General features: G+C 32.5%; 1 protein-coding gene across 5 annotated transcripts; it reads right to left on the minus strand.

The window, feature by feature from the left end:
* Positions 1–1871: 1871 nt before the first annotated feature.
* On the minus strand, positions 1872–108775 carry LOC143429885 (ras-specific guanine nucleotide-releasing factor 1). 5 transcript variants are annotated; one of them, XM_076905719.1, is made up of 26 exons: positions 108643–108775; positions 100978–101108; positions 95476–95592; positions 34152–34258; positions 30704–30851; positions 29420–29727; positions 27367–27596; positions 26615–26811; positions 26220–26345; positions 25977–26079; positions 23063–23314; positions 21588–21739; positions 20904–21286; positions 20373–20482; positions 19903–20019; positions 18144–18365; positions 16837–17016; positions 16370–16471; positions 14504–14832; positions 13631–13761; positions 10851–10871; positions 5447–5822; positions 4964–5061; positions 3901–4183; positions 3129–3326; positions 1872–2219 (listed from the first exon to the last, which is right to left on the minus strand). In XM_076905719.1, the coding sequence occupies exons 1-26, from the start codon at positions 108668–108670 to the stop codon at positions 2001–2003; spliced, it is 4668 nt and encodes a 1555-aa protein (XP_076761834.1). In that variant the 5' UTR covers positions 108671–108775; the 3' UTR covers positions 1872–2000. The 5 variants fall into 5 exon arrangements, with proteins under 5 accessions (XP_076761834.1, XP_076761833.1, XP_076761838.1 ...); XM_076905718.1 differs by having other exon boundaries at positions 21588–21748; XM_076905723.1 differs by lacking the exon at positions 18144–18365 and having other exon boundaries at positions 21588–21748.
* Between the last annotated feature and the right edge of the window lie 27276 nt (positions 108776–136051).

Genomic DNA, 136051 nt, shown 5'->3' on the forward strand with positions numbered 1-136051 from the left:
TCACTAACGCTAAAATTTTCGCCAAGAAGGACAGAATGAACATCTTTGGATTACATTTAAATATAATTTTACTGATATGCGCGTTTTCAATATTCAAATTTCCGCACGTCAAATAAGGTTCGAAAGGTACCAATCGGTAACTGCGGCTACCGTCGTTACCGGCGTACATTCACGCAGAAAAGTGGCAATACGATTGGGAATATAAAATGTGCCCTTCTGAACAGGATTGCAAATTTTCTCGTCAATTATAGTATCAGCGAACCAAAGACGTATTTATGTATGTCGTTCTAAACACATTGAGAAACGATAAAAATCAGATCAGGACCAAAAGTCGACCGAAAGCATTAATTCGTTACTCTACTGATTGTCAAGTACAATCTGCGGCCTCCGCTGCCAATCTCTGTCGCCAGCGCATACTTTTAATATCAATGTTCATTTGAACTCTTGTTTCGAAGAGTAATACTACTCGATTGAGCGAGGTTAACCAAAGATCATTGATCGAAATCCCTTCGGTTTCATCAGCCACGCGCTCTGTCAAAACGAATCGTTAATCGTATCGTCGACAGCTGTTTAACGTCGTCTCCCGACGAAGCGTATATCTCGACAACATCGATCGGAACAAATTGAATGTGAACGTACAGAGCAAACCGCGAGAAACGAAACGCGTAAATGTTTCTGCCAAGGGTTCAAGATTGGAGACCAGTGACGCGTTTCAAGGTTACTCGAAGATCATTGATACTTCGTATATTTTTGTAGCTAAAAAGATCTGGGCTAGATTAAAGGAAAATCGGCGTATAAAATTTAATTTCGTAACGTTGTTTCAGTCATGACAAGGACATGTTCGACGTTGGCGGATGGGAACTCGTAAACGTACAAAATGGCGGATAACTGACCACCGATATGTATCGTGTACTTTTACTATCGAATTATCGAAATGGCGTACCGGTTCAATGAGAAACGCGGTACAGACGATGTGAAGAAAACTTAAAAATGATATTTACAGCCAGAAATCTTGCTTTAGCCTTGCAATCTTACGAACAACTATATTTCTACTATACAGTGCCATTTTAAACTAGCAATTTAACTCAAATAAAATCAAGAAACTAACTTAAAAAAAAAAGAACATCGGTAATCTTTAAATAATCATGTACATACCACTATATTTACTTCCTTAAATAGTAGAACGCTCAAATTTAACTCTACCCCCCCCCATCTTTAATCCTAACAGAGATATTTACGTATTCCGTTTCTCACGTAATATTGGTATTGCAGATGGAAAATTCGTCTGCCACGTCTATCCACAACGAGCCAGTGTCCCAACAAAATGATTCAAAACCTCGGACACTTCACCGACGCGAAATCGCGATCGATAAATTGCAGGTAAAAACTTCCCACCTTGGTTGGAGTCGACGTAAACGCATATTGAGATCCACGAATCGTAGTGCAAGGAAAACGGACGTTACCGCGACGACGAGCGAGAGTGGACAGAAATGGACGGGGTTGGAAACACATTGGCTCGTGTCCAACACAGAACGACATCGTTCGTAGTGTTTGCAGGAGACATTGGACATCTACTTTCGAGAATATCGGGGAACATTAGGATACGCTCGCTGGTTAGGCTCTGGATTGCAACCCCGATCGAACGTTTACTTTGTTTCGTTCTCAAGATGGATGGCGGTAATTTTGACGTCCATTTTGAACGACCCAACACCCCAACCTACGATTTTCAAGTATGTATACTTCTGTTTCGAAGTATCGCATAAACGAGACTACTTCTTCGGAACTCTCTACAACCGAAAGAAGATCAAATCAGTTTTTTTTTGTTGGCAAACATTTAAACCAGTAAATGCTTCCTTTTCTGAATCATGGTTTAGATCGAACGCTCAGTATGAATCTCCTTTTGCTATATTTCTTACTATCTAGGAAATAGCCCCAGGACAAAACGAAAACAATTATGCATCGGTGATTGTTTGAAGTGATTTGATGCTTCATACTTGTGTTCACTTTGTGGATGCCTGGCTGACGGAAGGTGGCAGATTGATTAGGGTGGAGCTACTCAGCCTGGATGTCCTTGGCTCGATTTCCAAGGACATACGGTACAGATCCTTCTCGTTTAACAGCAATGATGGGTCCAACAGATAATTCGTTACCTTCGTTATCAATTCAATTTTGTACTGTGTCTGCTGAAAATGCCGTATTTCGCGAATCACGTGGGCAATCTGAAATACATTTTCTATTTTATTTTGGACCCCAATGAGATTAAATTGAAATTTAAATTAATAATCTCGTATCGTAACGTAACAACCTAAAATTTTGAAATCCTCACGTTACGATATGAGATTTTTAATTTAAATTTCAATTTAATTTGGTACATTCTTTTTATTGGGGTTTTTGCATTATTTATTGTAATTTGTTGCTTTTTCGTTGGAGTGCCATTTCTTTGAGGTCACGCACTGGCAATCGCAACTTTGCTATTAATTTTCATGCCGCTATTAATCTTTTTCTTTCATATGAAGAATATTTTCTACATTTACATATATGACAGATTTTAGATCAATTTTTATGCAAATTAATTCCATTCAAAACGTATTAAATAATTTGTGTGTGCACATTTAATGAGAATATGTGTTACAAGAGTTTTCATACATCCCTAAAATTTAGAATATTTGACAAAACACGAAATTTGAAAATGTGATGAATATTAATTTATTTGCTATCTATAAATTTTTAAACAATTATCATCTATTTCGTATATTTGTTCGCAAGAAAGCAAGTAAACCAAAAATGCGACTTTACATAAAACTCATTGTTCTGTTTATATTTATAATTTGGCTTTATTGGTGCCTTTATTAGTGTGAATAAAGCAATAAATTCTTTAACATTTCTAGAGGACAATTTTATGCATAAAATTTTGTATAGGAATTCTTTGTTTATATTTTCACATCTATTAATGCGCATAAAATATTTAAATTATTTTTACTTACTTAAATGTTTGAAATTTGAAAAAAATATGTGTTTTTATGCGCAAACTGCTATAACTGACTGTATACTTTACCACAGGAATTTTTTACCATTGACTTATTATAATTATTGCAATAACAACACATGTAAATGTGTAAATTACTCACCATTCGCATTTTCGAAAAATTTAAAAGGCCGTCTTCGGTCATAGTTGGTGTACCCTCCTCTATGAAAGAAAGATCGGTTAAGTATAACCCTAAATAGGGGATGCAGGGTGGGTCACATCGATGTAAGGCGTCCCTTAGATTTCTAAAACGTCCATCCGAAGAGACAATGTGTTGAAGTCTCTCGATCGTCTGTTTCGTCTACAAGTAGATAAATTAATTTATAAAAATTAGTTACATTCAATTGTAAATGTATATTTTATATGTTTGAATTTACTTATTAACCATAAACTATATCTTCTTGTATGGAGTGTACAAAAATTATTGGTGAACACCATTACAGACTGATTTCATATTTCAATGGAATTTTTGCAAAAAATATTTGTACAAAATTACCTTTAAACTTTATTTTTAAGTTCAATTTGGTTTCGCGCATCGAGGGTGAACTTCATAAAAGTGAGATATTTAACTGTAGTGTGTATTAAACATTATTACAAACTTTTAATTTTTCTAAATTCATAAATTCATTTTAAATTGGATTTTATACAAAGTGAGTGGAGAACACAAGCAAGAACTTCTTTCTTTTTAGAAGAAGTTCTTTTTTTCTGTTATTTAAATCAATTTAAATAGTCAATTTAATCAATTTCAAATTGTGTTCACAAATGATTCTGAATTGAGTAATAAACAAATAAGAAAATGGTATTTCTTTTCTGAACAACTACAGATTAAAAATTTGGAAAATTCTCTAGTACACCCTGTACTTTTAGATACTTACCGTTTTAGATACTTTTTCCCAAGTCTTCTTCAGCCTGAAAACGCTGCTATTCGTGAAAGCTGCGCAGATTTGCAGCACACCATTGTAATTGTGCAGAACTCTACTAATATCGGCAACGGCGGCCCATTTCTCAATTGCAGCGACCCTTGCTGACATATTGGATCGGCGAATTATCTCCGAAACAACTAACTGCGAGACCTCGTTAAATCTTTTTGTCATTAACAGGATGTGAGGGGCGCGTGTAGCTTTGTCGATTTTCATCCACGCCTGTCCAAGGAATTCTCTGCACATAAATGGTAATTCTCTGAAAACGTGGTCTTTGCACGTAAATTTCATTATGCAATATAAACGGCATAAATATTCAATTTGTACAATACAGCATTGCTCGCTTTAATTTAATCAAATAAATTAATGTGACCCGTTTCGACTTCCACCCCATTTCAACTTTGAATATTTTATTCTCAAGAACTTAATTTCCAGTTTTCAATTTTTATTGTGTAAATTAAAACGAGCATTTAGAATTCTTATTATTTTATGTAATACTATATGCTTCATTTTCTGAAGTTATTTATAAGAAAATAATTGTAAAATAAAATTGACTGAAATCTAGTTAGAAAATTGGGAGGGGAGGTGTCAATCGTATGTATTTTTGGTTAATTTATAAATCAAACGGTAATTTAAATATTTTTGTATATAAATGTATATACGCAACAATTTCTTAATTACTCCCTCATCTCATTACCATTATTCCTGCCCTCTCCATACTATATACATACACCTGGAATTAATTTCTGAATGAATCGAACAATTACAAGTTTCAAAACTACAAAATAACGTCTGTCTCTTGCTTTTTAAAGGCGCTTCGGTCTTATTTAAAGTATCAACCAATTAACAACATATTTATTTAAGTCTTTTAAATAGTGAAGGAACAGGACAAGTTTAGAATTTTATCTGTTAACGTTTATAAAATTAGACTCTTCTCAAGTTTCATTACTGATATAATTTTCCCACCATTATATAACAAAATAAGATTTTCTTCGGTTAATTCATTTGGATTACTCACTCGCTGGAAATGGAAATAAAAATCTTGTGATCCAAGTACGTCATTTGCTCCGCGATTTCAAGCGCAGATAGAGTCTCGATATTCTCCTTAGTTTGCACCTGAAACGTAAATAATGCAATGTCGTTGAAAATTAAAAATTTTTATATTTCAAGCTATAACTTAACCTAAATTTCAAAGAAACATTAGATACTGTATATCAGATTCTTAACATAATATTACATAATAAATTCCTCTTCCATAAACCTGTATTAACTATATATCTATTATTATTATTATTAAATTATAATAATAATAGAATGAAGACAGTAATATAATTTTATTTAATTTATAATAATAATAACAATAATAGATATTGAACCATCTCTATTGTTATTATAAAAGTTTCATGAGATCAATTAACTTACAACACGCCATTATGCAATTACACTATAAATTCCTTGCAATTTTTTTATAAATAATTACTAATATTCTGTGCATACGTACGGTGGGAGGTGTCAACAGCTTCTTGAGATCCACCTTGTTGCTCTCTGGTTCCTCTTTCGTGATCAACCTCAGCAGTTGGCTCGCTGCTTTATGCTCGGCTTGCAGGAGATTAGGGCAGTAGATGATGTCTTCTAGGAACTCGATCGTCAGATTCTTCAATTTCTGATCGGACTCGAAATCTTGAGCGTGTTTCGAAATCCAATGCCTCAAGACGTTCAACACCCTCATCGTGGCTGCAGTCGACATCACCGATTCCTTTCGTTTGTTCCTGTCTCGGCAGGAGCCACGATTGTTTCCATCGAGGCCCCTGTCCGGGGGATTACTCGATGCGGAGGTCGCGATCGCAAACGCTGTTGCAGCCATTGAAGTACTGCTCCTAGATATTTAAAACGGATTGTTAATTACCTCTCCACGTCTTTTAAATTTCACATTTCCTTCATTTATATTAAAAACGTACTAACATTTTATTTATATTTTTCCTAGTTACGTTCCACTTTTTCATGATGTCAGTTAACTTGTAAATTATTTAATCAATATCTTATTGCTCTTATAATATTTACCTGGTTCATTGAACTAAATAAAATTGGTCACAATTCATTTAAAGGATTCTAAAGGTTTCTAAAGACATTTGTATTATTTTACTTGCAATTTTTGCATATTAGTAGTATTTATGCAAAAATATTTTAATAGTACAGTATTCTGCAGATTATTGTAGACATCTTAGAATTGATTGGCAATGTAATTATGTAGCATATATTTGGTATGTGAATTTAAGAAATTTGTGGTTGAGCCTTGCCAGCTTTATTTCCTTCACTTTTCTATTGGAAAAGTTTGAAAAAAAAGCTGATTATTGTAAATATATGCAACAATAGTAAGAGTACATTTTTGTATTTTTTGTTTTGTACTGTAAAAATTTGGATCATCATCGCTAATTGCAATAAAATTTTATACCAAATAAAAGTAGGGTTGCTATGGTAACGGTATTGCATCATTAGTGACCGAAATTAATAATGATGCGTAAATTAAGACATAAATGTTCACAATCAGTACACTAAATTATAAGTTACTCAATTGATTAAATGAAAAATTTAACTTATCTAATCAATATCCCTGAAAATTTGCACGAATATCAGGAATGGACGTATCTACTTACCAATGCTACAAAAAGCTATTTTGAATTAAGTATTTCTATTTAACTCCATGAATTTTTTAATTACACTTCGTGTTATAACTCTTTTAGCTCTGATAATCATTTAATAGCGTGTTACATTTTTCGTTTCATCGCATATAGTTAATTTTTATATTATGCATAAATATTTTCTCGATCATTATTATAATAGTAGTGATCGATCAATTTCACATATTATTGCAAATTTAATGTAAATAATATAATATAAATAATTTAATCATTGTGAGTGTTATGAGCAGCGATAGAAAAGAGTTGGTAATTTTTTATGACTTCTAAGTAACGAAATTTTCAATATTTTAAATATATTACACATTACATTAAATATATTACACAATTACACATACGTTCCTATAAACGGGCTAAATAATTTTGCTTCAATAGACGAGTCTCTAATTCAATAAAAAATGCACGAAATTAATCTTTGTAACATTGCTTGATATATACAAAAAATTATTGTTCAGTTAATAATTTATTTGAAACTGTAACGTCAAATATTCGGTGCATGTGTCGCTATTCTTCATATAACAACGGTACCTAACTAGTAATTTGTCAACTTTACAATGTTTGAACGTAATTACTGTATTGCACAACAAATGAACATATCAAAATCCTTGCTTCCTTCCTAATTTTATAACAGCTAACAGAAACGGTAGTGAGCAATCACATAAAAGTGAAAAGCAATAAAACATATTCATTTGTTAGTTATCTACAAACTACTAAGCACATAATAAGGAAGTAAATTTTATTCTATACTCTTTCTATTGATCATTCGAAATATGCTGAATATGTATGTCATACAATTTTTATAGTAAATCATCCAAATTTTTAGAAAATGGAATTTTTGGAAAATTATAAATGTATTAAAGAAATAATTGTAGAAGTATACAAAAAACATTTGACACTTTAAATTTCATTTAGCCATTATAAGAAAATAATTTTTGTATATTGAATTTACTTAAGTTATATATTTTAGAAATAATAATTAATTCAGTCTAAATATTTAAATGTATAATTTCTCAATAATATATATATTTTTTATACACTATATGTTATTATTATATATTTGTTTTAAATATATATTTGTAGCTTCTTACTCAAACTTGCACGATTAATTAATTAAATAAATAAATCAGCCTATTACGAATGATTTTTAAAATCTAAAATCTAATGTGCACTAGTATGCATCTTGCAGTCTAGTTAACTAATAAATATCAGCAATGCAACAATATCGTACCCAGTTGCTATATTAAATATAAACGTGGTGAACACTATCACCGCGAACGTCAAGTGATAAGTGGCGTCTAATGAGTTAAAACTATTTCTATTTCGTTTAGCTCGCCGATGGTGCAGTGTAATTCTAAAAAAAAGGCATGTGATACAATGTTCGTTAAATATTTATAAAGTTCCCTTGCATGTAACGGACGAAAAGTTTTATTAAACGGAAATATAAAATAATACAAATTTTTGTATAATTGAATTTTAATTTAATTAAATTACTCATGCATTCAAAATTTTATTTATTGTTCAAAACTCATTACCAACCATCCAAGCAATTTAAAACTCTCTGAAATAGGAACTTTATAAACACATTATATGCTTCCTTAGAGAACATGTATTTTTACATTTCATTCACTTTGCTTTATCGAAGTAGTAGATTTCTGATATCTAAAGTAAGAGTTAGATCTTTGATTATTGGTTGTCTCATTATCAGATTGAATACAAAAACGTTGAAATATTAATTCTCAGGTAACTCTGAATAAAATATGTCTGATGAATATAGATTTTATTTACAAGATGTATAACAATTTGAAGTTGTATACTACAATTTCATACTAAAATCACAAACTTAAAACAAAATCTAATAAAATTATAACTCTTCAGATTTATAAAACAAAAATAGATTGAAAATTATAAAAAAACTGCGATTTTAACTATTTTTAATAATTTGTATCTCATAACAAGCATATTTTCAAAATATATGTCTTAAATTTTTATTCTGGACTGAAATAAAAATATTGTAAAAACCAATCGTCACTATTTAATATTTCGCAATTTTGACTGATTGAATTAAGTCGTTTGATATATCAATTTCGAAATGTAATTCTATTTTAAAGGATGAGGAAATGTGTTTTAAATTAACTATATGTAAACAAGATTTTCATGAAATTGCTTCATGTGTAATTAAAATTATCAGTATTTGTTATCTTCTCTCTCAGAACTCTAATTGTATAACGTATTTTATATTATATCGTACTTAAATTATCCGTAATATGAATTTATATATCGAGTAAGTCATTTAAATCAATTTCTATAAATGAAAAATGTTTTAGATAGAAGTTGAATGATTTTAAAAAAATCACAATTTATTTAGCGTTGTTTTTTATTTAGCAATGATTTACGAATTTAATTTCGTTTAGTGTGATACCAATAGTACAAAGTTTGAGCGATCCATCAACCCTTCATATAGTATTTCTTGCAAAATTTAAAATAATAATTTTAGAGATGTCTTGCATTAATCACTGTATTAACAATATACGAAATGCAATTTTGTGAAGTTCACATGATACCACAATGACGTCAGTGGTTTTCGATTGTAGCAAATCACATGGCGCCATTGTGACTTCACCGACTTACAGTGTTAATACGCTATAGAAAATAAATATACGTATTACGCTATATTTGATATATCGTGGTGGTACCTTCCTGTTCTTCTGGTTATATGGACTCATATGAGCTTTAAAATGATTAACTTCAAGATGGATGCTGATTACGTGTGTTGCAGCATTACATTTTTTTATATAAAACATTGCTAAACTGGTAATATTATTGCAATATAAATACAATCGTATAACGAAGAAGAATAATGAATTAACATTTGAAAGCTTATTGTATGAGAGTTTGTATATTTGAATTACATCCAAAAAATTTGCATTTATGGCGGATTAGCCCATGAAGTGCGTATATTTTCACTGCGTCGATTTTATAATACTCAGCTAAATTATTTGTAATACTTTGTTGTCATTTGAAATTAGTCAAACAAATATAAACTCTTCAAAAGAGTGTCTAATAAGAGAACTATATTTTATAAAAAATTACAAACTGAATCGATGCATATTTAAAAAAATATATCATTCTATTTAAAAACCAAGCTTGGTCTCTTTTTTATCTATACAAACTTACTCACATCAAGTTACGCAGATCATTTCACGTCTATCCAAAATATTTTTCAGTATTTTCAATCGTTTTTAAAATGTTTGTAATTGTCGATTTAAATGACTCATTTTTCTTGTCTTGAATAATGTGCAAGTTATTTTATGTGCGGTAATATCACACAAAATTAATATTCATGAGTTAATATCCATACCATGTAGGAAGTAGTTCATAAGTGGAGGTAGAACACAAATATAAAAAAATAAGTTCAAATTATCTTGACTATTCTTTTCATCCCTATTCTAACAATTCTTTTTGTCTCTATTCAAATCATTTAAATTGTATTATTGCATAAAATACCGATTCAATGAAATGAAAGCTTTAAAAGTAAAGAAGAGTAAAATAGTAAAAATATAACTGTTTTAATGTTTCCATTTAAGTTTGTAGACTTCACTCTTTAGTTTTTCTTATAATATTTAGAAACGATAATACGCAATAAATTAATGGTTTTCTTAATTTTTGACATTTGCAAAGTGGATTACACAAAATGATACACAAGCGTTCTCTCAAATGATTGCAAACGTCGATTTTTATTTTAATTATTTATTGTGCAAAATGTGTCAGCACTGATTGTAGACGATTCAAAACGATAACTACAGCGATTTAAAAAAAAAAAAAAAAAACAGTTTGTGACACTCTGTATGACTCACATGATACATAAATTGTATATATGTATTGCAATGTTGTATTGGTATCTGGATGCGTCTATAATCATTTATATGTACGCACAATCTGTTTTTGTCACTTTTGTGTTCTTCATCTCCGTCTCAACATATTTCCCACATAGTACATAACATATTCCATATAATTCAGACTTTTCTTTTGCAATAAAGTAGTGAGTTCAATAAAACACAATTTCCACACTTTAGCATTTCCGCTTCGTGAGAGTGCAAACAATAAACACAAATGAAAGAGCATACAAGTGAGTTCATGAGGCAGAGTTCACCATGCACCACGTACAGTGGAAAATTGCAGTCCTCCAAAAGCATTAATGATGATACTTACCAGATAGGTACAGGTCCAAAGCTATACGTGATACAAATCGCCATATGAAATACAATTGTATTAAAATAACTGAAGTAGTATATACATATGCACAATACCGCTCATAATTATTTGAACGACACAGATTTCAATACTTTATTCTTATTTTTGAAGGCAGAAAATGTGTATGCAATACTCTTCCATTGATTACGTCTTCTTTGCCTATTTGTTATTAAATTGTCATCCTCTGTATACATTTTTGGTTCGACATTGTATTGAATATTTTTCATTATTTTATTCTTTACAACTACAGTTTTTGCAATGAAATAGCAGTGAAACACACTGAATTCTATAATTTCTAAATGTATGACTGTATAAATATATCGTTCATCGTTACAGTTACCTCTGGTATATTATAACGAATAAGTTAAAGCACAAAATGGCTCTCTACGATGAAGACACATAATCGCCAATAGATTCAGGACATCAAAAACTACTTGCACCATAATAATATAATAAAAAATAACAAGTTACAAGTAATCTGAAAGAATTATAAATCGTTACACGAAGAAGGTGTGCAAGCCAACAGAGAAAGAAACATGTTGGAGCACCGGAAATCACTTAGAAAGAATTGATTCCCTAGATAGAAAAATGGCTTTTAGATGAAGTCAGTCTCAGAGATGAAATGTTAACCAGAAAACTATATTTTTCACTAATGCGATGAAACCAAATGGTCACTATAGGCTGAGAAACGTAAGAATACGTCGTAGAATAATGAGTGAAAGTTCTTTGGGTGAATTACTCGAATCGACTAGTGTCAAAGTTAATTGGCATGCTTAACACGTTGACGCAAATGACGTCTACAGTCGTCCTATCCTTGGCGATATGTAAGCAAATGATAGCTATAGCCGTCGTGTATATTTTAATCAATAAAAAAAGAGCAGTGTTAATACGAAGTGTACTAACACATACGCTTGTTAATTATTGAGTAATACATCTAGAAAAAAAGTGATAGCATGCCAGACAGCAATCGTAAAGTCAAAAAGGTGCGTCAACGTGTTAATAACAGTTACAATACTCGCTGGTAGCAAAAATGACGACATTTTGAACCGTGAAAACCTCAACATTTCTAAATGAATCAAACTTTCAATTGTTCAAATTTAAAGAGCCTGCAACTGTTGGGAGAAGATGTTAGAAACTTGTATAATTCTTCAAAATCAAGCACGGTGAAGATAGTTTTTAATGGTCTGAAGAAACTCATAGAAATACGGGCATTCCGTGATAAAAAAGATCAAAGATACATGTTGTATTCTCTAAAAGAAGATTAACGAATCGACTTTTCACTTTTTAAAAAGACATGAACCCAAGTCATGATTCTAGATTATGCCCATCATATCTGAAGCAACAAGAAGAAGAAGAAACTTTGAAGAGAAATATGTAACTGTTCCAAATAACCAAATCTGAATCTTATTGAACACTCATGCGATAAGGATGAAGAGGAAAGTAAAATCTATGCTTTCTTTTAATCAGAAAGACATAGGGAATTTAAGCGAGCGACACAAATTAATCGAAGCAAACAATTTATCGACGAACAATTTTCAAAATCTACAAAGCAATCTGGTTTAACAACAATTTTTATTTACCAGCTAGTACCACTTTGTAAAAAGCGTTCAAATATGTATGAGCAGTAGTGTATGCATATATGTATACGTGTGTGTACAGATATATATTCCGAATTAAGGAATTAATCTCATGTTGAACTTGAAACAGCAGACAAATGTACACAAAGTAAGCACCTCGATTTACAAATAGAAACGATTTACATTGCCATTAGAATTCTCATTATGCTATCAACAGAAAATATTACAAATTTGTTCCTCTACCGTTGTAATAGACACAGACACTATATGAGAAGTAGAACGATTTTATAAATAAACATAAATTCCCCATTCAAAAAGTCGTTCTGCCCCACAGAAATGAAAGACCCAATTAGAGAAATAAAACTGAAAATACAAATTCTAAATTTGTAGCTCATTTTCTTAACAGTGACAAGTAGAACGAAAGAAAACTTAAAAAAATTAAAATAAAATTGAAAAGACACTGGCGAGATGAAACTGAAAAAAGAATACGCTTTCTGGTTAAAGTAAGACGAAACGCACACAGAGTTTCGAATCGTTTCGTATGCAACAATTCGTAAATAATAAAGAATAGTATCGTTCGAATGAAGATAGAGAGATACGAATATTTTTGTCTACGAAAGAAAAGGAAGATTCATTGTAGGCGGGAGAAAACACGTAAGAATACCGAGACAAAGCACTCATGCGTAAGAAAGTGAAAAATACCTTTATTACAATCAACATTCAGTAGCGATACCGTGAAACGAAATAGAGATAATTTTTTTCTTTCTTTCTTTCTCTCTGGTTTAAAATACAAAACGCCTGTACAAATCAGTTTCTTAATTATATTCGAGGCACGCGGTCATTGGAGGCGTCAACCGCCATTTTATCGTGATATCATCACTATATTACTACCTGCGTTCAGCGAAATATATTTCACTGTCTTCGAAGTAACGTGCTACTGTTTTCTTCAGGCGAATACAGTAGCTGATTATAAAATTTCGCTCGATCGTACATCGTGGGAAACGAGACAATATCGTTTGATCGTCCGGAAATGAAAAATCCTCGATCGATCGACATGCGCACTCTTTTCTGTTTTTTTTCTTTTTTGTTTTTTTTTTTTATGATGTGTACAACAACGTATGGATGTAAACACTTAAACACATCAGGAATACTCGAACGAACCTTCGATGACTCTGCCGGGAGCTGGTTATAACTACACCAGCTTTGCTCGAACCCTGATCGTGTTGAAAATTCAGTTGTTGGGTTGTAGACATTTCGTTGTCTTGAATCGATCGTCTGCTGGCCCAATAATTCTGCAAAATAAAACAAGCGTTCCATTATTCAACAAATGGCATAACTGAAGTGTTTGTTAACAGTTCATCGTGTAAATGAAATTTAATGTAACATGCGCGTTATGACAATAATGCTTTAAACGTTTTTATCTATGGAAATTGAAAATTAAAATGACGGCTAAGGATTCCATCTTTGCAATATAAATGGATAAATCCTGGGATTTCATACTCATTGAAGAGTTACTAAATTGGTTAATAATTAACTTAGGAAAATTTGCAACTAAGCGAGAAATTTAAAATATGTGGAATGAAGAATTAAGGTGCACTCTTTGAAGCATGAAAATGATTTCTTATTTGCAATTCATCGAACTCCAATTGCCTTGAGATTAAAGTTTCTATGCACAGTCAAGGAAAATACAAATTTCACTAATTCTTATTTTATTGCAACGTAAAAATTGTGAATAAATTAATAAAGATCTTCTGATTAAGGAATATTCAATCCTTGAGCAATTATTTGCTATTGTATATCATAGGCAGACTTTTTCAAAATATTTACAAAAAAAGCAAAATGTTGAAATCAGTAAATTCTTCTTATAAGTGTGTTAAATTTCAGAATGCATTTGAAGACTAATTTACAAACGCATTGTTCACGATCCATCTTAGTGCAATTGTCATACCTGAATAAGAATAAATATAATAGAAAACGATTAACAGTAAATATCCACGTAAAGTATAAGAAGAAACTATTTTATTATGGACATACTCCAGTTATCGTAGAAATCGAGCTACTCCTTGCAGTAGCCGCAGGAGCGGAAGCGACCGACGCTCTGTGTTCGCTGTGGTGGTGTGGCCGTTGAGGTCTCTGCTGACTTTGTTGATCTTGATGACTCTGCTGTGAAACTTGCGGTTGGGTAGGAGGACTTCTAGTCTCAGTTGCTGGCGCAGGCTGCTTCGCTTTCTCTTGTACACTGATTTCTTGCGGTGTCTTCTCTGTGGGTGTCCCTTTAGGGGTCTCGAAAACGTTTACAGGTGTTTCTTCTTTTGCTAACTTCGGTGTTTCAGGATCAGAATCGACGTAGCTGAATTGTCCATCTATAAATATTATTTTACGCTTGTAACGATAAAGGAGAATGGCAGAAAGTGGCCAAGTTTGGACCTGGCTGGTATAAATTGTTTTTTATGGAACACATCTCTACTGGTCTTGAGGAACTCATAATTATTCACTCTGGAAAATTTTAGGAACTATGAAACGTATCATCTGTAGTGAAATTTATTAATCGTTGCTACCTTCCTTTGATGATAATCTATTAGTAATATAATTATTCAGGAAATGGTTATATTAGTGTTGAGAAAATACAAAATTTGTATCATTTTTATAATTAAAATAGTAGACCATAATGGAATTAAATATTTGTCAGAAAAATATAATGATGTTATAAAGATTGCGTTCAAATTGTAGAATATTTAAAAATATTCAATACTTCTTTAGATTCTCTTGGTATCTTTTAAATTCTAGAGCCTCACGTAATACTAAGGTAAATGATTATGGGATTACTTTTAGAGTTCATATGAGAGATAGTTTTCGAAAAAATATATGAAACGTATTTCATTACACTGGTCATAATTCCTATTGAAGGGATATAGAGGGATTAGTATACACAAAATACTTAATATTTTACAATGTTGAGGATGGATATATTACATATATTTTTGGGATATATTCGAAACTAGAGGAAGTAAGAACAAAAATGTTTAAATTGTGCATTTGAGAATGTGGAATTTATTCACATAAAAGAAAATGTTTTAAAAATATTCTTTAAACTTTTTGGTATTTCTTTTAGAAGAATAATTTCTCTAATCGGTAATAATATGTTGGCTTTTACTAGGTGCTGATTAATATTGTCGATTAATTATCTCGTTTGTTTAATAGAAAATTAATTAGAAATCAATTTATGTGAATATACTGTCTACTGTATGTGAATTATTGGGAATTTACCAAATTTTCAAAAACAATTATTAAAAACCATGCCATTGTTATACATTTTACAAACAGATTTGAAAATACTCTACCAGATTAATTCAACATAGAAAGAATTCGTTGGCAGTGTTATTGTATGTTACGATTTCTAATTAGAATTACTGTTAATTAACCATTACTGCTTTTTATTATTTATCTCAGTAACTTTCGATGATTATTAATGATTATTTATTCATAACATTTAATTGCTCCTATTACCTAAAATAATGGAACAGAATTTACATAACACATGTATATGTTATATACTAAGAATAAATGTTTATTACAAACATTATTACTGTAATTAATACAGACCATATATTTAAATAACAATCAAAAATGCCCACCACTTTTAATATTGTCATTGAAGTAAAAACAATGTATTCTCGAAATTGAAATTAAAAAGAAATAAATGAAAATTAGCGATGCTCGATTTCATATATAATTATTAATAAATAGCTATTATAAATAATGTTTACATTTGTTAGTCCATAACATTTTACAGAAAGCATTCAAATCGTGTTTCCTGAAGTGACTTTAAACAATTCTTTCCCTTGCCATGAATGTTGGTTATGGCTGTTTTTTAAACAACTTATTACTAAACCTACTAACCAATCGCAGAGCACATGCAGCGGTCGAGTTCTCGCAGTAGCGTTGGGTATGCGTCGCCGGCAAATGGCCGGTCTCGAACAAACAAGACTGCATGTGTCGAAACTGTGTAGCGTGTTGAATCAGAGCGTTAGGCAAAAATTAATAGCAAATAAGCAATAAAAAAATTTGCTCAGCTTTGAAAGTACATCCCCTTAATATTAAAATTATAGATTACACTTAATTGTTTGCAGAAATCAATGATAATTCATATTGCAACATTAAAAAATAAAAATAAATTATATCTTTAAAAAAAAGAGTAATCGAAGCATAAGATTTGCCATGTTGTGACTTAAATCTTTATACAATATTAATGCTTATTATTGTTACAAAATGTACGAAACAAAATTTTTATAAAAGTCAAGTACAATATAAAAAGTATATGTAAGGAGTATATATTAGTTTAAGTTTTAATTTTATGGGAAACTCACCGTCTTTCGGAGTATCCGTGGCCACAGGTGTATCAGTATCTTCAGAAGCGCCACGGGAATAAGTAGCGCCATCTTGAGGACTTCGATCTGATCCAGAACCGGAACCTGATCCCGTGGATCCGACCAGCGTAACGGAACTAAGATTGCTCGGAGAGGAAGGTGCACTGATTACTGTATTATCTGAAATGATGGATTGTTTTTATCATTTGTGACGAGTGAACATATATGTCGTAATAGAACAAATAAAAACAGGAATTATTTATTAGTAGAATGTCAGACATTAAGTGGAAACTACTACCAAAGGCGTACTATGTATAGTTTTGTTGACATATATATATATCAGTTGTTATAATAACTGACATTCAATTTTTTCTTTAAATAATATAGTTAATCTATCATACTACAACAATAATTTGTTAAAAAAAGTAAGTAAATAAATATTATTTTTTATGTGATATAAAAATATTGCAAATACAGTTTATACATTTGAAAATTTCCAAAATGAACGCATCCTGGGAAAAATGTTAAGTACCAAAGTTTTATAATTTTGAGAAAAGAATACAAGTTTGTTAATAGTTTTAAAACTAATACAAAATGGTAGTTATATTAAGCAAATTTAATCGAAATAGCAATCTTAACTAGATATTTGAAAGCCATGAAAATTAACGAGTTTCTTATTTTTAATCATTATAATTAATGAATCTTTCGTATTCAATAATTAAAGATATATTTAATGAAGTAAACTTTCTGCTTTAGTTCTGCAGCTTAGAAGTGGAATGTATATAAAATACTGTATGATATAAACTAATACTTGTATGATATAAACAAAGCTTATTTAATTTTTTAATGACTATTATATAAGAAAATAAAGAATATTAGTTATTAGAAGTTATTGAAGAATATTAAATACAAAAATACTAGAATAAGGAAACAAAATAGCGCTTCTTTCAAATAAATTTGAAAGCGTACAAACAATTGAAAAATAAATTGTATTTATCCCTTGAATCCATGAAACCTTTTCAAGATACGTTGTTTTCGAAACATTTGATTTCAGAAATTTTCAAACGAACATCCTGTACGGTACAAATGCATAGAAAGAGACAATAACATTCCACAAACAAAATTAATACACACGTACAAATATTCAGATTAGTTTCTTTTTCAAAGATAGTTTCACTGGATACGAAAACGAATTTGATCATTTCCATCAGTTATTCTATGATTTCTATCGCTCCTTAAGTGATTTATCTGAGAAAACACGAACCAACGACAGAAAATTGTACAGTCTCCTCGAAGCGTTGCCTTACCCGTTAGTGTTTCAGAACTGGACGAGACAGCAATGACTTTCGGTATAGTTAAATGACAGCCGTCGTCTTCTTCTTTCTTTTCTTTGTTCACTTGAATGCTGACCTTTCGTGGTGTTGCTGGGGATTGGGAACCAGCGGACGCAGTGGACGATTGTATAGTAGGACTTCGTTTTATAATCGGAGGAGCTTCCGAAATCAAACCTAGTGGCGGCTCTTCGTCCACTAAAATAGTGATCAATCGATAATAACAATTATTCCTGGCGATGTGAATAAATAGAAGTCATAGAATAACTTTCCGTATATTCCTTGCCATTTTATAATCCACGATTAGTCAATTATACTTATACACGTGAAGGCGAGGAATTATATATTTCAATTGTTGTTTGCACTATTTTAGATTTCATTAAATTATAAACGTAAATTATTAGCAAGCTGTATAAAATACACTTAATTGCTTAGTTTATTATAAAAAAAAAACTGATTTCGTTAAAAAGAAAAGTGTCGCAGTCTTTTACAATTGGTGACAGATTTGCTACTAATGTTCTAACATGCAAAACTGTTACTTATAAAAGCGATTACACTCTACTCAATCAAATGTTTCAATAATTAAAATATATAAATAGCTGTAATAACTAGTTTTTTGTAAATATATGTAATACTATTGCGAACACCGTGTACAATATAAATCATTCTGTTGTCTGCTTGGAACCGTTCAAGATCGAAGGACGTTCAATTCTTACCAGCTGAAGACATCAATCGTTTGGATTAAAATGAGGGATTCGTCACGATCTACAATTTGTAAACTTTATCCTCGTAGCCATCGTTTATAGAAGCATGATCACAGAGTTGTTAGAATTAAGTATGATCTATGAGACGCGAATGAAAATATTGGTGTCAGAAACAGGATAAGAACTGAATCCATGTCCAAAAGTGATATGTCTTTACAGAATATGATTCGAGGTGAAGGAAGATATTGTAGAACAGTATGCAGAGCAATGACGGCAATGGGATAGTTGATAAGAAGAAAAGCACGGTAACGAATGTAAAAAAAGATGCTACAAAGAAGAGAATATACAGAAAGAATTGTTTAGGCTAAAAAACATCATTTTGTAAGAGACCACATCCAAGAAATAGAACCCTAAAAGCGAATAAAAGGGCACAGTGGTGTGGATGTGGACGTAAGATCTTGACTTGCAAATTGGAAGAGCCTAAATTCGATTTTCGATAGCGCTTTCTTATTCCTTCTTTGATATCTACAGCCTCAATGCGTGATTACTCTGTACTGATAGAAGAAACAGGCATAGAATATCCGAAAACAAATGTTGTGTCAAGATGGCCAAATAAAAGAAGAGACTTAGGTCTTCTGTTCGCCCAATGGATAGTTGTGTGCTATGTGAACATAAGTGTAAGAGAAGGGAGAGGAAGAAAAGAGAGAATGTTTCCTCCAGGGCCCAGTGGACTCGACAGTAAGGCTTCCAAAATGGCGGAGCTTTGTTTTAGACGCGTGGATGTTAAGGACAGCCTCAAAATTTCGTTCGAGTAAAAACTAAAAGAGAAAATTTGAGAAGTTCTGTTAACCAAAAGTGAGGGGTTTGTTAATACATAATACATATATTGCGTTTAATTGTCAAAGGCAGCTAAATGCAGGGTGTAATATTAGGAAAGATGCGATTGAATAACACCAGAACTTGTAGTAAGATCTGGTATATATTTAATGAGATATAATAAGCTACGTTTCCTAGTGTAATAGATAATTTACCCTTTTTGTATCCACTTCGCCAATATCCCTTCGAATTAAGGGTGTATCCACCGCTACCGGAGTCACAGGAACCGTGGCTCTTTGCTTCACGGCTGTCGCTTATTTCGGATCCATATCCTGTATAAAAAAGAAGATTAAATTAAATAATAATTAATATGTATGTAAATAGAAAAAGAGAAAGAGTTTCAAGAATAGATACAATACTTTCTAATAGAAACATTTTATGTTATTCTATTCTAACATAAAATAATATATATAATATATATTAAAAAATGATATTAATTATCATAAAACAATTACAATTTTATGTTAGAATAAATCATTAGTTTAAATAAAATAGAAAAAATTTTAACATTTTTCATAATTTTAATTTAGATCTTTTTACTGTTTTGGAAGCTGGAATCTTAGTAGGAAAATATATTATTTTTAAATAAAGTAAGTGACTAAAATTATATTAATGAAAGTAATACCAGAAACTGAACTGGCTCCACTGGTTCTTCGCGGTGAAACGCAGCTTCTCCTTCTGTCATCCACATGCAATTGTGAGTCCGTTGTACTTCCACCTAATACATCTAAAGATCTAAAAAGATGATTGTTTTGTTAGAAAAATCCTGAGCGGTGCACAATGCTGTATATTACAGCTTTTTATGTAACCATAAATTATTATCGCAACGTAGGAATAAAACTTATTATTGATAAATAACTCTTTTGAATATGCAATAATTTAAATTATATACATTTTAATCTATCGTAAAATAAATCTGGTTTTATTATAGTATTTTATTTACTTATTGAACCACATTTATTTTTGTTCAGAAGGCGAAAAATTGTGATCAATCACACAGTTTTCGTTCAGACAAGAGAACTAGAGACGAATAATCGTCATGAATAAATTGCTCAATGACAATGTAATGATATAATATAGTGCAGTGATAGATAAAAATGATAAAAAATATATATAACAAAATATCTTAGAAAATAAATGATTTAAATGATCTTACACAAGAGAGCCACTAGGCATATCGACATCAAGTGGCTCGGCTTCGTAGAACACTTTCTTCAGAGCTTCCAACACGGTGACGCCATCGGTGAATACTCGATATGTTAACAGGAACGTATTAAGGAAATCTATGCTGAGAAACCGTAAGTCTGTAAGACGTTGAAGTAGACGTTCAGGTGTGGCTGACCGTATGTGTGGGACCTTGCAAGAGTTCAAGGTCCTGCTAAATCGAATATCCACGTCGTCCTTGAACAATTTTGGATCGTTCCTGATCGATTGAGGCATCGTGACGGAACTGGTGTCCGACAACGAGCCTCGAAGTAAATCGTTAAAGTGAACGTTGTCCATGCACTGGCTGATATCGCTGATCCAAGCAGCTTTTTCCTGCATTTATTAAAAATTATTTTTAATTAATATTCTCAATTTATACACAATTGATATAAATAATAGAAATATGATATAAAAAAAACCTATAATAGAAATATGGGAGTATTCTTTAAATGTATTTATTATTGTTTTTCTCTATTAAAATATCTATTCCTTTTAATTCTTCACATAGTTTTTGATACATTTAAATTTGTTATGATTGCACGAACAGCGTTAAAACTATTGGAGGAGTTAAGCTTTTGAAATTGATCTTTATTTGCGAGACATTTTGTCTGCAATAGCTATTTGTATGGATTACCTGAATAGTAGATGCAACGAGGTGCACTGTAACTTGGGGTCCACCAGATTTAATGTTGAGTATTATCTTAAAATCACGGTTTTGCAGTTGAGTGCTGGCACTTCCGCTACCACTTCCGCTGCTTTCGCTGATACCGCTGGACATCGAACATACTGACAGTTCTAAAATCAGTTCGCAGTCACGGCAGTACTACATTAATTACATGTAAAACAGTTAACACAATTTCGCACAAGACAGATCAGCCAATGCGTGGAACGTCGAAGTTGCAGCTGAAGAAGCCGAAGAAGCTTGAAGTGTTGCAAATAAATGTAAATCAATTAGAAACAGTAAGGTAGAGAATCCTAAAGGAAAGCAGCTGGTTACAGGTTGGCTACTGTACAAAATGGAAAAGAAACGTAGATCGTTCTTCAGCAAATAATATGTACATTGCTAATCATATAATATAATAGTTTTTCTACGCAATTCGATATAAATTATTAAAAATAATTAATTAGTATAATAATATAATTAATAAATAATATAAAATTTAATTTTCGATAAGGCTTGTATTAATGTCTTCTTTATGTATATAAATTGAAACCAGAGAATTTTTGCATATATAAGGTGTTTTGAGATTCGAAAGAACAACACTTAATTTATGAGATTATTTCAAGCATTATTTTTCCTTTGCCACTTAAGAGAGTAGTTAATCGAATATTTGGATTCTAAAGTTTTTTACTTAAAATTGATGCATAATATATATATTTATTAAATATATTTAGATATATATAGATATCTTCTACTTTGCAATATTGATATTAAAATATCTTCAAATTAATAATTTTTTGCAATTAATATATAAATTCATTATTATAGGAAATGACAAAAAGTGCGTTTAATTTTTACTCAACTTGTGCATTATACATTACAAATTGTATACCCTCTAAATTTACTCAACTTTTATCTAAATCAATTTTTCATATTATCAAAAATAAAGAAGATTATTAAATGAAACAAAGTTACATTTATCACACTTTGTACAAGTTTATAAGAATGTAATTATTATCACATTAAAAGACAATAATAACTTTCAATTACTCAGTAATTAATTATTCATGAACAAAACACTTGTATTTTGCGAATAATCGCACAACACCAAATTTATATTAACGTTTGACATAATCTACCTTGAATCATACACTTCTGAAATACATCGAATATTTATCGTGTACATTTCTGAAATAATACTGCTTCTTAAAAATATACAAAATGAGCTTTGTACAGAATGTACTAAACAATAAAGTGTAAAAATAACATAAATTTTTACAAAGTGATAACACGATACTGATTGCCACTAAAAACTGCTACTGCGACCTAAAAAACTGAAGTTTAATTATAAAAACATGCAGAGATTACACATTGCAGACTATGTTAGCATCTAGTCATTGGACGTAGCTTTAGAATGCCTTAATTAAAGGATAATTGTATTGTAATACCGTCATCATCCGCGGCACCCTGGTCGTTGGGATCCTCGACTAGCACCGCATCGGAAAGGGGTATCTTTCCGATTTGTGGCACGAGATTTAAACGACCAATATCGTCCGTTTGACGAGTTGTTAGTAGTAAATGATTCGAGAAAAGAAAGCACTGTCTGACTGCTTCTTTCTCTCCTCCACCTTTGCCACCAAATGTCGCGCTTAATCTACTTCGAGCTCCTTTTGGTTTGTCTAGGATTTGGATAAGCGCACCTGAAACAGATAAAAATTTATTAGTGCAATTGTTAAATGCACGCATTAATAAATAATGGAGAAAATATCGAATAAATTATTTAAAATAGTAGAATTATTATTTAAAATAATATAAACAATATAGATATATTATTCTACATCCCTCACCAATTAGAAATTGGACAAAATTTTAATATAATTTTTCCAAATCTAGGATTTAATTAATTACATTAATATTTTTCAAGAAATTCCCTGACACCATATCGTAATCACACCATATCGTAATGTGACAATAAACATCCTGCCGATTTAAAATTTATCAGAATTTTAGTAAATTAAAATAATAACAAATATTTGCAAAAATAGAGTATACTTTTTCAAAGTATGAGAAATATTGAAAATTATAGTATCTCAACTCTGGTTTTCTATTGTAAAATCATAACAACGCAATATTCAAGCGATTAAATATATCTAATTTACATTTCTTTGTCGTATCAATGATTTAAAATCCTACACAATCCTCATTGACTAGAAAATGATGAAAAATTTGGCACCCACTTACGTGTACCTTAATTCCAGCGAAATATGCGTACTTCTCTTTAGAACCTTGCACAACAGCATTAAAGAGAACGAAAATATGTAGCAATTATTCGACTATACGCGATGGCCTCTAACGATACAATTTGTACACTTTCTTGGTCCCCGTTTTCTCGACGGAACGTCTATGAAATCTAATTCCCACGGCTGTCAATTAAATCTACGCGATCACATTTTTCAAGGCGCGCCGGACAGCACACTGATCGAACTACGGAACGACATTCGTGGATGTTGCTGTTTGTCCGCCCTTCGTCTCCTTAACAATGTGGCACAAAACTCTCCAATAGAGAATTAGAAAATCTTCGCGAATTCTCGCCCCTTCTCTGTAAACCGTTAGAAACGTAGAAAATAGACAATTTCGGTGGAAACGCCAAGGAGAGACATGTTACAGGTGGGGCTTTTCCTATTCACTACAAAGGTGAAAGGACGTTTGCGTAGTAGCCATGTGATGCGATAGCAAACACGAGGAATCAGGGCCGTGTCAAAATACGGACTTAGACGCCTTCTTTACTCTTCGAACGAGGATTCTTCCGTTCGAGTCGTTTCAAACTATCCCAACGACATTTAAAGCTTACCAAACCTAACACATAAATTATTTCATTAACACTGTTAATAAGTAAATTGTAATTCACGTGATTCATAATATTTTTCAGGCTGAAAGGGATGATCAGAGAGAAGAAATCGTGTTTCATCGAAAAATTTGTTTAAATGTGTATTTTGTTGAACACATGATTTCGAAATTAATTTGCAAGGAAAATTGATTGTGGAGTGTTTAGTAATTTTAGTGTTTAGTTTTAAATAATTTGTGAGGTTGCTAGGAGACAGCCCTGTTAATAGGGGTTGCGCATGATCGAACAAATTCAGCGTAGATTACGTGCACACGAATATACAACCCCATCGATTCCGGAGCACGTATGGGTGCGCTTGCGCCCCTGGCCACCAATTTTCACTTTTCTCAGGGTCCCCATCGAATTTTCGACTGGAAGTTCATGTGCAGCTGAATCGTGTTAGACTTTACCGACTGATGAGAAGAATTTTCCATGGCTTTCCTGGTGGTCTAAGGTGAAGGAGAGATAAACTATCGATAGGGTTGGCTTTCTGAGCTTCTTGTGAGAGGAAAAAGTAAATCTCTGTTTCAAAAGGGAGTTCGCGTTACCAACGACTGAAATAACATGAAATTGTGTTCATATTCTATAATGAATTGTAGCTGCAACTTTTGAGGTAACGATTACTTTACTTGAAGTTTCTATTACTGATGAATTTCACTATTTGATTGAGTAATCACATTATAGTAAAGAAGTAGATTACTCCTCGAATGTGTAAGGACATTTGTACAGCTATAATGAATTCTTAAAAAGTATTACTCTATTTTTTACACTAATTTATTTAGTGAATTAATAATAATTCTAAAAAATAGTTATGTAGTTTACAGAAAAATTAGGAAACTGATTTTAACAAAATCAGTTGCTCTTGCAGAACAATTAGTTGCTCAAAATAATTGAATGGTTTTATTATTCAATTTAATATTTTTAGAATATATTAAATGTATGTATGTAGTAAAATTGTATTGATTATGATTTTCTTTGAAATGTACCACAACTGTGTTCATATTTTTAGCGATAATGTATGCATATGCAAAGTATGTTATAACTCAAATTTGTACTGTAAATTTGTAATGTAAAACAGTGTTCAAATAACTACCAAAATGGTTATCAAATTAAGTTAAGTTAATTATTAAATAAAATAAAATTATATTACTTATGCACTAGAAATCTAATTATTAGAACAACCCTTAACTGATGAAAACTACCAAAATCAAGATTTCCTTTTTATTTGAGATTAGTATTTTAAAATGTGAAATCAATGACAATAGAATTATTTGAGGATTATTATTATTTAGAAATGTTCAATTATTCAATTTGTAGAAAAATAATAATTTTATTTAAATGAACATGTCTGGCATGTGTTCACTTAGAGAATGCCATAAATGTTAAATTATGCCATTCTCGAAATGATTCAATTCTAATTTAAAATAATTTAAATGGAAGTAATCATGTACATAAAAAGAAAGAATAAGATTCCTCACCCTGTCTGACGAAGACTTGATTGACGTCCAATAAAATATCGCAGCCCTCTACAATCATTCGTTCTACAGCCAAGTTCTTTCGTAAATTCTCTGTTTCGCTGACCTGAAATAATGTAGCTACATTAATAATTGTAAATACTTTTGGATGATTAAGAACGTGTAGTATAATTAGCAAATTAGTGAAAGAAAGCATGGTATTGAAAAATTAACTTAAGAAAATAAGATTAAGAATGTAATTGCTACCTCATCGTGGATTTGTCTGGATAAATCTTCCAATTTTTGCCTTGCATTTTGCAAACTCTTCCTTTCAACGTGATCGTACGGAGTATGCGCCAATATCTCGTGCAGCGTAATGATGTACCTTGATATCTGTAATGAAAGTGCAGCAAATTATTGTCAATATTTATTTAGGAACTAATACTCAGGTAAAGAAATTCTAAAATTGTTTCTATCTAATTCTACGACCACAGTATTTATGATTACAAACATTTTCTTTCTCTTTAGGTTTTTTTAATTAATCTAAAAGAATACAAATCTATACATTTATAACATTTTAATTTTATATTTATAACATTCATAATATTTTTTCTGTAAACTTGAGTGTGGTAAAAATTAAAACTGGATAGGAAATAACGTACCTGCTCCATAGGGTATGTTAAAAAGGTCTCGAGAGAACGACCACCGCAAGCAGGTTTGTTCTCCAATCTAGTAAGAAATGCAGCGAACGAAGGTGATGATTGTTTGCATTCAGTCAGCACTTGAAGGCTGTAGTGATGATTTCTGATGTATTCTTGATAAATTGACAACATTGGTAGTAACATGTCGAACAAATCGCCTGAAAGCATAAAAAACAGACTCTCAAATTTTATTAAAAACTAAAATTTTATATAAATACAATAAGAAAAGTTTCTTTACTATTAAACGTTAATGTATGAGTACTTTTTGTGCTTTGCAAACACAGGAAAGGTGTGATATATATGACAAAATGATTTACAATTAACGTACACACTCAATTATTTTTCAATTTATTTGGGACTACGATAATAACTGAAAATATTTAAAAATAAAATAATAATAGTAATAAAGTGATAATTATTCCTCTATTGTTTATTAAATGTTCAAAAGTAGAAAAAAATGACAAGATCTATTGTTCTGTTAATTCATCTAAATCAATATTATTCTATCTTTATAATATAGTCCATTCTGAATTAATCAAAATTGAAATTAATTGCAAATAGAAAATAACCAGAAACCATGCGACTTAATTTAATGTTAATTTACAGCAAACTGAAACGATTATATGAAGTCAATGCTGTACAAGGAAATAGATGGAATGATGGATGAATCCTTCTTACGAATGTGTTGAAATGTTTGTTATTAGAAAACGTACCTAAAACTAAAGTGGGCCAGCTTTCCATACGAGAAGTGAGACCCTTCAGGAAAATCTGATGGAGGAACAATACTGTTTCGCTATTCAAAAATATGCTATTCACATCCTCATGGCTACATGGGGGTTTCTTTGAACTAGCAGCCATCTTGAAAGGCCTCAAGAAACAGCTTACTAATATCTCCAGTTGTTCCGTATATTCTTCTTCTGCTTCCACCATTTTAAACACTAAGCTGAAATATCAAGAAAATAACTTTTGCGTGTGTAATATTCTTTACAAAAATGCAGTCAAATCCTTAAATTCGGTAGATATAGAAAAATACTTCAAGTCTCATATATTCTGCTTTAGATTACTACTTTGATTTCGTTAACGAAACCGTGTGGTATAGTAGATGTGACCGTGACAGATTAAATCGGCCCAGAGAAACTGTAGAAGATACTTTCACAGCTTAATTAAACATCACATCAATTCGCAAGCTAATTAAAAATTAAAAATTATGTGCATGATCTCCAAGATTCTTTGGCCTTTACATTTACTTCATCGTACACGCCTAAATTTAAAAGATGCATAAAGTTATCTCCCTCTTTCGTTTATTAATTACAACTCTTCTATTAAAAAGCAAGAAATTTAAAATTATAATAAGGCTTTTGCATTATTAATTTTGCAAAACGGGAGAAATATTGTAGAAATATTACGTATCTCTGTATATTCGCTATGTTGCATGTGGCGAGCAATTTGAAGATTTATTATATATTAACATCATTAATTTTTGATATGAAAAATAAATAGGGAACAGAGTTAGAACGCCTACCAAGGATATTAATATCATTTCGGCTTTAATAGGTACCGCGATAATTAAAGCATATTCACGAAGAGGACATAACGGTATCGATGAAGACATTAGCGAATCGGCTTCGCACTTAATGCTAATGAGTTTCTACTTCGAGGAATCATTATTTTCAATATGTCTGAGAGGAAATGACGCACGGTTTGCGCGAGCTTTCATGTTTCACGAGAAACCGAACCATTATGCCTCCACACTGTGCCAGTTTTAGAAACAATCAGTTTGTGGAACGAACTTCATCCCAGATTAACAAGAATGTCTGTAATAATTATTACGTTGTATAGAAATGTTCGAATTTTAGTAGAATTCTTCGAAACGCCCTAGTTTCTCTCCGTCTCGTATTTATAGACGAGGCAGCTTTATATATGTATATCTTTACACCATCTGTCACTTCATTCTCCTTATTAAATAGATTCGATATAAATAGCGACACAAATTTAACCGAGCTTACAAAAATTAAAAATAAAATTTGCTCAATTTTCTTTCCTAAAGACCAATTACTTCAATAACTGCAGCTAAGCGAGTTATATATATAATAATTTTTTATAATCTTGTAATTTGAGCATTGTAATAAACAATTTCTTTTCTTCTGCATATATGTACACACTATTATACTATTGAAACATGAAGTTTATGTAAAGCTTACATAGCACAAAACAAAACTTATAATAAAATAGTTTCCATTTTAGATTATATTAAATTGATTAAAAAACTCTAATAAGAAGTTTATACAGGTATCCCTTGAATAATACGGTCAATTGGTTCCATGTAGTTCGAAACTCGAGAGCCATACAAATCGGTACATACTGTTCCAAAGATTAATTATTCAGTTATGCAATAATAACAAAATTTATTCAATTTAGGAAAGTAAAACTTAAAAATATAAAAGGTAATATTTTAATCATATATGTTCTATCACTGTCGCTTTCCAAATCTCTTTGATTTGATTTTTCTTGAATGGATAAGGAATCCTTATCCGTGGAAATTCAATGATAATTCCAATTTCGCGTTATTCGGGGGTTGTCGCAATTTATTAACCGTACTATTCGCGACTTCGTGCAATTCGAGTACTGTGCTATTCAAAGAACACCTATATACATATAATCACAAATAAATAGAAAAATTAGAGCGATTTCGTATCGGCAGTTTCCATACAAATAGAGAACAAAATTTTCCAAATTGATCGAGCAAATAGGTAAAATAGCTGTTACCTATTCCTCCTACGCATGCTCTCCGCGTCAGGACTTTTGATGTATTTCTCAACGATCTGCTTCCAACGCCTACGGCACAGCCAACCGCGGAAGAAACTCTGCACTTTCTTAATTTTCTGCATCTCGATCGAGCCCTCGGCGATGTCGCCCAATCCGAACGCGGAAACCGCGGAAGCTTGTCCACCGCAGCCAAACGGGGATCCCGACATATAGGAGCTGCCAGTGCCTTGGGACATGGTCCTTTGAAACCCTGGTCTCGTCGTATACATCGGTGCTGCGGTCTTCAACTCCTTCTTCAAGGCGCACAGCTGTGAAAGCACCGGAAACTCGTGTATCAAGGATCAATCGGACGAGTGAACGGTTTCAAAGGATTCCTATCTTGTACGAGATGTAGGGGAGTTTATTTCTGTAATATTTTTGAAAATATAACACGGGTAACGCCGAGGGTGTTATAATAAATATAAAAGAAGGCATAAAAATGTAAGTTAAAAAGTAATAAACTTTATGAGGATATTGAAAATCGAACAATGTCCTTCGCATAAATATTAATCGTACTCAGTACTTAATTTCCTTCAAATTTATTCAATTTTTAGTACCAAACAAATATATGATCTTTTAATAACGACAAAAAGAAGGATGGAACACCGGATCAAATCCAATAATCCCTATATTGTGCCCGTTGCTTCGAATCGTTTCATTTTATTCGTGAAAATGTAATTCTATCTCTTCAAGTCATAATCTCTGTTGAAATAAAATTAATCAATACAAGTACCGTTTGACTATTTTGAACCAAAAATTGCTTTCAATAAAAATGCGTATAATGGCTTTTATCCATTGAAATTCAATTACAATTATTTCTCTATCTTTCTAATTAATAAAGTAAATAAATAATAAACTAGTTTAAACATTATTAACCTTAAAAAAGTGTTTCTTAAATCAATTGTACTTCATTATTTTAAATTAGAATATTGTAGTCTAATGTGAACTAAAATTTGGAAACGTAAACGTGGTAGCCATGGATGATGATAAAATGTATAAATAATAAAAAGTAGGATTTATTGCAATTATTATATCCGAAAGTGTGCACTCTAAAAGTGACTATTTGCAATGTTTTGCAACAAATGCATATGTAAATTTTAGTAATGCATTAATATTGTAGAGTGATGATGAAATATGCTTCTTTAAGAGACGCAGAGGAACATTTAGATTGTTGTTTCTCGTAAAGCAAATCAAACGTGTTAGTTCCTGTAACGCACGTCAACGTTAAACCGTTCTCCAACTTACTTCAGCCCGGAGCTTCTTTATTTCCGTCGTGAGCAGCTCGCACTCGTGAGTACAGTTCCACTTAGCTGTCCTCTCGGTCTCGATTATGTGCAACAGGTGCAAATGCTTCTGCTCGAGCTCCTCCTTTTGCAACAGCAATTTGTTGAAACTGCAATCAATGACCAAGTTAGCAGTTATACAGATACCCCGCGTTTATGTTCTAATTGCATTAAAACGCCCGAACGCTTCCGTCGGAACGTAACATTTTAACACACCACTAATTGTTAAGCTTTAGCGGATTTAATTAGAGGTCCGCAGACAAAATGCGGTTATTGCTGATAATAAATGTTAAATCTGACATGGGAAATTGATTTTATTTTAACGCACCCACTGATTGTTAAGCTTTAGCGAATTTAATTAGAGTTCCGCAGACAAAACGCAGCTACTGTCGATGATAAATGTTATATCTAATTTTGTTCTTCATGATTTTGAATTCTATTTCATAGGCTTTTTCGTGGCGCTTTAAGTTCCACAGATTTTATTTTTGTTATTGTATTATAACTGTTTGGAGTTCTGTTTTTTTTTTAATTTCAGCAAAGTATTGTATTTATAATTTTACACGTATAGAGGTTTCATATGTGGAAGAACATAGGAAATGTATGTTGTAATTAATCTTGCTCTAAGTTTACTAAACGAATTATAACTTTGTATTCGCACCTTTGTATTTCATAAATGCTTTTTCTCTGGTGAACTCTCAATTTTAAATATGCTTAATTCAATATAGAAGTTTACATAAAGTTCCTTTCAAAGATACAAAATTAGTGCTATATAAATGCAAATAATTTCATTTTTGAGAATGAACTTCGATAAAAAGCCTTTTATGGGACGCCAAAGGCGGTAACAGTGCAATAACACGGTATTCCCAGAAGTACTATAATACGAATACCATTACCCGTATCGAGCAAGGGAGAATTGCGAAATTATAGCAATTAGAGAAGCCATTAATTCAAAAAACAATACTTATACGTAAATATCTATACAAAAATAATTGAATATTTAAAAATAGTCTAAAACTTGGCACTTCTTACTGTAGGCTGTAGGCCATGTTTATGAAATAAACGAATTTTATTATTTATATTAAGAAATTGCACAGATTCATTATCTGATTCGTTTATACAGAACATCAGTATGTGAAAATCCTAAATTAGTAGAAAACAAATTTAATATACGTGAAACAATTTTTTATAACTGCTCGAGCTTTCATATTTTCTAGAACGGAACGAAGAACCAACTCGGTGTAATTCGACTGCTTCAGTAAGAGAAAAAATAAACAGCTGGGTGAACACCGCGCAGTGACGCACGTGGAGGAGCAATGGCTGCTCATTCGACACACCTGGAGGCATTACCAGAACGATCACGTACGACAAACAAGCAAAACCATCAAGATTCTAAGGTAAAAAAGGAGGTAAGCCAGCCACGGTCCCTACATTTTTATCCTAAACGTGCACCTCGTGTGCAAATAATACAGAAAATAATCCTGCCGTCATTTTTCTGCGCGCAAGATGAACAGCACGTAAGAAAATGATATTTCATTATTTATTTCTATGTTTTATCACTGTTTCCAGTCTTCATTCTTTCTAATATCTTAAATCACCCAGACTATAACTATATGTACTTACAAAAGACAAGCAAGTTGGAGGAGCAGAAATTATGTTTGTTCAAATTGTACTTTACAGCTTAATTTAAAGAAAATATCTAGTTGTAACTTTTCTAATATTTTATTGTAAACTTCTTTTTGTGTTTTTAGGTAAAAGCTTTTTGAAGGTTTTACCTGAGGCTTTAAAGGCTTTTTGAAGGCTTCTGACAAGAGCAAGTGTCTTCTGTAAATGTGTGTGTATGGGGCAAGGAAAGAAAGAAAATGGAAGAGGTACACATTTCTCGTCTCTTCTTTTATTACTCTTTATATTACTTCTACACTGTTCTTCGTTAAGAATAAAAGGTCACGTGAAAAATCAATTTTTACGAAATCAATAAGACAAACTTATTCTGAATTCGTATTATTAGTATTAAGATCTAAAAACAAATTGCAGAATAACTAAATAAGCTCAGTAATAGCTACATAAAGCTTAACTTGGCAGAAATATCAGAATTTCTCTTATTCATGACGGAATTAAGCACTTGTAGAGGATTGCGAGTGTTACTCTCCATCTAGTGGCGGCCATGTATGAATGCCACAAAGTAATAACGAAAATGATTTCTGTTCTAATTGTGTTGTGTATGTCAATGAAATTTCAGAAAATTTTTATAGCATAAATATGAAATTTTACAATGCTACTTTGATAATAGATTTAGAAAGATTGTTTTACTTTTAAAACACGTGAGTTTTAATAAAAAATACAAAGGTCATACATGAGCAGTATTATAGTAATGTTACACATTGTATTTATCTTTACAATACAAAATTATGTTCTTCACTAAAGCAATTTTATATAATAATATACATTGTTATTGCAATTGTTCTACCACTATTTATATAGAAATTCTCATTCAAGTATTCAATGTTTACTGAAAAAATTTGCATTGCAGTTGAAGAATTTCTTTAATAACAAAATGGTTAAAAATATTAACTGTTATAAATACATTTGCGTATTTCAACACTAATTCCTGGTAGAAATAAATATTCTTTATTTTGAAAATTTAGTATTTCGTCCAGTATTATATTCGTTATACAAATATTAATAACTCGTGATATAATATATAACGTAATTAATATATAACGTATATAATATAACTCGTAATATTCTAAATAATCATTGAAGTTATAATAAACACTGCACTAAGCACTCTAATACGTTCAAAAGTGCAACTGATTACTTCTCCGTTTTTTCACTGTGTCCGTTCTCATTTCAACTAATTAAAAAATTCATGAATTAACGTTCGGCGTACAAATAAAAAAATTTCACATCAAGAAGACGCGATCGTTTAATAAAAACTGCTTAATGACGAAGCAACGTACGTACTGCTTCTTCAAACTACCGCGAAAGACATAATTCATCACTGTTCAGCGATCTCGGTTCAAACCTCTTCTCGCGGATTTCATTTCGTACTTCGCGAAGAGTCATAAATCTCGCCGGATTTCGTAAACGTTCATCGAGCACCCCTTAAAACCGGGGGTGGCGGCGTCGACTTTGTTCATTTATTACAATAACGAGGATTAAAATAACGACGGTCAATACCGTCTGCCGCGCTCTCGAGAACAAATTACCTAACGAGGTTAGAAAAAGCTTCGCTTTGTGCCAGCAACCACTCTGTAATTAACTTTCGTCGTTTACGCCGCTCGTGCGCGCGGGTCCGCTTCTTAGCTCGCTATGAACAAATTAATTTTACGATATCCCGTTGGCCTGCTCGCATAATACCGTCATTTCAATTAGACTAATTTGGAACTACAAAGTGTATGTGTTGCTGTTACCTGGCTTCCCGTATCGCCTCGATCCACATTTTACAGTCGGACTCGGTGCTCGCTTTCAGCTCGTATTGCCGTTGATTCTCCCGTCTATAGAATATCGCGAAACAGTGCTGAAACAAATTACAATGATGTTGTAATTTAATTATTCGAATTGAAATTTATTTTTCTTCTTACATAATTTTGCATATTAAATGGTTCAATATTTTTCGGTTGAAATGTTAATGTAATGTTAACCTATAGAGAACACAAATGACCTAACATTCGTGGAATTGGCGAGGTTTAATCTACTCTGCGATGTAATAACGCAAATTGGATTTATCTAGTTAAATTCGTATCTGCAAAATGTATTTAAGGTAGGAATTAAATACAGATATTAAGGTGACCGAAACAATATTTGTTAGTAACAAAAACAATGAAGCGTTATATTTTATTGATAATCGATTTACAATGTATTTTCACCATATAAATTGGAAAATGAAATATGTTTACATTCATTATTACGTATTGCAACCACGATTATCAACAGGAATTAAACATACACTGGATCTGATTTTATATGAAAGGAAATCGTTTGTTTTAATATATTGCATTATATGAATATTCATTTTAGAGGAAAAAAACATCTGTGATTAACAAATTTATATTTATCTTTATAAATTCTTAGTTTATTTACATTTCTCAAACCTTTTATATATCTTTAGGAATGATTGAAAATTGTGTGAAACGAATATATATTTGAATTCCAAAATTTTAAACGGTTCAATTAATGTCGAAAAATTGAATTTTGGCTACGAAATATACTATTCCCCAGATGATTATATACAAGTGGAAAGTTGCAGAGGCGACGTGATAGTTAATTCAGAAGTGGCTCTATGTAATGCTACATATTTATGTTAACGATGCCAGCAGAGAGCCACAATTATTACTCGTGTTCGAACACACGTATACCATTATAATATAGGCTATGACAATCAGGGCTTGATTGCACAGGATTCGTAATGTAGTGCATTGAACATTTCTGACAAATTCTTTTAGAAAGAAAACGAAAAATAAAGTTTAGGTAAAAATAGGTTTCCTCAATCTGTTCCATTAACCAATCATGCTATTACATCTTTTTTCATTTGCAATTTGATATAAAAGTGATTTGTTACTAATAACTATTTTTTATTATAGTATTATAGTATTACACGTGAGAAATTTTAGAGAAGACAAAAAGCAAAAATACTATTTTATGATCACATTCGTTTTTAAGAAAATGGATACGATCTAATAAAGCTAATTCAGATTTCAAAGAACAGTGTTCTCGTGTTAAAGATGAATTGAACGAAAGCTTTTTTTACAGCTACACGGTTGTGATTAAAGAAATTTACATTTTGTATGAAATATCGTACATGTTTGGTTTTGAATATTTCCATGTACAAGTTATTTTAAATAGACGTAAGTCACGCTCTCGATAATTAATAGCATAGTAATTATATACACTTTTTAGCTTGTACACGGGGTGCTTTAGCAACCGTGGTACCAAGCTAAAACGTAAAATAGTGTTTTTATATATGACTTCATTTTCGAAGAAAACAATTTTACATAATGAAATAGAAAGACAAACTTATCCTTTTATTGTATCAGTTTGGGACTTTTCTGAACATACTGTATGGATAAAGTAAAAAGAGATGCATTTATTCTAATATTCACACAACTTAAAATTAAAAATCGTACACAATTTACTACAATACTTCATAAATCTATAATTACATATATTACAACAAAACCAATTTCCAATTTCTTCCCATCCTATTATTTTCTGAACTTTTGAACGTCGAAATTGAATCTATTAAAATAATTCATTCTGCTTAAAAAATCTCGTTCTCAGCTTAATCAATTCCAAATATAAATATATACTCATTCATTTCACAAGCTTATATTTTATTTCAGTCACAGAATCAAACAACTACAAAGTAATCGCTTCGAAGCCGCTCTCCTCGAAGGCGTATCGCCGCAATTTAAAAACAGAGCTATAGGTGGAAGCGCAGAGCCGCGTGCGCAATAACATATCGGCGATGCTGAGCGAACCGTGAAATGCGTTCCATCTGATCGGACGTTCGAAACTGTATAATTCGCTGTATCGATTCAAGCGTTCCATTATAGCTCGCGACATCGCGGCCAGAGTGTGTACACACGTTGTCAAGTGCACGATCTGCGCGTCAGAGCGAGAGAAGCAACACGCGGGCCACTTGTAAATGAAACCTCGGCTCGACGACGATTGCTCCGCGGAGCGTAGCCGAGCCATGACCGGAGGCTTACGCGACCAGCTCGAATGAAGTTATACCGGCGCTCGAAACTCGAGGTGGTTCGAACTTTCAACGACACGCGCAACAATCCAACGTAAAGTTGAACCAACGCGGCTGTTTGGCCCGGCCAAATCGAGGTCGAGAGGTTAACTGAATTCCAAACTAATTCGAAGGCTCGTCATTAGAGGGCGCCAATTGGAAGCCATTTTAAAGGGAAGCTGGAGTTCTGTATACTGTATGGCGGGGTGGGCGATTGTTTAGGCTCTGTAGACTCTTTGAAATAATTACATTCATTAGTTAAGTTTGCATTTTTGAAAAGGTACATTCTACCATAAAAATCAATAAATATAAGTTAAATAATTAAATTTATTTATTGTGCTAATTTCATATCGTGAGCTTACACCAGATAAGCAGCATTTTGTTGGTTTTGTGTTAATAAGATTTAAAAATTTTTAATATACAGTAAAACAACTACACGAGAGACAATATTTAATAAGTGATAAAAAACACAAACTATGGTATCATTAATAATTATTACTAAAGATCAGAAAATGTTTAATCAACTACTGTCTAATAAATAAAATAAATTTTTTCTTGTACAGATTGAAGAAAATTGAATTATTACTAAAAATATTACTAGAAATAAAACAATAATTTGGAGAATATTATCGTGTAAATTTTTTCTAAATTTTTAACTGTAACATTACCTATGATCAGGAAAAAAATTCGCGTCTCGCACCAGCGTTCGAATTTTAACCAAGCGTTAGATTCACGCGCAATTTCTCCTTTCCTTCGTTGAATATTTGCCACCCACAAGTTTCACTGCGTTTTAATCCCAGAGTCCCTAACATTGCACGGCGTGGTTTCACTGGAGCCGGCACAATTTCAAGCATCCCTTGACACGCGTTTCACTCCACGCTCTCTGGTTTCGTTTAATTTCGTTCGTAGTAACGAGCCCCATAATTTCGTAGATTATGCGAATCGTGTCTAAGCCGCGGTCACCCAAGCGTCAAAGAAATGTCATTGTGGCTACAGTCTTGACGGACGTTGCGAGTGAAGCGAAACGAATTTGATTTTCTCATTCGAAACATGAAAAACAACAATTTTTTACATCAACAGATAGTTACTAGTGAAGTGAATAATTCCGCTGCAATTAATCGTCTCTCTTTGCTCGAATAAACAGCTTAAAGTTACCGCACAATGTTATATTTCATACGTTTTACAGTCAGTTTCAAAATTTAAATTTTATATGTGTTAAAATTTCGATATCTACTGTGTGAAAATTCATTAGAAAACTTGTTAACTTGTCAGTCAGATTTGAAGAAAAACGTAAAATGCAATAACCTTCGTGCCAACAGATAGATGGGTGTCGTAGTCTGTCACCAAACGTCAAATTTGAAGAAGAAATAAATCGATTTATTATTGGATTATACTATTGCGCTATGACAGAGATTTTGACGTCCATTTTTTCTATTATATTTACGTGACTATGGCTTTTTAATGAAGAGTAATTTTCATTTATATTTTTACATAAAAAGAACAAATATTCACGAAAAATTTCAAATAAAAATAAAATATATAAATAATAAATTTTTAAATATAGAACTTAACAATATAGTAATACAGTATTGGTCACTAGAAAACGTTTCGTCAATCTATATCACGACGTGAAAGAAGTAACACAGATTGGAAAAATTGCACCGTCAAATACTGCAGTTACGCTCGTATTCCGCAGATCGATCACCGAGTTCCACAATTTCCGCGCACGGAACAACTTCGACGAAGCAAAATACTTTGCAGAGCAGGAAAACGTCGAAAAAGAGATCTGGCAGTTCTTCAATCCGAAGGATTCGCATTTTTATACACGACGAGTGAAATGATTCGTATCGCGTTCGCGGAAACGTGTCGAAGAGAACGGATTTGTTTGGAGCTACGAAAACGTTGAGTATATTCATAATGGCCCAACATGTCGGACGTTGCTTGGCTATGGACAATTTACTGGCGACTCGAATAGAAAGCTTCCACCCAGGGGAGAAGCAGTTTTGTTACTCTTTTGCTCTGCCAACACTCGGATTTCAATTTTCTCGCCACGCCAATTAAGGCAGGAAAGTTTTACGGCAGGAACCGCAGTGAAAAGCGGAAATGATCCTTTTCCTGTCTCGCCGACTCGTTACGTCGCCGTTTATGCTGAACTCTTGTTTCATCGCGGAATTTTCAACTTCCTGCAGTCTGCCCATAAATCGTCCAGTTGAAAAATGAGTGACTTTAGAAGATTTTTAGGAAGAACTTCGGGTACAAGAATAGTAGCATTTGAGACAGTATAAAATCTCAAGTATGTAATGTAGATGTAGCAATTTAATAAATAAATAAATTACTAATATGTATAGTATTAGTAATGTGTAACGAATATAGTTTCTTTCCACAAAGTCATTTAAATGTGAATGAAATGCAATATCATGAACATACATACCACATAAGTCTCTTTTTTTCATATGTTTAAGTATCTTATATTATAGTAAATTATGTACGAAACCATTTTTTAAAACAGACAAATTTCATTTCGAACATTCAAGTTAAATAGGAAGTTCGATGTGGAATAACAGTTTTCCGTTAGAAAAATTGAGTTGTCAAGAGTAAGAAGAACAGCTTGCAACAAGTACAAACTTCTAGTACCATTGGTTTTGTTTTAGTTAAGAACATTGGTTTCTTTCCAGATCCCTCGGAATTAAATTCCTCCGACGTTTGAAACGACTACAACTACCCTCACTTGATACTGCTTAACTTCGAACACTATTAAGGAGTTTGTAAACTGATGAAATGGAATTCTTTCGCAAATGACGTCTTCTACAACGATAATCACGCAAATTATTGTTAAAGACATTGTGTTCCTCAAATATAATTTGTCCAAAATGTTTTACGTTACTCATGATTAAAGTAAAATCGTATAAAATATTGAAAGAATAATTTTTAAACATTTGAATATTATGTATATTTTAGAAGACGAAATAATATTTTCTTTCAAGTGCTAAGGGTTACAAATTTCTAACATTTTACAAAATGTATCCATTTATGTAAGAAGAATAATATAAATTTCCATTTAAGACGAAAATACAGTGTGTGTGTGTGAATATATAAGCGATGAACCGGCTAGCACATATATGATAGAAGAGACCTTGTTACATTATTTACGCAGTGGAAACAGAAATGGAGGGACACTACTGGGAATTGAAGCCTGAATCTTCGATCAGCAAGCTGAGTCTGTACAATCTTAGCTACAACTTATTGCTCCTGTTCCGATTGCTATGGAAACTCTGATTTTATACTTATTCTTCTTCTACAATTATGTCTTATATATTCAAACATGTAGCTATTTTAAAATACCTTTTACCAATTGGTAATTTATAAATGCGTACACTTTTTACAAATTTTAAAAATATTTGAATCTGTCATTTCGAATGCACCACAGGAAATAAATATTAATCTTTAAATATTTTCGAACATATTAACACATTACAATTTGCACAGTTATATATTTTTTTTTTTTATTGCCAAATTTTTAACATATCTAAAACAAAAAGGCTTCATATTATCATATTGTCAGTGACAAGGTGAAATGTGAAATTGAATGCGAAATCAAAATTTTTTATTGTACCCAATGTTTACGTAAAAGACCGCTAAAGGTATTGTGTTTTATTTTCAGCACAGATCGCAGCGATCAAGGAACCATATATGTAAGGAAAATATTTATACGATTCGATAAACCAATCAAAGCTTTACGGCTACCAAATCCTACTGGACAAATACAGGAGGACGGCATACGTATCCACAAACAGCAGCACTTCTCGCACAGTCCGAGAAAATTGGAATGGACGTTGACTGTAAATATTTAACTGCTGGAAAGCCGACCTTTCCCTAACTGGCGATAAAAACACCCACCCAGGGACATTGTTTATGCTGATAATAATATGAAAAATAGATGCTCAGGGGATGAACTATATCACGAACACGCTAAGATACCTCCGGAAGGAACAACGCGATTATTCTCAGCTCGAAGCATCAATTTCCGCCTTCGAGAAGCTATTGATCCTATAAATATCCCTTTCTTGATGGCAATATATAAGGGTAGTTTCTTCGAGGTAATAAAATAATCATCTTTTAGTTATTTAATAAGATAGTATTAGTAACCGTCGTCCATTTAGACTTAACGTTTTATTTTATAAATAAATGATAGGGAAAGAACAAGTGGCATATACGAGAGGTGGGGAACCTTTTTACCATTAGAGACCACATTTAAATTAGGCAGTAATAGAGGAGGCTGTTATAATTTTTTATATTTCATTGTAGGTATTTTTATTTGTTTAAGCATATATATATAGTTAAATATTAATTAATACAAGAGCTAAATTCTACGAAGATCGCATAAGATAAGACTGCAAACTCACAGGGGCTCCATGTTCCTCACATTTGGCATATACGATGGGATATGATCTTATAAACGGTGAATGGAGTAATGGACGCCATTGGATTATTATTTGTTTGGAGCTTTGCAGAACTCTGTTAATAATGAATGAATTCATTTGGATTATTGCAAAAAAAAGGTTTAAATCGCACTTTAATTAAGAAATCTTAGAAATTTTACAAAAGAGGAATTTTTTAATTATTTGAGAGATGGAGGGTGGCCGTCGACTGAAATGGCACTTATGTATTCAAATTATTTCTGAATTACAAATGAGAAGGATGTTATAAGCATTGAAAATCTAGGATGGACATATGTTACGATTTTAGCAATATTTTGTAATTTCTTGTAATTAGTGATCAAGAATCATTACGTAATTGTTGCTTTAAACAATGAAATTAAAACAAACTTTTGTAGAATAAAAATATTAAGTGTATTTTGACAAATTAGTAATTGTGCGATTGTAATAAATTCACTATTAAAAAAAAAAATGTCAGACATATAATATATACAAGGATGTGCCACTTCTTTTATGAAAAAATTTAGGGGATGATTTTCGAAGTTAAAAATCGACGAAAATCAAAAAATTATATTTGAAGCTCGCTCTCTATGAAAAACTGTTTCAAAAATTCTTTTAGTACACGTTCTTTCAGTACCACATAATTACTTCCTCTAGAGCACAAAAAGTTCTTTTGATGTACGTTTATGTATTGTACTTCTAGCTTCATTCTTTTAATACGCTTCAATGTTACACAGTTTTTTCCGTTCTTGTACATGTACGAACATTTATTAAATTGCAGATTAATATTACGATGTGAACGTACAAGTGAAATTGTTACATCTACATATTTAAATTACATGCAATATGCACGTTTACCATCAATCCATGGATTGGTTGTAAGTAAAGCATGCTTTGTGAAACTAATAAAGTACGATATTGCAGGGCCAACTCAGCAAGGGACAAAGCATCAAAGTGATCAAACAGAATAGGTTGGTTTCAGCCAGGCTTATAGGAAAATAAGATAGATCGTCAATTCACTTTCAAGTTTGTAATGAACAAGAAAAAAAATCACAATTCAGGTGAGATTAGGTTCATTAGTCAAGTTCGTCAGTTTTATGAAGAATTGCTTTTATATTTAAGTTAAATCAGAATTTTTATAAAAATGTAAATATGGAGTACACGAGAAGAGGATTCATATGACAGTTTATATATTTAGGAAGTTATATTCAAATACCAAAAAGTAATTTAATTTTTTAAATATCCTGTGAATATGTATACAATATTTTCTACTACTAGAGTTGAGGATTTGGATAGTGATGAAGGTCACTCTTTGTGACCCCTAACATTTTAAATACTATATTTCATTTTAATTCTTTTTTTTATGCTTCAAACTAATAACTATTATATATAAGCGAGTGTTGGCTTTAGTTTAGTAATGTGTTCTATACAGAAATATGTTTCCAATAGCCTTACATTAATCATATTTTAAATTTTACATTGTTCTACATTTTCAAAACATAAATCATCTTTAAGCATTGCTTTCAGTCGCGGCTTTTTATACAAAAATATATCATTAATTATTGAATATTGCAATCCAATACTATGCAGGTTTAAAAATATTTGAAGTTATAAAATTTCCGATCATTGCAATCGGGGTAAGAAATAAAAATATCTTCTGGAGAACTTAGGTGACCTGTTTTCTCTTCTTCGTATATTCTTTCGTGTACGTTACAACGCAATGTATTTTTAAAACTACCCATTTCTTTCGATTTTAAACTAGTACTGAATAAATTGTTAAAAGCTGTAATCACAAGTTATTTGTCTCTCCAACGCCGTTTGTTCGCATTAAGACAGCGCAGCGGTAATTTAAGTCCAGAATAACATCGCTTTAGTCTTCAAAAGTTAATGTAACCAGTAATCTTATACGCGGCCCAGTGCAATTTAACTTTCCGCTACGTAAACGGGACAAATCTTTACGCTAACTTCCTTTTAGATTCTTGTATTTACTTGCCGTTGCGTAAAGTGCTAGAAGAATCTGTCAGAAAAGGCTGAAACAATTCAAATATTTTTATTGTCCAGACAAAACGTTTACGCAAAACTAACCATATACAGAAACACTTGGGATCGTTTAAAATAAACTACCGTTTCCGAAAAATGAAATAAAAGGTCACCAGAATAAAAAATAGTATCTTTTCACAACTGGAATAAAATATATAAAAATATACACATATGTGCATGTTTCTCTAATATTTTTATGAACATAAATTAAATTTAACATGATTTATTCGAATCATTTGTAGGTTATAGACGATAGATATTTCTCTTGTTAATTTAATTTCGTTTTAGATTAGAAATATTATACATATTATCATGCTCATCAAATATTATTTTAGTCTTAGTCTTAGTCTATCATTCTAGGAATCTTCCATAATTTTTCTTAAAGCATATGAAATGCAATAACAAATATATATAAATTGACACGTTTCGATTGTCGATAATTCTATAGAGTAGGGGTTCTTAAACTTATATAGTCCGAGAAGGAAAGGAAAAAGAGAACCCTCAGGGGTTTGCGTACCCCAAATCGAGAACCGTTGCTCTAGAGTGTTAAAAACCTTCACGCATCGCTATATTATGTGTGAAAATTTTTAAACGCAACTATAATAATAAAAGTTAAATTTATTTTTTTTAATCTCACAAGTTAATGCCATACAGATATCAAAGGCCAGTGCACATTAAACCAGTAATCACGTCCTTAAATCTGTGTAGTACTTATCACATCTCGAGATAAATCTACGAATGATGCGACTCCACGTATACGATAACACTCGAGGCTCGATTGAGAGATCATGGTTGCAATCGTTATTAAACAGAAGGTCACGGGGAAATAAGTTAATCGACGTTGTGAGAACTGCATCGATTCTGAGACGTTCGCATATCGCGGGAGATCACCGATGCCACTTGTCATTATCGAAGTTGAATACAGAAATGCCAGGACGCGCAGCTGTAATCCGACTGATATAACACGCAAAGGGAATTGGAACGACCCAGATTAACAGTAAACGCCTCAGAAGAGTCCTCGATTTAGCTGAAAGCGTCTCAGTCTCTGCGCAATAAACCACCGCGTTTATGGGAGCCTCTCTGAAGGAACAGTATCGGCCAGCTCGCCTTAATTGGTCTTGTTTATTAAAGCTTTAGTAATTCATTCGTTGTGCATCTAGATGATCCGTCGTTCGCGTTCAAATCGTGGCGAAGATCAATTTTCAGGCTTCTTTTGCCTTTTTAAATGTGATTTTCAAAACTAACAATGTATCGACAACAATCATTTATTTTCAAACGTGACGAAGAGATAATAGAAATCGTTATTGAAATCCTTGGAAGATTAAAGTGCCGAGCTAAGTGTGAATCATACGGCTCTAGAAAAGGATCCTGTTCAAAAAAAGATCATCGTGTATCTTTTTTTTAATTTTACATTTAAAGAAATCCTTTGAAGTAGTTCACACATAAAAGTTATTGGAGATAAAGTTAATATCAAACTGACTTGGAAGTAAAGTAATATTTAATGTCAAACTTTGCGAAAAATTCGAACACAGTAGAACGTGAACTTCTTTTTACGAAACAACACCTTTGCTTTTTCAATATTGTATAATTACCTTATTGATTATTAATTGGATATAGTATCCCAGGGCGTAATGAAACTTTTATTTTCTTTCAAATAACCTCAGCGAACGATAAAAATATCTTACGACCTGTTACAAGCCTTTGTCACTTTAAATTTCTCTTGTGCAAAACAATACTGCCTCTACTTTTAATTAGATTATAGTAAGTGTTATATATTAATTAGACTTTTAATAGACTAAGAGAATTTAGTATAATTCTCTTAAATGGAATTTCACGTGCTTTCCATACTAAATTCTCCGTTCTTTTCAATGGTAAAAATTAATTTGTCCTATCGTTTAATTTCTAATATAATAATACAAAGATAATTTTTAAATCCATATCTTGTTCAGAGTCAAACACTGTAAATGGTTTGCAACAATTGATAGTACCATTTTTAATAAATGTTCAATATTCGAATTGACTTTTAAACAATAACGCCTTCGTGTTACGTTGTAGCATAGTATTTCATAGGGTGAGAACCTATTAAATTTATTTTAAATTTCTACTTAGATATGAATCTTTCTTTTACCCTAAATGCTAATAACGTCAATTAGCACCAAGTATGTAGAAGCATAGCTAATTGGTGTTGGTAAAGAAGTAGCGATCTGTGATTTACTAGGTGACCGATAACTAGAAGCAATTAGATTGTAATCAGAGCTGTCAAGGAGAGGTCGTTGTCTAATTGCTACGGTATTGGTATACTGATAATTAATTAAGGCTTCGTAAAGTAGTTAGTAATGATTTCTTTTAAATGACCGAGGAATACCAGGTTTATAACAATAATATTACAATAAACAATTTAATTCTGTTATGCATTCAATACATCAAACTAACTTTAGTTACCTCAAGTAATTTAAAATAATATTAAACCAAGTCGTTGGATAATTATACCCACAATTAATTAGCAAATGCACAGGAAAGAACTGGTAGTCGTGCGTGAATAAAGCGCACGTAAGTAAGTGCATTGGTGGTAATTAAAGGGACGTAATGAATAATCGAGGTAGGAACCGAACCCTTGAATTTGTCATTGCCTCTTGCCTGCATTCGTAAAACCGCACTGTTACCACGACTGGTACGATTTATGGCCACCAGCCAACGCACCCGCCGAATATAAGACTTGTACAAATGGAGAGCCAAATGGACAGGAACCAGTTATCGATCCGCAGTTAATTAATATCACACGTGGTGCGAGCATTAGCGGAATTTGATAAATCGAACGTTTTCACGTAGTTGCAATAAAAGGTAACCGAGTGCAATATATCAATTAACTTTTTGATACAAACGATTCCGTACCGTTGGTTATATAAAGAGGTTTTAATTAAACGATAAATGTAATGAAAAAAACTTGTATCGCACGTGCCGGTAATCTGAGAAATTGTTCCGTGCAATAATTGAAAACTGGCTGCGATAAAAAAAGTAACAATTGATAAAAATTTTAATTATAAGGTTACCATGTTTAAATGTTTGAAATTTTCTGAAACATTTTAATGCAGAGCGTAACTTAACGAACAACCTTTGAGATGTTAGCTGGAATATTCTTTAATACAGTGGAAGAAAAATTTCCACTGTTGTACTTTTGTATCTGAAGTTCGTCTCCTTTGTGTCATAAATTAAAATCCTTTGTTATTTGTTTAGTTTGTCGCATTAACAGGAAAAATATTTATAAAGGATACTTTTCACAAAGATATAAAAGATCGTAATTTTCAAACGACGAGAAATGGATATCTGCTAATCTACATAGATTATGTGGCATATGTAGCTTTGTATGCTGTACATTTTATGAGTTATGTAAATTGTAAATTTTCAAATGTCAAAAATTGCAACAGACGTGCGCTGCATGACAACAAGCTTAGTATTTAACATTTGAGAACTTGGTTTCGTTCAATCTTCTGAATAATTCAGCAGCTTTATTTATTTTGAATCAGTTCGATCGATTCGTAGTCCCTTCTCGTTTAAAATTCCCTGATATTAAACTATCAAGCATAAGACATTTATTATTAATATTCCGAAACATTGAAAGTTCGTTTCTCCCAAAATTAGAAGTTCATTAAAAAAAAGGTCGAAATCTCGTTAATTAAAAATTCAAAACTCGAAGCAGAGTTAAAACAGTGCAAATTACAATACGCGTACATTCTGTAGCTAACAAAGCGTATTATTGCAACTGCGATTCAACAACCACAATAGACTGCCTATTATTCTACCGCACGAAATACTGCAATCGCCGTAAACTCTCTATGATGGAGCAGTTGCAAACAATGATAACTTGTACAAAGAGCGAATGGTCAATCCCATCGAGTTCTTACATCCAGCCAGGCTATTGTCTAAAATACTGTAAAATTTACGAAACATCTTCCTAAAAAGTACAGTTATATTGGATTATTATTATTAACCGTTTGAGTGTCACAAGCTTTTGGAGAAATGCAATCGAATAGTGCCATGGAGCGCTGTGGAGCTTTTTAATTTCTACATCTAAAAATGTTAGGGAGCGCGATGGCGCTTTTCAATGTCCACGTGTCAAAGTTCCAATTTGAGGGTCAATGTTAGGTTCTCCCAGTATTTAATACTGTAATGATGTTCTTCCCAAACTGAATAATAAAAATGACGTTCAGATATGTTGGATGAATTATATAACTTGCACACTTGCTAATATGTTAATAAAAACTTGTTAACATCAAGGTTGTATGGTTTCAGAGAGAGAATATGATGACATTTTAGTTTTTATTTTGTACGTGGTGTATGTTTCAAAATTTTAAAGTTAACATCCTTTTCTTAAATGGAAGGGTACATTTTTTTCATTACAAATCGAAGGAATATTAAATTCCAAGTAGAGAAGTATATTTGCTGCCATGACCATTAACAAATTTCAAAAATCACTCCACGTACGACAAAAGTAAAAGACATCATATCTTCTTGTTAAAGCCATATAATTTTCTACTAGATGCATATTTTAAAAGTTATTTGAGATTTATAAATTATACGACTCACCCTCTACGTAAAGACAATTTTATTTAATAAACCATTCCCATCACATTTTTAATCACTCAAATCAAAGATGAAAAATCACTCGTACCTGTATCAAACATCTCATCAGAAGTCTGACATTAAAGATAGCGTAGCCATAATCACGCGACATGATTGCGCGATCCAGACGACCGTCGACCATAGAAAACCGTCCTAGGAGCGTCTGATTAAAGACGCCAAGCGTAAGTTCGTCGTTATCAAAGAGGATCTCTTGACGAGGAATCGAATGCTCGTTCCGTGTGCAGGAGCTGAAATTATTGACCAGCCGACGCGGGCAGCCTGGCGATTCTTAACGGGCTGCGGATGTCGGATCTGATGAGAGATAAGCGTCAGCGTGGAAGCTGCGCGCCGCTTTTGCGGGATAAGCTCCGGCGAGAAGCTTATTTTTAGCTCGAAACAAAATCGATTTATCCCTTCTGATGCTATGCCCGCTGCCGCTATGCCGCCATGACCTTTCGGGCTCCCGTTGTACGCGAAGAACTGGGTGAGCGGAGGAACAGGGTGAACGGGTGGAGAGGACGAGGGGAACAACGGAATGGCAGGAGCGCAGGGAAAGCACATGAAAAATAAAGCGAGCTGAAAGCACAACTGGAAAAAAGGCAGGAGAGAACAGGCCGGACGAGAGGGAACGAAATGAGCTGCTTTAGGAACGTCGAACCGCGATTCATAAAGACCGAATTTTAGATAAAATTTTGCTGGGATTTTGGGGATTTGTCTGACAAGGATTGCGGTTTCGAGTTTATGGCAATCCCATTGTGTTTGGTCAGACACGGATCTTCTATTGGCTTGCTTGATGTTCTTCAGGAATTGAGTCAAGGAACATTTTTGTTGAGGTTATGTGGTGAATTATTGGATGGTTGTTATATGCAAATTAAGTAGCGATTTTGTGGATTCGTAAGAACCATTTTGCGTATTTTCGATTAAATATATATTTTAAATGTGATCTCTAGTATGTCTTAATTTCTTAAAGTTACGGTGATCAAGAATTAGAGCAATATTTGAAGAAATTAAAGTAGAAACGGAATTTTATTGGAATTACCAAAATTATTAGAAAGTGATATGCGTGTAACAAAATAAAGAGTATGTGAGGCTAGAGAAATGAGGTTGAAGATTTAAAGATTTAACAGAAGCGTCCAGTATGAATAAATTATGGAAGTTGATGACTAGTTACAAGAGAAAATAAAATTAAAATTAAATAATAGAATAAAATAAACAATAATTTTGGTATCCGCAAAGTCCATTATATAAATTGGAAGCTTATAAGTAGAAGAAACGGAATTGTAAATAAGCGTCCATTTTCATCAAAATGATTTGCCTTATTTAATTTATATTTGCGTCACTCTAATCATCTAGCGCTTTACGTTCCACAGATATGTATATAGGTATCCCTTCTGAGGAAAAGAGGAAATAGTTCTCTCGTTGTGTCAGAAGATGCTTTGCGAACATAATTAGGAATAATTAAATAAACGTAATTACGTATAATTGCATAACGAAGTTCTGTTCAATTGTGTATACGTTAAAATCTCAGTTAATGCTTCAACAATGCAATACAATTTTATATAGGATGACTTACCCCAATATGCAATGATTTCTTTTATGAACATATTTTAGCCATTTGCTGTAGTTTCTTAAAAATTTAATATTTCGTATTCTTCTGATCGACAACTGTTTTATAAATTAAAAAATTAATCTGATAGCTATGGAAGTACAGGAAACATGTCTGCGGAAAAGCGCATTTACGGTATTGTATATTTTACGAGTCCCAACGAGGGAATAATGCGGTTGTAGTCGCTTTGCGTTGCGTATTCACTGAAGGTACTATATCAGAACGTGCATAACAAGAGGAATATCAAAAATTTAAAGAGGCATATTTATGGTTTAAAGATGAAGAGGTCATTGGGGCAGTGAATGGATTTAGAACAACGAAAATTGAACAATTTTCTAAACTTAACGGAAACTCTAGTTCTTATTAACATTACTAGTAACTGGTATCTATGTATCAACAACATAATATGGGTGATGACATTTATAAATTTTAGTCAGTAGAACACTGCTTCAATTATTATTCGATTTATTATTAAGTAATTTGCAAATGAAATTTTATGAAATTCTATCGCAAATGACGCTTTCCATAATAATTACAATTATGCATATTACTTAAAATTAAAAAGTAACTCCTTTCAAAATATTTAGAAAGAAATGTAAAATGACTTAAGATTTAGGATTTATTTATTTGCAATTAAAATCACGAAGACATTTTGCCATTGAATTCAATATTTAATAGTAATAGTATTATTTATATATCATATTTTAAATAAAGATTCGAGAGAGAAATGAAGAAATAGATACATGCAAACAGAAACAAAAAAAAGCGGAATCTTCAACTCTTTTTCTCTATCTCTAGAAAAATTCATTACGTAGTACACTTAACCGGACAATATAAACCATTTGTTTCCATTTTAATGTAAAAAATATATTAATATTTTTAATAAGATGGTTGTGTTTCTTTTACAGATCGTTTCAACGTTGTTTTTCATTTCGCATCGCTTCGATGTAATCACGAGCTGAGAAATTCTCACAAGACGACTTATTTTTATTAGACCTACAATCAATGGATCTGAATATCGGCAACGATCTCGTGGGCGACTGTGTCTGCTGCTCCACCATCGTATCTCAATATTCGCTTCTCTGAGACCAGCAATAAGATTAATTACGACGGGCAAAACGAGAGAAATCGATGTGCTGTTAACGAGCACCCACTCACGTCATCTGCACTAAAGAAAATAAGAGTGCTACACAAAGAGTTTAGCGAAATATCTTTACGTTTCTATTAATTTTAAAAGTCAGAATTTTTTTATTTATTTCTTGCGCAGTTATGAGAATGCTATTTTTAAAAAATATTTCCAACACTTTTGATCAGAATAAATTATAAAAATTGAAAAACTTATCATATATATGTATGTTGTAAAAATCACAAATAACGTATAAAAAGTTTAAGTGAATTTCAGATTTCGCTAATTTATAGTTTTGGAACACATAACTGTTATTAACTTCTTATGTAGTATTATACATAGAGCGGTGTTGAATATGTTGTATCGAATTTATTTTAACGAAAAATATAGGCAAACGTTTTATCTAAGATTTTATTTAAAGGCCCCGAAATTTCACACTGTTATTAAGGTGAAATAGAATCAAAAAAACATCGATATAATCTTCATGCCTACACTTCGATAAATATAAGTCTACATGTTTATAAATTCTTCTTCATATGTTTCAACTTAAAAGAAAATTTTACAATTCAACATAGACTCTGAAATATAAATATTTACAGATTAAAATGAATCACTCTGCACACTTAACAGATGTTACATAGCAGTTGCAGAATTACCATTTCGTTCACTCTTGAGATTTGTTCTGCAATAATGACATAGGTTTAATTATGTGGAGTGCTTTAGAAAGAGGTAGCCAAATTTTAATCTAAAGGTGAAGCAGAGGCATTCAAATGTAGATTCGAAAGCTATTCATTTTCGAGATATAACTAATTCTCGTTCACCGTGAAATCGTTTAGACAAACAGTTTACATTTACAACTATGTAAAAAGTTGATTACTGGTTAAATTAATTAGCTTCTAAAAGTGCTTTATTCGAGTTGTTCTTATCACGAAGGTTCGTACAATAAAGCCTTCTTAGGCTACTTGTATTAACCTCGAAGACACCACCCAACAACATAGCCCATTCGAATGTTTAGGCAACGCGTTAGGAAGGAACGATGCTGTGAGGAAATGCACATGGCCTTCTTCGACTGCTCGTGCACCCTGCTACCCGATATTTCGTACAATTACGAGTACTTTTTCGTATTAGAAATAAATATTGCAGTAGAACATGTCATTTCGATATTGAAGCCAGCTTATGTCGAACTGAATCAGTTTCCATCTAAAGATGTGACATTTAAGACAGTTCTATACCGAATGAACCGGATATTTCCCTCATCTATAGGCAAGCTAATGGAAACTACAGAAAAGTTCAGTGTTTGTATCGGGAGATTTTCTATAAAATCAATAACCTGATAAGGACACGCTCAATCGATGTAGTAGTAATTCATTTCAAATTTCGTGATGAACAAATGATATTTATATTTTAAAAATATAGGAGATTGCAAAGGTTAAATAATTTCCCGATCCTAATACTATAATATATATACACTTCCGATTCTCGCTTCGTTTGTCACTCTTAACCAGTCCACAATTGCAATATTTCTATGACACTTAAAAATATAGAAACTACTGAAAGTTCTACTCTCGACGATTCGAATCATAATGCCAAACCACACGTTTCAACTACTGAAATGTACGCTCGTATTCCGCTGATCGATCACCCAGTTCCACAATTTCCGCGCACGGAACAACTTCGTCGAAGCAAAATACTTTCCAGAGCAGGAAAACGTCGAAAAAGAGATCTGGCAGTTCTTCAATCCGAAGGACTCGCATTTTTATACACGACAAGTGAAATGATTCGTATCGCGTTGGCATAAAAGTGTCGAAGAGAACGGATCTGTTTGGAGCTACGAAAACTCCTACGAAATTTGAGTCTCGACGGATTTGCGTTCTGTGAAAGTGGTCGTTTTCAAAAAGCGTGCCTATATTCGTAATGGCCCAACATGTCGGACGTTGCTTGCCTATGGACAATTTACTGGCGACCGGATAGAAAGCTTCCACCCAGGGGAGAAGCAGTTTTGTTACTTTTTCGCTCTACCAACGCTCGGATTTCAATTTTCTCGCTACGGCAATTAAGGCAGAAAAGTTTTATGATAGGAACAACGGTGAATAGCGGAAATGATCCTTTGCCTTGCTCGCAGACTCGTTACATCTTCATCTTCCTACAGTCTGCTCATAAATCATTTAGTTAAAGAATGAGCCATTTTAAGAGGTTTTTTGGAGAGCGATTAAGTATAACTATATATGGAACCATTGTTTCGAATTTTTTAAATTTATAAGAAACTGAATTACATTACCATCGTGTCTTCTTCGATTTATAAAATTCAGCTATTGCTTTTTAGACATTTTTAACTTCCAACTAAACAAGAACTAAGAGGTTATCTTATTCCTTGTTAAAAATATCAAAAAATTGTAAAAAATAGCACCACTAGAAATTCAATAATTATTAAATGATAGAAAGTGCTATTAAATAAAAATTGTAAATGGCAAGAAAATCTGATTGCAGGTCAGAATTCAATGATAAAAAACACAGAAAAATCAGCATAGATATAACAAAAATCTTATTTTATAATTTAATTATCAGATACTATCTATTGTTAAAAAAAATGGCACATATAAATAAAGTATGGAAAAATGAATACAGAACGTTTTTCAGGAATAGTTTACGAAGTTCGTTCTCAATAGAATTCCAAGTACATTCTATATTCCCGCGCACCCTCGTAAGGACAATCTCCTAACACTGTTTCGTATTCCAATAACACGAGAGTAGATCATGAGGTGTACATCAAAGGCCACTTTGTTAAACATAAATATTCACTCGAAGCGTGCCAATATTGAACTTTGCGCGTTTACTTCGCGAGCTACAGCGTACAAACCTATCAAAACACGAACTACGAAGAACAACTTTAGTGGTTCGACAAAGTGCACATTCTTTGGAAGTTAAAACGGTACGCAGTTCGCCGGTAAATGTTACTTTCCTTAAAAAGAAATTATCCCTGACAAAATTGTTTTTCAGAACGGAAAGTAAGATTTATTCGAAACATTTTCGCGTATCATTAAAAATTTTTGCGGTGTTATATATAGTGCATGACGAAAGTCTTGGAATGTGACTTATAGCGATATGACAACTTACGAAACATGAAAATATTCCTTTAAAACGAATTTCTATTTCTGTTATTATCATTATTAATTATTATTGTGTTTAAAAAGGTCGATAAAATCAAAATGAGTCAATTCACTTCACACATAAAATCCAATAAAAGAATTTTTTATTTAATACATTAATTCAATGAAATTGCTATAAAATGATATTTGAAAAGACAGTGATGTTCGAAAAGCAATCGAATCTAAGCGACTTGATTCGTTATTGTCCATGAAACGTGACAGATGTCGATATTTATCTGTACATTTGGTTTATTATTAATTATTGCAGCACAGGAAGATATGCCGTGGTAATTAAACGAAACATATATAGATGAAGAAAATATTAATTGGCATTTGTATGGAACTTCATTTACCCAACACGATCAGGGAACAAGACGTATCGGATAACTAGATCAGTCGAATAATAGGAATCCGCTAGTCCCACCTTCCCTCGCTGTTTATTCGTTCGTACAATCGATAAAACTGCACGTAAACACCGTATAGTATTTGGTATTGACATTAGTCGAAGCAAACGGAGTTCTACTCTGCAATTATTATTTGTAAAGCAGAATACGAACTACTGTAGACTCGAGTACGTTTGAACATTCATGCTGTGTTAGAACTTTTCGATGGATATTCCTCGCGGATGAACCTGTCTGTAAATATTTGTTGCGTAGAATGGATTTTCCTGTGGACGTCTGTATGACATGTAGACATTTTTCTATGGCCAAGCATCAACGCATATTTTTCTATGAATATCATAGTACCTTTCCGTTTCTTTATAGATATTCAAACAACCACGTGAAATATTAATGAATATTATTATATATAAATATTTATGTAGACAAATTTGTGCAGTGGATGAAACGTGAAATTTTTTACTTAATAAATCTGATAGGATAGATTTTCACATTTCTGTAGAGAAGATGAATCGATTTATTTTTTACTCTACAATTTCTACTCACTCTTTGCAACGCGCATATGGGTTATGTATTATTAAATCTATGTTCAAATAAAATAAAATCTTCTATGACAATGTATGCAGTTAAAAGATACATATTTTTTATGGATAGAAATATAGAATAAGATAGAATAAGAATTGTAAGGATATTTATATATTTACGTAGAAAACAAAACGGAAAAGAAAGCACAAATATAAGTAAGTAAACAAAAAGAATGTTGTCAAGTGTATGCATTTTCACTGCGAAAGGGATGTACATATTTAACAGTATTTCACATTCAATATAACCAACAATAATTTGGCATGTAATAACCGTGTTAAAATCATGCACCAAGAAGTTAAGTCACCCCAAAATAAGTGATGAAAGCACAACATGACTCATTGCGCACGTAGCTATGTTTTACTTCTGACATCTCCTGTACACAGCAACGTGCAAACAGCAGGGTAAATTTTTCGTTGTTTTTTCCACGAAAATAAGTTCAAGGATTTTTATACATAAAGGCAAGTGTAACAGTAAAAAATGTGTTAGTCCATCGTGTTTGAGAAATGGTAGATGTACAAAAGTAAATTCGGTGAAAACAATTCGTTTTCGATATAATTATACGGTTTGTTAGAACGATCGTAACGTTTATCGGTAAAGCTGAGCCGTTCAGCTGGGCGCATTAAATCAAGATATAGCAGAATTGAATCTGTGGTCTGCAGACCCGGGAGTATAGCTAGCTACGTGCAAGATATCCTTTATGCAATTTAAACGCTTTGGAAATGTAATTCCGTTGGTTTCATTTTGTAAAACGTATTTCATGCTGGCTCGTTTAAAATTCTTCGCGTCTAAATGTGACCTAGTTTAGCTCTTTTATGTTCAAAAATTACGATTTGAATTTACATTTATCATTCTCGTATTATACTACAGCAGAAATATTCGCGGTAAGAAATTCATATTTTATAAGTTCCCCAAAAGAATTCAAAATGGCTGCTTACCAAATGAGGTAGATAATAATTACAATGATTGTAATTAATTATGGTAAAATACGTGTTCGATGTGTTTTTAAATCTTCGACACACTATTTGAATTCGCATCACAATTATCGACAACAAGTGGAATTTTTGAAGATGTCGATTGAGGAAAAGTAAATTTGATGAATAATACACGTTTGATAAATAATAAATAATAGTAAATACTTATTAGATGCAGTAAAAATCTTAAAACTGCTATAACAGTGATTTATGCATTTAGAAACTACAAATCAGCATGAAGAAAATTAAAATGAAGATAATTAGAAAGGTTTTATATTTTTATTATAGCACTTTTCTTTCCTACTATGAAATTTCTATTAATGTTAAAACGTCTTTCAATAAAACTTCAGTTCTTTTAGGCCAAAAAGAAGAAATGTTTGTTTAAGAATTTATATTGTAGCATAGCTAGATAAATATAATACATTATTTGAACTTTTAGCAACTTTACAAACGATTTTTCGTTAAAAAACAAGGGATTATAGAAAAAATTGTAATTGGACATATTTCTCATTTCATATTTTCATTGATCAGTACATTTAACAAAAATCATGACTTTCATTCGTCTGATATTGAACGGTGAAGCATAATGCACGGACGTTCGATTCGGCTCGAAATCTTTACCACCGCGTTCGAGCGTAGCGGAATACAAATTTTAATTAAGCAACCGTGTGTACAGAGTATTCGCAGCGGCGTTGCGGCTGTTCATTTAAAACGGCATTAACCGTTGTTTATCCTTGCATTATTTCAGAATTACACGCGCCGGATGCAATAACATTATAAATATTGAATCGTGCATTCCGCATTAAGAACGAATGATTCGTGAAGCTCGTATTGAAAATACCCCAGCGTGTTAAATGAAACGCGGACGTTGCGATGTACGTTTCAATGGAACGATGTAATTTTGAAATAAATCTTTGCCAGGTTAATTGCAATTTCCGAGAAAACAGTACGGTCCCAACAATATGTCAATATAAGTAACATCAGAATTGTCAAAGCAATTAGGAATATTAATTCGTAACTTCGTACAGAAATTTTATAATTTTACAGAAAATTATATTCTTTTAAGTCTTACTTATGGTATATCCATATTTGTAATTTTTTTGCTCAAAGCTTTTTGAAGAAGATGCCAATGATTATTATAAACGTAAGAAAGAAACGAATAATTTCTGAACTTAAAACGTTAAAGATGAAGGCTAGAAGGTTAAAAGGACCTTCACTCATCACATTACAATCTATTATCTTTAATAATTCTTCTATTATTTTCATTCTATAATATGCAATTTGTAGATTATGCGTTTCATGAAAGTTTACTTAAGGGTTATATCGTTCTAAGTAAAAGGAATATTCCAGCATTTATATAACAAAATTGTATTTATTGGCTATCATTGACCCGTGATTGATTGGACAGCTATCCACAACAAGCAACAGGCAGGTGAAACACATCTCGATCCATCCCCGTTAACTCCACCTCGTGTCCACTCTCATTTTTAGACGAATTATATTTTCTATCATCGTATCAGAACAATTATTTTAGTATGCGCCTCGCATTTTTTTCTTCCATCTACGTCCACCTTTATCCTCTTTTCCAGATTGATTCGAATCGCGTTTTGCATCGATAACACGACAATTGAATAAGTAGACACGTCTGGCACGATGTCGTGGATTTCTATTTTTAAAAACGTGTTGAAGAAGGGGTTTGATATCAATAATTGTCACCATAACTTCTCTTTTTTTATTGGAACACGTATAATTAATATTAGCATTTATTTTTCTTGTATAAATGTATGTATTGAATGTAATTATTTTTTTAAAATACGTTATCAATTTATGATATGAATATACACGTTTGAATAATTTTTTGAAAAACAAGAAAGGTTTCAGCGTTTCACTTCATTTTATGATGAGAGAAATTTTAATGAAAATCATTGTAATTTAAATATTTTCAAAGTAACTGTTTGGTAAAATGGGAAATGCGAATGTAAACTATTGGAAACTAAATAGCTCTTTCATATACGTGCATACATGTAATAAAGTATAACCAATTAATTAAATATCTAATAAACTCGCGTAGTAATTAATATTATACGTTATTGTCTATTATTTGGTGATGATTGAATTTCCAATAGATTTAATTAATTAGAAATTTTGATAATAACAAAATTTCTATTAGTTTGATTTCTATTTCCTTAATTCCACCACAAGCTTTAATTGGATACACAACTTTCTTCATATAGAACTCAATATTTTTTCTATAATATAATACACATATTAAAAGCCTACATATTTAAAAAAAGAAAATTTGAATTTTTTACTGAAGAAACTGCAAATTAATATTTGAATTTACTGTTTTAAAGGTAATATGCTTATTCAGAATGACAAGAGCATAATTTTCAGTGTACATTTATTTTAAAAAATTGCTCTCTTATTCTGCAACTATTGTACATTTCCTTTTCTGTTCTTAAAATAATTTTCCTTTTTCTTGATGACAATTTTATATATCATTGACATCCGCATTACTTATTCTTGTAACATTTCTCCTCAAACACCCGTCCAATTGTTTCGTAATCACTTCTAAAGTAGTATTTTAAAATTGAAATTATATTTCCTTACATTTTTTGTTAATTTATACCGTGACAGTGTAAAATCGTGTTTGATATCTCTTCTGCAAGCTATCATTCATGACACTCTTTTCAGAACTTGGATGTTTAGAGTCATTTTCATATTACACGCAAAAATTTGTTCAAATTATTTCATTAATTTATTATTTATTTAGTGTTATCGTGTTATACTTGAAGTATTTCTTTTTTGTTGTTCTTAATTTAGTATACTATCAATTTTTACAATGTTCCTAATTTGTAAAGTAAACAACTCATATAAGCGATGTAATGGTAAAAATACATATATATGTGCAAAAATCTAGATTTTCAATGTATCATTGCATTTAAATTTACTAGATATACGTAAATAACTTTAATTAACGTATTCCATAGCCCACAGTAATTTGTTCTTTCCATTTTCTGCTGCTTCAAGAGCCATTTCAGTGATACAACCTTAGCCATAGTCAGACATTACGATCTTCGCAGATAATAAGGTATCAGGGGTAGAATTCTAGCTTACTCGACTTTCTTACAGCTGAAATTCACCTGCTTTTTCGCCAATTAAACACCACTACAATTATTACACCTTTATTTCTGCTTATTACCTTAAGATTGTCTGACTTGTTTAAAGAAAACAGGATCACTCTTTCCGCGTCGTTTCACTATATATTTCAGAGAATTATATGACAATTTCAGTTACATTTATAGTAACCTAAAAAGATAACTTTCTTATTTTCCATTAAAAACAATTATTTTTTGTACTTACGGCTAATTTTTCTTTCGTTTAACGCGATAAGCAACAAATACAAAATACGTTTAAATATAATTGTAAGACAGAAGTATTTTCGTTTAGAAATAAAAAAATGTAGGACGCAATTAGGTAACTAAATGTGTTGCGAGTGGCCAAGGTCTGCAATTATTCCCACAATAATACCTCAGTAGGACGCCACAAACGCTGTTGCATCAAAGCACGATCGAAACCGTCGCCGCATTGGCTTCCCGTGATTTTATAGTGTTATCGATCATGTTGTGCGTCATATTTGCTACCACTACCGGCATAAGCCGCTGCACTATTAACGATGTGGTATTAATTATCGTACCTCACCGCTCGTACGCGTAAATAATAGAGCCTGCGTTTCGGCCGAGATTAAACGCGCAAGACAACCACGGACGCATAGACGAAGGGTAAATGAAAACAAATTTTGGCCCACGCTCGAAATCACCCTCTCTTTTCGTAATTAGTTTTCGTCAGACTAGTCGATGAATTTAGGAATAATTTACTGATTCTGTGATAACGAATATCTACAAATCTGTAAATGATACTGACTATTTAAGATTAAATTTCAAATATTCCAATAATAATTGACGTTATTTATTTTTATTTATTTTTTATACTAAATATTTTGGAAATAAATTTTGTATGTACGTAGTAAACGAGAAAACTTTTCTTCATTTAATACAGAAAACTTAATTTTGTTTGCGATACAATTTTAACGAAAGTGATAATAATAGAAAAATTGGAAAATGAAATATTTACGAATCACAAATCTATGGGTTTGACGGATTCTTAGAAGCTAAATTTATAACATAAAATAAGACATTTTTATTTTCCGTGAACACAAAATATTTTCAAATCATAAATATATGAGTTCGCGATCATTCCATAGAGTCCACGAAATACACCTTCATCGTTAAGTTCAAGCGACGATGAAAGTTGAAATGTCTCCTCTAATTTTTGCAACAGTTGTAGAATAAATTTGAAAAGGATTTAAACGAAGTAAAATTGTCCGTATTAAAAATATTATTACAAGGTGAGGAATATAAGACTATAAATATGTTAATGTGCCTTTGTGACGGACGATAATTGCGTTAATATTGATAAATGAGTTATCCCCGCGGAAAGAAAGCTTTATCGCGAAAACCGTGGTGTTCCATGCAAGAAATCGCATTTCAGAATTTTCGTTTCTTATTTTTTATCGCATAATATGCATCATGTATCGCTATGTAACCAAAGTTTTCAATTGTATACAAAGTATCATAGAAAAGTAAAAATGTAGTTTATTTGGTTAATAGGAAAATTTACATTTATAAATCGCAGGTAGTCAAGATACAAAATAAATAATAAAATTTCCTCAAAAATTAATTTGGACACTTTATTAAGTAGGCTAATATTAAATTTTTAAGCCCAATTTTGTTGAAAATTAAACTATAAATTGTATTCTTTATTTCTGCACATCCTCTGCTCAATTGTATTACTCATTCAGAAATTCACTGTTCACACGATTTAATCGTTTATAATATAAATTATTATAAGTTATGAACAGTGAGTGTCGAATGCTACTGCTGGAAGTGAATACCATTTTAGAATATTGAAAGTATTGCACAACATAGTATATCATGAATTTTACAGGAATGTCAGACGCAGGCAACTGAAAATAGACAATTTCAAGAAGTCTAATTAAACGACTTTACTCTTGATAATGAAGCATAAAGTGAAAGACCAACAACTATGGGTAATGATGTCATTCAAGCCAAATTGAAAGCGGATCCACGTTTACTAACTCAAGAAATTTTCTACGAAACTCAAAAGGAACTCCACCAACAATGGCGAAGCATATTCATCGGACAAACGCCCAAATAAATTTAAAGAAACGACAGCCAACATTGGCGATGAAAAAGTAGTGTTTGGACGCGATGATACTTTAAGAAGTAATCAAAAGTTAAGCGAACTGAACTCATCCGTCATCGAGTCTTGACATTACACACATAATTTAAGTTTGGTTAGGATTTTATGAAATTCTCTTACAAGAAAGAAACTCGATATTAAAAATGAAACAAGAGTACTTATTACTTGGATATACTCGTTTATTTCGACATACTTCATTCATTTCAGTATTGAAGTCAATATTTTATTATTTCACTGTTCAGTCTGATCGTTCATTGACTCGTATCACTTAATTCCGTCACTTTCTTCTATTATCACTTAAGATGTTAATATTTACAAGTAGAAAAATGAAATGATCTACAATTTATAAGAAATTGTAGATATTATTAAATTTCTAGCTTGTCGATTAAACTAATTTTCTGGGCTAACCATAATTACTTAGTAAAATATAAAGATGTACGCATTCGTGATTCTGTGTTCTTTTGAATTTGTAAATTTCCCTTTTGGAAATCTATTACTTAATAAAGATTTGAAAATTTTATAGATCAATGTTTAATTCCTTTTGTGATTAAATAATAGGTTCAGCGGATAAAAATTTCATTTACCATTGTTACAGAATTAATTTCAAAATTACTATTAATCACGTGCACTTAGTCTTCATCAGTAGCAACTGATGCAGTAAACCTATGAATCGTGCAGTTAGCTGTGTGAAAGACTTGTACCTTCTAATTATCGACCCTTGGCCAATTTGCATCCATTTTGAGATTACAGCTGCTGAGATTGCGGAGAGCTGTGATTTGATGTTCGGTACGTATAAATTAAACATGATTCGTATTCAGTAAAGTACTAGTTTGTAAAAATAGTAGGAAATAATTATTATAATTATTAATGAATCACAAATCTATGTTTGTTTTTCATTTAAAAATTTTCATCTTTTATCTAAAAAAACAATGGAAAGCAGTCTCTTATCTTTTCCACGAATATATAATATTTTTATTTATTTATGATAAGAAAGAATTTGTTAACAAAATTAATTTGAATAATATCGATAATATAAAATAATTCAAAATTATATTGATTATACATATATACAGATACTTATTCCTAAATATTCTAAAATTAATACTTTTCATTCGAAAAACGTCACGTTATATCTTATTAGAGAATATTCCAAGAAAACTAACTTTTTCAAATTTTGTTCCTTCAACATAAAATACTGATAAATTACTGTGTGCATAAAATATCTTGTCATGTTGCTTTTGGGTCGTTCGAACACCCCGTAGATCTTCCCCTCGCTTAACTGAATTCAAGAATACTGTAACCACGTGAAAGGACGACGGACTTTTTAATAAATGATGCTTCTCGACGAATCAAGCGAAGAGGTAAACCGCTTCCAATTAAATGTTAGATGGTCAAGGATGCAGAGACATATGGAGCGGTTTTAGTCAAGGTAGACATTTTCTTTTATTATACTCAAGAACCACGAAATGGTATTCGACTAAGTGACAGAAGCAGTTATTTCTTAATAGTTCGCCAATAGTTTATATCTCTTTCTACAGAGTTTATATCTACGAACCTGATAAATCGTTTTGCTTGATACTATCCTTAAATAGTTTCATTAAATATAAAAAACAATAAACATGGATTCGTCATCCTTAATTTTACAAAACTTCTGATATTAATGACATGCAGTCTGATTTCTCGAAGAACCACCCACTGATGTGGAAAAGAAATAACAATGTCTGCAAGCTTCCTTGTTAAGATGTATACAAGATATCAATGAATGATGATTGCATTCACTATCGCGTCGAGTATAATATCGAGTCGACATCAATGTGCGAAAAAGCAAGTTCAATCGCAAGGATAAAGGATAAAATACAACGATTTAATGGATTTATTGCACTATTTACCCGTGCACTTCATAATTATTTTAAATCCCTCCCAGCAAATTGGTGAAGAAAGAATAATTAGTTGCAAAATATTATTAATTTTAATGTAAAATTTCTTTAAATAGCGGATGAAAGTTGAATACTTTTTTATTTTAAAACATAACAACATATGTGTTTCCTTGTAGTTAAGGCAAATTTACTTTTTCCATAGACTTATGCCCTTTTAAGAATTGGAAAAGTTATTTCATTAATTCTCAAAGTGGCTCGAGTCCATTTACAGTCATCAGAAATATATTATTTTTAAACCATACTACCATTTTATTAACTACCAATATTTTTTAATTTATTCAAACGCAAACCCTTAAATATCTCGATTTTACAATAGATGGACTTAGGTCACTTTCAAAATAAACGGCTCACATATAAAACGTTACATTATATAAATGTATAATATATACAAGACGTGCAATGATAAATATTTTCAAGTAGAAAATGACTGTCGATTCGTTAATGGGCGCGCTGACGAAATTGGCGCAGGGCCAGGAAGCCGTTATGACTATTGAATTGGAGAACGATGCTGATGGGTAATCAGAGCGCCTCTGGAGATGAAATTACGCGCGGATGAATTCGAAGCGAAATCAAGAAGCTGCAGCAGGATGAAACCTTACGAACGAACTCGATACGGTACTGGCCCGTATTCTACGACCGCGTTAACCAAGCTAATTCTAGATTATCATTAGCTCGTCTGCTAAATGTAATGCGAAAAATATGTAAAACATTAAAAATGCAGCTAATCGATTCAAAAATTTATTCGTCTCTGTTCATTAATGTGAAACAGTTTTTCATAGCAAAACTTGTGTTGTGTTGTTCAACAGAAAGTCTCATTTTTAACTATTAATCCATGTAACGATTTATGTTAGAATTTCTTTACATATAAAAACAAAACTTTAGTGACTATAGTAAAAGAAATATGCAAGTTAACCAAAAACGGCGTCTGGGTTAAGTAAAAAAGTGTCTGGTATTCGATGCGCTCCATGCTTAATTCTTTAACCAGTTAGATGTTTTTGACGAGTATACTCGTCACGGAGAAATAGCAACATTTTCTATTAAAATGCTCTCTCAGTAATAAAATCATAAAATAAAACAGTCATTTCATTATAGCTTAATTCTATGTTATAACAGTCGCGCATACTCTGCATTTGACCAGTATATTCGCTTACTTTTTGCAACCCTTTTAGGTACACGCTTTCCAAAGTGGTTTACAGTCCTCATTGCTTTTTTTTCCTTGGTTCGTTTAGGGAAAAGCTGTCGTAAATTATGCGGAAAATACTTAAATCGGTTTTTAACCACCACCGTTGCATTTTCAACAGTCCATTTAAGTGTATTAGCGTAATTATGAATTGTAAATTTTTACTATATACAGTTACAAACGAGCGTTATGTCAATTCAGAGACCATGAAAAATTGTTAGTTGTGCTGCAAATAGATATTGATGTTGAAATTAATTTTTAGTTTTCAAGTGTAACATTTTTTAGAAATGAACAATTTTTCTGTTTTTACACGCAAAGATAATAAAAAGTTCTTATGTATTTTAAGTCGTGGTAAATATAGAATGGTTTTGCATGAGACGAACGCGTCAGGATAATCAATATCTCCGTCGACATTTTATTTATTATGACGAAGTGAAACGGTTCGCTTATTTGGAAATTCGTAAAAATATGATCATTCACTTTCATTTTATTTTCGTAAATTTATATCTAAACACATCTAAGTTTTCTAAATTGTATGGTGCTTTCTCAGTAAAGTACGACTATTTAAATAGTAAAATACGCTTTTATACTCGCATGTTGTAAAACTGGTTCAGAATGATAGACCAGGGAACGAACTGCCTTGCGGCTTCCGTAATTAGGGCAGGTAGGCCCGCTTGTCGACCGTAGAACAATAGCTTGCAACTCGACCTAAAACTATAGGGTTGCCACGAAATTACGTAACTAAACGTAAAAGATTCAAATTAAGAATTAACATTCTCCGAACCCCCAAATATAATCTCAATTTTTCTCCACTCTCCTCGTTACGTTTCCCATGCAAACTTTATTATGCACCAAATTATCAAAAACTCTTTTTAAATAATATTCATTTTTAAAAGTTGAAATCTTGAAGAAAGTTTAAAGGAAGAATAATCAATTTGGAATTTTGTACTGAATTTTCTTCCAGCAATTAGGGAGGATAATTGGTATTTAATAGTAAGACTTTCTACTCCCCTTAATTTAAAAATTACCCGAAGGATTATCGAATTTTCAATACGATAACATGAAAACAATTATTCATACATCGTAAAATTTTAAATATTGCAAGATTTATATTTCACTTACATCAGACGCAATTTAAAAAGGAATTGTGTTATGCAACCAAGAAATAAAAAGCTAATGGTTCTCCGAAACCCTTTCCAATTATACGACCCGCTGTTTTAATTATGTACTGCTCTACGTTCCCTTTATTTCTCCTCGTAACACCAGATTCTGCAATTCTAATCGGTACGCTGTTGTAACAAAGAAATAACACGATGTGCCATCATCCAAAACAATGATTTATTAACTACGTTAATTACGTTATGAGATGAAGTTGAAATGTCTGACGTTTAAATCTAATGTTTTTATAATCATTGTCATTATATGCGTTATGACATCAGAAACATAAATTACTTTTAGATACCACAATAATACTGCTGCAAATATTCGCTATAATAGAAATTCAGAAACGAAAGCGATGATAAGACTAATTTACAATTAAATAGTTTCCACGTCGCTAAGATGAACTTATCGCGACTGATAATATTCCACTATCTATCTAGAAAAGTATTGTACGTAATAACCACATGTTCCATCTGACAATATTATTGATCTGTACTACTAACTTGCTCCATTTTAATGTATCTCCATATAGCGAATCAATAACCAGTGTAATTGTTTGAAGCTTTTACGTTTAGAAGTTTGGTATCAACCCTCTTACAACCACGAAGACATCAAAGCCACCGGAACTTGCAAACACCAATGGCCGCGTACGCAGCGGCGGGCATTATTAAGAGACGTACTACTAGTTAGTAATGGAGATGCAGAAATCTCGTGCACACGCAGGCGTACGAGCTGCGTGACCGAAAGGACTTGTCATACGTCTTATAATGATGTCGTGCGTAGAACGAATTTATTATTTTACCCTGATTGCGACGGTAATATATTGTACCGTTTCAATTTTTTTATACACCATCGGCACTTTAAATTCATCCTTTTGCAAGTCAAATTCATCTTTAGCAAATCAAATTCACCCTCTTTTGGATCAAGCATTTCTGCTTAAATATTATATTATTATTTTATTTAATTACTTAATACTTTTTTAATGAAACTGTTTATTTCTTATTATCTAATCAACATTTTTTTTTTTTTTAAATAAATATTTAAGTTGAAGTACTCGATTTGCAGAAGAATTAATTTGATTTGGAAATGGATGAATTTGATTTGCTAATGGGTGAATTTAAAATGCCAAAACTGTATATGTAAAATTAAATATTTTTGTGCAATGCCATAGTTAGCTGTTAAAAAAATTAAAAGCAGCGAATTTTAGTACCTTGTATTTATTAATTATAACGTACTATATGTTCTTGCATACATAGTTTTTTACATATTTTGGAAATGTTGACAACACTTTTTTTCATAACGAAAACGAGCCTCGAAAAGTTAAGGACAATTAAAAAATGTATTTTTTATGAAATTTGTTGAATTCGTAGTTTATACAGGAAGTACACACAAGCAACTGTTTCCCTCGCGGAAGTTCGCTTTAAAGCCGATGTCACATGAGACACAATTTCGTGCTCTATTTCAAGCGTGAACTCTCGCTTTCCACGCTGTTTCTCTTAATGCTGCCGAAGATTGTCGAACAAATGAAAAGCGTAATTGCACGTGTGAAATTACATGATAGTATATAGGATATCCTGATAACTATAATACAAGCCACATGCAATGGCCTTATTCCTCAAGTAAAAATAAATTGAGAATGTAAAATAAAATTTTTGTACATGAGACTTTGTCTCGTAGAGAAACCATTTTTCTTTAATTTTAATTTTTTTAAATACATTAAAAAAATTTGTTAGAAGCTCCCAATAGAGAATAACTGAAGTTATTCCATTTAAAAATATTTCATTTCTTTCTTGATTCATTTATTTACATTTAATAGTATACTAACAATAATAAGCATATTTGTACTTAGATTAATTGCACGTGTTTTCGTTTAATGTTATAAATAAATGTATCATATTTCTATTTATATTTCTATACAGATGAAGTTCAATTGTTTGGAATTGATACGTACATTTAATAGGAAGAGTATGCATTCATTTAATATTTTGTTAACGCATTTACCTACTTTACTTTAACTACATTTATCAGATAAATGTATGCACGTATAAGTATGCACGTAGTATCACTTGCATCGTTAATATGTCACTAGTCTGGTAAAGCGCTCGTGTAATTTTAATGTGTTATCCTATCCCCTTTGACCTACCCTACAACCCTCGACGTACCAAGGTTTACCACATCTTACAAGAAAACGTGTAACATACCGTTTAACACAGTTTATATCCCAAAAACATGATTACTAGTTATAAAACACGAAATTATTATTTTATCAGTTGCATCATTGAATTTCTAACGTATTTCTCGACTTTTTGTTTGTGGCAATCATGCGGTATATATTTTAAAGTTGTTGTGTATAACATTAAATAAAACAGAAGCTGCTCAATAGCAATGTAGCTCGCAACGTGCGAATCTTTTCCTTTTTCTGGGCAACATGAAACTGTCCTTTTTGGAAAATGTACTCTCCTATATTCTACTCCCACTACCACACGCCATCATCAAAGCACTGGGCAGTCCTTGGATCTGGCCTTCGTCAAACTTTCACTTTTGTGGCCCTCTTACAAAAATACACCCCGTTTCGCTTTCCAAACTCCGATACCACAATAATTTTCTAAAACTTTCATATTTTTTATATACGTGCGTGTGCTAGAATATTTTCGAATTTTTATTCCATTCTGCCTCTATTTTGTGTTGTTTATGTTTTATATTTTACGTTCGTGGTTTATGAGTTGCAAATGCGAAATAATAAGGTGAAAAATACGCGATAAATGCGAAAATGGACGAAGTAAGGGAAATGGGACATACGAGTTGTGTGTAAACAGGAGAAAGAGATATACGTTATGCAACGGGAAGTGTATAAATATTTACAGAGCTTCCAGATGGAGAAATACAGTTGTCATGTTAAATTATGTTCAAACGTGGCTTTATCTAATGTGTAAAAATCGGTAATTACATTTGACGGTAATTTTTCGCTTACTTTATTTCTCTGCTGTTGTTCGCGACCATTTTGTACAATCTGCATACAATATTTTGTTTTTTCATGTAAAATGCATGATTATTATTAATGCAATTATTAATATTATACGCAGTAATATGTGGTATTTAGTTATGGTACAACGGTTAGGTCTCATTTGAAATATCGTAAAATTGTAATTACAAATTTTGACCAAAGTTGGGGAAATATTAGTCTCTGCGTTAAAAAAGTGGAATATCCGATTCCTCAGTTCAATCCGTTCGCGTTTGTTTGCTTTTAAACTGTATAATAATGCGTATCAAAGTTGGAAGAAATATCAATCCCCGCGCTTAAACGTGAAATATTCGTTTACTCAGTAATCTGTTCACGCTTGTTTGATTTAAAACTATGCAGTAATGGCGGATTCGCTCGTTAACGAAGTCGGAGCTCGGCTTCATTGCGAGTTTAATTCGCTACAGGAAATATAATCGTACCGTTTTAACTAATCAGATTGAATACTCTTTCTCTTTATATACACTTATGGATTGTAGTGTTAACTGAGGTTTCAAAAATAGCCGAGGGACGAAGCTTTTTATATTAGAATTCGTTATTTGTTAAATGTTAATTTTACTAATTTGCATGGATTTCTCGTACAAAATGACAACTATTAGAATTCATATCTCGTTAAATACTAAAATTACCAATTTATACTTTTTTATTACTATACAAAATTAAAGAAAAATAAAATAATTTGTAAACTATTGACATACATAATAAAGTGTCAAATATTATTTACACATAAGATCATAATAAAGACATACAAAAGTAACATTCAGAAGCTGTAAAAAAAGAAAATAATTAGCTTTCTTCATTAATACTGCAGTTGTCTCAAAAAAGACAAAGTCTAAAGGATTAAAAGATTGTCGAAATTGAAAAGCGTCTGAATGTACTGAGACAAAAAGTCACACTGAGGATATCCACAAAAGCAAAGCTCTCTGTCTAAAATTCTAGAAGACACTTTGTCCGGTTCAAAATGTAGATGATGATGAAAATATCCAGATAAGAGAAGCCTGTACTAGGAAGTCTCCATTACGTGGGCACACGCGTCATTAAGGTCGAATATATTATGACAGGATCTTACAGGTGCAACGTGCATCTCATTAAGACGAAAGCCTTAAAAAAGACTCGTTTCCATCAGTCCACCCACATTGGAATTGCTCTGTAAAGACCTCAAAGCGACGGTAAACCGTATGTTTACACTCCTGGTATCCCAATACGAAAATGATCGAGATTTCTTGGTAATTTCTGAAATCTCTCGACTATTTCTGCGTCTGTATTCGAAAATCAGATTTAAGAATGCGTGTACGATCTGTTCACGATTTGCTTTTGACAACATTTTCATCTATTATGAAAGTAATAGTCTTACTGTAAAGAAATTTTTTTTTGAGGTTTTAGGAAGTTTAGGGCTTTATATCGGCAATTATATCGAGCGATATCCAGCAATATCCCTTGTAGGAATCGAAAAACTAAACATAATGAAGTGATCACCGTAATTAAAGAAGAAAATCTCTAGCTTTAGAAAGAAAGACTGAAAGTGAGGTAGTTTGGTTACAATTGTATAATTAGTAGAGGCGTGAAACGCTTTCAAAGAGAATAAGAGCCATAGGATGTCTAGCAAAGAGTTCGGTTAGTTGAACTTTAGAAGTCTGTTAATTAGTACTAAGAGAAAGAAATCGTGGAGTTTGTATTTTATTAAAAATGTATCTCGTACTTCCAATTCAAGCGACAAACATTTTTATTCTTACGTGCAACATCCCTTCGATTATCCTTGCACAAAAATATTTCTAAAAAAGTTGAAATTCTTATTATATTTCTCAATGGTAGCAACAGCTAACAATGTAATGTTAACTTTCATCGAAAAATACACCAAGAAGACTTGCGAATTTTTTTACAAATAACAGCTTAGGAAATAGCAGGAAGACTTCTAAGTATAATGCTTTGTTTCATCCCAATATCTCAAACGGTTCTGGAGATATAAGCGTTTAAAGATTGAGCGCTCAGGAGGCGTCGAATTAACAATGATGGTCGGCCATCTTGGAATCCCAATGACCCACTTCTTTTCCTAGAAATAAGTACGCCAAGTAGTAATAGTAAAATAACCCTTTACACTGTGAATTGTCATTGACGAGCATGATAAGTAAGTGAAGATTGTGCGAGCGAGACCTGTGTCTTTGCACGATGATATTTCCTGTGTTAAGACTCACTAAATTTGATTTGTTGAAACATAGCCTAAAGCAAAGGGAGGTTCAGCCAGGTCTGCTAATTCATAAAACAGCAACTGTCGATCCGTCCTTTGGAAATTGTCGAATATAGCCACATTTGGCAAGTAGTTGTCTAAAAAGCCACTACTTTCGAAGTCGAGTTAATTATTATTTACTAGACATACCTACTAAAAGTCTTCGTCATTTACTTTGAATTTTTCGTATTGTTGTCCTATTAATCAAGTCGAGGCGCTTTTTAGGTTTATTGCTTGCTACTTTATCAAAATTTCCTTTAACCAATAATCTTCGACAGCCACTTCCCTCACCAAATCTCGTAGAATGTCATATGACGAATTCGCATGTCCTAGATAAAGAACACACCTACATCTTATCATCCATAGGAAAGATAGTTAAAAAATATGAAACATCATAAGGCACATGTACCAAAACCTTGTCGAAAGTTTCATTAATTACTGAACTCCCCAACAGTTACCGAAATATAACCACGCCAACGTTAAACTAAACGTTGGGAAATAACATCCTAAACGGGAAGAGATATTGACGTGAAACGCAAAGCATTTTGCAGAGAAACGTTCTTCCTTTTCAACAACTCCTGTTTCATTAATGAATACTTTGGAACCTAAGAACAATGGTTCTTGAAAGTTTCATCAAATTTAATCATTTAGTTTCATTAAATTTAAGTGTTAATGCAGAAACGTGTGGTTTTAGGCAAATGGATTTTATAATAATTGTGTTACTTATTATTAACGTTGAATAAGAGAGTAACAAGGGCTGTAAAGCATTTTCCATGGAAAGCGTTCTCCATGGAGAATTGTAAAGCGTTTAATCAGGAACATTACGATTGGAAGACATCGACTTAGTTGAAAACAGCTTAGATCCAGAAAAATTTTACAAACCATTGTGTATCGGAAGAAATTCAACGGGGACGAAGTTCCCACTTCAGTGATTATTTTTTATTAAATTTGAATCTGAATGCGTCCCAATTGGCTATGATCGCTTTGGGTACGAATACAATAGAAGGACAGATTAACCTTTCGCAGTGAAGACCTACATTTCTGAAATTTCGCTGCAATGCGTTTATACATACGAAATCGCCATTGTAAATCGATAAAAATCGTAAAAAGTCAAACATTTCGCTGGAACAGCATAACAGAATTGATAAGAAGTATGATAAGCTGCGGGCACGCAAAGAATGCATGTCGATTTTCTTTCTGTCCATCAAACGCTCACAATTTATTATTTGCATCTGTTTCGAAGAATTTTATAAAAATTTACGAAATTATTAACATAAATAATGGAATATCGATTACGTCTAAAAGTGAAAAATTCGTAAAATATTTGCAGAAATTTTTTTGAAGGCACAACTACGATAAAAAGAAACGTTCTTGAAGTAATACAAATACCTGTCTATTCAAGGCCTATACTCGAAGCGTGTTATCTGTCAATTAGCATATTTCACCAAGTAATGCTGTATTTATGCTTCTCGCCTACTTGAGTATGCGAATCATGCGAGTCAGCAAATTCCATTGAGATATAGGGCAAACTTTGCAACCTTTTTCATTTTTTCACATTCGTGAATATCAACTTTTATTCATAGAGAAGTACGTAGAATATGTAGAGATATATATTGTACTATAAAATTGATTTATATCACGAATTACGGATCATTCAAGGTATACTTAAGCAATTTTTTACGTCTATCTACTTTTTAGAGTCTGCTGAGTATAAAATAAAATTGGAAAATAATCAAATTCTCAGCAATTAATTTTAACTCTTTAAAGTATACATAGACAACAAAGAAGTAGTAAGCAATACATATACTTCTATGCTCTAATACTCTATGCTATATATACTTCTATGTTATAATGTACTTCTATGCTCTACATACTCTCAATCGCCAAGCTTTCCGAATCATCGAGTTTAAAGGATCCTCCTTTACAACGTTAAGCATGGATAATCGATGTTTAATTCTACTTGGAATTCTGAGATTATTTGCAGTATTAACGATAATGGAAAGTGATTAGAACCAAATCATACTACTTTATAATCCAAAACTTTAGAATGAAGTACTTTACTCTCCCTCTACGTAACGGTGAAAACTAGTTAGGTTAAGTTAGGTTAGATCAAAGTGCTTCAAACAATGATATGTTGAAGATAAAGCCAGATCTCATTTGATTACAAAATATGAACGATTCGATTTGACAGAAATAGCTTTCGTAATTGCTAGAAAATCATCTGGTATTAATTGCCAACAATTTTAAGCTACACATTTTAATTTAAACGTCATACGAGTGAGTATCGATACCAAAAACCAGCAGAAAAGTCAAGAAAATAATCATCGCGACTTTAGAATTAAACAAAAGTGCGTAACGAAAGTTGAAATTAAAACGAATAATTGCCTTTTAAACGTATGAAATAATTGAACAGGCGAAGGAATATCATGCAGCAGCTTTGATCGTACTCAGAGAAGCAATTACGTTGCAAAATTGAGAAGTGCTCGCAGGACTCTGCTTTTAGCCTGCGAACTAGCCGTCGCCTGCGGCTTTAATTAATTAAAGGGCTTGCCCTGCTAGAATTATCACTGATGGCAGAAGAATAACTTTTTGAGCAAATCCAACGGGCGGCCCAATTAAGTTTCGAATATCCTAGAGGTAGAGTCGTTGCGCGATACTTGGGATTCCTTTGTCAGACAGAACGTCCTTTGAACTTCGGTATTGCTAACTTTGTCGCGAGTTCACGGCCTTTACATTCTACGTTTCAACTCCAATATTCATCCAGTTGCAAAGGGAATTTGGTAATTAACCAGGAAACACCGGGCTAGTTCCTTATGCACAGAATATACAAAGTTCTCTATGTTCAGAACCAGAGCTCTGTACATTTAAGAAACTGAAGAATAATAATCTTTCGACATTTAAAGCACAAAAAGATGTATTACCGTAGACATAAATAACTGAAAGTTTAACTGTGCAGCAGTTATTTTGTTTTATACTTTAGCTGTGCAGCAAAAAGATAATAGAATACTAAAAGCCATTACGATGTTGTTAAGTAAAACAAGGAGCACTGAACAAACTCCAAAACGTCCATAATAGCGCAACTTTAATGGTAAAATGTCAAACATAGAATCCTATTACGTTAAAAGTCGATACAAATTATGTAATCTTAGACTTAAGCATTGGGTTGGTAAGGATCTACTTTTGGTTTCTTGCCAACCTAACAGCTTTTATTTAGAGTTTGCCAAGTATAAAACATTTCTTATTTTAAAATACTAAAATGGAATGTTAAAGTTAATCTGTATTTGCTGACATCAACGCTCAGAGTGCGCCATTTATGTCATATCCAACAATAGGATTTACGCGAAATTGCTTCCAATCTCTTGGCAATAAGTTCATATTTAAATAAGCTACTTAATCGAAATAAAATGAGTGTCAGTAGTAACTTCACAAGTGTATCAGTAAATATCTATGAGGAGATACATAAAATGTAATGAGATTGTATAGCCTTCTAATTAGTGTACTGAATTTTGGTATATTACGATCAATGTCTGGTCTTCTCTTTTATTAATGCAAGAATATAACCAATAGTGAAGAGGATAAATACAGTAGACTTCCTTATAATGCAAGTTATTACAACTGTATATTAAATTATTACAGTTTTTAGTTACAATACAGTTTAGTTACTACAGTGTGTTCCTCAAACACGAATTCCTACAACGCAGCTAAGATATTGAGATTACTACTTTCATATAACATAATTTCTCTAATAATAAATATTGAATCTGCTATAATTAAGCTTTATTTTATTCATCACTACTGACTTCCTCCATTTCATAGCTGTTTATTTCTTAAGTACATGTGTTCTCCAAAAGAAATTCTCTTACACCATAATTTCTTACAATATGTACGTATTAATCGCGTTATACGATAGTCTACTGTATAAGAATAATTTAGATAATTACTATGCGGTTTTTAGCGCAACAAACTTAAGAATACAAAACTATAAAATTTTACCATAATTTTGAAAATTGTGTATTAACTGCTAAACAAAGACATGCATATCATTTGCATCTCGTTATGGAAAATCAGTAACTCTTCCATTACGTTTCTGCACAGCATTTGTTACACAAGGATGTGACAGATTTCGCTGATCGTAGTGTGATAAATTGAGAGTTTCTACACTCAATGAAAAAGGAGTTAGAAGAGTGAGGAAATATGAAGGAAATGAACTGACTATATATACGTGTAAGCACGACCGTAAAGGTCTAGATTACCGATCAAGAAGCCTAGCTTCAATTCCCTACGGTGTTCCCTTATTTTGTTCTCGCAATTAGACCAGCCAGATATATGTATAGCAACAAAAAGCTGTAATATACTTGCATTGCGTAAAAAGTACACATAAGTATTATTATTTATCCCATAACAGTAATAACTATTTGCTTGGTAATTAATATAAACAGAAATGCAAAAAACTAATGATACAAAAAAAAACGATTAAGAAAACATTTATTAACTCCTATAGTTTCTGTTCGTCATGTGACTAATAGACTATATTAATAGTATTTTTTATATTATATTATGTACTACACATTTATTTTTCATGAAATTTTTTATCGTGTAATATATTGTAATGTATATCTATACATATTTATTAAATAAACAAGATTACATTAGTGACACGCTATCTGCTTCCTACACACTAGCTATGCAGCAACTCAGCTTTACCTTCGCTGCGATCGTCCTATCTTTGAAACTAAAACAAATGCCACTCGATTTCGTGACGTTACATATACCATCAATCCAGCAAACTCTTACAATACTATTGAGAATTTCTCTTCCTTTTTGTTTGGTATTTTTGTAGCACACTACCTTATACACTCATATTATACCACATTTTACAGCTTGTATCAGGTATGATCAGCCGGATTCCGCGCGTTAGCAAGCCTCCCTGTTTCGCGTATGTGTTCATAGCAGAACAGTCCCTGCAAGTAGGTCAAAGCTATACGTTCCATGGAACTTGGGTGTAGAGGCTTGTATCGTACACCCTACACCGTCCTCACCACCACCCTGGCTGAAATCTGCGCTAGTGTACCCAACAATTATCCAGGTGTGGTATATTATATCATGTTACGTTATTAAATTTTTTTTATCTAATTTTTTATATTACATTATTAAACTTTTTATATTACGTTAATTATTCTCTCTCATGTTATATATCGTATTATGGTATTATGTGATAATGACAAAAAATAAATAGTGAAAAAAGGGGATTGCAATATAGTACATATATTGTAAAATATGTAATAGGACATTGCACGTGAATAAAAGTACAGTTCGAAATTATGGTTGTTAAAAAATGTTTTCTAATTTTGGTTTTTTCTAAACGCAAATGTTGTTTATTATTACTTGTAAAATTAAAAGTTGAGATAGTTATATAGAATCCTTAGTGAATTAGAGTATGACAGTAATGACAGTGAAAATTATATTCTCAGTGATATTTACTGGATAATAATCTAATTATATAAGATTGAAGTATATAATGACATAAAAATAAAAGCTAATGAATCACAAAAATGATCATTCAAAACGTATTTACATAATTACAAGAGTAAATTTCACAAGCTTGCCTGTTTGCCTAATCAGCTTGCCTAATTGTTTATAAATCTGTTTATTTATCTCACGACTGTTCAAGTCATCAGCACGATCAGATGTGAACCATTCATGTGCATCATGTGCACTTATCATAAATATGAGGACGAATATTATATTTGTAATTTTTACAAATAATATCACATTTAAAACTAAGAAAAATATTATATTTAATACACCTATATGCTATATATGGAACCAAAATCCTAAATTATCAGAAAAAAAGCTATCGATTGGGAAAATTAGTCATGGACAATAAAAATAAATCGAATATTCTAAATCTTTTCTTAATACCTCAATACCCTTCTACTTACTTCTAAATCCCTAGATATGAATAGAAAATAGCTAAACATAAGATTAAATTAATAATTAAGCTAATTACTTTACTGGTTTCAAAAAATCGCCTGGGAACAAAATGGTCGCTCTCGCATTACAATGCCTCAATTAAATTAAAAAATTAATATCTTGCAATATAATAGGAGGCAGCTAAGAATCATTGTCAACCTTCTACCTACTTCTAAATCCCTAGATATGAATAGAAAATAGCTAAACATAAGATTAAATTAATAATTAAGCTAATTACTTTACTGGTTTCAAAAAATCGCCTGGGAACAAAATGGCCGCTCTCGCATTTCGATGCCTCAATTAAATTAAAAAATTAATGTCTTGCAATATAATAGGAGGCAGCTAAGAATCATTGTCAACCTTCTACCTACTTCTAAATCCCTAGATATGAATAGAAAATAGCTAAACATAAGATTAAACTAATAATTAAGTTAATTACTTTGGTAGTTTCAAAAAATCGCCTGGGAACAAAATGGTCTCTTTCGCATTACAATGCCTCAATTAAATTAAAAAATTAATGTCTTGCAATATAATAGGAGGCAGCTAAGAACCATTGTCAACCTCGAGATCTCTGATTGAGGCTTCTAAAGTAGATGATTAAACGACGAGGCCGATATTGAATAAATCCTCCATACGATGCAACGCAGCGGGGATAAGAAATTCCACTGTTTAAGCTACGAATCGCTACATCCGTTCGTCTGGCGACTTGGCAATTGAAATGGAACGCGCAATATTCATACCGTTCCCATCGGCAGCGGCCAAGTCGAGGGGCGGGGACGACGAAACCGAGAGGGTTGTTTCACCCTCTCGACGGAGTTAACAACAAGTAAAACGGGGACAATGCTGCCCGTTAGACAATGCCGCGCTAAAACGGGACGAGCACTTCGGCGAAAGAACGACGCCGTTCACCGTAGTGATTGTTTCGCGAACACTTGCCACGCCAAGGCTAACGGGTGGAATTGATTTCTCAGCTGAAGATGCGATTCCTTGAAAAGGAACCTTTTCGAGCCCGTCGCGTGAAGAGAATTTGCACACGACAGGAACGAACCGAAAGCTGTCAAAGAAGACCGTACTTTAAATCTGCCGAGAGGGTTCTCTCGTTCGGGAGTTCGAAAAAGATCGAATTTTTATTTCTATTTCTTCGTATCTCGGCGTGTTTCGCGGAACACGCATCCCCAAGGTATCGAATTGGATTTGGAAAGTTTAATGGGAATGTGGATGTCGAAAAGTAGTGTAAAAAAAGATGAGTTGGGTATAGACAAAGCCTCGATTGCTAAGTGTACGAAAATGAAATAGGTCAGGTAATGCACAGGTAGTTGCAAATATTGCTATTTACAATTTTAAAGCGAGTTTTCAATTTATACAACACATTAATACGTATTAAACAATATTTTCTTTACCTACCAAGATATAGCTAGTCTTTGCACTTCTTTCAGTATTGTCCTGAACTCTATGCTCGATCCAGATATAATCACACGCCACGAAATTCATAATAAGATAGAAAGTCAATGAATCTCATTCATTGTTCGATAATAAGGATATGACACCAATTTAAAGTTCACGATACAACGAAAATGAATACGTACGTTTAATTGGAATTCATTATAAGAGAAAGATAGAGTGCAACAAGTTTGTGGTAGCAATATGTACGTAACTGAAATAGAATGGGAAGTAATCCTGTACGGAAAAGCTACAAGTTGTTTCTTATTCATGTAACCAGAAATAGCTGGTACATCGTAATATCATAACGCGAAAATACTCAATAAATGCTTTCTAATTTAATTATAATGGAAGTTCATTATTTAGTTAAAACCACATCACTTCATTACTAAAAACTTGCTTTGATATTGGACAACTTTTCGTTAGAAAAGTGTCCTTGATATGCAGAATTGTAATAAAATAAAGTAATAATTTTAAATAACTGATTAATATTGAATGTCTCGTATTTAATATAACCTGACATTAATTTATATCGTTATCGATACATTATCATTAACATCTTCTTGCATATAAGCATTGACTAGTTATTCTTCTTGTTATTAATACAACAGCAATGAAATTAAGAAAACTAACTAATTTTGAGGAATTTAAAAATCAATTATACCCTGGGATTATGGTTGACTGTCTTTCATTTGAAACTCGAATCTCTGCAAATACACGTATATCTAAAGGAGCGAAAGATTAGCGGGAAATGTCTCAGCTGAAATTCCTCTTAATTCAGTTTGCGTGTTAAATGAAGCTTAACTGTACTCCGCTTAACAAGTAGATTTTATCAGCACCAATTAATTTTGAACAGTGTTAGGTTATATTGGATTCGTGAGAGATTTAAAAATTTCTCTCCAGTCTTAGACAAATGCACTGTCAAAATGAAATTCAACGTGTAAATCAAAAATTTATATTGTTTGAGAAGAAGAATATACACGTAATTGCAAATATATGATTATGAAATTATTTAACAAAATCAGTAAGCAGATTTAAATGTCTCATTATTAATCAATCATTTTCTATTTTTATGCTTTTATATCTTCTGATATTTTTGGTTCTGTCAAGGAATGAAACAAGAAGACTCGTCTGTTCTATATAAAGCTGACAATTGTTCTCAATACGCGAATAACGGTACCATTCCACATCCAATTAGTGTCTATCATCGCTTTCAAATCCTAAATACAATTTCTCACTGCTTATAATTATACACGTAAACGTCATAAAAACAATAAAAGATACAATGAAAGCATAATGATATTTAACATCACGCATTATAATTTCTGCTTATCCGTTCCACGTGATAACAATTATTTAACGTTTATGTGGTAAGGAAGTATAATTATTATTCGTGTTATCGAATATCATTTCGAAAGAAACCCAGTACGTGCATGCAGAATCTGTTTCGTGCCTTAAAATGCAGGGGAGCTGATTGATGTTCGAAATGTTTGCTCGAAGATTGAAATTCAATTTGCTTGTTGGACGAGCGAAGTGCAACTTGTTTGACCAAGTATCGCCGCTGGTGCAAAAGCATGGATCGATCGACTGACTAACGTTTTTTTAATCAAACAATAATAATACTTCGTACCTACTTCTCATTCCTTTTCAATCACGACAGTTGGACAAATTTAATTATTAGAATAAAACTGTCAGTCTTTGCTTTCTTTTTTTTTATTAAAATATAATGTACGAAAGTTTTACACGTGCAGCAAAGGCGTTGAAAAATTCACGCGTAATCAGGTACTTATGTACAGGGTGAGGTCAGTAAAACATCTCCGCTGTTTATAAATATGGAATGATTCCTTAGGGCAAAGTTCAACTGCTCGAGAAGGTGAACAAGCTGGTAAGGAAAGTCCCTTAAAGGTCTATCTTTTTCGAGATTTCGCACTCATCGATAGTTATTTATTACATGAAGTATTTTCTTTTGCTATATATTTCCATAAAACATGAAATTTAATAGCTTCATACAATTTTAACATAGATTTTATTTGCATAAGATGTTCAATTGCGGCCAGAACAAATTTTAGAAAGCAATTATCAACGTCAAAATACATTTGCAATAATATATTTACAAAATAATCATAAAACAACGTCTACATTCGTGTGCTCCAAATAATTTCAATGTGCTCAATTTTTATTTTTGAAATAAAAGTACGCAATAAAAGAGAAAAATGTACAACGTCATATCATAGTACATAGATGTAAAAAATATTGAAGCACTTAGATTATTGCACACGGTTATTTAAATATTGAATAAAATGAAAAAAAAAACGAATTTCGATATCATAAAGCTATTAAAAGAGGATTCATCAAGGTGTTAAATTTATATAATCACACGAAAGTAGATACTGTTAACTGATACGAAATTCAGTATACTCGGATTTAATTAATAAATGCAGATTAATTCTAAAAGGGGTATAGTGGTGTGTTAATAAATTTTATTAACGCTATAGTAATAAGACGAGAGAATTAAATTGTTATACATTTCTTTTACTCCCAATTTTATAATGAAAATATATTCTCTCGCTTTCCAATTATTAATCACAATTATCCTATACTAATAACATCTGAAAGAAAAATATATCATTCGTGAAAAATAGTTGATATAAATTTTAGTGGCATGGTTAATGGCAATTTATAAAATAGAAAAACTAATTTCATGTTTCTCATCAATCGACAAGCTATTTTTTGTTATTCTTCTAGTTATAATCACGAGTTATTAAAGCAATATAAAGTTATTGAAATAAATTATTAAATCCATAATTAATTGTACCCAAATTTTCTTGATAATTGATGAAAATATAGAATAAAGAATTTAAAACGTTTGAAGCAATTTTTATGTAATTAACTTCAAATTGTATTTCCTACACTGCGAAGTGGACTTGTCCGGAAGATCAACCACCTATTTGCTCGTACTTCAACGTCGAAACAGTTGAAAGTACCGTCACGGTACACCGAAGCAAGTTACCGTCGTAATATTCCACTGTTTCGCAGACGATTTCAGAGTTGCGTCAAGATGTAACAAGAGATCTCGTGAATATTACCGCAGGTGTATTCCAGTGAAATTACTAGTGGATTTCAGTACGCGAGACCGGAAACTGAATTGTTCAATCACGATAATAGTTACGTAACAGTTAGACAGGTATTAGGTTATATGATAGCGAGGAACTGCTAGTCAGGTGGTTGAAACTTCGAGATACACTCTACATTAATCATTTTGGTATATTAAGTGATGTTTACGTAGCGATAGAAAGCTGCGAATACTTTAGTTAACATACTTTTTGTACCTCCATTGATAATAATAAAAATTATAATTATATTTCACCTAAAGATTCGCACCTTTAACGTTTTAACTTGGTATAAGCATGGTTTTAAAGATTAGAAAGGCGACTCTTTTCGCAATGCGACAATAATTTACGAAATTTTCACAAAAGTATCCATAAAATTGCACAATAAATCATATCAAATCATATCAAAATTATAAAATATAAAATAAATTTATATTTACACTTTATCTAACTTTGTCTAACAAATGTATGCTATAAGTGGAATAACGGTTACTTCAATTACTTGTAATTGTACAATTGACTTATTCAACGCATGACTTATTTAATCACATAAAGAAAAGAATTTTTTATTGCTAAATAATTTCTCGAGATTAATAATAAATATTTAAACAATAAATTTTCTACCGTTTTTTTTTTTATAGACTTTTACATTTTGTTTAGGAGCTATGTGGTTTTCGTAATTAATACAGGCTTGGTGCATTGTATTTTGAACTAATTTTGTACAGCGATGTTACGAAATTCGGTCATGTAATTCGAGCAGAGGGGTTGATGGTGAGTTGTATGCGATACGTTCAATTCGCTTTCTCGTGTTAGTGACTCGCATAGAGTTCCTATTGGGTAAAATCGAACCTTTGTCCAAATCAATAGTAAACAAAAGATTTGTGTAACTGTTAGTTAAATTCCACTGCTTTCAATTTCTACCTTGACAACTATTGTTTAATGTATTTGAAATTGTAGCAACTGTTCAAAATTTTAGCAAATATCATTTTGTAGGAAACCTGTACTTGAGTTTCAATATTTGTTTGACTTTTCACAGTAATTTAATAAACAATAATAAAATTATAAAATATTTGTGTCATAAATAAATACTTAACTTATATATAAATGGCATATAAATTAGTTATATCAATCAAACACTTACAAAATACCAATTATTGATAACTGTTAATGCGTGGAAATTGCAATATTTATATCTCTGAAAATAATGCGTACAACAATTCTTACCATTTGCAAGAATTTGGACACCTTTATGTGTCAAACATATAAAATATAATTAACTTCAAATAAAATTTAATTTTAATGTATAATTTTGACTACTAGGTTTGTCTCACGTGACTCCATATAGAATTAGCAACAATTAACGACGATAATAATCAACTAATTAACAAAAGAAGTAAAATGTACTTACTTATACTAATTGTTAGATAATATTGTACAAACACATGAAAATAATATAAATCTACATTTTACGTTTCTTATAGTTTATAACAAATATATAGTACAGTTTAACTCTCTTAAACTATCAACAGCTTATCAGTAACAGCAATTGATATTAATTTTTCAATTTGATCAATTTTTCTGCCTCTAATAATTTGAATACATCAACTACATTTAAATAATGTTTCCGTGATTCCACAGAATCTAAAAACAGTTTTTCCAAGTATTCAGGTAACCGTGAAGGACAATTCGTTTCATTTGCGCGATAAACTCGGGACAATCCGCTAAGGGGTATTAAAAAAGTCATTCATCGTTTCGTATGTGTGCACGAGTTACGTTCTTCGCGCAGTATTAATCCCAAAACGGCAATAAGTTCTGCTTTACAATCTTGTTGGAACCGTAGGAGTCGGATCAACAGGACTCACCGAACTTTAACTTCGAATCAGTCCTCCTTTCATGCAAATAGATGTAAAGAGGACTTACCATTTTTATAGTGCTTTTTATGCGGAAAAGGTTCATCATGAAATTTTTATCTGCATTACAAAGTATTTCTTGTCTTTAAAGGTGAATGCCTACGGCTCAGCATGGACAAACGATAGAAATAGATGTGCTTTGTCACTACCTGATGAACGTAAACGAATTCCTATTTGCAAATCAACAAATATATGTCAAGTTTCTTTAGATATATATGTATTGTATATATTGCAATATAATGTAATATATATAGCATTTTACAACCAAAGTCACAACTATTCTAATTCTATACTATTAACAGCACAAAAAATTTATTTGTTATTTACATACATTAAAATTGAAGTAAAATATAGAACCATTATCATTAGAATAATAATTACACTGTGTGCTTGTATGTGGACGCGCACTTAATTAACTTTGAAATCACTGAAACTAATTAATGCCTGTAATAATATTATTCATGAAACAGCTAGTTTAACAGTTTGACCAAAGTATTTATGATCGTACCGATTATTTAACTACTTTACTTCATCCCTTGTGTAGTGCCTACACAACAGTCGCAAATCTGCGGTAAAATATCGTACGCCATTAAGTAAGCAATATTATACAATTAAACATCATCACAGCTACCATTTCAGTGCAAGCGTCACGATGACACGCTCGTTCTGTCGACTATTTGGATTTGATTAAAAACAATTATCGTGGAAATTGTTCCAACTGTTCAGCAGCAGAAAAATTCAAATATAAAACATTTGGCTCGGTGCTTCAGAGTCTGACAAAATTTACGCGCTGCATTTGTATTTTTAAAATAACATTTAATTCCGCGGGCAGCTCGTAAAAGGCAAAAGAAAGGAATCGAGCGGCGCGGCGTGGAAATAAAAGGTTTTCGCGCAAAACGGAATTGAAAGTATAACACGTTCCACGGTGTTTCATCGAACGATCGTTAAGCGATTTATAATCGTACTTTGAGGATGGAACAGGTCCGCGTAGCAACTCGAACAAAATTCTGAAAAAAGAGCCGACCTGTACGTATATAGAGTGACCTTTGGAAAAATCGATACACCAGTTTACGCGTTAATACCTAACGTGTAATTGGTTTGCAACTTCGGGCGTGTGTCTGTTGTGTTGAATACTCGTTTCTCTTTGTCTTTCTGTTAATTATATTTAGTGAAGGCATCGTTTCCGAAATAAAGTTTTTACGCTTGGTTTAAGAGAACATTCTATTTTTGAAATGCTTGCGAAAGGAATTATTATAATTTGAATGTTACAATGTAAACAACAGATATCTCATAGATGATAATATAATATATCAAAAGTTGTAATTAGATTGCAAATGTGGGAGAGCACTTAGAGTAAAGTACAGTTGTTAAGTGTGCAAAATGATTGATACAGCCATGACAATTTATACATATATATATCTGTTAAATTAAGATTAAGTTAAAAGCAAGATTTAGATTTAGATTAATGACCAGTAAAATTAAATTATTCTTTAAAAACCCAATTTGATGAATGTCTATAGCATTGTGATTGTTTTAAAAGATTTCTGTCAGTGTCATGATTTATTCTTTTTGACATTTGACCATGAATCATATTTAGGTTTGATCAGATTCAGTGACATATAATCGATTAAACTTTATTCTTTGTATATAAAAAATAAGTTTTATTTCATACTACAAAACCAAAAATACTTTCTTACCAACCCAATATATAATAGTAGTTACACCGCTTAAAAAACATCAACATTTTCGATTTAATCAGTAATCGACCATTAAAAAAATTTAATTGACATAAAAATATATGAAAATCACTTTAACTTTTTTTTAATGTAGTTATAAAGTTTGCTATGTATCTAATTACTCGACAAATTATATTTTTAGAAAATAATATGATTTTACTAACCATCAGTGTATAAATTTTTCTTTTAACTTAGTTTCATTTTATTATATTTTATTTCTATGAAACGAAATGTGAAAATCTAATTTCTAACGTGTAAAACGTATATTTTCGAATTATACATTAATAATTACTATAAATTATACGTTTCTAAAAACGACACTGAAACTTGTTTTTTCAAATTAAATAAAGTAAATCATTCGTCATTTCCACTTCAATTTTTCATTTCCAGGAAAGCTAAAAATCACAGGAAACGAAGTTGAGTGAACAGGCAGAGCGATTTAATTGAACGATCGATTTTCAGTCAAAATGTTTCCAACGAACAGCACGCTAGATTTTGGCGCATTGTCGCGGTGAATGCCACAGCTCACACATAAATCTTTGTTCCTTGCACAATAGCTAATTAACAAATGACTCTGTAGATTCGCGGTTGACGCGTGTACAAGCTGCTCGTTGGATTTCCATCAGTGAGAAGTAACCCTGCTATGTGGATAGAATCGTTTCCTGTTCGACGACCGTCAGTATTAAACGACGCGTTTAAATGGCTTAGATTGAAGATACTGTATTGTTGAAACGTGTGCAAAGACAGTTACGAGCGCGATTACGATCAAATCAGTACACTAAGCGACCGCTCCTGGAATTAAATTGTCACACCTTCTATATACAAGGTAAGACGTATAAATTCTGATGAGCTGTTTTCGATCGCAATCGATGTCCATCTTGTCCATCTTGCATTATTTATACGAATAAAAGAATAAATTATATAGGAAGACATGTTACCAATAAAAACAAAAATTGTTAAACATAATTCTAATCGCACAAGGAATTAATAACGATTGATTGATAAAAATTTATCCTACGTTCTATGTTTTGTTGTTATCTTTAGCCAAACTATTGTAGATCTGTCTCTCTGTTTCATAACTTTTGTTGACAAAATTGTTTAGTACAGATACAAACATAAATAACAAAACGCGTATGTAACGCACTCATATTTCGCTGAATACGTCCAATATAGGTTAATAAAAAATAGAATATTTTGCGAGGATACACTTCATCCACTAATAATTGCTCTTAAATCAAACTGCAGTCGACATTAAAAAAAAAAACTAACCAAAGATTGTCGTTATTTGAGTCCCCTGAAAGTCCCTTAACCATCCATGCAACGTCCATATTCGTCTTACAAACATGTATCGTCGCATGTCTAACAAATTTATTCCATTCCCCGCAATAAATACTCGTTAACAGCGATAAATCCCTTCCTCGCTTCCCGCATTCGAACAATAAACCCGAACGTTACGTTATCCCCCGCGTCGTGCCTGGAATTTGAAATTCGAATGGAACCACGAGCGGGCACAATGGACAAAAAGCAAGAGGTATGCAAAGCAGTCAGGTAAAACGCACTTCATCAATCAACTTCGAGCGCACTCTGTAGCGGATGACGCTTTTTAGCGGACCGCAGCGTAAACTTTACGAATAACAAGTTACCCGGCAACGTTCGCCGGAAAGCGTTCGCTGTCATATGCAAATAATCCGGGGACCCTATTTGTTTGCGCGAACGCGGCGATGCTTCTTCTATTTGCACTTGCACGGTGGTAACGCCTGGACAAAGGAGGACCCATCGAGTGAGTGCTTCTAACTCAAAGTTCGGAATAAACTTTTACTTGGAGTAACGAATGACATCCACGTGCACACACAGGGTGTTCCGTTTGAGTTAGTGCGATGAAATGTCTCGTAAAGGATTGAAATTAGAAAAAAATGTTCTTATTGTAGGCGAAAGATGAACATTTCTTGGTTTAGGGCCTAAGTGGCCCTCATAAATCTGAGAAATCTGCTTCTTGCAAGAAAAAGGGTTAAAGGCGGGCATTTTTTAAATACAAGCGTCTAATTGGTGGAGGTGCAAAAAGCTCATCGACCTTAAAAGATAACAGCAGATACCAGGCGAAGGTCCAGTTAGTTAAATTGTCAGTTTGTATGTGTTGTCAGTTTTACAAATGTATATTAAATTATTCAATTCTGGTGACCCCATCCTTCGTTATTAACCACTATCTTTCAACTGCCCTTGATGGCATTGTTTTATCTTTTAAATTACAAAAGTTGTTTGATATGAAGCCAAATAAAATAATTTCAAGGGTATTATTAAGAGAGAAATGGTAAAAATTAATTCCACTAGATTGTATATACAGTGTGTACTCTTTATAACTTGTCAATCGATAGATTAATATTAGAATATATTGGATTCCAAGAAAGTGATCATTTTTAGTGATTTTTATAGAAAGATGACGGTTTCGATTCAAGAAGAATTGTGTGTATTTACATAATTTTGTAATATTCAAAAAAGATGGCAGTCATCGACGATCAAATAGTTTAAACTCCAAATGTTGTAATTGTGTACGTACAAATTTGAGACTACACGTGCCTATAAAGAACGAGAGTAACTATTAAGGGAAATTTTCCCGTTGGGTTGTAAAAAAACTAAAATACTAATAAACATCTCGTAAACAGATTTTATTAACCATCGTAATCTTCAATTTAACTCTGCCTAGAACATTTATCTTGATCCCTCCTTTGTCGTAAAAGTTTTATGAAACTAAGAAAATTGATGAACGTGACTCTATAAAAATGAATGATTAAGAAACCTTTCATAAATTTCATTAAATTATAAATGCATTGAAAAATTTAATTCCAAAATTTTTAGCCCCTCTTCTACATTATTCGTTATCATTCGTAAGATTTGCATTTAAAGTTAAATGAAGTAAAAAGGAAAGTCATTTTTATTACAATAAATTTTTATAAATAAATTTTTTACTGACTGTAATTCTATATTTGAAAATTATAAATTGAGAAATTAAAAAATGATATTAACATAGTGAAAATAATAATCGTACAGAATCATGAATTATCAACTTAATTTACTACTAATTAATTCTGAATATATTTAATAAATATTTAAGAGACTCTCAATAGCAATAAAAAAAAATTCAATATGAAACCCTAAAGTGTTACAAACTAATTTATGTGTAGCGAGTGTAATACAGGAGAGTAGTTCAGGAGAAAAAAACAATGAAACTATGTTGTACGCTGAACAGTGTCAAGCGACAGTACCCTACAACAAAGATGCAGATATACTATGGATTTTGACGGGCCATGTCGCAGGCACAACTTCCATTTTGAATGTTATTTGCATCAACATCATCCGAATAAACGCTGAAAGCCTTCCAGTATATTTTTTAACGACACGGACTTAAATTTTTATTACAAGTGCATGTAGACCGACAGTTCTGCATGAATACGTTATGAAAGAAGCTTGCGAGTAAAGTGCAATAACTGATTAAATATCCGAATTACAGTTCGTAATATAAAAAGTCTTAAAATAATTTCAAACTGAATTTTAAATATGTTCTGATTATTAAAATAAAAATTGACACTCTTTTAACTTAAGTGTTGTGAAATAACTCAAAATGTTTTATTCAATCTTTTATCCTTCAATTTTTTAAAATATGGAAGAGATCTTAAAATGTTTCACTAAACGCCGCCATATTTAATTCTTTTGATGCATTGCTTTGGTGCATATAAAATGATTTTCACAAAATTTGAGTTTAATAGGTCAATAGAATTTAATAAACTTTGTTCATTCATGAATTCTTATTAATCATATTAAAAAGAATTTTAGAATTTCATATTGTCAGCCATTACGAATAAGATCCATGTAACCTTTGTATTAGGTTGGTGCGTATGAAATGTCGGATTCTTAAGTGATTGTATAAAACTGTATATCTTTCTTCAAAAGCTGTTTATTCAATCAAAGTATGCTCCATTCGCTTCAATACACTTCTCCCAACGAGATTTTAAAGCGTAGATGCCTTTTTTAAAAAAATTTTGGTCTTTAGAATTAATAAACTCTGATATCGAGTTTTTTAGACTGTCTTCATTTTCATAGTGTTTGCCCCTTAAAAACAGCTCTAAATGCTTTAAAAAATGAAAATCGGTCGGCGAGAGATCCGGTGAATATGGTGGATGCTGCAAAACTTCATATTCCAGTTCGTTCAGTTTCGCAATTGTTTTGTGCGATGTATGCGGCCGAGCGTTGTCATGGAGCAGTAGCGGGCCATGCCGATTCACAAGCGATGGGAGTACAATTTTTAACTTATCGTGCATCTCATCAATGTACTGGCAGTACTTTTCGGCCGTAATTGTCTCCCCAGGTCGAAGGAACGAATAATGGATTACCCCAGCCGCGTTCCACCAAACTATGAACAAAATCTTCCGTGGATGAAGCGATGGCCTTGGAGTATGGGCACAAACCTCATCCTTGTCAAGCCACCGAGCACACCTCTTTCTATTGTCATAAAGAACCCATTTTTCGTCACACGTAATGATCCGATCAAAAAATGGCTCTCGGTGAAATCGGGTTAGCAATGATGAGCATACGTTTAACCGATCCAGCTTATTTCGCTCTGTCAGTGCGTGCGGTACCCACTTGTCCATCTTCTTAACCTTGCCAATATCAGAAAGGTGTCTCAATATCGCTGTATGGTCAACTTTCACCCTGATAGCAAGTTCCCTCGTGGATACGGCTGGATCCGCTTCTACTAGAGCCTTCAGGTCATCATTCTTCACAGACGTTTTGGGTCTTCCGCGCGGCTCATTTCGCAGTGAAAAATCGCCAGTCCGAAATTTTTCGAACCAACGCTGCACTTTCCGATCGTTAACCGTATTCTCCCCAAACGCTTGGTTTATGTTGCGTGCAGCTTTTGCAGCACTATTACCAAGTTTGTACTCATATAAGAAAATGACGCGAATGTCGGCAGAATTCATATCGGTAATAAACTCAAAAGAAATAAAAAAGGGAAGACCTTCGAGAAAACCTATTTTGTTGAAATGAGTCTCTGGCAATGGACAATACGAGTATGAATGAGGTTATGCCAAATACAAAAATATAACGAAAACGGGGAGGAAAACGTCCGCATGTAAAGAGAATCCGACATTTCATACGCACCAACCTAATATAAAACTGCAAACTTCAATTATATCAGAACTTTAAATGTTACTGAAAATACATTTTGCATTCAATGAAGATTATGTAAAAATGTTTAAATAATTCAGCGTTATTTTACGAAATTTAAAGGTTCTTTTTCATTAAAAAATGGTTTAGGAGGTATAAATGGAGATAATCTACTGCGAACAACGAAGAAAATAATATTTTCAACGAAAATAAACCATTCCATCGTTATTCGTCACTTGGCTCAAAAAATAAAGAAAGTGGGAAAGCGGATTTCGCCCAAGTTTAATCGATACAGCGAAGCGCAAACGAATTTAGATGACCATTTTGTCACTTCGAAGAAATAACTGGTTCAAGATTAAAGTCACGTACTCTCTGTCCACCAAATAGATCGTAAATTCGTGTTTTTCCACTTTTTACAAATATCTACATATGCAACAGGCTATCAGAAATATACAATATGTTTAAAAGTGCCGCTTCGGGGATATTTTAAGTCGATGCAAACAGAAATTTAAGTTAAGTATCATCAAGGAATACGTGTAATTATAAACTATAAAGGAATACAAAAATTTTCATCTCAAATAACAATCATGATGGAATAAAATATTAATTATAAACTATTGGGTACACCGGAAAGTTCTGTTCGTTTGTGAAATGAAAGAAAATAATACATTTTTCAAACATTTAATAATATTTATTGTAAAATATAATTTCCAACGTTACTTTTATTATCTTATGCCAGTGTGATGGCAATTTGTAAGTACCATTTTTAAAAAATACTTTATCTTTAGAAGCAAAGAACTCAAGTAATGCTTAGTTAACATCTGTTTCAGTTTTGAATCTTTTTCTCCCAAAAAAATTTTGCAAAGAGGGAAACAAGTGATAATCGGAGGGTGCTGGGTTTGGGAAATATGGAGGATGCGACAGAATTTTCTGACGCGCTTCTGTAGCATTCTTTTCCTTTTTAGAATTCGTACAAAATAAAGTGTCGCAAATGAACTTCACCGGTAGCTAAAATTACACAATCGCGTCACACTTGTTAATTACACGAGACATTTCTGCTTCAGCTAATTTAGAAGAACAGGTGTGTATAAGTGCAACGATAATGAGAGACAGCTATATGTGTCTGAATTGAGCTTGTGCATAAGTATTGAAACTTGAAACGATAATATATAAATACAAATTCAAAAAGTTTCATCTCAAATAACAATTATGATGAATCGCCTAAGATAGGCAATTTTAAGTGGTTCATACGTCACAGTTTATGAAAATTGGTTCTATGTTTATAATAATTAAATTGAAAAAAATACAGACATTTACAGAGACGTCGTTTTCTGCACAGCCATTTAAATTCACACACCCCGGGCAATTTTCACTCGCTCCATTTCATATTGAAAATCAGTTTGTACAAGTAATTGGTTTACCTTGCAATTACGGTATGAAAACGATTTATGTTCACCAACTAACTAAATTGATACGCAAATTCTATTTTTCTCTACGCATTTCCATGACCTAGTATCATCAGTCAATAAAAAAAGGAAAACTGTAGAAGACTGTAAAAGGTAACATTTAAATGTATATAATATATGCAAAAAATTTGGTTTAGTTAAATCAGATGTACTTAAACAAAAGAAAGCAATGCAATGCTCAATTATAGCAGATTTGATGTTTATCGTTACAGAAATTACGTTATATGAAAATCCTAGTTGCAATACTATTGTCGTGTTAGAAGAATTCGCAATAAAGGAATTCACGTTGTACAAATTTATGTACGTTACACGGAAGTGCACTGCAGAGTTATACAGAATACTATAAACTTCCGTAGAACAAGGTTAATAACCGTGTTTAGCATTACATGGATTCGCGTTATAGGAAATCATGATGAATGGGAATTCCTCTCATATAACGCGATATATTAAAAGTGTTCGCCTGCAAAAGCAGAAGAAATCAGCAACGATGAAAAAAACAATGTAACGCTCAATTATACCAAATTTATTAATCGCGATATCTTTGCAATGTTATGAAAATTCTCGTTGCATGGAAATCTATTATATTTCATATATATATAACTCAAAGTTCGGAATAAACTTCTACTTGAAGTAACGAATGAAATCCACGTACATACACAGGATGTTCTTTGACTCAGTTGTAAAGGATTGAAATTAGAAAAAAATGTTCTTATTGTAGGCGAAAAATGAACATTTCATGGTTTAGGGCCTAAGTATCGACAGCCACATCGAATGGTACAGTAACAGGATTTATGAGAAGACGGGATCTTTCATGTAGGGATCTCAAGTGAAGTGGTCCTCATAAATTTGAGAAATCTAAAAAAATATATATATATTTTATATTTATATTTATATTTATATTTATATTTATATTATAGAAAATATAATATATATAGAAGATTATAGATATATATATATGATGTGGTCCATACATATATAGATGTTATACTTAATATTAACAAATAGTTTAACATATATTTACCCGTATATAAAATCCATCAAGTGCTCTAATCATGACGTACTCGCAGAGTATCACGAATTTTTGAACGCGAACCTCTAACATCCTAGACGCCAGGTTAAATTAGCGTCGTGTCTGCCCATATACGCGTGTGTCACCGGCAACCAGTGTCAAGTCGCGCGTTAAAATGCCGTTAGAATTTTTGATCTAACTGCACGGGAAGGTACTTTTTTTCCAGTTTGAAATTTCAAGAACACCCCAATGGGGGGTATTGGGTGATTTTCGGAAAAATTTTGGAATTTTTTTTTGTCTAATTTCTATTCTAAGATATGCGCCAGGGAACGCTCTTTAAAATGCTGTTGGAATTTTTGATCTAACTGCACGGGAAGGTACTTTTTTCCAGTTTGAAATTTCAAAAACACCCCAATGGGGGGTATTGGGTGATTTTCGGAAAAATTTTGGAATTGTTTTTTGTCTAATTTCTATTCTAAGATATGCGCCAGGGAACGCTCTTTAAAATGTTGTTGGAATTTTTGATCTAACTGCACGGGAAGGTACTTTTTTCAGGTTTGAAATTTCAGAAACACCTCAATGGGGATTATTGGGTGGTTTTCGGAAAAATTTTGGAATTTCTTTTGTCTAATTTCTATTCTAAGATATGCGCCAGGGAACGCTCTTTAAAATGTTGTTGGAATTTTTGATCTAACTGCACGGGAAGGTACTTTTTTCCAGTTTGAAATTTCAGAAACACCCCAATAGGGGGTATTGGGTGATTTTCGGAAAAATTTTGGAATTTCTTTTGTCTAATTTCTATTCTAAGATATGCGCCAGGGAACGCTCTTTGAAATGCTGTTGGAATTTTTGATCTAACTGCACGGGAAGGTACTTTTTTCCAGTTTGAAATTTCAGAAACACCCCAATGGGGGGTATTGGGTGGTTTTCGGAAAAATTTTGGAATTTCTTTTGTCTAATTACTATCCTAAAATATGCGCCAGGGAACGCTCTTTAATGCGGAGACAAGGGACCACGAACGCGAAACGCGCATTCCATAGCTCGTGTTCGCGCGTTTTTCGAAAGCATACTCGACTTGTATACGTGGATCGCACCCTCCGACACTTGACCCCAATACCATGCGCGGCGAAATGGAGTGATTCAAAGGATAATAATAGCTGGTCCCCATTATCCTCGCAGGACCAGCTATTTACTCGTGTGTCGCGTCGACGGTGTACACTTTGAACAAATAGTGGATTAAATTTAACGGTTCCAGCTCCCTGCTCGTCTTACTGATGCAATCGCGAGATGGGGAAGCCCAATGAGAAATGAATTGAAACGCTGGCAATGAACGGATATGGTACAACGAGTTTCGAAAGCGCGCTTGTGCGATGTATAAAATTTAAATGGAATAAATTCGATCATGCGTTCCAATTGAAACTGAGCTGGCTCAAAATAACAATTTACTGAAGTAACGGAACGTGTATGTGTGTACTTATATTATATATAATTTATTACTGCAGAAAATAAGTCCAAAATTTTGTTATTAATTGCAATGGTATTGCTATTATAATTTTAAATATTCTGTATATATATTTAAAAAATATACAAATATATATTTCGTAAATATATTGTTTTGCAGAAAAGTAAAGAAAATAATATATTTAAAAGAAAAGAAAAATAATATATAAAATTATCCCAGAAACCGCTCATTCTATCCTTACAAACAAATGAAAATTATAACAACAATATTCTGCAACGAATTAGTTTGGTCATTTAATTGATCAGCGATACTACTAGTATTATATTACTGAAAGAAGTTGATTCAGAATAATTATTGTTTATGCTCGTATGTATTTTTTAAAATACATCTTTCGAAACTCTATTGCAATTGTTTCAGCTGCTGTCATACATGAGGTAATTTGAATTTAGTACCCCTCAATTTTTAAGGCGGAATACTTGAGAGAAATTTTAATAACAGTGATTCTGCACCCTACACGAAGAACAATATTATGATTATATCGCGTGCATACGCACTGTGCATACACAGTGAACAAATGTATTCGATAATTCGATTCAATCCAAGACGAAATTCAAGAATAATAAAATCGTATCGGAAGGTTTTCGAATAAAACACATTTGAAAATACAATCAGAACGAGAAATTATCCTAACAGTTGAAGGAATACGAAAGTAGAATAACCTGACTGCAATATGTGATATTTAATTTATAAAATAAAACTTTGTATATACATGGAAGCAGTTAACATTTTGAAGAATGTTTCAAATAATCTCAATTAAACTTATAATTGTTTCTTTATTATTACTTTACTTATTACATTATATTCACTGAATTCGTGAATAAACTTTATGCTCGAATTAATAAACTGTAAATAAATTGTTCATAAGATTTATATAACTTTATGTAACAAAGGTGGCAAGTACTACAAGAAAGAACTCGTAGAAGATGACTAAATCGTAACGATTACACTCAGAGTCATCGAACAGAATGAACAGATCAATCGAACTCTCTTTGCTAGCGAAATTATCTGCGAAATTATCTAATATTAACCATATTTAAATATCCCGCCAAGTCATTGCTTAACCCATTGCTTGGAACGCATAATTTAAAAGTGATTCAAACAGTTCGAACGTTTGCAACAAAGGATGAACAAATCGATGAGGAACTGATAATACGAAGTGACAAAAAGCAAGTGACGAATGAAATGACGTGGTACGCTATTTGTTGAACGTGACACAACTCAGATTTTATAATCACAGCAAATATCGATTAAAATAGAGGCTATAAAATCATAGGTTGCTTATTTTACTGGCAATTTTTAAAATGAAAACATCTGCGAAAGTAAGAAAAGAATCAGGCAGCAGATATCGCATAGTAATAACTGAATCTGGTATTGGAATTCAGTGTACCGAGCAAAGACAATATCTCGACGGTTTTAATAAATTTTATTCCAAGAAAATGGACTTGTGCAGATAATAGAAATTCATTTTTGTTACAATCAATCATCCTGTAACCTAATAATTTGTATCTCGTTATAAGAAGCTCAATATTTATACAAATTAGATTAATTCGTACTGTGTTAAGTGAGACTCAGAAATAAATACGTATAAATCAGTTGATTTTTTTCTATGTCATATAAAAACTGCGCTCTCAGAATTTCATTATTTGCATTAAGCACGAGCTTCGACAAAAAACAGCAATATTGCATCGGCAGTTCGACGCTTTGATTAACCTTTCCACATAGATTCTCCTTTTCTGCAAAGTTAAACAAAGGTTCGAGTCCAAGTGGAAACAAACTGTCTAAAAAATCAATTTAGCGTTCAAAAGTTTCTTTCCTTTCATATGGAATGAAAATTACCTACTGAACACGTCGTATACTGTTATTTACAAAATGTGACCAAACTCTCCATATCTTTAAATGCGAGCACGACGCTATATAGAAATTAAGAACAGTAGAGATTTACCTGTTTATCCGGCTCTTTGCCTTTGGCGGTGATGAGGCGGTCGCAATAGCAACCCTCCAACAGAACAACGCCACTGGGCCTCGAGCAGGTGTCGTTTTCGTAATAGAATAGCAGGTTCTGTAACAGACAGCCATCATAAAACACCGTACAATGTTTACAGTAAAAATATATAAAGTAAAACGTTCATAAAACCATCGCATTTTAATAAATTCTTATACACTATAATATTTAGTCTGTCTGAAGTCCAAAATGTGACTTATCGTTCTCTTTTTGGAGATAAAAATTATTGAATGCCGCTATGGAAATATTTGTCTCCTTTAAACGAATAAAAAAAAGAAACACACGCACACAGTAACAAATTTTCGTTCTTTTATGCATCTATATTTCTATCTATATTTTAGGACCGCACCCACGGTCCACATGAATTATTCCAGCGCCCTTCAACAGATGGCGTCGTTGACTTTAAGGATACCAAATTCTTCAACCATTTCGAAGATGTTCGTTCTTTAAATATTTATGGATTGAAAAGTATATTTTATAAGTACAAAAATTTGCCATTTTGGGAAAATATAATAAAATTCTTTGCCTCTGTATATAAGTGTTTACTAATTTATAAAACAAGAATTCGTATGTGTCAGCAAAAACTCAAAAATTAACTTAAAAGATATAAAAATAATCAATATTGTCATAAATCTGTAAAATTACTATTTGTATAAAAGCTAGAGACGCCACGTTCTTTAAATTAATTGTAAATTTGATACGAAAAATATCATTTTATTCTTATAAATATGAAATGTGCAAGAAATTTGTCTAAATTTGAAACAAGATTATGGACTGTAGAAATTCAAAGTTTTGTAGAAATATCGAACGTAGTTTAAAATTGATGGTATACATAATTCCAATTCCTGTTGACTAATTTCTCGTCCAATGCCCGCATCTTATTTACGTCCCGCACCCTTTTGTCCTAATTTCAGTTTGAGTCGTTCGAATTGTCTCGACGGTGTTTGAACATGCTGAAAACGTCGAGCAGCCAAACCGGATTCCCATCCAACGACAATGGAAGGTTTCGGAATTGAATCCAATTTCATGAATTCGCCACAATGGAACCTAACAAAACTGCAAACATACCAATGAGACTTCGAGGGCATGAATCAAATGAAGTATGCACAGTCGATGTTTAAAGAGCTGATTCGATTCTTATATCAGAGCATTATCAAGGTAAGGTACAAGAAACGAGAACAATAAAACATGATGAAATTAGACATGAAACATTTCCCAACTGGAATGAAGGCAAACCAACATATTATAATAGTATTAAATTTTGAGAGAACTTCTCACTCTTTTCACACAGCATGATGGCACTCTTAAAGAACTTTCAATCTCTAAATTCTACTAAAGTCAAATCTTTCTAGTTCGAGAAAAGCAGAGTTTTTAACTCTTCGACGAAGTAAGGAATGTGTGCAATGGTTTCATACACAAAGTTAAGGTTTCTATGAAGTCTGCAGGTGTAAAGTTACTTTTATAAATCGTAAATAATAGGGTAGGATATTAAGAGGTCAGAATTTTAATAAAAATGTAAGTCTAAAAAATGGTGTTAAAAAAAGGATGAAAAATTTAGGTTGGACTTTTTTAGTCGAATCTAAAAATCTTTTCGATGCTGCAATGTGAAGCTATGATTTACGTGGTGTCTGCTGTAATTAAGTAGACTGCCAGGATGATTTAAGTGCATGTGAAAGATGGTTCTCTGTAACTAATTTTGTATAATCTATCCTTTAATTTTTATGAAACTTTTTCTAGCAAAAAATACTAAACATATTTTCATAGTGCACATTTGACCCATTTCTCAGATGTCAACAAATTTAAAAATAGTATTTAGATACTTTTCGTCCGTTCTAAAATTCCTTACGCTTTAAAATTGTGCAGAGGGCAAGCGGAAAATTGTCGTGGCTAAAAGTCCTGTATAACGATTCAGTAAACCGTGTCGCTCGATCGATCGATAGACCCGAAAAATCCAGATAGAATTTACTATCGAGTGCACCTGAATTAGTGTCGTATTGCTTGCCATAGCTCTACGTCTAAATCGCTGTATGCCAATTCTGTTCTCGATACTTGTTGTACAATACAGAGCTTTTATAGAAATCTGTTTATCATTATAAAATAAATCTGTTATAGGTCAGAAATGTCTGAATTTTAATAATTTTATTCAGAAAATTGTCTCTTAAAAAAAAAAAGAATTTCCCTGATAGCAATTACATAAAAACTCCAAACTTCTTAATACAGATGGACGATTATACGTGCATCTAACCAGTATTGAAATACGATTTTTTAAAAATGATTTTTCAAGCAAAAAGAAAAGTAAAATTCAACAATTTATGGTAATCTTTCACTCTTTTGTGCTACTTCTATTATAATACATTCCAGATTTTTAAATCTATTTTTCAATTTATTTAAAAAGATCTGCTGGCTTTTACGAATGGAAATGTTGACAAAATTGTGGGACACCAGCAACACTACGTAAGAGAAGCTCTACATAAATTTTCCAGGTGGTATCAAATAGGCATTAAGATTAAGAACAGAGATTAATGGCTGTCACGGAGAGTTGCATTGACGCCGGACGATTTTTTGATGCCAACACAAACGGAAGCCGCCGGCTAGCTACTACGAAGTGGCCCCGTTCTATTACTTCCTATTGTTTGCGTGCATGTCATAAAAACAGGTAGAATCAACACCTTTGTTTGGACATAAAAAAAAAAAAAAGTAGAGAAAAGCTTTATACCTAAAACCATCGCAAACCATTTTTTTACGTACGAAACGAACTGTCGCGAGAAGTATCAATCAACGCGTTACTAATTTACGCATGTGATTTGCCTTTCTATTTGCACCAATTAAAAATAAGTAGCGAATCGAGATGGTTCCATTGTTACGCGAGATTAAAATGGAACGCAAAATCAGAGAGATTGCTCGTAATATGAATCAGGTCTTTGTCCAGGAGGCCATCAGTGAACATACAGCTCAACGAGTGTTTTGAAGCTTTGACGGCTCAGAACGTCACAATTCGTGTCGCCAGAGCTAACAATGTAGCTCCTAGCGAGCTTTGAAGCTTCCTAGTCTAAGCTACGTGTCCAAAAGGCTAGTTAGAAGAGACGTTTCGCATCAAAGCCGGATACATCAGCAGTCATAAGACACGTTGATACTAATATAATACCTACGTCCTTTGACAATGAATTATATAGGGTTTCTCGTCACACACAGGACCTCTATCACTCAAATAAATACTCAACAACGATAAATAATAAGATATCGAATATACTGGTATATATAAAACGGATATTTCAATCGTAATAAAATTCATAATTTAAAATTTAAATATTGTTAAGTTTGTAATTTAATTCTTTAATCGTAATAAAATAAATAATTAGCATATATTTGTTTTATGATATATGTTTTAATGGAAATGAAGTCTGTAATTTTTTTTATTAAAAATATGAAAGGTTGTGAAAATTGAGAGTGGTCTTCTGACACACTTCATTATGGAAAGTGACACGTGCAGCCTCTCACAACTCCTCACCTCCGCCTTCGCTTCATGCATAAGAAAAATTCTAACGCGCTGCTAAAGCAAATTCTCACGCCTCCTTTTTTTCCTTTTCCTCTCTCTTTCTCTCTCCCTCTAGTCCTCCTTTTCACGTGCACGTGCAGCAACACACGCTCTGAAATTCTAGGACTAGAAGCTGTAAATTTATAATATGATATACATACATTATAAATAATAGGGTACGATACATATAACTCTGGTAGCACAAATTAGGAGTATACATTTTCCTTGTCGAAAAGTCTGTTTTTTTCAAACTAGAAAAATTTGTCTTTAGAAGAATTTACAAGTTGAAAGTTCTTAATATTTGTTCAATCGAGGCGAGAACCTTGAAGATGAATAAAATCGCGAATATTTCTGCAATTGTGCGATGAATGAAGGTAACTTATTCCAATTGATTGACACTATTGTGAATTGATATCAACTGTTTTAATGTTGACAAGTAAGAGTTCCAATAATTTTTTCGTACAAATGTTAAAAAACTCAGACACGTATGAAGTTTCTGAATATATAAGAACCAGAACATTAGTTTATTCTGAGAAAAGTGTGAAAAATACTACTCAGTTCCTGTGCAGTGAGGTGAATATACAGCACAGCACTCGAAAACGAGCAAATCTCGCAATACTTTTAGCCTTCGAAGATTTCCAGACATCAAACTGTCATGGTTTATTCGGCTCTGGTGCTTCCCCGTGTCGTTGGGATCGAACAGTGCTTGGATTACGCTAAGCTCGTGGCATTTGCGAGAAATTACTCAGAGACGTTCGATACTCTTCGCATATCGAACGCTAAAATTTTGGAACACCGTCGTTGACAGACTCGTTTTCAATTCGAACGCAAGAATTGATATATCCATGTAAATTAACCACGTGTCATTTCAACTGGAGCACAAGAGTTAATTGATCGGCTCAAATTAGCCGAACGAAGCGATTACAAGAGTAGCACCGCGAAAGCTAATTTAGAGTATTAGTTTACAAGGTTGTTTGCACCTCGCGTCGGGTCAATACCGTACTGTCAAAGGTCTAATGACGGGGTAAATGTGCAGCTTTAAAGTTCTCACGTGAAATGTAGAACATGCAAGTAAATGTTGTTGCAAACAAACGATATTAATACGGAAAGAAACATATTCATTAATACAAAAGGAATAAAAATATTTCCGACCAAATTCAATACGATATTTGTGAAAAGTGCAACAGAATGACCAGCAGGCACTGGAATCATCATTCCCAACATTCAGTGACCAAACGAGGTATACTCAAGTAAAACAGAATAAAATCTCAAAGATGTTGAACCCTTTATGTTAATCGAGAAAACGAACGAAAAATATTTAAAAAATTAGAATTATATAAGCACAGAAAAACAGTCGAAACTAAATAATATTTTAGGAAAACATAAATTATAATTTTAAATAATGATAGCATTTAATTTTGAATACGATTTATTTCAATCTGATTTATATCCCCCATTTTGCTTCTGCACACAACAGAATTAATCCGAAACGTAGGAGGAAAAAGCTAAACGGAAGCCACTCAATTCAAGAGCACGTACTCTATACACGTAAAGTGTGTTAGCGATTGTTACGTTACTCCTGGATCTAGATAAAATTTAGGATAACAAGGGTATCTAACAGATGAACGTGACAGAGTGTTAAACGAATTTTAACCCTCTACATTAGCCCGTTACGATAAACTGGCGTAAAACTTTCGCGCACGCTTTAAATGGCTTTGCCACGCACAAAAGCAGTAATTAAAAATTTCCCATTACGCGCGTGGCGATGGACGCGCAGACAATTCGCTGCGCCTGACCTCTCTTAGCGGTTCGAGGATCCGACGAGAGGGAGGGTTACATGGCTGTCCCTTTTGGCCTATGTTTAACAGGATGAGGTTAATTAAAACGAAACCGGGAATATCACTCACCTGATATAAAACGAACCATCGTAATTGCCACTTGGCCGAGTCGGCGGTCCGCTTGTGCAAATATCCAGTCAACGAGCGATCGCAAAGGGCTTTCTCCGAAAGCATCACCAGCTGCGAGTCGTTCACTCTCACTGAAACATGTAACGGATAACACGCGTGAAATTGCATGCGTCGTGACGAAATTTGCCAGAGATTTATCCGAACGGGATATTCCCTAATGTCGCAGCTAGGGGTGGATCGGTACAAGTAGTGGCTCGAAGGGGTAAAAATTTCGAGACCCATCCCAAAAAAAAGTGCAACTTGGAAGCTACAAATTTAACATTTTATGTTTGGATTCATTTGATTTGTTATATTTGCAATTGTTTATATATAGTGTGTTTCATTGGAAATATCTTCGTTATTTTAAATAGTACGCGAAAGTGTTACCAATAAAACTTGTAGGATTTAAAGAAACGCGCAATATGATAACAATGGCTTCTTGATAAGTGGAGGTTATTCGTTATTCTTTTATAAAGATTGTTCTTCTGATATCACCTATCTAATGATATTTTGTATCTATAAATATTGCATTCTACAATGTTATATTGTAATATCTTTTTCTATGAAATAATATATTTTTCATAGAGAAGTATATATATGTATAAAATCTTATGAAAAGGTGCTCTTGAGAAATATATTTCATCATCGTGCATTGCTTTTTAAAATGGAGTAACTTTGTCCTGAGCAGTTTTTTCATAACGACTATTAATAGCAAGAATATTACGTGACTCCATTTAAATTGAAGGGTTAACGGTAGAGGGCCATTTGAAAGGACGAGCGATACTCTTTTTATCGATTTCCCTGTAATTAATTTTTCTTCGTTATAGCTGCTACGATTGTTACACACTAATTAAAAACATAACTTGTATTAGTACTCTCAATAATTACTTTTGTGTGTCAGTATTAATCTGAAACTTAACTTCTGTCTCGCGTTTAGGATAAATAACATCATTAAGTACTGTAATGCTGATATTAAAATTGGTAATATAAGAAATATGCGATAACTGGTAATTTTATACGCTACTAATTATTATGATAATGTTCGTTATAGATATAAAGTGTTTTAACATTCGACAAATAATGCTCAAAGGATGATTCTTGAATTGATTCGATACAATTCTTTTTTTGTTTGTTTAATTTATGTATCAACAAAAACCAGTAACCAATCTCAAAGCGAGCAAGTAGAATTATCGCGCTTTGGTCTGACGGCAGTGATGGGTATGCATCGTCAGCACGTAGTTCGAACAAATAAATTAATGTAATAATATATTTGTATTAAACTATGATTAATTAAATGAAAAATATACATACAGAAAAGGACACTATGCTTGCTGCCACCGCTACGCACTAACTGCTCCTCATCACCACCGCTACGTATCAACTGCTCTCCTTGCCACGATCGTTTTACGTCTTATACAACAAAACAAACATAGCTCGACCTCCTGACGACGCAATCACAAAATGTATTAATTTATCGAAACATTTACATTAGTACGAGGGTTCTCGATCTTGCCTGCAGGTGCACGTGCGTTCTAGAAATTATTTACATGCACTCGCGGCAAAATATTGAAATAATGAAATCGGTGTACTTGTTGTATGATATTAGTTATCGCCGCGTACACCCACCATTATTATTTGCGATCTTAAATGTGTCTACATAAAAGATTGAGAACCCCTACATTAGTGCAATTTGTACTAAAGTAAACGTGTCGATTCAGAAGCCAACAAAAGTATATATGAAACATGTAATGTCTGAGTTATCACGTTAATTAAATGTTCAAAGTGTAGTGAAATAAGGGGAAGCCTCACTGGAACCAGTTTAGCTGCGTATCAAGGTTCTATTGTTTAATTCCGTATAATTACCGGATTTTCTAACAATATGTGAAGACTAACAGTTTCATGGAAAGTTTGTATATGTCATTGATAAACATCTGATGTTGATGCGACATCAAACCTTTAGTTGGAAAAAAAAAGAAGTGTATCGAATCAATACTGTATAAAAAAATTCCAGTTCCATATATTAGGTTGGGGAATAAATTCATAGCATTTTTATATTTCTTTTATTTTACAACGATTCGTTAGCTGTTTGGCAAAGGGTAAGTATTCATTCGATAGAACTCTTTCTGCTCTACAAAATTATGTTAATTGTATTTTTGAGTTATTTCATTTTTTATTAGTTTTGAGGCTTAGAAATGGAATACCCAGGAGGTAAAAATCAACATTTTCGACACCTGCTGTTCTTTGCTTTTCGAGGTTAGAAAGCTGCGGAAGCAGCCCGGGACATTTGCGGCGTGTATGGAGAAGGTGTCATAAGCGAGTCTACAGCACGGAAATGGTTTGCAAAGTTCAAAAATGGCGACTTTGGCGTCGATGACACGCCCCGCAGCGGAAGGTCTTCTGAATTCGATGAAAAACGTCTCAAATCACTTTCGAATGAGAACGGTCGCCAAACCAGTCGTGAATTGGCGGAAAAAATGAACTACTATCATAAAACGATTCTCAATCACCTTCATTCAATGGGATTTACCGAACAATTGGGAGCCTGGGTATATCACGAGCTTGTTTAAGTAAAAGTCTTCCGTAAAAACGCTACGAACTTATTCCCCAACCTAATACTTAAATCGTGATCCTAATTGTAAAAGTACGTATGACAATAATATTAACATTCAACTATTTTTCGATTTTGTTTACTCATTGCTGAGCAGCGATGTGTTGACGCAGTGCACCAAACAAGATTTGCATACAAAATATTGAGATTCCCAACTACATGCAGCTACTGTGTTGCACTGCATGCTAAACCTTGTATATCTTGCGTTTAATATACATTATCCTTCGCTTATATTCGACACGCGTATAAAGTGAATATATCTACACATTTCTTTCATAACAAATGTTCCTCGAATATTTTTTTAATCACTTTACGCGAAAGTTTCGTGTATCTTTCTGCTGGAACGGCTTCAACGGAATTGGTCTCGTGACACGCCCAAAAGTTGGCAACGTTGGCGGAAACAGCATTATTCAACAGCGTTAATCCACGCACGTAGGTTTACCCTGTCATAGAATTTGAAACAGATTTATAACTGGTGCGTGCGTTCTGAATATTCTTGCATTGAATTAACACGCAACGTACAAACTTGTGACAAGTCCGCATGCATTAGCGTCGAATATTGGATTACAAACGTTTTCGATAAGGTCACGGGGATTACCGGATCAGGGAGTACTGTACGTACTGTCCCTGCTCCAATATTTCCGTTACCAGTATTGTATATCATACACTATACAAATCATCGTGATACCAATCATTTGATTCGACAATAGTTGGCCTTGATCTTCATCCAGGGAAGTTGATACAATTGAATACGTTCATATCCTAACCATTAAATGAGCGTTTTAAAAAATTTGTCTCTTTGTCTGTCTCTTATAAGATTGAATATAAATATTTAATTTAAGACACTAACATGACAAAATGAAAAGAAACAGTGAAAAAATAATTGTGTATCAAATATGAATGAGAATATCTTTTAGTAAATAAACAAATTATATATAAACAATACCAAACACAAATATATGGAGACTATGTATTGATCCATTAAGAGACTGAAATAATAAATTTTAGAAGTCGAGACATATTTTAATTTGTACAAATTTCAAATTGTGTAATTAATTTTGTTGAATTTGTCAACAATGAATAGTATATACTGAAGCAGTTATCTTTGGGTCAATTTAAAGTGACAGAAATCTTGCTGTGTATTCTTGATCAAACAACCCTTACTTATCTCTGTTTAAATAGGTTTTAAAGGGGTAGAAATTACTTGAAAGCCACCCGTTTCCACTGGATCTTTCAGAAAGTTGCAGTCGATGGATTCAATGTTTATAAAGTCAAGGAACCTTTCATTGTATAGTACATATTATTCTCTATCTGCTCGAATCTGAAAAGTTCTCCGATTTGTTATAGTTTGAATGCATCCATCATCGTGGCAGTTTTACAAGTCTTTTTCTTTTTGCAAATATTAAATATTAAACAGTTTAAACCTTATAAAATTATGAATTAAAATAATCAAAAATTTTTTGTTTAAATAAAATCATGCAACAATTTTACAAGAAAATTGTTCATCTGAAACTTTGTATACCAATCAAAACTTTGTATACAAATTTTTTATCGTAACGAATTAAGCACAAATGACTGTAAGTAATGTGGACACAGCAAACGCAAAAGTGTGCTTATAAATTATTTATTAATAAAATGAAAAAAAGAATATTATTTGAATTTACACAACGTTAATTTGTCCGGCTTAAAATACAAGAATGAATTTATAAAATCGTATATTTCACAGCGAATACGGATTTCAATACCTAATGGTTTAACAAGTTTTGCAAAAAAGCATTGTAAATTTCACTACACGTTTCGATATTGTTCGAGCGTACAGAAAGTAATGGTTTGTTAATTGAAAACAGCATGCGATGGAAACGGCGAACAAAAACCGTCCTGGAAATCTGTAAAAGCACAGATGTGCCAAAAAAATAAAGAGACATTTTTGATAACATTTTCGTGGTGTTTCAACGTTCATAAAACGGAATTTACACGACAAATTTTCGAGGTGGAGTGTCGGATGAAAACCAGTGGAGTTTCGTGAGGCTGTTGCATAGATTACCCTCTGATTTCATAGAAACGACTCTTTGAAAAAAAAATGAACAAATACTGCTCAACAGTTTTTGTACCAATTTTTCAAACAGTCTGCTCGCCCTTTGTTAAAAATTCTATTCGAACAGATTCTTTAGACCGACCATTGAATTGCACGAAATTGATTTATTTAAAATCCAATTAAAGTTTGTCGGCTGAAAGCTCTTTTCTTTCTATTGAAAAAAAACCTTCAAAAATAAAAAATAATATCAATCACTTAAAAAAGTTTCGACAGTCTGACAAATTATTTAAAATATTCGCCTATTTATCTACTAATAAATACTCTTTAGAACAAATTAAAACGTAGATTGAATAGTAGCAAATAAAATGGCGCCACTCTTTAAACGACAGTTTGTCGTGCGAGTAAATCGCACACTTTATAGCTACATTAACTTATTTTATACTTTTCCCAATGTAAATGAAACTTTTAATGCCCAATAATACGATTGCTGCTTTGGGGTGCAATATGTGTGGCCACTGCTGTATGTATACAGCAGAACCTCGTCTATCCGAACCAATTCGTGTTCAGCACCGGTTATTCGAACTCGCAGGGTCGGTGGCGGCTTCTATTACCCGAACTTAAAGACCTAAGGGTGGAAATAACGGGTGAACCTCTATTATCTTGCGTCCAAGACTATTCAGATACGCGAGCTTCTACTCTATGTAGAAAACAGATAAGAAAATAATAATAAAACATAATAATTGTAGCAACTAAGATTTACAACTGAAGTCAATAATGACCTGTTTTGAAATATTAAAGAAAGTCCATTTTTTACGCTAGTACTCAGGATTTATGCAGAATGTATTTACTTAGTTTCATTACGGAAGCAATTTTTACGTTACTTTTAATGGGATAAAATAAACAGAAAGATACATTAACAGAATATTTAATTAATCCAGATCCACTCTCTTTCGAGGCTGAACGCTGATTGCCACCCTCATCCACCTTCTCGTCGCTCTTCGACTGTTTACTTTATGTATAATATTTACTATCGCACGCATTTATGTACGGAGAAAAAATGGTAGAAATGTCATTAATAAATGAGTTAATTAAATAGCAACTACACAAAATTTCTAAAGTATGTCAGTTTTTACTGTGACGGAATTAGAGATCTGTCTATTCAATCTTATGATCATAAAATTCGCTTACACAAGCTGAGTAACCATTGAAGCAATAGAAGACGAATGTTATTTCAGTATCATGTACTTTAACTCACGAACGGTTAATCAAGATAAACATTTTTCTAAAATCAATGTAAATCTCATTGGCCTGAGAGCCATTCTCAATGTCCAATGGGTATTGAAACTATTTGGACAATGATCGATTTTCGAATATTTTTCTCCATATTTGAAGTATTTATTTGAATAAAAAAAAAACGTGTCAAGTTACGTTACGTAACATTTTTGGTCAACAATAACGTCGATGCAATTCATTTAATGTATACCAGGTATTGTTTTTATACGGTGTATGTTGCAGTGGTACAACCGTTCAAAAAGTAAATTTTACGTGTAAAAATACCTCGAAAAGGGAAAATAACATTTTCTCATTTGAAGCTTCATTTTTGGTATTTCACTATCTGATAAATTAATATTTCATATTGTGCATGTTATTGACATATTTTGCATATTTCACGTGCATAAATGTCATATGCTTCTCGCGTACGCGAAGTGCACGGACGTTCGCCATTTGATTATTATTGTCATTTGTTTTCTGCTTTACTTCATTTTATGTAACATTAAATTCCTGAAACAGCATTCATATGACGACACTGTAGTAGCCTTTTCGACATAATTAAGTAACACTAATCATAAATTAAAAATAAAATTGTTCCAACATCTGTACACTCTCTATAATGGTTCTTAAAATCTACAAAATTCCTCTTCCCAATATTGCATAAGGAAGACAGTATACGTATAACACTCAATTGACCGTAAAATTCAATCACCTGAATTTTATCCTTAATTACACCGAATAATGATCGCATTATAATTAGAACATCTCGAATCAACTAAAAATAACTCTTCGAAATATTTATAACATTGATATTTGCCATGAACTGGCTGAAATTAATTGTATAGGTTGCTACACGAACAATGTCCACCTGAAATTTCTTCGTTGTTTCAAACGATACTTGAATATGTTACTAATGAAACTTGTAGAGTTTAAAGGTACAAATAGTAGTGACAATAGTTTCTTGATAAAAGGATGATTAGAGAAAATATAGAGAACAATTTTGCTTCGCTCTGGGAATGAAAATATAGTCCTAAATTAAAGTAAATCTGATCTGAATCTAATATAAAATTAATTAAAACTAAATCGAATCCATTCCAAATAGGATATGTTTCACTAATATACTTTTCTGTGTAACTGAAAAATTAAAATACAGTGTATTTATTGAGAAAAAAGGTTATTCAAAACGGTATCCCTAAAATCAGTTAGACGCTTCCTTTCCTGCGTACCTACCAGTTTATAATAAATGTATTTTGAGTATTTGAATAAATGTATACTGAGAACTTGTTTTTCATCGAAATTAAGTACGAAAAATTGGACATTGCACTTAAGAATACAAAATACATATGTCATTGTTATCATATTGTATGTAAATAACCTCTTATGTTACCCCCAAGTTGTTACAAATAAAATTGTATTCATTTTAAAAAGCTACTTACAGGATTCTTATCCAATTTTGCAACGTAAAACGTGAATACAATAAAAGAATATTAAAACATTAAAATCTCCATTTCTGTCAAGGGGAATTTTAAATGTTTCAACTATCACGTTCTTCGCGGACAATTATTCAATATTCTATCGCGTAACTTCTCGTCGTTTCGTTGGAATTGCAAATTTGATAAGAGCTTCCATCGCGAAGGGGCGCTTTTGAAATATCTATAGAGCGAGGCTATAAATTGGCGTTACGATAGCATAGATTTCATTAATTACTTACCAGTCCTTTGCATCTTTGGGCTGAGCATGATCGCAGGTCGTTGGCGAAGGACTTGGCTTCCTTTCGACGATCCGTAGAATAAATATTGATTGTCCAGAATACCTTGTATTGGATGCGATGGCGTAGAAAAGAGCACCGTCGTCGTCGCGCGGACGAGTAACGCCGCGGTAACTGCCTTAGGAACTCCGATCTCTTCGCTCACTTCGGCTACGTCCCTCCGCAATTCTAAACGTGATAAACAAACGAACAGCCGTGTAACTTTTTGAATTATATGTCGAGCTTACAGGTAGCTCGCAAGTTATCGTTAGCTTCCTTTCGAAGCGTCGTGTACTACGTGCAAAGCAGTTTAATAAACGAACTATAGATCCTCGAGCTTATATTAAATGGCGTCGTTTATAGTGGACGGGAAAGTGTACGGTAAAAGGAAATTTCCATAGTTTAATGAGAGATCTATACTTCTCTGTCGCGAGGCTTTTAGTAAACCTGTCGATAGCATTTATTTTATCAATTTTCTTTTCCTTACTTTTATTTATTGCGCGATGGAGATGCAGAGGTAAGGGACTATAGTTTGTCTAATAAGCTGGGGCTGTGTAATATCTACAAAAGAAGTAAAAACCCATGTAATATTAAAAAATTACAGAATTATGTATCTTTCTTTTCGTTCTATATTATATCGTTATGTAAATATATTTTCTGAAACGAGTACTGTGTGTGTCAATCCCCTGCAAGTAATTTCTGTGATTTCATATTCATGAAACAAGAAGAGCAATGATATATTAACAAAATTGATTAATTAGTGTCCAACAAAACGCAAAATATGTTGCAGTGGATGTGTTGCTTTGACAGATTGTTTAAGTAACGTAATAATTGCTTAAACTCTGCTATATGTAACACGTGTGTATAATTTACGTCTCATATTATAAATTTCCATCTGAAAAATAAAAAAAGTAATTTTCAATTTCACATAACTATAAACTTTCTCATCTGTACTATAAATCTTCATTGAAAATTGAAAAATATTCGATTACAACGAGACGAAAGCGAAACGAGCAGTGCTCTAGTATTTGAAATAAGAAGGAAGTAAAAACAACGAAATTGCGTTGGAAATTTCGTTTTCGAGGAAATTGACTTTGCAAACCCCTCAAGTACGCGAGCATTATTGCTAACGCAGTTACAGATGCACAATGAAATTTTACGTAGCTACGAGTGAACATCTTCATTTCATTTTTTTATGGAGTTTATATAAAGTATAGAACACAATTTCGTTATTATTAATTTCCGTTTTAATTTGGCTCTAACTGCATAAACATCCTATATAAATCCGTCACAGTTAGAGAGACTTTAATATACGCTTAATTATAACAAGTAGTGAAAATATAGTATAATGGAATCCCTAGTATTCGAAATATCTAAGCTTTGTTAATTCCAATAGAAATGTAGCATACAAGTCTTTATTCCTATTTTATTTATTACAAAAAGACAAACTCTGCTCAATCCCTAACATTCACGCGTTTAAGGCACAGCTCCGCCATTTTGGTAGCTTTACTAACGAGTCCACTGGGAGGCTCAGAACAAAACTTACTCCCTTTCTTTTCTTCCTTTCTCTTCTCTTTCACCTTTACACCCGCAATGCACGCAAAATCTTCAGAGAATTAGGAATTCGTTTAAATCTTTATTAAATGTTATATCTTGCTAATTGAATAATAAAGAGATTGTAGAAATTTTTCAACAATAATTGCAGGTGGATTAGAATTACTTAGTTTCAACCACAGAAGGTATTATACGCTTTACACGTATAAGCAGAAGGTATTCGCAACAGGTGAAGCTATATATCTGCCTGTTATGTAGGAGACACTCTATTCGGATAACGGGATGTTCGGGTAGCGCAACGAGAATATTCGGGTAATGGATGATCGGATATAGAAGGCTCCATTATATTTCCATTCACGTGAAACCGAGCTATTATTAAATTTATATTAACTCATTTGTACACGATATCTTTCGATTAGAATATTCGACTATACATATGATATAATAATTGAATACGAGCTATGATTGAATGAAATGAAGCCAGGTAAGAGTTAGATGTAACTTGTTTCAGTATATAGTTTAATAATTTTTATTCTTTATCATAAAGATATCTTTCTCTCTCTTTTCTCTTTTATAAAATCATATTTATTAGCTTTACTCTGTTCTGATATCACTTTGACAAACATTGTCCTTTTTATTATTCAACGTTCCAGTTGTTTCTTCTGCGCGTTTTAATCTGTAAAGAAAATATGTGCCAATTACGATTCTAACTGATATTTGAACGCTACAAACGCGTATCGCTTCTGGCCGAAAGAGAAATGATATCGCGTTTATAACCAATCTTTTTTCTTTTTTGTTGTTTTATACGTTTTACTACTTGCGATGTATTGTTGCTGCAGGAAGTTGTGTATATATGAAACATTTTATAATAGTAATTGCAAAAGTAAATAATAATAAATAGATATGAAACACAGCGTGTATTAAAGTTTTACAATAGCCACCCATTTTTTAAGTATATTACATTATGTTTAACTTGACCATATCAGATTCGAACTGTCTGAACTCAAATCACAGTGAAGCAATCATAGCTATCGATACAATTATATAAAATATCATTACCCTTCTCCCTTAAATTAACCTTTTCTTTAGCCTAAGAAAAACACCAAACATCAACTCTGACCCTAGATTAGAGTTCCACTGGTTTAAAGTGCCAAATATATGTAGAATGTGAATGATTTTATGGCGTGGAATTGGATGAACAGTTAGAATGACAGGATATTTGGACGTAAATAAATAGAGTGACTGCCTGCGATCGAGTTTGAAAGGCCAAGATACGAAAGAAGAATGCTTGTAGCTGACAGGAGCTGGTGACAGGATCGTGTGACTGAGAATGATAAGGGTAGCGCTGACGTAACCGCGAGAGCTTGAGGAATGGATGCATGAGAAGTGTATAGTGAACAGGGTGTATTTTCAGGACAAATGAAGCAGTTGAGAACGAAGAGTGATAGAGTTAAGAGGAAACAGCGAGAGTTTAAAGAGCGGAGAGGTAGCGACTGTAGTTAACAAAGTATTTATATATATAGCATGGTAGTGGACGTGAAAAGCTATTTAATCTCTTTCACATAATTTTCGTACTATATTTCTTCTTTATAAAAATTAAGAATGTGTAAGGGATATGGGATAGCAGGGTGCACGAGTGGCTATTTCCTCGTTGTTTAAACGTTCGAATAGCGTTGGGGATATCCTTAAGGCTAACATGAACAGCCTAAGAAGGCATTATTGTATGAACTTGAGAACAAGTCGAATAAAGTATTCTAGGATATCTACGCATTGCTTAGCCATCAATTCTAATATAATCTTTTTGCTTTTCATACAAGTGTTTCAAATCAGAGATCTAAAGTTCACTCTTTCGTTCCTACCACCCCCTAAATTGCGTGTCGATTGACGACCGACATCTTTTCGAATTTTACCTTAAATATTTAGTGTTTTGTAATACTATTACTCCATTATAATGCATTCACTAAACTTGGTTTGTGAACACTATAATCAACATTTAGCATATTCTTATTTATTCTTTCCACTAAATTATAGAACATAAATTTATTGTATGATATATGTATATATTAACAATTATTCAACTGTAAGTTCAAAAAATACTCGATCAGAACTTAATACAAATATTATTGAAATCGCATGGAGCAATTTTAAACTCGAAGTGAGCGATCGTTCAATGAATCGAGAGAGGACATAAATCATAGATAACCTCGCAGTAAGTCAAAATAAAATGACGCTTTGACCTAAACTGAAATGGAACGAGGAACGGACACGCAGCACTTGGGTAAGCAAGAATTATATATCTATGGATACTTGGCTTTTCAGACAGGCTTTTCGATCATCCGTGTCCTGCGAATGACTCGTCTGATGTGGTTTAGTGCGGCAGCCGCATAATCGCATAGTCAACCTTGCCTGAGTCGAGTAAGACGGTCTTTTACGAGCGATAAAGTAGTTCAGGCAGTTCGTGCCACTGTTAAGATCAAACGAACTTGAGTAAGAGCTTGGAAGAGTCTGCTAATACATATTTAGAGCTTCTCATATGCGTAGATGCATATATTGGACATGAGAATGAGTTGCAATTGTCTTTTATGTAGAAAACTATTTCCAGCAAATGTAATAGTTTTCTTCAAGTGTCTGGCATGGATCAATATTAAATAAATCATCAAGTTCCTCATTTTGGAATTTTTGTTTCGTGTTTTTCGCGTTCTTTGTCGTGGACATCGAAATCACCACTTTTAAAATGTTGAAATCAATATTTGCAAATTGGCTCTAATGGTGCATGGTCACCGTAAATATCCACAAGCACGTTTCTGCAGCATTTCTCTTCAAAAGACAGTAGCGAAGAAAAACCTCCCGCGAATGCTGCTATTTTCAAACAAATTCTGACATTTTCGACGCGATATGAATACGTGCTGTTTAGATTCCAAACAAAAGTCTTATGCTGCGTTTGACAGCTCACGTACACAATCCATCTATCGAAAGGTCAGAAAAGATGCAAGCGATCTAAGGGAAAACTGTATTCTATTCAACTTTCTTGTAAAGAAAGACAGAATAAAATAACAGAATTTCATTTTGAGAAATACAACGCGATACTAGAATTTTTGAAAACATGTATATTCATAATTCATTTTTCAATATTATATTCACTGTTTCTATCATTACTTATGGAGAAGTATAAATATAAAAATATATAACTGACTGAATTGACCTCAATCAAATACTAATTAACTAAATTAATTAAAATAATACTAATTAGCTACTAAATAAGTATAGAATATTTACGATATATTTATTTTTATTCAAATATTTAGAATTTTTTAAATTGTTTAAAATAAATGAAGATTCGAGTTTCAAGACAAATATTCCAATTTTAGATGTTTCAATTTTAATATTTTAAATTTATATAATTGTATCTCATTTTACAAAACTTGTAATTATTTAATGTTTATTAGTAATAAAGTGTATAGAACAATTATACAACTATGTAATCACAGTACAAAGTGTTTCAATAAGTGGAAAAGGACTCATTTGCGAAATATAAATTGTTGCTCATGGGTTTTCATTTATATTCAAATTGCTTTCAAACAACGGTAACAATTGTTGCTAATAGCAATCAGTTATATAATAGAGTTTAAACAATAACTTGTGGACAATGACAAAACATTGATATTAACTCCTTAATTGTGTATAATTACCTCGTTTCAAATATTCAACAGTCTGCAACTAAATTAAACCTTTCATGCGTGATGTTACGTGGACGCAAAACTATATAATTAATTGGACGAGTTTATATTTACCAAAACTGATTTCAAAGTAGTATATACAGGGTGTATCATGTGACTTTAACCGCCATTTCTGATAATCATTCTATCAAAGGTTTCCAACAATAATTAATCAGTACTTGAGTTGTTTCAGGTTTGTACACTAAAAGTTTCGATCAAATTTATTATCAATATTATAAACTTGAAGCAATCTTGGCTATTTTAAGTTGTAATGTCTATTTATTAAATTTTGAATTCAAAAATTTAAGTGAAGTGATTTTGCATAAATTTAAGTGAAATAAATCTAAATTCTATAAAGTCAAAAATATAGATGTTACTTAAAAGGACCAAAATAACTTTAACTTTTTGCTCTAAACAAATTTTTTCCAAAATTTTTAGCATACAACTTTGTAACAGGTTAATTGTTATTTGACTTATGCTGAAGAAATTTTTCATTAGAAGAAGATTATCAAAAGTACTCAAAAAATGGTGATTAATATTCCAGAATGCATTTTATTTTTACAAAAAGTATAAAGCTATTTTTTCGAATTACTGTGAAACTTAATAATATAATATTACCATTTACTTTAACAAGATTCCTACAATAAGACGTTTAAAATTACATTATGCCAAAATGAACGTTCTGTCACAAACCTTAGCAGAAACTGTACTCTAAACATTTATCACACCGTTGTCTTTGATAGAAAACTTTTCTTCGCAGAAACGATATTTAATCGCGGAAAAATTCAACAATTTATTCGGCGGAAAAAAGGAAACGGGTTAATAGAACTCGAATAGGGTCGAAGGAAAAGTTCAGCAATTCGTTACGTTTAACCGTCGAGATTAATTGTTCTACAGCTGAATACGTCGGAAGTTCCGGGTCGAATAGCGACCGATCCGTCTAACGAAATAAATCACTCGAATAAGGGAATATTTATTTCGAAGCCTGCATCCGCCATTTATCGAGCTCGATTAAACATCCCGAGCGCCCCGCCACTTTTTGACATCGTTCAACATCCGAAGCGAATAAAAGCCGCCATCGCATCCCATTGATATGCCCCGGACGAGCACCGGGAATTAATGGATTTTTATTTATCGGAATAATCATTTAGTTGCCGGGAAATTCGCGTGCTGGCGTCCGGTGGAACGCGAAATTTCATCGGACCCCGAGCATCATTATTTTCCGCCTTCGACGCACGGTCCACAGTTTTATTTCCGGTCCCGCTAACAGGATTTACTCGAGATCGGATATTACTCTATTCTTCGCTCGCGATTGCTGGTTAAAAATCTTTCCCCTGAACCACTCTTCCGCTTTCAGTCCCGAATATACGATGCGACTCTTTTTTCCCCTCTTTTTCATCTTTATGCCGTTGCAGCGAATTGAATTAATTGAACGCGCGCACACACGTGGAGTATTGCCTTCGATATTTCGATATACCGTTCGCGAAAACAAAGGAAAATAGCAAAATGGAGAAAAAAATTTGTTGTCACGTTATTCGGAGTAAATAGAGAAAAATGGTGGTCTCGTTGGAGGGTGAGAGTGTGTTACGGCGGATAGCGTGCAGGCTTGGAGGAAAAAATAGGATACTTTAAGTATAACTTTATCTCGTGTGCGTTTATTAAACGAAATAATGTAAACTAAATTTGTTGCCTTTTTTCTATTCTGCATAAATTTATATAAAGAAATTTGAAGGTTTGTAATACAGTGTATAATACTTTCTAGAATCTTATCTACATGTAACTATGCAATTAGACATTTTGGCAGCCAAGGTTTTTCATACATTTTCACTTTTTTTTTTTTATAAAATACATTGTGTTCATTTATGGGCACGACTTTGACATTATAACACAATTTTTCCACAAATATTGCTTTATCACCTTTACAGTGTTTTTACATTCTTATGGCACACGTACTTATTTATCCATCGACCAATTTAAGTTATTCGTATAGCCTGCAATAAATTTTATTTTTCATTTATTCTGATCATTCATAAGATACACATACATCGGTACTTTCCATTTGACAAAATTTTCAATTCTTTGACATGACAAAGTTTTTCATTTAACAGATGAGAAAGCATTAAGTTCAACGAATGGGCTTAATTATTATTATTACGATGGAAGGAAAGAACAATTATTTTGAAGAAACAGAGAACAATGTGCAATGTTCCGAAAGTAATTGCTATCACGGTAAAACAGAAATGAAATTAATTAGAGGATGAACGAACGGCTAACACTCAAACTGAGTACGTTTGCCGCAAACGTTGCCGGAAATAATTAAAGTTCCCGGACCTAATATTCCATAATGAACTACAAAAGTGATGAAACAGTGCTTCTCCGTCAAAATTGGATTGAAAGATAACGTCGATATTATTGAAAACTGTTGGAGAAATGTATCCATATGGCAGACAGGATTGTTGGAACAAAAAAGCGTTGAAATGGTTACCATAAAATAAGTGACTGTATCTACTTTTTTGTATCTACTTTTATTTATTTCTAATTTGTAAACAAACGTTCAATCATTTTTCCATTTATCGTTTTTAAGTATTTAAATAAAACTGAATATAAAATTCACGTTAACAAAAACAATGTACAAAAGTCTACAAAAAATCTTGTTTAATTCCTTTAATAAATGAAAATTAAGTTATTATAAGAATATCCAATTTTTTGCAAATAATTATAAATTTATTGCAAGGTACTGTTATAATCAATTATAGAGATATAAATTACATTTTAAGGAAAAATTCGTGAAAAGTACACGAGAATATACCATTATAATGTAAATGTCATAACATGACGTCAATCTAAATCGGATTTCGAAAATTACGAAGAATCGAGTCCACGTACAACTATAAATCTTCCAATAACCCGTCCAAAGCTCAATGAGAGATGTCTGAGCACATTCAGAAATGAAATTTGGAAATCTGTATAATATTCAACAAATGATACGAGAACAGTGGTATAACATTACGTCATTACACCGTGAAAATCGAATATCAAATGTACCGCAGCGCGTTCGAGCCGTTATTAGTACTAATAGTTTACGGAACTAATGCGAAAATAATTGATCTAGAAAAAATTTACATTAAAGAAACTAATACTAATAATGAGACTAACACACGTATATTAATATTTATCTTTTTCTAGTAGAAAAGTATCAAAGCACATGTGCTCAAAAATTGTTTAAAGTATCGTTCATTTTGGAATAAAAATTTTTTTCAGCTCAGTTTTCCATCTTTCTATACATTTTCTTGTGATCAAATAATGGTAGAAGTATGAAGAAGATTTGATATTGTTTGCTGAGTAACGGAGGAAGACTGTGTTTACGATGCATCTTGTTTATGATTAGACTATTATTTGAAATTATGCTACACAATATCATTTAACGCTGTTATTGTAACGCTAAAAGCAGTAAACTTTGTGAACGGTAATACTAAATCAGCTTTGTAAATAAGGTAAGGAGTGCGCCAAACGGAAGGAAAGATTTATGAATTATGAACTGGGCATTATAGATGTAATTAATTAACATCGTTTTGGAAGTCGATGTATGCATGAGTGAAATCGGTATTAAATAATAATAATATAATAAAAACAATAATGTAAGTAATTATGTTCAAGATTAATTTTTTCTTTAAATCAAATAATTCGCCAAAGAAACTTTATTCTGCAGTTTTTATTTAATCGTTAATAAGAAATTAACTGCTTGTCGATTGCACTGTTAGTTGCCAGTTAGATTGAACACCCCTCAAAGCAATTTGAATCATAATTATGCTTTTATTACATTTATTAAAATATGATAACGATTATTATAGCTCGCATTAAAAGAAACTTGATGTGTCATTGTCACAATGTTTATTTTAAAGAGTATTGAAATAATTAATTTATTTATTGAAAGATTTAACGGTGTATAATTTTTCGAAGAAAGATAATTTTGAAAAAAATTGGAATTAAGGAAATAATTCAATGCGTCATGATCACATTTTTATGATCGAATATCCAAATTTATAAGGCAAATTTAACAAATTAGATGATGTAATCCACTATATTTGAAAAATAAAATATTTAAATATTTTGTGAAATATTTTTAACGAATAACGTTCTAAAACACATTAGTTTGAAAAATATCGTATTTCAGCAGTTTAGTTTTCATATGATTCTAAACGACTGCATTTTTCGCAGCGACCAATTATTTAAATCCTCTGTACATCGCACTTCGTAAATATTCAACAAAAACTTTACCAAAAATTCTGACAGCTTTCGTACTATGTAACTAAGAATAAAATCCAATTAAGGATGGTGCGGTACATTAAACTAACAAACAATGAATGTAGTCAGCGCGTCTGAATAATTAATTTCTGAATAATAATTAAATTGACTATTTACTGATAACGATTCCAAACAAACAAATAATTTTATTCCGAGAATTGTCAATAACAGAACCTCTTAACGATTTAATATTTATGTAACAATATCACACATGTACGTATTAATCGTATGTCAAATTACTTAAGAGGAATTCAAATATATTTGCAAGTAAAGATATTAAATAAATTTGTTAACTTAACCTTACCCAAGAAATGATAAACTAACAATAAGTATGGAAAATTGAAAAAACAAGCATCTCATTTTCTATTGCAAGAGATATGCTTTCGTATTTGTAAAAATTTAGACTTTAATCAAATTTTATAAACTTGACTTAATTTTAAAATCATTTTTCAGTTGAACTGTTATAAAAACAGTAATCTGTGCGCACTGTACTTGTGACGTCAAATTTCTGACCACGTCGCACGTCATGAAAATTGCAGACATGAAAAAGAAAACATCCTTCTCTCGAATGGCAGTGAGGGAACGAAAATCCGGGTACATTGAGACAATGAGAATCTGATCACCGGAAAAACCTTCTACTTTCTCACGGCGAGCAGTGGATAGCGGCCAATCAATGTCCGATTCTAAAGAAACATCGACTTCGATTCACAATAGACAAAATGCACAAGGTGTGCAGCTTAACACGGACATTGTTAATGGAGAACAAATATATTATAGTCGTAATTAAGGCATAATATTGAAAAATGTGATTAATAAATATAAAATCTACAAAAAAATGCAATCCATTACTTTTAAAAGCAGATTTTTTTTATCACGATTAAAACAATATATATACATTAAAGATCGACCACTTTACTTTTTAATCGATCGAGTAATGTCTATTAGAAACCAATATCCAGGACAAAATCTAGCCTTAAAGAAGATAGCGTCGAACTGTAGTGCAATAATTTCTTTAGGTTCAACAAGTGTTACGCAATGCACAGAGCAATTTTTGTAATTTTCTCATAGGTTATTGAAAACTGTGACCCCTTCCATTCAAAACGAACTGACAGACTATATTGAAAAAGCAATTTTTAACAACGATACGGATATTTAAAAGAATTTCTGCACTTCTATGGTCTGAAGGTCTTCCAGCACAGCTCTGAAATATTGGCGTTCGTTTCAAAATTGGTGGAATAGGTTTTTCTGCGTAACAAATATCTCTGAATTTACAGAGCAGTATTTTACCAGTGATTAATTGAATTCTCCGCTGATCCATCTGCTTTTTCTATTCATTAAAAAGATAACGAAATTGAATCTGTATTTTGATAACTGTTTTCGTCCTTCCTCGCTAAGTAACGAGAGAAAAATAATCCAAATGTTGTAAGTAAAATTGTATTCTGGATCTACATATTTTCAGAAATATTAGACAATTCTTAAATATTGAAAAGAATATTGAAAATATTGAGAAAAAGCATTAAACAATACTTTTATTCGGTACTATTATTTAAATAGCATATATTAGTAATTTAAATGATGAATTCGATGAATAAATTATAAATTATAAAAGCAAACTCACAAAAAGTATTGGAAATGTGAATTTTAAATCAAAACGTAAAGAATAGCATTAAGAAAGTAGAAACGATACAAAAGCAGAATGTGGAAAACCAAAATTCAGTCATGGAAAATAAACCACTGAAGAATAGACATCAGAGTTGGAAACTTACAAAGTCACTATTCAAGGTAAGGTAACAAAGGAGAGATTCTCACGGAAGAATGTTGGACTAACGTTTCTACAATTCCCAGTTTATATATAAAAGCGATTTAATATCAACGCAAGTCTTATTGTTTCTAATTAAATCTGTGAATTGTAGAACAGTAAGAGTTTGAGATTGGCTATTTTAAAACAACCTTAAAACTAAATATAAAATCTATAAAATGATTTGTTGGGATTAAAAACAGAAGAAGTATGGAGAAGTAAGAATATATATATTTTCCGATCTGAGATTAGTACTGTTTTTTAACTCGCTGATTCAATTGCATTCCATCAGTTATTCTTTCTTGTACTGTCAGAAAGTTTCATCCGCCACCACTTTTCTGCTTAAAATAACTGCGTAGGACAGCGTACTGTTAAGTTATTTAAATGAAATCTGCGATTAAATTTCATCGTTCGGATTAAAGAAGTCTTCCAGACGAAAACTGGAACGACAATGTTATTTTGAAAATCGTCATGCCTATCTATGCCCAATTATCTATTCTGATAGCTTGTTCACTTTTAACAATTTCGCAGAAGCGAAGCATTTAAAATTGATTTCTTCTTTTAAAATAAAGTATGATAGTTTCAATTTATTGCAATTATTAGACAGATATTAACTCGCATTCGTTTATTCGTTAAATATATTAATTGTCAAACCAGAAATCTCCTCTAATCTTTGAATACGTTCTCACATTCGTCGAATTCCCTGATCGAACAAATGATTTAACTGATAATCAACGAACCGTTCCCCAAGTTACACAACACTGTACGCGACCATTTTCACGCGGGGAAGAAAATGGAAAAATGGGGTTGCCGATTCGAGTGCGAGACAAATTACCCCTAAGTTGCTTGAAACGAAGTATTGGATGTTTATTGCAAGTAAAAGATCTCGTTAAAAGGTTTCTTAAAGCCGCAACATTAGTCACGAGGAAGAAGGAGAAGTCGAACCTTGGAACAACCAAACCTAACTTTAACGAAGAGGGAAACAGCGCGAAGGATACTGGAAACAGAAAGATAATCCTCAGACCCGCATAATTCGAGGCTTCTGAAGTCCGTGGCGAACAAGAAATCAAGTGTACGTCCTTGAAAAAGAAGAAACAACCACATAGCCGAGCTGTGCAGCGAATATGCGGCATCGAATGGCAACCAAGAAGAAAATTGAGCGGTGGTCGGTAAAAATACCTTTACCGGGTCCGATAAAGGCGCAGGGTGAAATACGAGAGGAAAAGAAGGAAGAGTAAATGTCGTGTTAACAGCTGCTGCGGGTCTCTCGAAGCGTTGCAAATTATGCATGTATTTCTAATTAGCGGATAGCAACGGAACCTGGTTAAATACGTGCACGTTTCATGGAATTGTTTAAAGAATAAATAATGTTGCGCGTGCTGTAACAGTACGTTTCGGCTGGACGTACAGAGCGTTCACGTGAGATCAATTTTTACTTCGCTCATTTATTATTCGAGAAAGTAGGCCAAGTAAAAGTTTCGATTCGATAACATGGACATCTTACGATCAGCGCAACGGTATTTTAGATGCAGCCATTTTTATAAATTCTAAGGGGTGAGCTCAGCTCTTTTTTTTAATGGAACAGTATTTTTTTATTCACTTCGAAGACTTTGTCTTCTTAGTTCACGTTAAAGTCACTTTGGCTGTTTCGTATGGACGTCAGTGTACTGATTGATTTTGATTACGATTTAATCGCTTGTTTCATGTATATATGATCTTTCAGGTATAGCGTACATGCAAAGTGATTTGTTAACATTTATCTGGTTGCTTTAACTAAACATTGCTTCTACTGTTGAAAATACTGCTTTTAAAGAATACTTTGCTCCAAAACTCAAATAATTCTTGTAATTTCAATAAACTGAAGGTACGATGGAAAAAATCTTCTGATCCTTCGTTCAAGATATACTTCAAACGACCGCAAATTGCTTTAAATAACCTTGAAAAATCCACACGTGACAAGTCAAAGCATTTGTCCCATAATAGACTGTACAAGTAAGTAAACAAAAAATATTATTTCATTAAAAGAAGAATAACGAACAACTTGAAATGCGTTGCCGCGTAAACGTTAAAAGAAGACATTTCGTGGGCTAATCTTTCGAGGAGGACAATTTCTTTACTGGAGAAATGACACGGGCGATAAAATAATGCAAAAAGTGGCGTGCACCGATACAGGAGTTTCAATAGGAGCGATAAATCTTTGAACAGCTCTCATTTGCGAACTGTGAAACGCGCGTTCATGAAAATTTAACAGCTGTCATTAGTAATGGCAAATCATCACGGAACGACGCACAGTTCAGCGCTGCGCGCGCGGTTGGCAATTATTCGAATTTGCTACCAAAATTCACCCTTCAATTCGAGCTATCGCTCGCGCCCCGATTGTCGATATCAATTGCCCATCAAAATCATGCGATCCAACAGCACGCGATTTTTTCCTGTTAAATGGGGCCCGCGTTAAGTGAAAATTTTGCATCAACCATTGGCGAACCAATTGGGCGATATTCATAAAGTCGTTCGTGACATGGAATAAAAAACATTTGGTAATGAAATAAAAGATATCAGATATTGTATTTTAATTCGAAAATCGATCGCTCTTATTTAGTTGGACCAATATTTTGCGAGTAACTGTCGATAATTTATTCACGGTATTACGAACCAATTTGTTTATACAAACATGAACAAAAAGCAACAAGAAATTGAGTTTCAATGCATACAGTAGCAAATATTTAAAAAAAATGATATTGTAGATATTTTACAAAAAGATTTAAGAAGAATGACTCAGTCAATATGAATAAAAATTTGTTAAGAATTTCGTTTATTTAAAAATGCTTCTTCTAATTATGTTTATGAGATTATATTTTATTTTATACCTGCTCTTCTCTTCAGAAGACCACTTATTGTGTAATACATGTATTTAATGTATGAAACAAAAATTTCTCTTTTATTAACCTCGATTCACGTAAGGAGAAATTGGATATACGTCTATGAATTATCTACGAAGAATGGAACAAAAATTCTATTCATTTTTTCCAGTAATAGAAGAATGTATGGTACGTTTAACATTGAAACGCCCCAATTGGGCGCCTAGTTTAAACGAGGCCATTTCATTTCTTGAATAAGTAAATTCCACGATTATTTTGTAAAACTACGGATAGTTCAAAATAATTCAAAATATCTAGAATCACGAACCTAATCTATTAGTATACTGATATTAAATATAATATTTGTTGAATTTTGTTATTGTCTCTAAATTACAATAAAAAGTTACCAAGTGTATTTGAAAAATATGACAACTAATTATTCGACTATTGTAGAATTAAATACAAATTTCTTTAGAAGAGATGAAGAATAACAAACGTTCTAGAGCCACCATTTAAAGTTTGATCTATCAATCGTTCAAGCTTTAAAGCTTCGAATACGAGCGAGAGCAAGAGTATTACAACTGTAAAATAAATTCGAATTTTATACAGCGATTTTAAAAAATGCTAAATAATCATTTCAAGGAATATAAATAAACATTTTGTTTAACATCGCACTCCGCACGATTAAATTTGAAAAATCAAGCTGTTCTGTAATCCACTTTGAAGACTATTACTCCAATAAAAATTCAAACGTAGGAAATAATAAAAAATCCACTTTCAAAATCGAGAATACACTTGCATACCAAGAATCACGGACCTCGACTTCGTTTCCCGTTCAAAACAATCATAGAAACTCGATCACAACGTAACGAAGCGTTCCGCGACGTAACGACAACTCCGACAAAGGAATCGCTTTTCCCTCGAACATCATTCGTCCTACATAATCACGCAACGAGTGCCACGATAAAACCACGTAAAAAATACAAAACCTTGGCGTACCTCGCTACGCCAGCGATCTGATCGCGCGCGATTCGCGACAGGTATCGACGTTCAAGTGACGCGAGACGCGGAGGAATACCTGGTCCGATGAGCAAAAACGAAAGCCAAGAACCACAGTAAAGAAGAGAGAGGGCCAGAGGTAACGAAAAGAATTTGTTTTTGGTTACACAGTACCTGTTACTTCTCCCCCGACATATCTGTCCTATCCAGTGCTCGACTGATGCCGCACCACCTGTTCGTGCTCCAGATTCTCGGTCCCCCCTCCAGCGTCCGCCGCCTCTCTAAATATATATCCCCTCGATCGCGGATGTCCGAGGATGCTGCGACGCGACGCGGACGTCGTGGTGGCTACGGCGCGAACCACCGTCCCTCGCGTCGGCTCGAAAAGTCGAGGGCTTATTAAACGGTGATCGTGGAAGGGTGGATGGAAAAGCGCGAGCGTTGCGCGAACGAGGACATCGAGACTGGCCGTGGCCTGTTACCGGTACCCGGACCGTCTCATGGCCATGGACGTTCAGCCGCCGGTGTTCACGACGTGCCTAACCGACGCATCGCCGCGGGTTCACGGGGCTGCTTCCTCTGCTCTGCCTTTTCTCCAACCCCAGAAACTGCGCTTACCTGTCACTGCGCACACTCCCGGTGAAAGCCACCCCACACGACACGGCATGGGCGGATCTATATGCGAGCTAATTGGGCTGCGGGGAATAGGATCAAGTTCAATACGAAACGATGCCGGAACCGGTGAATCGATGCACGGCTACCGTGCCCCGCTGCTATTCGACGATCGTTAACACCGCGTTACTTTCTTTCGTTCTTGTTTTGTATTTTTCTCCTTTTGTTTTCTTCCCCCCCTTTTGGCTCTCATCGCGCTGGGTAAATTGAAATGAGCGATTGTTGCGATTTCTCTAATCGCGGTAGAACGCGGGATTTGGATTTCTGAATGGAATTTTGGGGCTTCGTTTGAGGAGATTATTGGTTCGTGGAAAGCTGTTTGATTTCGGTTTTTTTAATTAAGGTTGAACGCGGGAATTTGGATTTTCGAGTGGAATTTTGTTTGACGTAAATTGCATCGTTTTTTTTCTTTTTTTTTTATTTTCTCCTTTTGTTTTCTCCCCTCTTGCTCTCACCGCGCTGGGTAAATTGAAATGAGCGATTGTTGCGATTTCTCTAATCGCGGTAGAACGCGGGATTTGGATTTCTGAATGGAATTTTGGGGCTTCGTTTGAGGAGATTATTGGTTCGTGGAAAGCTGTTTGATTTCGGTTTTTTTAATTAAGGTTGAACGCGGGAATTTGGATTTTCGAGTGGAATTTTGTTTGATGTAAATTGCTTGGTTTGGTTCGTTTTGGTTCGAGTTAATTATTTTTACGTTGGAAGATATTCGAGTTCTTTTTTTTTGTTGCTGTAGAACGTGGAAATTGGAATTTTCGATTCTAACTATGTAAAAAACTTTAATTGGGATTGATTACTTTTACAGTTTTTGCAGAGGAATCTTTATTTTATTTAAAGTACTTGAATGACGTGTGCAAACGTATCGATAGTAAAGTATTAATTTCTCTAGACTACCTCAGGTATTTTGAAAAGAAAAACTGTCAACATTATTAGTCGTGCAAAGAGGGAAAGAAATGATTCAACGATTTGGTTAAATATTATAATGCACCCTAAAATGTATATAGACTTTTTCTTATCAGATAATATAATTGTTTTAATAATTTTGATCAAATGGAGTGAAGTATCTATATTCTTCTCGTATTTTACACCATTTCAGATTTATTTCTAATTTCACAAACGTATTTACCTTAATATTACTGTTGCATTTCTATTTAATTTCTTTTTTTAAATACACACTATGAATAAAACTATTTTTTTTTAACTAACTTCGTTACAATTATTATTAATTTTTTTTACTTTTAACACTATATAATAAGTAAAATTATCTCCACAATTCACTTGTAACATTACGTATTGAACATTTTATCACAAATTTACTTCACAGGAAATAATAATTTTTCGATCGTTTTATTTCCTACCAAATTGTAAACTTTGAACGAATAATAAAATATTCATAGTATGCCATAACCAATATAATAAATAATCAAAGCATTCCTAATAATTTTATTTAAAATTTTGTTTTGTAAACTTTTATTTTACACAATGGCGATAAAAAACCCAAAGATATACCACGTACATCAATATTCCTCAAGATATGCGCGATTACTTGATCCTGTCTCAGGCAACAGTCCTTTTTAGTTGAATTATGCATATTAAGGTGCGAAGAGGGATTTTTACGATGAAATGTTCGCGTCACAGGCATAGACGGCCTGATTCGATCTGTTCACACGAACTCAGATATTGAATACTTATTTTCCGTGGAGATTCCAATTTATTTGGGCTTTAAAGGAAAATGTCTGATGCGATTTCAATTGGGGATTTCGTTCATTACGGATACGGCAAATAAGTTCTATTGAAAAAGTTACTTTTAAGCAATTATAATATCAGTAATTGTATTGAAAAATGACGAAATAAAAACGTAGTTGATCAATCGATTGGAAATAATGGAAAACGTACCGAAATATGATCCTACTTTTTATTTAGCGCTTAGTTAATGAACGTAGTGAATAATAATCGTTTTGTGAATGAGAAAAATTCAAAGTATTTAATTACAACCATGTTAAGTTTTCATAGAAACGGTTGTTAATATTGGAAATTTAAAATCGATTTAGAGCGACCGCGATTTAAAATTTTCGATGAAAGGATTGAATCCTATTTTCAGATGAGGACATTTAAAAATATATAGGTCGAACCTGACTGGTTATACCAGCGTTTAATTATTTAAGGATTCGGTTATCCGAACCTCGATAATGGAAAATAAATATGTATATTGTACATGTTAAATGGACGATGTTAACGGAAATGTAAAAGATTTAAATTATACATGAGACTGTAAAGATAGTAATTGAAACATTTTGGTGGTAACATAACTTTAAAAATGATAGTACACCTGAGGCTGTATCGAAAAGAGCGATGACGTGAAGCAAAAAGGAAGAAAGTTATATATTATAGCAAACTGCAGTTTTTATGAAATTAAAAAGAAAATTCATCACATAAACATGCTGTGTTTCATTGTTTAGAGCATTTAAATGTATTGTATATATGTACTATATATAGTATATGTTATACAATCTATTGTTATTAGAATACATTTCATATGCACATGTAAAACATTCAATTTGAAGATAATTGCAATTTAGCAATAATAAAATTTATATCACATAATAAAGGTTAACTAAAAATACCCAGTAAATGACCTTACATTTTCAAACGGGGGTGTAAACAAATTTAAATTAAATTTATTGAATACTATTTCGAGCGAATTATTATGTATGTTTCCCCGTTCTATTATAATACTAAATGAAGCTTAAAAATAAATTTAATGGAATGATGAATATGATGAAATTTCCTTTGTGGAGCATCTGCAATTTTTAGGGGTTGCAGCATGCATGTATTTGCCGTATTTTCTATATTCTTTGTCAGTACTGTGTGATATGCCTATACAAGATATTTTATTTTAATTTCTTCCAGCAATTGTTTCAAAGTAATATCGGGATATTGAAAAATATTTCATAAAAAAGAAATGTACGCTTGCGAGAGAGATATTAATCAATGCGCAGGAGTCATCTTTTTATAAAAAGCCGCGTATTGTTTCAAATGAAGATATTTTCATGTACTTTTTATTGACATTAATTAATGCAGTTTGATACAGCTAAATTATGTTCCTCTGGTATTTATTGAACTTTCATCTGAGACATTTCTGGATACTAATATTGGGTACTGTATAATATTTTTACCATACAAAATATTAGTTTATATATTATATTAATATAGTATTTTTATCATGTAAAATAATATTAATATTGTAGATATTTATTTTTTACATGTATACACATTTATTACAATCATGATCATTAATAGATCATGAAAAATTCAAATGCATACATCATTTTTCTATTACGTATTATGTTAACATTTAGCTGGCTCTCTTTTGATTACAATAACATCTCAATGTCAATTTTTGTACTATAATGTTATACTGGAAACAATTTTTTTGTAACACCTACGTCCGTGGTAAATTTACTGTAAATACTGTATACATTACGGAATTATTTACAAATTTGATATGTCTACCACATTGCTATAAATATTACAATTGTTACGAATTAAATCGTGATTAAAAATTGTAAAATAACTATGAAAAGAAATAAAGCACGATATATATGATGAATTTTGTAATGTAAAAAACATAGAAACATAAATATTTTGTTTTCATTATACGGAAGAAGCTTTAATGTTTACTTGCTTTTCTCTGATTTCGATACTGCGTATGTCCATATGTAATACTCGTTACATTTTCTCGATTACTGCGTCCACGTATGGTGACCCACTTTTACTTACACTTGCGTGCTTTGTTAGAATGGTAAGTGGCGTAGATCGAGTGTTAATATTTCACAGATAACTTTGTTCGTTAATTAGAATATCTTATAGAGTACTAAGTAGTGGTCAATTAAAAAGAAAATATATGTTAAATGTGTACGATGATACCTGCCATCATGAAATACACTGAATCATAAAAAATTGAAGTATTTGAAAGAGATATATTTATTTTTTAAATATATATTTATTTTTAAACGCGAAAATGAAAAAATGATGTCACAGATTAATCAAATTTACTTTCAGAAAATAATGAATATCGAATTTGCATTAAAGGACGGAATTAATTAATGATACAAATTTAATTTCAGCTGCATATTATAACATTTGCATGTTGCAATATTTGCTATTAATGAAAATTTTCCATTAAGTTCGTAAAATCTGTAATTAAGAATTCAAATATATTTTTCTTACACGAGTGTTGAATTTTTCGAAGATACTTTGTCACACACAATTGAATAAAATATTTTCTTTGACTAAATAACACTGGTCCTGTATACTTTAAAGAAAACTAGCTCGCGTTAATAAAACATTTCGATTCCATTCCACCGGCAAGATAAATATTTTCAATCTAAATTCTCAACCCTGAAAAGCCCGAATCTAAAAAAACATCGATAAAATCGTACCAAAAGATATACAAAATTATTATTTGATCGCAATCTACAAAACCACATTCATAAAAAAAAAAAAGAACCATGCCACGAAATGAAACATGTTCATGCGCGAGCAACAAACGCCTCGATAAACCCAAAAGCCATCCCCGAAAGAAAGGAACCGCACGCGTCGTTTGTTAAGCAAAAACCCAGTCACCCTATACTAATATCGAGCAAGAAGGGAAACAGGAGCTATCCATTGATCTACTTACTCGCCCCGGGAGTATCTCGGGAAAATCCTCGGACTCGTCGAACCCCACGCGCGAATCTCCGCGTTCAATTTTTCCCGTGAAACGCGCTTTCGAGCCACCCTGCGTTAACATCAGCCAGGAAAGAAAATTAGATACAGGGTTCCGTAAATCTGTCGTCCGACTCTGCATAACTACCCTCCTTACGAGCTGATCCTCCTAAATGCTCTGCTGTCTCGCCACCCCTGTTCCGCGGCGTGTCGGATCTGCCCTTTCAGCGACGACACAGGCCCGCAACTGGCGGCCATGGCGGAAGATTAAACAGGACATCCGTTGGACCGATCCATTCGTGGAATCTCGAACGGAACGGACATCCGTACGGAACGGCGAAGATCGCCGCGGGTTTTCGTCCAGGACGGCTAGGATTTCGAAACGTCCGTGCTCCAGGCATGTGGAAACGCGGAAAGTATCCGAAACACGCGGAGGAAGTGACGTCGGGGTTCCGCATCCTGAGAGAATTTCGCAGTTGGTTAGGTACGAAGAGACGCCTCGTATTTCAGTTACCGCGTGACTGTTATTCGACAAAGCGAGTTAGAACCGATACAGACTCTTCTGGCTGGGAAAAATTGACGCGAGGGTGGCTCGTTTCGAAGTCGCGAGTTGAAACGCGACGGCAGTGGTTCTCAAACGCCTCGTCGAGTTTCCTTGTTTCTGAACCAAATGTGGGAAGAAATAAATCGTTCACGAGTTTTAGTATCCAATGCGATAAATAGGGTGGTTTATGATTTTTTTTTAATCTTATGATTGTCTATTTTAAAAGAATGTTATAGGCTGTGAAGTAATGGGTGAGAGAATAAAACAAGCGTTTCTTTTTTAAATTAAATAAATTGGTTCAATTTTGTTCATTGGCAAATGTTTTAGCAACATTTAATGGTAGTCTACGATATTTTTAATTATGAACTCTGTCTTCAAGATGGCTACTTCTTCTGTTAAGATTACGTCGTATAGTAAGGTTAAGTTGCATTTCGTTGGATTTAAGTGCATCTACATGAAATATAGTCTTTTATTTATCAAAAACCTTCATTTGTAGCGCTAATTCTGCTGTTTACAGAGTTTTGTACCTACTTTTTATGATATGTTTGGATGGATACCAAAATGACGACGAAACAATCGTTCCACAACTACAAAACTGTTTCTATTTTTATAATTAACCATTTTTTAATTGTAAATACACGTTCGTACTCAGCTATTCAATGTTCCATTCAGCATAAGTGCTATTTAAAGTAATATAATTAAATATTACCAGAAAAACTGGTGTTTAAAATCTTTTAAAAGCAATTGAATGCAATGTAAATAAATTTTCATTCACTCTGTATAAATAATAGAAATATATTCAAGTATGGAACGTAGAAATATTTTCCAAATGATTTATAGACAAATTTCGTTCGTATCCATTTTTAATTAGCGTCAGCTAAAGGAACTCATAATTATAGAAGCAGCAAGTTAACTTTTATTATTCGAACTCTCCTGTTATTTAAACAATTTTATCTTCCAATATGCAGAGATAATCGAAGTTCCATTGTATTCGGTCGACGTAAAAGTTCGCCCATTTTTCTCAATTAAATTCTTCATTACAACTGCATTCTGCTTTCATTTGCTATTTATGAACTTTTATCAAACGAATGCAATATTGACTATACCATAAAACTCCTTTAATATTTCTAACAAGTAATAAATTATATGTATACAAAAAGCTATAAATTTGAGTGACATTTTTTAGAAGCGAAATAATTGTTTAGATGCAAAAAAAAACGTTCGCGATTAATAAGCAATGCGAAGAAAGAAAAATTCTGAAAATAATTTGGGCACTATTTGCAAATATTATGGAATGATAAAACAGGAAATAAACTATGAATGGATTCGTCCCATAGCTGCTGAAAGTATGTACGTGGATGCCCGTCTATCTCAACTTTTTAACAAACCATACCCCCTTTCTACGCTACGAGTCTCCGTACTTCTTGAATAGTTTAGCGCGGAGTCTTTGAACCAGTATTCTACGAACCTGATGCAAATCTACCGAACGACGCGAAAAACTTTATTTCTGAAGAAAGCATTTATGTATACGGAGGTTTTATCCGCTCCATTAAAAAATGTGAAAATTAAACAGTTGCTCGTGTTTTTTCAAAACATTATCACGAGCACTCGAAAGGGTCAAAAGTTCAACTTCACTGTAATGCTTCGCAGCAGTTTATAAAAAAAAATTGTAAGTATCAAAGGATTATATGAAGAGCCAGTAAAATAGGTCAACCCCTTTGGCGAATTACAATATGTGAAGTATTCTTGTAATTGTGGGATTGTAACGTACGATTGTTGTATTTATGTATTAAAAATATTCTGAAATTCAAGAAAAATTCTGGATCATTGCCTCATTTTTAGTTTTAGTCTGTTTAATGTGAACGGAAGATTCTTTTGATCGTTGGTATTTCAAGAGGTCGAAAGAACCATCCGCTGAACAATTTCTTAGGTATTTTAAAAGTGTGCAGAAAACGCTGTTTAGATTTAATCAAATCTGGGACACGTGAAGTCTTACAAATTACCTTCCTTCAAAAAAGCACAAGGAGTACAAAAATTGCTATATTTGCTCGAAATAAAGTGCTGTATATGAACTTCCATATTTTACTGTTAAGACATCTAAACGACCTCCATTTTTTGTCTTTTTCTTTAATTATTTTGTAAATATTTATTGAATTTTCTTTCAAAAATTATTCCACATCCTTTAATAAAACATAAATTCTAGTTCAATACACTTTTTTAATATAATATCTCAATATTATTCTTGTTAACAAAATATTTAAAATAACTGAAAAATTAACCATACATTTATTATTAATAAAACGTCTTAAATCCGTACGAACAAGTATCCTATACGAGATACAATATTATCTTTATTATATATAACGTTTTCAGTAAACTCTCAGTATAATTTATTGCATAAAGATCCTCCCCTTCCTCGATAGACTTTTACTATATCATACCGTATTTAAGTTGCGAGCGAGTCGCTCGAAGTTCAAGGAAATTAAATTCGTCCGACCACTTTCGTAGCGAGGAACAACAACTTCTCGAGGAACACCGAATCCCTTTTAACTTTCGGCAATTAAATTCGTAGCAGAAGGTGTACCAGTAATTTCCTGGTTTTGCAACAAGTGATAATAATGTCCCACTAATTGCACCAACATCGGAGATAACGAATCCGCGTTTTAATTATGGCCGCGGTAATTCCCGCGCAGTTTACGGTTAAGCCGCTAACTCTGGTATTAGAAACATGTATGCGTAAAAGATATAATTCTCTGGCTCGAGTTAATTATACTCGCGCAAGGAATCACGACTTTACCTTCTTTATCGATATAACGTTGTCACGTGGTAGCAAGCCAGGCTTAAAAAAATTTGAAAATTAAAATACAGATTTGCGGATATTTCAGACGAAATGTTTTTGTTATTTTTATAATGTAGCTCAACTTTAAAGTGTTTAATTCAACGGTTGATAAATGTATTGTCAAGAAACATATTTACTGTTACAATATTGTTATCTTCTTTCCTCGCTGTCCCTTCTTGTGGTTTCGTTACAACACCGCTGCCCTCTACTTAATAACCAGTACATCAACTCTTATCGCCTCAGTGCACACGTGCGAAAAGAATTTTCAAAGTCGTTTCTCTCGAGAACGAAGTTTGGAAACAATTTCAGCAGAAACACTCTTTATTATCATCTTGTTCCGCTCTTCTTTGTATTATCTATTACAGTCAACCGTTCTATAACACAATTAACTCGTACCGCGCTATAAGAAACTCAGATTTAATCTGGTAGAAACCAGGTTAATTCGTGCCGTGTTATATGGAAACCGCGCCACAAGAAACTCTCAAGTAAGTAAAATATAAATCAGCTTAATTCGTTGTATGAAAATTATAAATACAAAAGGTGAGATATAATGTCGCAGTTTTAGTTCGAAAACCGTGTTGTAAGAGTGCAAAGTTATAGGAGAGTTGACTGTATACCTCCACGTTCTACAATCGCAATTATATCCGTTCTTAAAGCTATCTCTTCGCGCTTTCACCATTGCATTTCTTTCGATTTCCACAGCGTTCTATTATTTTTGGGTTGCATGTTCGTATATACATTGGTTCGTGTTTTATAGACGATAAGCTCGCGTTTTTCAGCACTTTGGAGCCACTTAATGGATATTCTAATGTCCCTCCCTGTTCACTTTACATAATGTGCGTTTCTTTCCTCCCTTGCTCTACCAATATTTCTCATCAGTTTCCAGCAGATTTACCATTAGTAAATGTTTAGTACTTTTCTAGTTAACGTATATACATAATACAGTTTGGATAAAAATTTCAGAAGCAATCTGGCGTTTTATATCTTAGCTTTAATAGAGTTGATTTAATTTTTACACGCGACATAAATATATTAATCGCGCAGCGTTACGTATGGGAGACTCTCTGTTACCATTCGACCTTTTATAGATAGATGCACTCCCACATAAGATCCATATTTCGCGTCATATGACGCAAGCATATTTTTCAAAAAGACCGATTCCAGGATAAGCAGATTCCCACCGCACTCTAACTCCATTTTCCAGTGTAAATAAGCCAATCGTACGGTTTACTCTACGAAATGTATATTCAGAGATTATGTACACGTATTAATAATGCTTACTTCACTAATCAGAATCAATTTTATCAAGATTCTGGGAACTACCGTATCTCTCTGATTAAGAAAGTTAAAAGTAATGGTTATTAATTAAGAAACTTGGAATTAACATTTATATCTCGCTCTGTATACTATATATTAACGTCGATTCAAAAGGAAAATTAAAAATGAAATATTTTTAACAAAATTAAATCAAAGATTGCACGACATGGTCCGCGTGAAGAGTTAAGTGTGACGTTAACATGCGTTGAATATGCGAAGAGGAAACATGGCTAATGTATTCACACGGATAAATACTGGGATAATGGAAATGGAGAAATAATTTTCACTTATTTGTTATTATCGGTATAATTATTCGTTCATTTACGTATTTAATTATTAATCTACCCGTACATTATTAAATTGCGGTTGGATAAATACGCGTAACCATTCGACGAGTACAGCTCGATGTGTAATGCGCGGTTGGATTGACGATGCTAATAAACGAACGCTGTAATGAGAGGATTGATAACTAAAAGTGAGAGTAATAATATTACTATTTCTTTGTAAATATTTCCACGATATTGTTGCGAATCTGGTGTTCCACAGACATTTAAAAGAAATTACTACTAACTACTTTATGAAGCTTTAATCAAACATCAATATACAAATATCGCAGCAATCATACACATGACTGTTTCTTGTCGATCGCCTGATAATTATTATACGCTTAATTATTTTCTGAGGGATTTAGTATGTGATGTGGCGTCAACGCAAAAGGGCCAATCACGTTTCAGTACTATCTCTGCATCCTTTTCTGGATAATTTTGGTTTTTATACTATTTTAAGAACTGTAAAGTATACATCAGAAACAAAGCAATTTAATCATAAAAGCTTGAACTGAAAGTGTCCAAAAATATAAATTCAAGTCAGCAGTCGAAATTGAAAAAAAAATCTAGGCAAGCTATTGAATTAGCGGAGAGAAAAGTGATCTTTCACAGCACGCAAACTGTGTTCCAACGAAACTGTGAAGGGGTTAATAGATACAATTTAAGAACACAAACTCTCTTCGAGATAGAAATAAAATCTCAGAACAAGGTTGTACATCATCCCTTAATTTACAATCAAAACAAATATTTATTATTTTTTTAATTTGTGTTGATATTTTGGATGATTGATATTTACCGAAATAAAATAATAGAATAAATGAAATGATTAATAAAAATTAGAAGACTTCTGCGGAAATTTTAATATGTTATTTAAGAATAAGGTGGGCTAAATATGCGAGTGATCTGGCAAGGATGTTGGAAAACTACTTCCTGTGTCGAAATCCATGCATCGTGAGACAGGATGACATTTTTCCGCCGAATGAAATTGGAAAATATTTCGATGAAACTCCATGGCAATTTATTCGTTCGCTGTAGTATGAAGCAGACATGGTTATAGCACGAGGGGACTGTTCAAACGGAATGGCGTACACGGTGTCTCGTAAAATAGAGAGAATATAAACATTTCGAAAGAGTCAGTTTTGTCACCGGTTTAATTTCATCTTTGTCGTTCGTAATTCTTTTGGGAATCTTTTAACGGATTCGCTATATCGTTCCTGGTTTTAAAACTGTCGTGAAGAGGACCAAAGTACGCATCGTTCTTACATTTTACGATAACATTATTTATTTCTTTAATATTGCAAAGCAGTGGCTAAAAATTGGTAATAAGAACTTCAAAACTCGTTTATGTTTTCATTAAAATTAAAAGTTGAAGTTGATCATTCTTAATTTTTTTTCCAACACAATTTTAGCCTTTAAACAATTTATTTTTAATGTATTTGCTACACAGTTTAAGGAAAGAGTCAGAAGTTTACTAATTCATCAATTATATTTCAATACATTTAAGGAAAAAATAGATAAAATAAACACATTCACGAATACTAATTTTTTTATTTTTGTATTCCTTATATAATTGTCCAAAATTCTAGATAAATATTTTAAAAATACTAATTAATATCAAATAATAAATGTCAACTATTTAATTATATTATTTAAACAAAAGAGCAATTTTTGTTTAATTAACTTAATCACCGGCGTTTATTTCCTCGAGATTTAATTTTACTAAAAGAAGAAACTATTA

This window comes from Xylocopa sonorina, chromosome 12, assembly GCF_050948175.1.
Source record: "Xylocopa sonorina isolate GNS202 chromosome 12, iyXylSono1_principal, whole genome shotgun sequence".
Classification (NCBI taxonomy): Eukaryota; Metazoa; Arthropoda; class Insecta; order Hymenoptera; family Apidae; genus Xylocopa; species Xylocopa sonorina.

What these genes read in the sequence shown, in the direction of transcription:
- LOC143429885 (XM_076905718.1), bottom strand. Translation starts at nt 108,670, where the DNA reads ATGCTCAGCCCAAAGATGCAAAGGACTG. An exon ending in AGCATGCGTAGGAGGAATAG is followed by an intron (nt 27,597 to 29,419) that starts GTAACAGCTATT and finishes TTGATATTTCAG; the next exon opens with CTTAGTGTTTAAAATGGTGG. An exon ending in TTTGGACCTGTACCTATCTG is followed by an intron (nt 5,823 to 10,850) that starts GTAAGTATCATC and finishes TTAAATATCTAG; the next exon opens with GAGCAGTACTTCAATGGCTG.